Source organism: Pristiophorus japonicus, chromosome 15, assembly GCF_044704955.1.
Source record: "Pristiophorus japonicus isolate sPriJap1 chromosome 15, sPriJap1.hap1, whole genome shotgun sequence".
In the NCBI taxonomy this organism is placed as follows: Eukaryota; Metazoa; Chordata; class Chondrichthyes; family Pristiophoridae; genus Pristiophorus; species Pristiophorus japonicus.
The window spans coordinates 51,168,178-51,312,356 of record NC_091991.1 but is presented as its reverse complement, the minus strand read 5'-3'; the positions used below and the strand labels follow the sequence as shown (position 1 = coordinate 51,312,356).

Genomic DNA, 144,179 nt, shown 5'->3' with positions numbered 1-144,179 from the left:
ATAGCGCTGATAATGTCACCACGGTTTCCCCCCTTTAAGTGAAGGGGAGAGCCTGCGCGATTTTAAAAGTTCGGTCCACTGGGCCACCAGGGAAGGTTTCAGCTGGGCCAACGGCCTGGCACCCAAGAAGGGGTGCCAGACAGCCTGTTGGCAGCCCAGCCAAACCCGGGGGCATAATTGTCGGCCCGACATGGCAGTCGGCCAACAAAAAAAACATGGCGGCAGCAGCAGTGCATTCTCCCCTTTAAATGGGAACCACACCACCATTTCAGGAGGGCACAGCCTCGCTGCACTGTCTCAATAAAGCAGACTTTGGCACCGCCCGGCGGGGGGAAGATTTTCTCGGCAGAATTTCGCCACACAGGGTGGGGGGAGAACATCGGCAGTGCGCACTCTGATGACACACTTAGCACTGATCTGCAGCAGAACAGTAGGAGGGGAGCGGGTCACCGCCGGGATACCGCAGGATGAAAAGTTGGCGGCCATTGCACTCTGCAGCGTGGCCGCCGATTTCCGAGCTCCTCCATAGCTTTCCCACTATTTGTTGATCTACAGAATACACCTAGTAGTGTAATGGCATCTCTATTATTTCTTAACTCTAGCCATATAGATTCTGTCCTTGACCCCTCCAGGACATCCTCCCTCTCTAGCACTGTAACATTTTCCTTAATCAATACCGCCACACCACCTCCTATCTTTCCTTCCCTATCTTTCCTGAACACCTTGTAACCATGAATATTTAATATCCAATCCTGCCCCTTTTTTTGAGCAAGGTCACAATTATTACCACAACATCATATTCCTATGTGGCTATTTGTGCCTGCAGCTCACTTACCTTAGAAATATAGAAACAGAAATTTACAGCACAGAAGGTGACCATTTCGGCCCATCGTGTCCGTGCCAGCCGACAAAGAGCCACACGGCCCTCGGTCAGCAACCTTAAAGGTTACATATAAACCTATGAACAATGACAGAAAGGCAAAGAGTACCCAGCCCAACCAGTCTGCCTCACACAACTGCAACACCCCTTATACTGAAAACATCTACACTCCACCCCAACCAGAGCCATGTGATCTCCTGGGAGAGGCAAAAACCAGATAAAAACCCAAGCCAATTTAGGGAGAAAACATCTGGGAAAATTCCTCTCTGACCCATCCAGGCGATCAACACTAATCCAGGAGATCACCCTGGCCGTATTCTATTCCCTGCAATACTTACCATTATATCTGTGCCGTCCAACAAAACGTCATCCAGTCTAATCCAAATTACCAGCACCAGGTCTGTAACCCTGCAGGTTACTGCACTCTAAGTGCCCATCCAATCATCTCTTAAAAGTGGTGAGGGTTTCTGCATCCACCACTCTTCCAGGCAGTGAGTTTCGGATCCCCACAACACTCTATGTAAAGAAGCCCCCCCCTCAAATCCCCTCTAAACCTTCCACCATCCACCTTAAAACTATGCCCTTCGTAATAGACCTCTCCACCAATGGAAGTAGACCCTTACTATCCACTTTGTCCAGGCCCTTCAATATTTTGTACACCTCAATGAGGTCTCCTCTCAACCTCCTCTGTTCCAATGTGAACAAACCCAGCCTGTCCAATCTGTCCTCATAACTAAGATTCTCCATTCCAGGCAGCATCCTAGTAAATCTCCTCTGCACCCTCTCTAATGCAATCACGTCCTTCCTATAATATGGTGACCAGAACTGCACGCAATACTCCAGCTGTGGCCTAACCAAAGTATTATACAATTTAAGCATAACCTCCCTGCTCTTATATTCTATGCCTTGGTCAATAAAGGCAAGCATTCCAAATGCCTTCTTAACCACCTTATCCACCTGGCCTACATTCAGGGATCTGTTGACAAGCACTCTAAGGTACTTTTGGTCATTTATACTATTAAGTGGCCTACCGCTTAATGTGTATACCCTTTTTTTATTACCCCTCCCAAAGTGCATCACTTCACACTTCTCTGAATTAAATTCCATTTGCCACTGCTCTGCCCACCTGACCAGTAGATGGATATCCTCCTGCAGCCCATGACTTTCCTCTTCATTATTAACCACACAGCAAGTTTTAGTATTGTCTGCAATCTTCTTAATCATACTCCCTATATTCAAATCTAAATTGTTGATATATACCACAAAAAGCAAGGGACCCAGTACTGAGCCCTGCGGAACCTCACTTAAAACCTACTTCCAGTCACAAAAACATCCATCAATCATTACCCTTTGCTTCCTACCTCCAAGCCAATTTTGGATCCAACTTGATATTTTGCCCTGTATTCCATGGACTTTAACCTTCATGACCAGTCTGCCATGTGGGACCTTATCAAAAGCTTTTCTAAAGTCCATATATACTACATTGTACGCACTACCCTCATCGACCCTCTTGGTTACCTCTTCAAAAAATTCAATCAGGTTAGTCGAACACAATCTTCCCTTAACAAATCCATGCTGACTATCCCTAATTAATCCTTGCCTTTCCAAATGTAGATTTATCCTGTCCTTCAGGATTTTTTCCAATAATTTTCCCACCACTGAGGTTAGGCTGACAGGCCTGTAATTATTCGGCCTTTCCCTTTCTCCCTTCTTAAACAAGGGCACTACATTAGCAGTCCTCCAATCCTCCGGCATCATGCCCAGATCCAAAGAGGACTGGAAAATGATGGTCAAGGTCTCTGCTATTTCCTCCTTTACTTCGCTCCACAGCCTGGGATGTATTTCATCCAGGCCTGGGGACTTATCCACTTTCAAAGTTGCTAAACCCCTTAATACTTCCTCTCTCACTATATTTATTTCATCCAGAATATCACACCCCTCCTTGATAACAGTATCTGCATTGCCCCTTCCCTTTGTGAAAACAGATGCAAAGTATTCGTTAAGAACCCTAACAACATCTTCCGTCTCCACACAAAGATTACCCTCTAATAGGCCCTACCCTTTCTTTAGTTATCCTCTTACTCTTACTATATTTATGGAACATCTTAGGGTTTTTCTTAATTTTACTGGCCAAGAATTTCTCATGCTCTCTCTTAGCATTCCTAATAACCTTTTTAATTTTGCCTCTTAACTTTCTATATTCCTCTGAAGATTCTAAAGTATTTAGCCATTGGTATATGACATAAGCATCCCTTTTTCTCTTAATCCTCCCCTGTAAGTCCCTAGACATCTAGGGGGCTCTAGAATTATTTTTCCCAGCCTTTTTTGTTAAGGGCACATGTTTGGCCTGAGCCTTCCAGATCTCCTCCTTGAATGCCTCCCATTGTTCCAACACTGATTTGCCCACAAGTAGCTTTTTCCAGTCCACTATGGCCAAATCACTCCTTAACTTAGCAAAATTAGCTTTTCCCAATTCGGAACTTTTATTTCAGGCCTATTCTTGTCCTTCTCCATAACCAAATTGAATCTGACTGAATTATGGTCACTGGCACCCAAGTGCTCCCCCACTAATACCCCTTCAACCTGCCCAGCTTCAATCCCAAAACTAAATCCAAGACCGCCCCTCTTGTGTTGGGCTTGCTACATACTGACTTAAAAAGTTCTCTTGAATGCATTTCAAGAATTCTGCACCCTCTATACCCTTCGCACTAAATTTGTCCCAATCAATAGTTAAAATTCCCGACTATTACTACCCTATGGTTTTTAGACTTCATAGCAATTTGTCTACATATTTGCTCCTCTACCTCCCACTGTTTGGGGGTCTATAATACATGCCCAGCAGTGTGATCGCCCCTTTTTTATTTTTCAATTCGACCTATATGGCCTCATTTAATGATGCCTCTAACATATCATCCCTCCTCACCATTGTAATAGTTTCTTTAATCAGTAGCGCAACCCGCCCCCCCACCCCCCGTTTTTATCCCCATCTCTATCTTGTCTAAAAATCCTATAGCCAGGAATATTGATCTGCCAAACCTGCCCCTCTTTCAGCTATGTTTCTGTAATGGCTATAATGTCATACACCCAAATGTCTACCTGTGCTCTTAGCTCATCCGCCTTATTCGCTATACTCCTTGCATTCAAGTATATACCATTCAGCACAGGAAGACCTCCTTGCTTACTACATACTAAGCCCCATTTCCTCTATCTTACAGATTCGCTTTCTAGATTCTTGCTATCCAATTTCTGTTTTACTTCCTTCCCTTTTGAATTCGTTCTCAGGTTCCCATCCCCCTGCCAAGCTAGTTTAAACTCTCCCCAACAGCACTAGCAAAACTCCCCACAAGGATATTGGTCCCGGCACTGTTGAGGTGCAACCCGTTCGGTTTGTACAGGTCCCATCTTCCCCAGAAGCGGTCCCAATGCCTCAAGAATTTAAAGCCCTCCCTCCTATACCAACTTTCCAGCCACGTGTACATCCTCTCTATCCTTCTATTCTTATACTCATTAGCACATGGCACCGGTAGTAACCCAGAGATTATTACCTTTGAGGTCCTACCCTTTAATTTTCTTCCTAGCTCCCTGAAATCTTCCTGTAGGACCTCATCCCTTATTTTGCCTATGTCGTTGGTACCGATATGGACCACGATCTCCAGCTGTTTACCCTCCCCCCACCCCCCCGCAGGATGCCCTGCGTATGCTCTGTGACATCCTTGACCCTGGCACCAGGGAGGCACAAAAGCATTTGGCCACACGTCTACGGCCCCAGAAACGCCTGTCTGTTCTTCTAACTATAGAATCCCCTATCATTGGGCTCTTTTGTTCTTTGTCCCTCCCCCCTGTGCAGCTCAGCCACCCGTGGTGCCTTGGAATTGGATCTGGCTGCACTCCCATCGTCCTTACCGATACTCAGAAGTGAATATCAATTTGAAAGCGAGATGGACTCATGGGGGTATTCTTCCGCTACCTGTCTAGGACACTTACTACATCTGGTGATCTCCCACTTCCCCTCTACCTGCATGCCCTTAAGCTGCGGGGTGACCACCTCCTGAAACGTGCTATCCACGTAGCTCTCAGCCTTGCAGATGCATCGTATTGACTCCGTCCGCTGCTCCAGCTCCAAAACGCGGAGTTTGAGCAGTTGAAGCTGCAGACAGCTCCTGCACACATGGTCTAGGTTCCGCGAAGCGTCCAGGACTTCCCACATGTCACAGGATGTGCGCTCCACGGAACTGAGCTGTACTGCCATCCCTCTAGTTAGTCTTACCTAGTTTTAAATCTACTTAAAAAGAAATAGAGAAAAGAGAACTCACCTCACCGACCTCTGTGGCCTCTGAACTCCCGGCCTCCGAACTCCCAACTCGCCAACCTCAGGGCCTACCGATTTACCGACCTCTGCGGCCTCCCGAAGTCACCAACCTCTGCAGCCTACCAAACTCACCGACCTCCTGAACTCAGACTCTCTTGAACTCGGACTCTCCCAAACTCGGACTCTCCCGGAACTCTCAACCTCTTGGAACTCCCGAACTCTTGGAACTCCTCTCACTGCACAAAGCTATCATACACAGTCCCTATGATACACATCTGCCTCCAAAGCAAGTACATCCCCTCGCAAACATGGAAATCTTGTTTACAACACTTCACGTGTTCACATATGTTATGTATGGAGAAAGAGTCAGACTGAACACTGTGAGCTCAAAGAAACATGTGACCTTAGTCTTTTATTGCAGGTCTCCAGAGTGCCACTCCAACCTGTGAGGCCTCCTTAAATACTTGTGCTCTCAAGGGATTATGGGATTCCTTGGGACTCCAGGGAATAATCCCTCTGCTGGCTGTATAGATTAAATACAAGTTTACATATATAACACACTGCTCCCCCCCCAAAGTCAATAGTGTAACTATTTACAATGTGAGTTGATCTGGGGCCCTTCTTGCCCTAGTTGATCATCTCGGTGTGAAAGCTGGTGTTGTTGAATCGTTTGTTGGGCCCTCGCTGGGCTGCTGTGCAGCTGGCCTTGCTAGGCTGCCTGGTGTGTTGGGCCCTACTGGGCTGCTGTGGGTGATGGGTTCTACTTCGTGGTCTACCATAGTGCCGGTTGCCACTGGTGTGTATGTTGGGGGATCAAAAAAGGTAGGATCCAAGGTGGGTTGCTCAGGATACTCCGTGAGTTTGATTTGGTCCAAGTGTTTTCGGTGAATTAGTCCATTTGAAAGTTTGACCCGAAATACCCTGCTCCCCTCTTTGGCCACGACAGTGCCGGGATGCCATTTGGGACCTTGTCCATAATTCAATACAAATACAAGATCATTGATTTCAATCTCGCGTGACACATTTGCGCTATCATGGTATGTACTTTGTTGAAGCCGCCTGCTCGCTACCTGTTCATGTAGATCAGAGTGAACTAACGAGAGCCTTGTCTTAAGTGCTCTTTTCATGAGCAGTTCAGCGGGTGGGATCCCAGTGAGTGAGTGTGGTCTCGTGCGGTAGCTAAGCAGGACTCGGGATAGGCGAGTTTGCAGTGAGCCTTCAGTTACTCTCTTTAAGCCTTGCTTGATGGTTTGCACTGCACTCTCTGCCTGACCATTGGACGCTGGTTTAAACGGGGCAGATGTGACATGTTTGATCCCATTACGGGTAATGAATTCTTTGAACTCAGCACTGGTAAAACATGGCCAGTTGTCGCTCACCAGAACATCGGGTAGGCCGTGTGTGGCAAGCATGACCCGCAGGTTTTCAGTAGTGGCAGCGGACGTGCCAGCCGACATTACCTCACATTCAATCCACTTGGAGTATGCGTCAACAACCATAAGGAACATTTTACCCAAAAGTGGGCCTGCATAGTCGACGTATACCCTGGACCACGGTTTGGAGGGCCAAGACCATAAACTTAGCAGCGCCTCCCTGGGTACATTGCTTAACTGCGAGCATGTATTACATCTGTGAACGCAGGACTCTAAGTCCGCATCGATACCGGGCCACCACACGTGGGATCTGGCTATCGCTTTCATCATTACGATGCCTGGGTGGGTACTGTGGAGGTCATTGATGAAGGTGTCTCTGCCCTTCTTGGGAACCACTACTCGATTGTCCCACAGAAGGCAGTCTGCCTGTATAGACATTTCATCTTTGCACCGCTGGAACGGCTTTATCTCTTCCTGCATCTCCACTGGTCCAGCTCCCGTGAAGCACACAGCTTTTGACTAGGAATATTAAGGGGTCCTGACTCATCCAAGTTTTGATCTGCCGGGCAGTGACGGGTGATTGCTCACTCTCAAATGCTTCCATAACCATGGCTAAATCTGCGGGCTGCGCCATTTCCCACCCCCGTGGTGGGCAATGGCAGCCCATTGAGAGCATCGGCGCAGTTTTCTGTGCCTGGCCTGTAGCGGATGGCGTAGTTGTATGCGGACAACGTGAGCGCCAATCTCTGGATGCGAGCTGATGCGTTGGTATTTATCCCTTTACTCTTGGAAAACAGGGATATTAGTGGCTTAGGGTCAGTTTCCAATTCGAATTTTAGCCCAAACAGGTATTGATGCATTTTCTTTACCCCATAGACACACGCTAACGCTTCTTTTTCAATCATGCTGTAGACTCTCTCAGCCTTAAACAGACTCCTGGATGCATAAGCAACCAGTTGCAGTTTCCCGAAATCATTTGCTTATTGCAATACACACCCGACGCCATATGACGACACATCACATGCTAGTACCAAATGCTTACATGGATCATACAACACAAGCAATTTGTTTGAGCATAACAATTTTCTCGCTTTTACAAAGGCATTTTCTTGGCTTTTGCCCCAAACCCATTCATCCCCTTTTCATAGTAAGACATGCAGTGGTTCTAACAGTGTGCTGAGACCCGGTAAGAAGTTATCAAAGTAGTTCAAAAGTCCCAGAAACGACTGCAGCTCTGTCACGTTCTGTGGCCTTGGTGCATTCTCGATTGCCTCCATCTTCACATTAGGCTAGGCTGGGTTTGTTTTCCTTGGAACAGAGGAGACTGAGGGGAGACCTCATTGAGGTGTATAAAATTATGAGTGGATAGAAAGGGCCTATTTCCCTTAGCAGAGGGATCAACAACCAGGGGGCATAAATTTAAAGTAATTGGTAGAAGGTTTAGAGGGGATTTGAGGGGAAATTTCTTCACGCAGAGGGTTGTGGGGGTCTGGAACTTACTGCCTGAAAGTGTGGTTGAGGCAAAAACCCTCACCACATTTTAAAAGTACTTGGATGTGCATGTGAAGTGCTGTAACCTGCAGGGTTACGGACCTAGAGCTGGAAAGTGGGATTAGACTGGATAGCCTCTTGTTGGCCGGCACGGACACGATTGGCCGAAATGGCCTCCTTCCGTGCTGTAAACTTTTATGATTCTATGATATCAGAAGGTGTTTTTGTCCCCCCAGAGAATAGTGGACCTCTGGAACAGGTTGTCATCTCGTCCGGTGGATGGTAGTTTTCTGAATTCCTCCAAGCGAGAACTGGACCTGCTTCTGGCTGGGGCAGAGATCAGCTCTTACAGAAGGTAGATACTGCAGGGAATTCTGGGCCAGAGTGATCTTCTGGACTAGTTTCGATCGCCTAAATGGGTCAGAGAAGAAGTTCCCATATTTTTATTCCCCAAATTGGCCTGGGTTTTTTAATCTGTTTTTTCGTCTCTCCCAGGAGATCACATGGTTTCGGGTAGGGTGGAGAGTATATGTTGTGATACACAAGGGATCGCAATTGTGTGGGACAGGCTTGATGGACCAGATGGTCTTTACCTGTCCGTCATTGTTCGTATTTGACACTGAAACAAACATTAATACTATATGAAAAATACTCCAATGCAGACATAACTTTATCACAGTAATACTATCCTTAAAATAAACACATAAAATAACATTTCAGACAAACTTTTAAATTTGAACTCCCTTTCTTTTGCTGTCAGTATGTTACCTCTTGCTCATTTTCTCTCCCTCATTTTTAAATAAAATGAGTCAAATCATAGAATCTTACAGCACAGAAGTTGGCCATTCGGCTTGTTGTGCCTGGGCTGCCTTCTTGAAAGAGCTGTTCAATTTAGTCCAACACCCCAACTTTTCCCCATAACCATGCAAATGAATCCTCTTTAAGAACGTGTCCAATTGCCTTTTGAAGGTTCCTATGAAGTCTGATTCCACCACCCTTTCAAGTAGTGTTTTACAGATCTTAACAACACTGAGAAAAAAAATCTCCTCGTTTCCCTTTGCCTTTTGCCAATTATTTTAAATCTATAACCTCTGGTTCCCACCCACTTGTCAGAGGAACCGGTTTCTCACTATTTGCTCGCTCAATTTTTTGAATATGTCTATTAGATCTCCCCTTAACCTTCACTGCTCGAAAGGAGTATAATCCCAGCTTTTCCAATCTTTCCACATAACTGAAGGCCTTCAACCCTGGTATCATCCTCTTAAACCTCCTCTGTACCCTCTCCAAGGCATTGACATTCTTCCTAAAACGTGGTTCCTAAAAATTGAGGCCTAACCAGTGATTTATAAAGGTTTAGCATGACTTCTTTGTTTTTGTATTCAATGGCCCTACAAAGCCAATTATCCCATATACTTTCTTAACCACTTTATCAACGTGCCCTGCCGCCTTCAAAAATTTGTGAATATGCACCCCCAGGTCCTTACAGTAGCTCAACACCATGCACGATAAAGCAGCCCATCCATCACCATAATTATTTACTCCTCCCACCAGGGGGCACCATGGCTGCCATGTATACCATCTACAAGACATACTGCAGCAACACACCAGCATCTCGCAAACCCCCGACCTCTACCACCTAGAAGGACAAGAGCAGCATGGAAATATCACCACCTCCAAGTTCCCCTTCAAGTCACACACCATCCTGACTTGGAAATATATTACCATTCCTTCATTGTTGCTGGGTCAAAAGCCTGGAACTTCCTCCCTAACAGCACTGTGGAGAGTACCTTCACCACACGGAAAGCAATGGTTCAAGAAGGCCACTCACCAACACCTTCTCAAGGGCAATTAGGGATGGGCTGTTGGCTTTGCCAGTGACGTCCACATACGTGAATTAATTTAGAGCTGGAGAAAGTTACTTGAAGATTGTCTGGTAAGTACCTATTTTGCATTCAAGTTAACCCTTGGAATTTCTCTACATTTACTCTACAAAAGGCATGTGGACTAGTAAAGCTTAAAGCGCTACAGAAATATTCTGTAGAAATTGGCACACAGTTTTTAATCACTGGGGAGAAAATCACTGCACTATCAGGAGACATCTTAGCAAGCGGCCTGGTTGAAAATGATCAAAACCCATGAAAACCATGGTTGGTAGATTTGAGTGTCAGCCAATGATGGAACTTGAGAGCACATAACTTATGAATTTAATATCATAATAGCCAGGCAGCCAGCCCACATTTTCACAAATTTTTTAATAAAACTTTTTGTCCTCATCAAAATGAAAGATTTCAGTACTGGGCATATGAAAGACATTTTCTTTCCAGTTTTGATACTCAAGCCTAGATTTTCCAATTGGTTTTGTCTAAAAACGGGTGTAAACTGTGTAAAACTGACTGGAAATCAAAGTGGAGGCCATTTCATACCCCATTAATTTTTCACCGGCATTTTCTTATGGCGCAATGATGCCCACCAATTTGACAGTTATATATAAACATGGCTCCAATAAACTATTAATCCATCACACATGTTCCCACCATTTCTGCAGGGATATTGCGATCATCAACCTGCCCATATGAAATAGCTGTCCAAGGTTGATTGGATCCAAGCTGTTGACAGTAGCCATTTAAAGAGCCCTGCCCAAAGACTGGATGGAGATTTTCCACCCCTTTGGTTAATTTTTTTCTTCTTGGTTTTTGATTTCTTGCTATTCTCACTGAGTTATTCAGGTATCTTTGTGGCAACTGTTGTGCCACTGCCATTTTAGTTCCAACCTCATTAATAGTACCACAGGGGGTTTCCCCATCAGAATCCCCTGTACTTATGTTTTTTGGAAGAAGAAATAGACCAGGTCAAATGTCAGGTCAGAGTGTACCAGAAGCACTCTGTGCCTGCAATTACAGACCATGCACAGATACCTCCATCTGTCAAAAGAGCAGTGCTTGCTCAGGCTGCAATCACAAGGGAGGCTTTAACCACATTGTACTTCATGCTGCAAACCTATCAACAGGCACAGCACTGCCAGTGGCTATGAGGGTTACAATAGCTCTTAACTTTCATCACTTTAGATCATTCCAAAGTGCCATTAGCAGTATCATCCACATTAGTCAATCCAAAGTACAAAGTACATTAGTTAGTCCAAAGTATAAACCGAAAGGTGAATGCCTTGTTTGCTTGAGCAAGTACTTTCACTTCCTCCCCCACAAACAGCAGCATAAAAGTGCTGGGCAATTTTATTGATTGGCAGGATTTTTGAATGTCTAGACGGTTACAAATTTTACCCATGTAGTTCTATATACTCCATTATACAAAAGCACTACTTATATAAATCAAAAATTATTCCAGTCTTTGAATGTGTAGTGCGTTTGCGACCATCAGCAAGTCAATGCTCACTTCAAGATCTTCAATTAAAGGCAATCCATGATCCCAATAATTGATCGACAAAGACAAGTATCAGAGTGGCTCCCGGGAAGTTAAGGCTATCCTGGGCAGCTGTAGCTCATGACACCTTGGAAGTACATACATCCACTTCAGTTATCACTGAGCACAGCTTTGGCACATTGAACCAGCACACCAGATATCCTGTCCCCATGCCCTCTACAAATATATCATCACTTACATTGCTTTAAATTTTTCATGCAACTTACAAGTCTTGCACCTAATGAAACATATTCACAAACATTTACAAGAACCCGTCTGTGCACACAAGATTTGTAATAGCCAAACAGTCATGTGTGAGTGCCTAGTGCTTGCCTTTACAGTGCTGCTCCTTTGTGCCAGTAAGTGATGAACATGCTCTTAAACCAAGTCTTGTGCTTCATTCTGGTACGATCTCAATGCCAGAAATATATGAAGTGGCTGGTTGCTATGTGCATAAATCCTTTTGCGATTGAGGTAGTTGTCTCTCCCGTCGAGATGGACAAACTACAGGCTCTGCCACTTCAGCAGCTGCAGCTTGGCCCCATGTGCTATCCGCCACATGTGCAAGCATCAGATAGGACTGGTGGGAGCATCGATATATATTGTTCTCCTGCAAGATACCTCCATGATCTGTGCCATTTCTAGCCATGTTGCAGCTATTAGGCTACTGACCTACATGACAGCAGAATGAATGGTACCAATCAGATCTCTCTAGTCTTTCCCCAAGCCTGTTGAACCTGGAAGCGGTAGCCCATTCCACTCTGCAATCCAGGTCTCTATGGCAACAGCAGTCTAAGTACTTGTGGGACAGTCACCAGCTGGTCAGGCCCTCTGGCATGGAATCTTCACTGCCTATATCCTTGGAGATCCTTGGAGTTGCCATCAACTCCATGGTGGGATGCAGTGTTACACAACCATCATACAAGGCTGTACACATGTTATTAGTGGACTCCTCTACACAAACTGTCATCCCAGCATGGTGGAATAGTCCTCAATGACTGTATTAATGCATAATGCAAGCATCCTTCTTTTGAAAGTAGATCCTGGTCCCCTGGATCACCAGCCAAGGGATACAAACTGATCTTCTGGACAGCAGTTTCTGCTCCTCCTCTGCCTCTGCTCACTCGCACTCTAGGGTAGATTTTGACTTTATGCGATAGTGTGAAATGGATGATTGTGAATCGACAACCCATGTTACATCTCTCCCGATTTTTATTTCCAGTGAAGTCAACTCTCTCCATTACTTCATCAAAGAACTCAATCAAGTTAGTCAAACATGATTTCCCCCTCTTATTTCCTTTTCAGTTCCCCCCTGTATTTTCTATATTTAACTTGGTTCTTTACTGAATTATGAACCTGACAGTTATAATAAGCCTTCTTTTTCTGTTTCATTTTAACCTCTCCATCTTCAGTCATCCAGAGTGCTCTAGCTTTTGATTCCCCAATGTGGGAATGTATCTCAACTGTACCTGAACCATCTCCTCTTTGCTCATTTACCATTTTACCCATCAATATCTAATTTCAATCCACCAGAGCCAGATCCCTTTTCAAATCACTGAAATTAGTTCAGTATTTTCGGGTTTTATTTTTCCATAACTGTTCTAAACCTAATGATATTGTGATCACTGTTTCCAGAATGTTCCCTCACTAAAACATGCTCCACTTGCCCGACTTCATTCACCAAAACTAGATCCAGCAATGCTTCCTGTCATGTATCTTACATTATTATATATAACTGTATCCTAACATGCTATACATGGCTGTAATAAGATATGACCTGTAACCACCAGCATAACTTACCACCAGGGGTGCACTTGCAAGAGGCAGGTATATAAGGACAGGTCTCAGGCAAGTGCAGCATTTCAGAGCTGTGAAATAAAGATGCAGGTCCAGAGTGACCTTGACTTCACTACATGCCTCGTGTGAATCTGTACTGAGGGGACAGGACTTTACAGTGGCGACGGGTTACGGGATTACAGAATCCACAGAATGGCGAACAACGGATCAAATGAAAGGTCCAATGCGGGAGACAATTGGGAGGACTTTATAGAAAGGCTCCAGCAAAGCTTTGTAACCAAAGACTGGTTAGGTGACGATAAGGCAGACAAGAGAAGAGCCCATCTCTTGACCAGCTGTGGCTCGAAAACATATGCTTCAATGAAGGATCTGTTGGCACCCGAGAAACCAGCAAGCAAGTCTTTTGAAAAATTGAGCACACTGGTAAGAGACTACCTGAAGCCAGCGAGCAGCCTACACATGGCCAGACACAGGTTTGACAACTACAGATGCTGTGTGGGCCAGAGCATACCCGAATTCGTGGCGGAACTTCGGAGGTTAGCTAGTTTATGTGAGTTCTCCGATGAACTGAGGAGAGAAATGCTGAGAGACTTTTTCATTGAAGGAATAGGCCATGCAGGCATATTCCGAAAGCTCATCGAGACCAAGAACCTGACCTTAGAGGCAGCAGCTCTGGTTGCACAGACATTCTTGGTAAGGGAAGAAGAAACGAGGTTGATTTACAATGCAGGCACGACAACTAATGAAATATCGGAAGAAGAAGTTCACAGCACTAAACAAGCTGCTACCCCCACACACAGACAAAACCGGGAGAACAGGCTCTTGAGAGCAGGCAGAAGCCATCAAGGGCCACAGGAATGGCCGTTCACACCTTATCAACCCACAATGCGAGCAATCAACTGAGAGAAGCTCAAGAGAGATCAGCCAGATGCAGCTCATTCTTTGGGAACTCTTTGAACGATGAAACAGGTCTGTGCTGGAGGTGTGGGGGTGGGCACTCGTCAAGGGGATGTCGATTTCAGCAGGCTCTTTGCAGAAATTGTGAATTTACAGGGCATTTGGCCCGCATGTGCAAAAAAATGGCAGCTCGGCTGGTATACGAATCAGATGGGTCGGAACGCGGACCAGAAGATGGTGGGACAGTACCCGGGACACCAGTGTACAGCGGGTCAACACGATCAATGGCCGCTGCTCCTACAACAGGACGCCTCCTATAATGATGAGGGTCCTACTCAACGGGATATCTGTCAACATGGAGCTGGATACGGGAGCAAGTCAATCTCTCATGGGCGCTCAACAATTTGAACAACTTGTGGCCGCGTAAAAGAGACAGACCAAAACTCACAAGGGTCGACACCACACTAAGGACCTCTACCAAAGAAATCATACCAGTCCTCGGCAGCGCCATGCTCTCTGTCACACACAAAGGGACAGTGAACCGACTTCCCCTGTGGATTGTCCCCGGAGACCCCCCAGCACTGCTGGGGAGAAGCTGGCTGGCAAAACTAAACTGGAAATGGGATGATGTCCATGCCATGTCATTAGAGGAACGGATCTCCTGCTCAACAGTTATAAAGCGATTTGAACATCTCTTTCAGCCAGGTGTGGGCACTTTCAAAGGGGCCAAAGTCAAAATCTACATCACACAGGATACTAGACCGGTCCATCACAAGGCCAGAGCTGTACCCTATGTGATGAGGGAAAAGATTGAACACGAACTAGACAGGCTTCTGCGGGAAGGCATTATATCACCTGTGGAATTTAGCGACTGGGAAAGTCCCATCATCCCAGTCATGAAGCCTGATGGATCCGTACGAATTTGTGGGGACTACAAATCTACCATAAACAGAGTCTCCCTACAGGACCAGTACCCGCTGTCCAGAGCAGAGGACTTATTTGCCACATTGGCTGGAGGTAAACTTTTCTCAAAATTAGACCTCACATCTGCGTATAAGACACAAGAATTGACTGAGGAATCCAAGCTACTCACCACCATCAACACACATTGAGGTCTTTTCATGTACAATCGATGCCCATTCGGCATCAGGTCGGCAGCTGCCATATTCCAGCGCAACATGGAGAGTCTGCTCAAGTCCATCCCGGGGACGGTTGTATTTCAAGGCGACAAATTATCACGGGCAGGGACACCGACTCCCATCTCCGTAATTTGGAGGAAGTACTAAAGCGGTTGGATCGGGTAGGCCTACGAGTCAAGAAATCCAAATGCCTGTTTCTCGCACCCGAGGTTGAATTTTTGGGCAGAAGGATTGCCGCTGATGGAATCTGCCCAACAGAGTCCAAAACAGAAGCAATTCGCCTGGCACCCAGGCCCTGGAATGTCTCAGAACTGCGCGTCTTTCTCGGGCTACTCAATTACTTTGGGAACTTTATGCAGAACTTAAGCACGCTGCTGGAGCCTCTCCATGTGCTACTCAGGAAGGGGTGCGATTGGTTTTGGGGGGACGCTCAGGAACGCGCCTGCAATAAGGCACACAACCTTCTGTGTTCCAACAGTGTTTTGACTTTCTTTGACTCAGGTAAAAAGCTAGTTCTCACATGCAATGCGTCAGCGTATGGGGTCGGGTGCGTTTTGCACCATGTCAATAGTGCAGGCAAATTACAACCCATAGCTTATGCCTCCAGGTCACTTTCGCGGGCGGAGCGCTGGTACGGAATGGTAGAGAAGGAGGCGCTCGCGTGCGTGTATGGTGTCAAAAAGATGCACCAATACCTTTTCGGGGCCAAGTTCGCATTAGAAACCGACCATAAGCCCCTCACGTCCCTCCTATCCGAGAGCAAGGCAATAAACGGCAACGCCTTGGCGCGAATTCAACGGTGGGCACTCATGCTGGCGTCCTATGACTATACCATAAGGCACAGACTAGGCACAGACAACTGTGCCGACGCGCTCAACAGGCTACCCCTGGCGACCACGGAAGGGTCTGATGAACAGGACTGTGAGATAGTCATGGCAATCAATGCCTTTGAGTCCACAGGTTCACCCATGACGGCTTGCCAAATCCGAGCCTGGATGGCCAGTGACCCCACGTTATCCTTAGTAAAAAGATGTGTCCTAACCGGTGACTGGGCAGAGGCTCGCGATGCCTGCCCCGAGGAATTAAAACCCTTTCACAGGCGCATGCATGAGCTATCACTACAAGCAGACTGCCTGATGTGAGGCAGCCGTGTAGTCATGCCTCTGTGAGGCAGAGAGGCATTTGTCCGGGAGCTCCACTGCGAGCACCCGGGGATCGTGCTCATGAAGGCCATAGCCAGATCCCACGTCTGGTGGCCTGGTATTGACGCGGACTTGGAGCTCTGCATCCGAAGGTGCACCATTTGTGCCCAACTCAGCAATGCCCCCAGGGAGGCTCCACTGAGCCCCTGGCCCTGGCCTACCAAACCGTGGTCGCGAGTGCACGTAGACGATGCGGGCCCATTCATGGGCAAAATCTTCCTCGTAGTTGTATATGCATTTTCAAAGTGGATCGAATGCACCATTTTAAACTCGAGCACAACCTCCACCATTGTGGAGAGCCTCGCAACCATGTTTGCAACGCACGGAATCCCTGACATATTGGTCAGTGACCATGGCCCGTGCTTCACCAGCACAGAATTCCAAGACTTTATAATTGACCACGGCATGAATCACGTCAAGACGGCACCGTTCAAGCCGGCCTCCAACGGCCAGGTGGAGAGAGCAGTGCAAATCATTAAAAAAGGTATGCTTAAAATCCAAGGTCCCACGCTGTAGGTTCGCCTGTCGCGACTGCTGCTGGCATACAGATCTCATCCGCACTCATTGACTGGGATCCCCCCGCGGAACTGTTGATGAAAAGGACTTTAAAAACAAGGCTCTCATTAATCCACCCAGACATGCACGAAATCGTTGAGGTAAAGCGCCGTAAGCTGACTGAGTACCATGACAGAAATTTGAGGGGGAGATGGAATGAGATAGGGGACAAAGTGTTTGTACTAAACTATGGCAGGGGTCCCAAATGGCTTGCAGGGACAGTAATTGGCAAGGAAGAAAACAGGCTACTGGTAGTACAAATGGACAATGGCAAAACCTGCCGGAGGCATGTAGACCAAGTCAAAAGCAGATTTACCAACAACACTGCGGAACCAGAGGCAGACTACAATGTGGAACTCGCACCACACCTGGTGGACAGACAGAGGGAACAACCTGAGGAAAGGGCAATCCCAACAGACAGCTTAGGCGAGTCAACAATAATCGCACCAATTGAAACAGACAGCCCAGGCAAGATACCAGCAACCACACCCAAAGAAAAACAGACACCAAGGCAAACAACTGAACCACAACTCAGACGCTCCACGTGAGAGCGTAGGCCACCTGAGAGACTGAACCTATAAAGACAATAAGACCTTGGGGGAGGGTGATGTCATGTATCTTACATTATTATATATAACTGTATCCTAACATGCTATACATGGCTGTAATAAGATATGACCTGTAACCACCAGCATACCTTACCACCAGGGGTGCACTTGCAAGAGACAGGTATATAAGGACAGGTCTCAGGCAAGTGTAGCATTCCAGAGCTGTGAAATAAAGGTGCAGGTCCAGAGTGACCTTGACTTCACTACATGCCTCGTGTGAATCTGTACTGAGGGGACAGGACTTTACACATCCTTCCTCATTGGACTGGGAACATACTGATCAAGAAAGTTCTCTTGTACACATTTCAGTAACTGCCCCCCTCTTTGCCCTTTACACTGATATTTTCCCAGAGAATATTAGGATAATTGAAGTCCCACATCATCACAACTCTGAAACATAGAAACATAGAAAATAGGTGCAGGATTAGGCCATTCGGCCCTTCGAGCCTGCACCACCCATCAATATGATCATGGCTGATCATGCAACTTTAGTACCCCATTCCTGCTTTGTCTCCATACCCCTTGATCCCTTTAGCCGTAAGAGCCATCTCTAACTCCGCTTTGAATATATCGAATGAACTGGCCTCAAAACTTTCTGTGGTGGAGAATGCCACAGGTTAACAACTCTCTGAGTGAAGAAGTTTCTCCTCATCTCGGTCCTAAATGGCTTACCCCTTATCCTTAGACTGTGAACACTGGTTCTGGACTTCCCCAACATCGGGAACATTCTTCCTGTATCTAACCTGTCCAATCCTGTCAGAATTTTATATGTTTCTATGAGATCCCCTCTCATTCTTCTAAATTCCAGTGAATATAAGCCTAGTTGATCCAGTCTTGTTGCACCTTTGCGTAATTTGACAGCCTATGGATAGCATCCAGCAGCATAATAGTTCCTCTATTGTTCGTTAATTTTAACCAAATAGCTTTGACTCCTCAAGTACATCATCCCTTTCTAGTGCTGTAACAATATCTTTGATCAATATCGTCATCCCCCTCCTTTTTTCACTTCCCTATCTCTCCTGTATACATTGTCGCCAGGAATTAAAAAAATTATTACAGAATCATTTTTAAAATTAAAGAGTGCTCATTTTTATTGGTAAACCTCATGTTAACCGCCTTAGGATGTTTTGCTACCTTAAATATGCTGTATAAATGCAAGTTGTGGCTGTTGCTATTATTGTGTTCCTAACACAGATGAGATTGCACACAGGGAGGTTAAAGTAACAGTGACCTCAGTCTTTATTAAGACACTCCAGAGTGAGGAACAGGCCTTAGGGGCCGGCTTAGATACAGTGCTCCCAAGGGATGCTGGGATCCCTTGGGACTTCAGGGGATGCACTTCCTGGTGGCGGAACATGGGAGTGCATGCTTTACAGATACACAACCTCACTCCCCCCAAAGTCAAAGTTAAAACTATTTACAAGGTGAGGCGGTCGGGAGCCTTTCTTTCCCTGGTGGACCGCCTTGGTACAAATGTCTGTTCTGGTGTGTTGGCTGTGCCCTTGCTGGGCTGGCGTGTTGTTGGCCCTGCAGGGCTGCTGGGTGAGCCTGGCCTTGCTGGGCTGCTGGGCATGATGGGTTCGATTTCCTGGTCCGGTGTGGTGTCGTTGATCCTTTGGGTGTGTGTTGTGGGCTCGAAAAAGGTGGTGTCTGCTGTGGGTTGTTCAGGGCAGTCTGTGAACCGCTGCCTCGTTTGGTCCAGGTGCTTTCTGCAAATTTGTCCATTGTCTAGTTTGACTACAAACACCCTCCTCCCTTCTTTAGCTATCACCGTGCCCGCGATCCACTTGGGACCATGTCCATAGTTTAGCACATACACAGGGTCATTCAGATCAATTTCCCATGACACAGCGGCGCGACCATTTTGTTGCTGCCATCTGCTCTCTACCTGATCATGCAGGTTGGGGTGAACCAGCGAGAGTCTGGTTTTAAGTGTCATTTTCATGAGTAGCTCAGCCGGGGGTACCCCTGTGACCGAGTGGGGTCTCATGCAGTAGCTGAGCAGTACTCGGGACAGGCGGGTTTGGAGTAAGCCTTCTGTGACTCGTTTAAGGCTCTGTTAGATTGTTTGTACTGCCCGCTCTGCCTGCCCATTGGAGGCTGGTTTAAATGGGGCCGAGGCGACATGTTTGATCCCATTGCGGGTCATGAATTCTTTAAATTCGGCACTGGTGAAACATGGCCCTTTGTCACTGACCAGTATGTCAGACAGGCCGTGGGTGGCAAACATGGCCCTCAGGCTTTCAATGGTGGCGGTGGTGGTGCTTTACGACATTATTTCACGTTCAATCAATTTTGAAAAAGCATCCACCACCACCAGGAACATTTTACCGAGAAACGGGCCCACATAGTCAACATGGATCCTCGACCATGGTCTGGAGGGCCAGGACTACAAACTTAGTGGTGCCTCTCTGGGCGCGTTGCTCTACTGAGCACACACGCTGCATTGCCGTACACAGGACTCTAAGTCAGAGTCGATACCGGGCCACCACACGTGGGATCTGGCTATCGCTTTCACCATTACTATACCCGGGTGTGTGCTGTGGAGATACGAGATGAACGTCTCCCTGCCCTTTGTGGGTAGCACTACATGGTTACCCCACAACAGGCAGTCTGTCTGAATGGACAGCTTGTCCTTTCGCTGCTGGAACGGCTTGATTAGCTCTTGCATTTCAACGGGGATGCTGGCCCAGCTCCCATGCAGGACACAGTTTTTTTACTAAAAACAGCAGAGGATCTTGGCTGGTCCAAGTCCTAATCTGGCGGGCCGTGACAAGTGATTTATCATTTTCAAATGCTTCCCTGACCATCAACAAGTCTGCGGGCTGCGCCACCATCAACAAGTTTGCAGATTGCGCCATTTCCACCCCCATGGTGGGCAATGGTAGCCGACTGAGAGCATCCGCACAGTTCTCGGTGCCTGGCCTGTGGCGGATGGTATAGTTATACGCTGATAGCGCGAGTGCCCACCTTTGTATGCGGGCTGAGGCATCAGCATTATTCCCCTTGTTTTCAGTGAACAGGGATATGAGGGGCTTGTGATCGGTTTCCAGCTCAAATTTGAGGCCAAACAGGTGCTGATGCATTTTCTTTTGCCCGAACACACATGCTAATGCCTCTTTCTCAATCATGCTGTCAGCCATCTCGGCCTTAGACAAGCTCCTGGAGGAAGAGGTGACAGGTTGCAACTTCCCCGCAATGTTAGCTTGTTGTAATACACACCCGACTCCGTACGACGATGCATCACATGCTAGCACAAGTTTTTTACACGGATTATACAATACAAGCAGCTTGTTGGAGCATAAAATTTTTCTGGCTTTCTCAAAAGCAATTACTTGGGTTTTTTCCCCATACCCAGTTCTCACCTTTACGCAATAACACATGTAGGGGCTCTAAGAGGGAGCTTAACCCTGGTAGGAAGTTACCAAAATAGTTGAGGAGTCCCAGGAATGACTGCAGCTCCGTGACATTCTGTGGCCTGGGCGCATTCCTGATAGCCTCTGTCTTGGCGTCTGTGGGCCAAATGTCATCCGTCGCAATCTTTCTCCCCAAAAACTCCACTGCTGTTGCCATGAAGATGCATTTCGACTGCTTCAGCCACAGCCCTACGCGATCCAGTCACTGGAGGACCTCCTCCAGGTTTTTTAGGTGCTCGACGGTGTCCCGACCCATGGCCAATATGTCGTCCTGAAAAACCACCATGCGTGGTACCGACTTGAGTAGGCTCTCCATGTTTCTCTAGAAGATCGCTGCAGCCGACCGAATTCCAAACGGGCATCTGTTGTAGATGAACAGTCCCTTGTGCGTGTTGATGCAGGTGAGGCCCTTCGAAGACTCCTCCAGCTCCTGCGTCATGTAGATCAAAGTCAGGTCGAGCTTGGTGAATATCTTACCTCCTGCCAGCGTCGCAAATAGGTAGCGGGTATTGGTTCTATAGTGAGAAACGATTAATAGTTACTTTATAATCGCCGCAAATCCTGACCGTGCCATCACTTTTGAGTACTAGAATAATCGAGCTGGCCCACTCACTGAATTCCACTGGGGAGATGATGCCCTCGCGTTGCAGCCTGTCCAGCTCGATTTCCACTCTCTCCCTCATCATGTAAGGTACCGCTCACGCCTTGTGGTGAATGGATCGTGCCTCTGGGACCAAGTGGATCCGCACCTTCACTCCGGAGAAGTTTCCAATGCCTGGCTCAAAAAGGGAAGGAAGTTTGTTGAGAACCTGGGTACATGAGGCCTCATCGACATGTGATAGCGCTTGGATGTCATCCCAGTTCCAGCGGATTTTCGCCAGCCAGCTCCTTCCAAGCAGTTTGGGGCCATCGCCCGGGACAATCCAGAGTGGCAGTTCGTGCACCGTGCCCTCGTAGGTGACCTTGACCATGGCGCTGCCCAGGACCATGATAAGCTCTATGGTGTACGTTCTCAATTTCATGTGGATGGGGCTCAAGGCTGGTCTGAGTGCCTTGTTGCACCACAGTCTCTCAAACATCTTTTTACTCATGGTAGATTGGCTAGCGCCAGTGTCCAGTTCCATGGCTACGGGTAAGCGATTCAATTTTACATTTAGCATTATAGGTGGACATTTTGTCAAAAATGTGTGCACCCCTTGTACTTCAGCATCTGCCTCCTCTCTCTGAGGCTCGAAATTGCTTTGGTCCACCATGGACCGATCTTCCTCTGCCATGTGGTGGTTAGCAGGTTTTGCAGAGCTTGCAGCTCGTCTGCAAGCTCGTTGGAGGTGCCCCATTGTTCCACAGCTCTTGCAAGCATACCCTTTGAAGCGGCATGAATAGGCTGAATGGAAGCCTCCACAACGCCAACAAGGTGTGAATTGCCTTGCATTCATCCTTTGTTGTGGACTCAGAGTCATCTGGGTTACCTGAGGCCTGCTGGCAGTTGCAGACTCGTGGTTTCTGCCCTGTACATTTCTGCTCACAAACACAGTTCCAGTTAATTTATGAACATTGCTAACACTTGTGTGCTGAGAGATTTGTTTGGTGTTATCACTGATGGACATAAACGCCTGTGCTATCGCAATGGCCTTACTGAGGGTCGGTGTCTCTACATTCAAAAGTTTTCATAGGATGGTCTCGTGGCCAATGCCCAGTACAAAAAAGTCTGAGCATTTGCTCCAGGTAGCCATCAAACTCACATTGTCCTGCAAGTCGCCTTAGCTCGGCGATATAGCTCGCCACTTCCTGACCTTCAGATCGCTGGCACGTGTAGAACCGATACCTCGCCATCAGTACGCTCTCCCTCGGGTTAAGATGCTCCTGAACCAGCGTACACAGCTCCTCATTTGACTTATCTGTGGGTTTCACCGGAGCCAGAAGATTCTTCATGAGGCTGTAGGTCGGTGCCCCGCAGACCGTGAGGAGGACCGCTCTCCTTTTTGCAGCGTTTACTTCTCCGTCCAGCTCGTTGGCTACAACGTACTGGTCTCGCCGTTTGACATAGGCTTCCCAGTCCTCACCCTCAGAGAACTTCTCCAGGATGCCCACAGTTTGCTGCATCTTTGCGTTGGATTCGTATATTCGTCGCCAGTCATTGTGTTCCTAACACAGATGAGACTGCACACAGGGAGGTTAAAGTAACAGTGACCTCAGTCTTTATTAAGACACTCCAAAGTGAGGAAAAGGCCTCAGGGGCCGGCTTATATGCTTATATACAGTGCTCCCAAGGGATGCTGGGATCCCTTGGGACTTCAGGGGATGCACTCCCTGGTGGCGGAACATGGGAGTGCATTCTTTTCAGATACACAAGTTATGTATTAAGAGGCCATTCTTTGCCTTGCTTGAGTCAGGTCTTCGTTATTGCCACTATTTCATAATCCCATGTGGCTACTTGTGACTGCAGCTCAGCAACTTTAATTACCACGAGCTGTGCAATTACACACATGCACTCCAAAACCACCTTCGTCTGCCTCACATTCCCCCTCCCCCCCCCCCCCCCAAACGAGTCTGATCCCTCCTATTTCTGAAAAGCCTGTCATTCACTGAGATGTAGTAGTGTAGTAGTTATGTTACAGGACTAGTAATAGATGATAAAAAAGCTAGGTGGGAATGTAAGTTGTGAGGAGGATGCAAATAGGCTTCAAGGGCATAAAGACAGGCTAAATGAGTGGGCAAGAACATGGCAAATAGAATATAATGTGGAGAAATATAAAGTTTGGTAGGAAAAATAAAAAAACAGAGTATTTTATAAATGGTGAGAGATTGGGGAATGTTGGTGTTCAGAGGGACCTGGGTGTCCTTGTACACAAATCACTGAAAGTTAACATGCAGGTACAGCAAGCAATTAAGAAAACAAATGGTATGTTGGCCTTTATGAGGCAGTGTGAGCCTGGAGCCTCAACGGACCTCTCAAGGGAACAACATGAGAAATAAAAAGTAATGACATTATGATAGCACAAGGATAGAGGATGGTGATTGGTTCTTCCATATTAATTGAATCAATGGACAGGGAATTAATTTTTTTTTTTAGTTAATTTGCTTCAATTGCTGATTTTCTAATTTTAAACTTAATTCATAATTATTGTACATATTATTTAATTTTGTTTAATTATAATTAATCTTTATTATACTGATTTTACTGTTGTATACTCATTGTATTAGTTACAATGTAGTTTGAATTTCCTTTTTTTAGTTCTTTCGCCTGTGTCGCTTCAGACTCAAGCCTTTTACCACTTTTACACTTCCTTCTCCCGCTTTTTCTGTTTCCCTCCCTTGTCAACATTTAACGTATTGTAAGACTGTTGTATAGCGCCTTGGGACAGTTTACTACGTTAAAGGCGCTATATAAATAAAAGTTATTATTATAACTATCTAACTGTTGGCTGGATATATTTTAGCTGGTGCTTAGTGGAATAGGATGTGTTGGTGTGAGCTGGAGGGTGCGGTCAAGCCCAGTTCTGGCACAACTAGAGAAAGAGAAAGAAGAATAGTCATTATTGAAATTGTCATGATATACAGAGATATCCAATATAAAGCTCATAATAGGTGTGAAGGCATGTTCATGCAGCATGAAGCTGTATTAAATAGGACAATTACCTTGGCTTGAATGCAGGTAAGAATGTAAGCTAAGCAACACTTCCAGAAGAAGGCTGGTGGTTTTCAGTTTACCTTGAACTTGGAGCATTCATGGCAAGCACTGAACTTTCTTTTTGAATCTCTCCAAATCAGGATTCTGCCTGTCACAGCACCAAAATCGCCCTAGAGAAAGTCATGAAGTGCATTCTCTTGGACAGTGCCCATGATACATTGGCCTTCCTTGACCTCTTCAGCCTTTGGTATGGTCAACCACATCATCCTCATACAACGTCTTTCCTCCTTTGTGTAGCTCGGTGGGACTGCCATCTCTTGGCTCCACTGTTGCCTATCTAATCGTAGCTCGAGCATTTCCAGCAATAACTTCCCTTCCCACCCCACACTGCCATCTCCAAGTTCTCCAAGGATCTAGTCTTGGCCCCTCTTCATTCTCATCTACATGCTTCCCCTCGCAACATCATCCGCAGACATGGGGTCAGCTTTCACATGTACGTTGACTATACCCAGATCTATGTCTCCATCACTTTGTCAAATCCTCCACTGCATTGATTTCATTAGCCTGCTTAATGAAGCCTTGGATGAGCCACAATTTCCTCAAGCTAAACATTGAAAAGTGCATTGTCTTGGCCTACACCTCAAATTCACCATCCCTATTCATCAATCAGGCCCAACATGGCCACCTTTTTAAAGAGGTGGTGACTTAAGGTAAATGGGTAGCAAGTCAGGGAGATTTAATGCATGACTAAGCCACACCCTCCCCCAACTTCGGGGCAGGCTTCAGGGTAAATGTACTTTGACACAGCAGCATCTCCAAACTCTAATTCGACCTTGTGGAGCACAAGGGGTTAAGTTGTTAATAAAAAATCTCTTCATTGTATAGACTGTAATGTTACTGATCTATGAAATAGGGCAATAGCAATATGAAAGTTCATCTTCAAATCATTCCACAAGGGTGGTGTTGAGAGGACATCCAATAGCTCTGCGGGGAGACATGCCTAGAGCCAGTGGCAAATTAAAATTTTTATTGCTATCATTAATAATAGGAGTGACAGTTTTGGTGCAAGGAAGGCCTCACATTATTTACTCCTGCACTTTAATTTTTATTTTTCCGCAATCATTCATCTATGCTGGGTCTCAATTCTCACTGTCCATTGCTGTTTACAATGATGCACAAGAGCACAATGGAAAACCATCTTACCGGCAACTAATTCAATTATGTCAAGTGTTCTTGGAGTCATAAATGTGTCTACAGCAGTACGGCTGATGGCATTCACGATTGCAGTTGCTGTGTAAAGGCAGTGTTCCCCCAAAATGACATCTGACTATCTCCAAATCTGATGATCAATTGTCGATGTCATTAATGTCTACCCTGTAAGTCTGCAACAACAACAATTCCCATAGATGAAGCTTAAAATTCAAATTAGTTGGCATTTTGATTGGTTCAGTGAGTTTTGGTGAAGAATCCCATCCAATCTTCAGACGCTGAATGACCTGCTGTGCATTTGCTGTTTTTATTTCGGATTTCCAACATTAGCTGTTTTTCTTTTTATCACCCCTATTACAATGCTTTATCTAAATTGATTTGGTGAGCTGATACTCTACACTCCTGCTACAGTGGCCAAAATAGTCACCATCTGTTGCATGCTGCATAATTATGCTCTACAAAGAGAGCTAAGCATTCAGTGGCAGAATAGGTCAAACAAAGGAGACTTGGAGATCCCTGATGTCCATGCAGGCTGAGTGGCAAGAAACACTGTAATCCACATGAACTCACACATACCATATGATATGCCATTCCCTCCTGCCATACAATGACTGCTCATCAGAAAACATATTCCCTGTCTTCATGGTCACCTGGCAAGTTGTCCATCTTTCTTCCCATTTATAACTTCTCCTGCTTGAAACCCCAAAGGAAGGGAAAGTAAAGTTGAACTGTGCCTACACAAAACCTCCCTTATTTATTTCCTGCAATCATGTTTTCCTTTGGTGACTATATAAGGTATGTTAGATCTAATTTTCTAACATTGTGACAATGGGACGAGCAATCATAATGGCAGGTAGAGGTGGGGTGCTGCTAGCCTCATGGAATGGAGAAACCTCACATGGTCCTGCAACAGCTAGAGGCACATGCGATTGTGCAGAATCTGCCAGCACCTACCGCTCTCAGAAATGTTCACTCCTTGGAGAAACTAGCTGCACTAGCAGGATGGGCAGCCACTTTGAGAAGAAGCAATGTCATCAGATTCTCAGCCATACTACTAATGCTGGGCACTGAGGCTGGGGGACTCTGCATTTCAGCAAATCCCTCCCACAACACTGCAGTAATGGCCAAGGTGTTCTGCTGCTCTGTCTTGAATAAGTGCTGCATGTTCCTCACGGTGGACTCTTTAATGTTGAATCTATTATCTTGTTTTCTTGCATCAATTGATATTTCAAGGCAGGCCCAGTAAGATACCAACCCCCTTGCCCATACTTTGGAGACACAGGGTGACCGGACTGCCTACTTCAATATTTCATCTTCATCTCCTTACTTGTGAATAGTGCTTCGCACTTTTTGTCCACGTGACCCACTTCCTGCACCCTTGACCCCCATTCCTTGACCCCCATTACTAAACTGATGACTGTGCCAACTTTCCCTTCTGGCCACAATGCTAGCTGACATTGGAAATGCTCTCCTCAGATACTGTCCTTCTCCCAAAGTCACAAATAACATCCTCTGTGACAGTGCATTCTCACTCTTCATCTTCCTCAACCTCTTTGCAGTCATTGACACAGTCGACCACATCGTCTTCCTCCAATATCTATCCTCCATTGTCGAACTTGGTGCTTGGTTTCACTCTTACCTACCCAACTGCAACCAGACCAGCAATGGCTTCTCTTCCTGCACCACACTTTTACCTCTGGAGTCCCTGAATGATCTTACCTTGGCACCCTCCTCTTCCTCATTTACATGCTGCCCTTTAGCAAGATGATCTGCACAATTGGGGTCAGTTTCTACATGTACACTGATAACACCCAGCTCAATCTCTCCAACACACGATAACTGTTTGTCAGACTGCTTGACCGACATCCAATCTTGAATGAGGCACAAATTCCTCCAGCTAAACAATGGAAAACCCAAAGTCATAGGGGTCGAAATGCAATACCACCGATTTTGAGGCGGTGTCACCGGCTGAGATGATTTTTTTTAACGCCAGGTGTTAAGACACAGCCCCGAAATGCAAAATTCAGTTTTGCCACCTGGAAAGTGGATTGCAGCATTAAATCAGGGTGTTGAACATTTACCTGGAGGCGGTAAGCGGCGTTGAGTGGGCCATTAAGCGGGGCCTCAACATCCATGCATCAGGCAGCATTTGGAACTGCGCCACAGACATTGAGGCATTGATTGGGCGCCTCAACACCTCGTGGTTATATTTGCTTCCTACGCACTCACTCAGATGGTGAGGATGGCAGACCTAGCAGCAGCAGCTCATCAGCATGCCCACCGGTTCTCGGACTCCACTGTGGATGCATTCCTTGTTGCCCTGGAGAGGCGGCAGGAGTTGTTCATGACAGAGGCTGGGACAAGACCACAACCACCAACTCACAGAGGGAAATCTCAGAACAAGTTTCTGCGAGTGACACGGTGGCCAGGACAGCCACTCAATGCCTACAAAATGGAATGAGATGGTGCGGCTGGTAAGGGTATCTTAAATTTGAACCATCAACATGCTAAGCTCTGAGCTCAATGTGCATTCTCTTCTCAATGTAATGTCTCAGCCATGATCTTGTTGAGTGGCGGAGCAGGCTCGAGGGGCTAGATGGCCTACTCCTGTTCCTAATTCTTATGTTCTTATGTATTGGAATCCATGCTCTACATGGGTGAGGCCAGAAGCAAGGTTCCCATATAAAGCCTCACCCACTGCAAGGGACAGCATATGCTGTTAACCTTGCTACTCAGTTCTGCAGATCCATCCCTGATGTTGTTAACTTCTCAGTCTTCATATGCATCTCGAAGACGGTAGCCTCCTGTTACTGTTAGGTCCTAGTCCCCTAATTCAAGCATTGCCACAGCAAGTCGACACAGCGAATGGAAGTTACATCGAACTATGAAGTCTCTCATACAGTTACATCTACTAAAGTATGTAAGGCACTTGGGACACACTGCTAGAAAGACTCTAACTCAGACATTCTCTTTAATCTCAAAGGACAAGCTCGTCCACAACCGCAGGGAGAAGATGCGGACTGCAGGAGGGGCCTCTGAACTCCAGGACCTGACTCCGTTTGAGGAACACGTCTCGGCCCTGATGGGCGTTCAACTTGGTGCCATGGCGGTGAGGCCGACCCCCCCCTGTGGACAGTGACGGTATGTTGAGTTCCTTTGCAGCATCCGGCAGGACACTTAGATCTGACACCTCAATCCTTCAGCTCTTTCCATGAGACTGCTATTCTCAAATGTGTTTGCCACTCCTGGCCCCCTCCCCTGCAGGTAACCATTCTTCTCTGACTTTGTGCTTTCAGATGATGACTCAGACAGCCATGGGCCTGCATATCAACCTTCCACTGCGGGTGGTGGTGGAGAGGACGAGGAGGCAGAGAACACCTCTCTGGACACGACAGAGGATCCAGCGTCCTCAAAAGGCGTGATCAGGGAGATGGAAGTGGGTGATGCTCCAGGAACCAGTGGCCTGCAGCAATGCCATAGCGGAGGGGAGATCAGGGTGCCAGCTCCCCAGAGGGTGAGTGTGTGCTTGAGTGATACTCAGTAGCACTCTGATGATAAGGCCAACTTAGAGGATTTCGCAAGACAGTCATTGCAGATGCACAGCGATCTGCTGGGTGTTTCGTCAAAGATGCCTGAGATTGTCGATGCACTTGCTTTGAGTGTGGTGGAGGCCGCCTCAATGATTCCATTAAGCCCATCCTTGGTAAATACCAACGAATGCTGGATGCTTCAAGTGACCCTGAAAAGTGTAGAGGAACAAAGGGACCTTGGAGTACAGGTCCACAGATCCCTGAAGATAGCAGGCCAGGTAGATAAGGTGGTTATAAGAAAGCATAAGGAATACTTGCCTTTATTAGTCGAAGCATGGAATACAAGAGCAAGGAGGTTATGCTTGAACTGTATAAAACACTGGTTAGGCCACAGCTGGAGTACTGTGTGCAGTTCTTATCAACACATTACAGGAAATATGTGATTGCACTGGAAAGGGTGCAAAGGAAATTTACAAGAATGGTGCCTGGACTGGATAATTTTGGCTATGAGGAAAGATTGGGAAGCTGGGTCCGTTTTCTTTGGTTCAGAGGAGACTGAGGGGAGACCTGATTGTGGTGTATAAAATTATGAGGGGCCTGGATAGTGTGGATAGGAAGGACCCGTTTCCTTTGGCAGAGGGGTCAAGGACCGGGGGCATAGATTTAAAGTCATTGGGGGAAATGTTTAGAGGAGATATGAGGGGGAATTTCTTCACCCACAGGGTGCTGGGGGTCTGGAAGTCACTGCCTGAAAAGATGGTAGAGGCAGAAACCTTCACCACATTTAAAAAATATTTGGATGTGCTCTTAAAGTGCCGTAACCTACAGGGCTATGAACCAAGAGCAGGAAAGTGGGATTAGGCTGATAGCTCTTGGTCAGCCAGTGCGGGCACGATGGGCCAAAATGGCCTCCTTCCGTGCTGTAAATTTCTATGATTTACCATGGAGTCCCAGACATGGTGGCATGGGCTATGGCTGATGTGGCAGTAGCCATTGAGCACCAGGCAGATGCTCTGGTCGGCCTGCAGACTGTCATGTCGTCATTGCGTAGTGGCGTCAGTCAGCTCTGTGGTATGCTGCAGTTGCAGTCTGCCCTGATACAGAGCCAGCTTGAATCCACACAGGCACTGACCATTGCCACCGTGTCTGGGGCCCCGTCAGTTGCACATGGAACGAACATTGGTGAAGCACGGCAGCAATCTGTGCTCAGCCAAATAGCTCCAGCTGCTGAGGCTCTGTCCCAGGGGAGTAGCAGTGTGTCGAGCCTGTTGGAACATGTCCATTCTCAGGACGACATCATTCTGCCCTTGCCCCTGACGCTCTCTGCAACCCATCCACCACAGAGTGCTTCCACCCATGCTGAGATGAATCAGGTGGTAGCCGGGCCTTCCAGGGCCCGAGCTGGTGTGGAACATCCTGCTAGGCCATCAGCTGTGGCAGTGGGGCCATCACAGCGCCCTTCTACCAGCCTTGCTGCAGGCACTGAGACCCCCATTGAGGAGGAGCAGTGGGTCTGGGGGGGGGGGGGGGGGGAGAAAGGAAGAATGGGAAAGCACTGAGAAAGAGCTGGTAAATATGTGTGTGCTAGTGACCAGAAATGATGACCTTGCTCGAATGTGAACTAATGTAAATAGTTGCAGTTGGATGAGCCAATAAGGAATTGTGTAATGCTGGCCAGAGATGCTGTCCTTGTTCCATGATGAAGTAATGTGAATAGTTGCATGTGGATGTGGGTGATAATGTTTCAAGGAGACTGGTTTCAATTATTGTTTGCTGTGGATGATGGCATCCTTTAGTGCTTCTTTACAGCACTAATTAGCATATGAACATAAGAACATAAGAATTAGGAACAGGAGTAGGCCATCTAGCCCCTCGAGCCTGCTCCGCCACTCAACAAGATCATGGCTGAGACATTACATTGAGAAGAGAATGCACATTGAGCTCAGAGCTTAGCATGTTGATGGTTCAAATTTAAGATACCCTTACCAGCCGCACCATCTCATTCCACTTTTGTAGGCATTGAGTGGCTGTCCTGATCACCGTGTCACTCGCAGAAACTTGTTCTGAGATTTCCCTCCGTAGGCCTCAGTGAGTTGGTGGTTGCGGTCTCGTTTGTCACAATCTTGTGTTGCCATTTGTATGCTTGGAGGGTGGGGCACGATGTCTTCAGCAGATGGCCAGCTGAAAAGGCTGGCTAGGTGAGGCAGGGCCTGCAATGCCTCATGCGCACTATCGATGGCCCCCTGAACCATGGGAAGCCCGCTATCCTGGCGAAGTCACGGGAGCGCTCATGCAGGTCTTCCCTGCACATGTTGAACTTGATGTCATCCATTCATTTGCTATAGAGATCGTCAGTAACCTGGTGAATGCAGCATGGTACTCAAACGGCAAGATGTTGCATATATCGCCTAAAGGAGACTGGAAGGAGCCGATAACATAGAAGTGGAGGGCTGCTGTCACTGACAGCGAGGTCCTGGTGCTGATATCAGCTGCCAGGTATGTCTGCAGCAGGTGGCAGAGCTCTATCACCAGCTCCTTGCAAAACCCCAGACTTTTTAGGCACTGGTCTTCGGACATCTCAAGGTAACAATAACGCGCACGGTAAACCCTGCAATGGTACGGCCTTCTGCCCCTCCAGCTGGGGTCTTTCCTCTGGCAAGCATCCACATTTGCATTAAGCCATCTCTGCAGCCGGCACTTTTGAAGTCATCGCCGCTGGACAATGTGGTGTCTAATCACTGCCCCCATTACTTTGCAGAAGTAAAAGCGATATGCTAGATCCAAGTGTATCCGATGGTGAAGGCAACAATGTCTCCGAGATGCTAGTACTGAAGCTTAGGAGTCAGTAGCCGCAGGGCATCAGCACCTTCGAACTGTGCAAGCAGCCAACGCAGCACCGACCGCGAACTGGCTGCAACTCCCTGGAAGTAAAGCACCGGATTAGTTTCCCCGCCTTGTGCACGACAACTTTTTCAGGCGTCATCGCCACCAGCCGGTAAGTGAGGCGGGAAAAGTGAATTTGGCGATACCGTACTTATATCAAGATTTCCATGCTAGTAGTCAGCGGGGCGGCAAATCTTTACACCCTTGAAAAAGGATAACCGAATTTCCCCATCAGACGGCACTCACGCCTAACACCGCCGGCCAGCCAATCACGCCTCATTGCCGCGTACTCACTCAGGCGGTAGCAACTGAATTTTGACCCCATGTCACATGCACGAAATCCAGAACTTGCAGCATGTCAACATATGTGTTGGCATGCCAACCGTGGCGGCCATGAAAAAGCAATCACTGGCACAGAGTTGGCCTGTTTGCATACCGACTGGCCAGCGATTGCGCACGGAAGTCTTACGGTTGATGCAAGCAGGCGCAGGCCTGCATCAGCATAAGAAAATATCTAAGCTATTAATTAAACATATTCATATCCTAATTATGCAATTAGTTGATGCAAATATTGGCCCGGATGACAGTTTTAATGATGTATAAAATTATTTAAAAATTTAACTTTTGGTGAGGTTCGTGGAATGAAAATAATTATGAATAAAATTCCAATTCTGTAAATTGTATAATTTTTAGATTTGGGGATTCCATTGCATATCAGCGGATTTCTTTCGTAAATAATTGAAATTAAATTTTGCTTATTAATTGGAGGAACAGGCCCATGTGATCCTAGGAGCGCTTCTGCACCGCCTGCGTCCCTGGAATCCGTGGGCCTTTATGCTACCCTTCACCTCAAGGCCTGAGACTACAAGTCTTAGCAGTCTTGCCGCCAGCAGTTACTTTTGTATTTCTTTCACGGGTCGGAAGTGTACACCATCCATGATTCCATCTCACTCCTCGGCCATGGTCTCAGACTGAACCAGACTGTCCGCAACCTCAGCATCCTATTCAATCTCAAGATCAGATTCCTAGCACATATCCTCCTCCATCGCAAAGACCACCTTCTTCCACTTCCGTAACATCACCCACATCCTTCCGTGCCTCAGCCCACCTGCTGCTGAAACCCTCATCCATACCTTTGTCACCTCCAGACGTGACTGTTCCAATGTTTTCCCAACCGGCCTCCCATCCTCCACACTCCACAAAAAAACTCCGCTATCCGTATCCTATCCTATTTAGGGATTCCCTGCCTAAATCGCTCTGCCTCTCCATCTTCCTCTCCTACTTTAAAAACCTGCTTAAATCCTACCACTTTGACCAAGCTTTTTGTTACTCCTCCTAATATCTCCTTCTTTGGCATGGCATCCAATATTTTGCTCACATGTGTATGAGGCAACTTGGGATGTCTTACTATTTTAAAAAGGTGCTATTTAAATGCAAGTATTTGTACATGGTCCATCTCTGACTCTTCCCTTCCTTGATTTCTCTATCTCCATTTCTGGGGATAGGCTGTCAACCAATATCTACCATAATAAGCCCACCGACTCCCATAGCAACCTTGACTATACTTCCTCCCACCCCATATTATCATAAACTCTTTACTCTTGTCAGTTATAGACCTCGCTGTTTGCCACAACCCCTAGTGTCATTGGAAAATGTCAATATTAGAGAGAGATAGAGAGCGATAGAGAGAGGGGGACAGAGATAGTGAGAGAAAGATAGAAGAGAGATAGATGATAGTTAGTGGATAGTGGATAGATAGAGGATGGAGATAAACAGACAGACAGACAGAGAGGTAAAAGAGAACAAAAGCAGAACCAGCAGTGGTCCCTGGGGTGCCATACTTCCAAGCCTTCTCCAATCCAAGCAATACCCTTTGTTTCCTGTTCATGAATAGTAGTATAATGGTTATGTTACTGGTCTAGTAATCCATATGCCTCGACTAATAATTCGGAGACATGAGTTCAAATCCCACCACGGCAGTTCGGGAAGTTGAATTCACTTAATTAAATAAATCTGGAATTAAAAAGGCTAACATCAGCAATGGTGACCATGACACTATTGGATTGTTGTAAAACCAATCAGGTTGATGAATATCCTTTAGAGAAGGAAATCTGCCGTCCTTACCTGGTCAGGCCTATATGTGACTCGAGACCCACAGCAAAGACTTTTAAGTGCCATCTGAAATGGCTGGGCAAGCCACTCAGTTGTAACAAACCGCTACTAAAAACAACCACCCGGCATTGATCTCAGCACCGGACATAGCTGGCAAACTGGGCCTGTGGCAGGTGGAGAGAGAACCACCTACTTGACTTCGTCCTCACCAATCTACCTGTTGCAGATGCATCTGTCCATGACAGTATTGGTAGCAGTAACCAGCACCCAGTCCTTAGAGACAAAGTCTCATCTTCATACTGAGGACATCCTCCATCGTGTTGTGTGGCACTACCACCATGCTAAATGGGATAGATTTCATTTGGATAGATAGATTCAGAACAGATCAGATCTAGCAGCTCAAAACTGGGCATCCATGAAGCACTGTGGGCCATCAGCAGCAGCGGAATTATATTCCACCACAATCTGTAACCTCATGGCGTAGCACATCCCTCACTCTAACATCAAACCAGGCGACCAACCCTGGTTCAATGAGGAGCGTAGAAGGGCATGCCAGGAGCAGCACCAGGCGTACCTAAAAATGAGGTGCCAAACTGGGGAAGCTGCAACACAGGACTATATGCATGCTGAACAACGGAAGCAGCATGCTATGGACAGAGCTAAATGATCCCACAATTAACGGACCAGATCAAAGCTCCAGTCGTGACTGGTGGTGGGCCATTAAACAACTAACAGGGGAAGGAGGCTCCACGAACGTTCCGACCCTCAATGGTGGTGGGGACCCAGCACACGAGTACAAAAGTCAAGGCTGAAGAGTTTGCAACCATCTTCTGCCAGAAGGGCTGTGTGGATGATCCATCTCGACCTCCTCCTGATGGCCCCACCATCACAGAAGCCAGTCTTCAGCGAATTCAATTCACTCCACGTGAAATCAAGAAACGGCTGAGCACTGGATACAGCAAAGGCTATGGACCCTCACAGTATCCCAGATGTCATGCTGAAGACTTGTGTTCCAGAACTAGCCATGCCTCTAGCCAAGCTGTTCCAGTGCAGCTACAACACTGGCATCTACCCAACAATATGGAAAACTGCCCAGGTACGGGCTGTCCACAAAATGCAGGACAAACCCAATCCAGCCAATTATCACCCCATCAGTCTATTCTCAATCAGCAGCAACGTGATGGAAGGTGTTGTTGAAAGCACTTATTCACCAATAACCTGCTCACTGATTCTCAGTTTAGGTTCTGCCAGGACCACTCGGCTCCAGACCTCTATTACAGCCTTGGTCCAAATGGACAAAAGAGCTCAATTCCACAGGTGCGGTGACAGTGACTGCCTTTGACATCATGGCAGCATTTGATACAGTGTGGCATCAAGGAGCCCGAGTAAAACTGAAGTCAATGGGAATCAGGGGGATAAATCTCCACTGGCTGAAGTCATACTTGGCACAAAGGAAGATGGTTGTGGTTGGAGGTCAATCATCTCAGCCCCAGGACTGTAGGCGATCCTCAAGGCAGTGCCCTACCATCTTCAACTGCTTCATCAATGACCTTTCCTCCATCATACAGTCAAAAGAGGTGATGTTCGCTGATGATTGCAGTGTTCAGTTCCATTCGTAACTCCTCAGTTAATGAAGCAGTCTATGCCCGCATGCAACAAGACCTGAATGGTGGCAAGTAACATTCATACCACACAAGTGCCGGACAATGACTATCTCCAAGAGAGTGTCTAACCACCGCTCCTTGACATTCAACGGCATTACCATCAACATCCTGGGGGTCACCATTGACCAGAAACTTAACTGGACCAGCCACATAAATACCGTGGCTATAAGAGCAAGTCAGAGGCTGGGTATTCTGCGGTGAGTGTCTCCCCAAAGCCTTTCCACCATCTCATCATCATCATCATAGGCAGTCCCTCGAAATTGAGAAAGACTTGCTTCCACTCTAAAAGTGAGTTATTGGACTGTTCAGTCACCTAATACAGGAACCGCAGTCTCTGTCACAGGTGGGACAGACAGTCGTTGAAGGAAAGGGTGGGTGGGACTGGTTTGCCGCACGCACCTTCTATTGCCTGCGCCTGTTTTCTGCATGCTCTCGGCGACGAGACTTGAGGTGCTCAGAGGCCTCCCGGATGCACCTCCTCCACCTAGAGCGGTCTTTGGCCAGGAACTCCCAGGTATCGGTGGGGATGCTGCATTTTATCAAGGAGGTTTGGAGGGTGTCCTTGAAATGTTTCCTCTGCCCACCTTGGGCTCGCTTGCCGTGTAGGAGTTCCGAGTAGAGTGCTTGCTTTGTGAGTCTTGCGTCAGGCATGCAAACAATGTGGCCCACCCAACAGAACTGGTCGAGTGTGGTTCAATGCTGGCCTGATCGAGAACGCTAACGCTGGTGCATCTGTCCTCCCAGGGGATCTGCAGGATCTTGCGGAGACAACATTGGTGCTATTTCTTCAGTGATTTGAGGTGTCTACTGTATATGGTCCACATCTCTGAGCTATACAGAAGGGCGGGTATCTCTACAGCCCTGTAGACCATGAGCTTGGTGGCAGATTTGAGGGCCTGATCTTCGAACACTCTTTTCCTCAAGCAGCCGAAGGCTGCGCTGGGGCGCTGGAGGCGGTGTTGAACCTCATCGTCGATGTCTGCCCTTACTGATAATAGGCTCCCAAGGTATGGAAAGTGGTCCACAGTGTCGAGGGCCGCGCAGTGGATCTTGATGACTGGGGGGCAGTAAGGGTGGAAATGGCAGAGGTTCGGGCTACAATCTTCCAATCCACCCTGTATATATTTTTTTATTCGTTCCTGGGATGTGAGCTTCATTGGCAAGACCAGCATTTATGTGTGGCGGGGTCAGGTTGGTGGAGGACCTTTGTCTTACGGATGTTTAGTGTAAGGCCCATGCTTTCGTATGCCTCAGTGAAGATGTTGACTATGACTTGAAGTTCAGTCCACCATCTACAAGACATAAGTCAGGAGTGTGATGGAATGCTCTCCACTTGCCTGGATGAGAGCAGCTCCAACAACACTGAAGCAGCTCGACGCCATCCAGAACAAAGCAGCCCGTTTGATTGGCTCCCCATCCACCACCAGTTAGGGATTGACATAAATGCTGGCCTTGCCAATGAAGCTCACATCCCAGGAACGAATAAAAAAATATATACAAGGTGGATTGGAAGATTGTAGCAAGAGCCTCTGCCATTTCCACCCTTACTTCCCTTAGTAACCTAGAATGCATCACATCCGACGAGGTGATTTTTCTACTTTGAGGTTCTACTTTGAGGACCGCCAACCTGTTAAGTACCTCCTCTTTACCTATGTTTATCCTATTCAATATCACTGCTACATTAGCAGCATCATCATCTCTAGTGGAAAGTACTAATTTAGAACCTCAGCCATGCCCTCAGTCTGCATGAGATGATCTCCTTTTTGGTCCCTAATCAGCTCCACTCTTCCTTTGACTATTTATATGTTTAAAAAAGAATTTTGGGCTCCCTTTTATATTACCAGCTAAACTATTCTCATACTCTCCCTTTGCCCCTCTTATTCCCTATTTAGATCTCCTCTGTACTTTCTATGTTCAGCTTGGCTCTTTACTGTATTAAAGAATCTTGCATTTGTCATAGGCCTACTTCTTTTGTTTCATTTTAATCCTTATACTTTTTTCATCCCGGGAGTTCTAGCTTTGAATGCCCTTCCTCTCCCACCCACTGTGTCTTTTCTGTCTCCTCTCTGAAGGACTCCCATCAGAGGAATTTCTTCACTCACAGGTTTATGAATCTTTAGAATTCTGTACCCCAAAGGGTTGTGGATGCTAAATCATTGAGTATATTCAAGTCTGAGATAGATAGATTTTTGGATTCTAGGAGAATCAAGGGATTATGGGGATCGGGCAGGAAAGTGGAGTTGATGTCGAAGATCACCTGTGATCTTATTGAATGGCAAAGCAGGCTCGAAGGGCCATATAGCCTACTCTTGCTCCTAACTGTTCTTATTGTTCAATTAGTGTTTTGCCTAATTGAACAATGGGAAGCCTTCAAAGAGGATTCCAATTCACCTGTGCCAGATCCCTTTTCAACTCACTAAAGTTAGCCCTCCTCAAGTTAAGTATTTTTATGCTTGATTGTTCCTTGTCCTTTTCCATAACTATTCTAAATCTTTATAGCGCCTTTAGTAAAACATCCCAAGACACTTCACAGCTGCGATTATCAAACAAAGTTTGACACCGAGCCAGCGGTCGAGGGGGGCCGTTCAGCCCGACTGCCTGCCTCTCTTCCGTGGTTACATCCGAGCCAGGGTGTCCCTGGAGATAGAGCACGCGGCGTCCACCAGTACGCTCGTGGCCTTCCACGAGAGGTGGGCGCCAGAGGGACTGGAGTGCATCATCACCCCCGGCAACCAAATTTTAATTTGATCATTTAAGTTTAAAGTTTAATTTGTTTAAGTTGCTGGTTTTAGTGCCCCGTCCCTTTTGGCCAGGGGGCACTTGTATAATTTGTGTGTTGGTGCCCTCAAAAAAAAACAAAAAAAAAAGTCACTGGGAAAAAAATTATTTTTGTGTGTGACCCCCCCTGTAGGGGGCATTTGTTTAAAGTACACAACTAAAATAGTTGACACCGAGCCACACAAAATTAGGACAGGTGAGAATCATTGAGGTAGGTTTTAAGGAGCGTCTTAAAGGAGGAGAGGCAGAGAGACAGAGTGGTTCAAGCAGGAAATTCCAGAGTTTAGGGCCTTGGCAGCGGAAAGCATGGCCTGCAGTGGAGGAGCAAAGAAAATTGGGCAAGAGGCCAGAATTGGTGGAGCACAGTGATCTCGGAGGGCTGTGGGGGGATCGATAGGTTGATGAGGTAGAGCTAAGTGTCGTCAGTGTACATGTGGAAACTGACATTAGGTTCAGCATGGATAATATGGGGGTAGAAGAAAACAAAGGCCATCTACAGGACTGTGCCACAAAGCTATTACAGAAAACATAAGAAAATATGGAATGAGAAAAAGGCCATTCAGCCCATGAAGGCCTCTCCCTCCAATAGACTTGACCGATATCCTCATGGAGGGGAGTAGCTTCAGGTAAAACTTCTCCAAAAGCTTTGTAGCATTTCTGCCCAACTGCCAGAGGTAATCAAGGGAAAACAAAATTTCAGTTTTTAAAGTAATTAGCCACATTATTCAGACCCGCCCAGCTTTCTTTCACAGATAATATTTCCATTGTCCCAACAGTACAGGAATCATCATGTTCCATGAATCTTTTATCATCTCTGACTATACTACTCGTATAAACTTCAACGGATATCCTTGAAATTTCCACTCTCACAGGAGATGGTGCACCAATAGTGACACATAAATGTATGGGGTATCCCCGACTCTCACGGGTTTGAGAGGTACACTCCTACTCAGAAATTTTGGAGGGGGGGGAAACACTGCCTTTTCTTCATTAGTTTAAGTAGTACACTTCCACTTTCTTCCCCCACTTCAGAACGCAGTAGAATAAATCTTCATTAGACTATCACTTAGGTTTTCATAAAATAATAAATGAATAAGTGAAAAGAAGCAATACACTATTTACAGGTTTAACGTTCCTTCCACAGATGATAGAAAAATAACAGCCTTCTCTGCTGCACTAAATTGCAATTTAAACTGGTCCGTGAATATTTACCTTTTCATAGCACAGTTGCTGATCAGGGTGAGAATCTCTCTGACCTATCTATATCGCTCTGATGGCTTCAGACAGACTACCTAATTTAAACACTGTAGGCTTACTTTTCAAATAATAAACAGAATAGAATTGGAAGAACTTCTTTCCCACAGGATAGTGGATGTAGGGGAAAGACTGAGAAAATGTATTAATTCTGGGCTGGTTTATATCTTTAAAAAGACACTGGATCAATACCTGTCAAGAAAAGGGCTTGTTAGAGAATCTTGGATGGAGGAGTGTTGGCGGGAGTCCATGGTTAAGGAGGTAATTTAATGGACTTTGGAAACAGTCAGCATTTTGTATAAAAATTGTCTTTTCTTGGTCCAAGCTTTCTTACGTCTTCTGTTCAAAACGGCACACATATCCAGTGCTACTACAGCGCCATTAGCAGAGACACAGCAACACCTGTATCTCTGCAAGTTAGTTACTTGCTGTCACTTAAGCACTCAATGAGTGTGGAAGATGTAACATTTTCATTGATTGAGGGAGTATTGGAGAGGCAAGTGACACATAAAGACATGTTAAAGAGGAAGGTGTACTTACTATATTCACATTGGGCCAAAAATTGCAGTCGGCAGCGGCAGTGGACCTCCAGAGTACGCCGCCGAGCTGCGATAAGAATACGCACTGACCTGATGGCGGCCCTCTGCGAAAACTTGCGGCCTGCGCTGCGGAATGGAAGGCCCATAGGTCTTAGAGACGCAGCTTGTGCGGAAGCATACCTGGAATCACGTGGGCCTGGTCCTCCAATCAGAAAATAGAATTAGATTTGACATCACTTCAGAAGGGAATCAGATTTAATGGAATCCCATAATCAGATTTAATTACAGTTTACAGGATTGGAATTTAATTTCTAATTACCTTGATTCCACCTATTTCATTTTGGAAATTTAATTTTGCTGATAATTTTATACATCATTAAAACTCTAATATTTGCAGAAACAAGAAAAATGCATTGGATATTGTATGATTTCTGAGATTAAAAAGTTTAAAACATGGCTGCGGTATCCGTTTATGCTGATGCAAACTGGCCCTGTGCCTATTTGCATTAATAGTAATATTTCCATACGCAATTGGTGGGCAAATAACGCAGAAATTGCTTTTTCAGGGACATGCGGATGACCTGCCAACGCATACATTGACAGACCACAAGTTCGGAACCTGCTGTGGATTTCAAAGGAAGTATGATGACGTACTCAGAGAATGCCACCCTACCCACCACAAAATCCGGGTCATTGATTTTTATTCATTCACAAGATGTGGGAGTCGCTGGTGAGGCCAGCATTTATTGTATAGTTGCCTGTGAGAAGGTGGTGGCGAGCTGCCTTCTGGACCCGTTGCAGTCTGTGTGGTGTTAGGTCGGGAAATCCAGGATTTTGACCCGGCAGCGATGAAGGAACGGCAATATATTTCCAAGTTAGGATGGTGTGTGACTTGGAGGTGCTGGTGTTCCCCTGTGCCTGCTGCTCTTGTCCTAGGTGGTACAGGTTACGGGTTTGGGAGGTGCTGCCAAAGAAGCTTTGGCAAGTTGCTGCAGTGCATCTTGTAGATGGTACACGCTGCAGACACAATGCACCAGCGGTGGAGGGAGTGAATGTTTAAAGTGGTGGATGGCATGCCAATCATGCAGGCTACTTTGTCCTGGATGGTGTGGAAGTTCAATCGTTGTTAGAACTGTGCTTATCGAGACAAGTGGAGAATATTCCATCACACACCTGACGTGCCTTGCAGATGGTGGAAAGGCTTTGGGGAGTCAGGAGGTGAATACCCAGCCTCTGACCTCCACTCGGCTCTTCAGTCAGAAGATAGTTGCAAACGCGTCAGCCTTGTCTTTTGGACTCACATGCTGAGCTTTGCCATCATTGAGGATAGGGATGTTCATGGAGCCTCCTCCTCTTGTTAGCTGTTTAACTGTCCACCACCATTGACGACTGGATGTGGCAGGCCGGTGGCGTTTTGATATGATCCTTAGCTCTGTCTACAACATGCTGCTGCCACTGCTTAGCATGCATGTAGTCCTGTGTTGTAGCTTCACCAGGTTGGCACCTCATTTTTAGGTAGGCCTGATGCTGTAAACCTGCCTTGATGATAATGGTACAATGTGGAATATGCCAGGCCAGGAGGTTACAGATTGTGAAATACAATTCTGCTGCTGCTGATGGCCCACAGCACCTCATGAATGGCCAGAGCTGCTAGATCTGTTCTGAATCTATCCCATTTAGTATGGTGGTAGTGGAGGGTGGAGGTTGTCCTCAGTAAAGACAAGACTTCGTCACAACAAGAATTCTGCGGTGGTCACTCCTCCCAATACGATCATAGGCAGATTGGTGAGGACGAGGTCAGGTCGGTTTTTTCCCTTGTGTTGCTTCTCTCACCACCTGCAGCAGGCGATATCCTTCAGGACTCAGCCAGCTCGGGCAGTATTGGTGCTACTGAGCCACTCTTGATGAAGACACCCACCCAGAGTACATCGCCCTTGCTACCTTCAGTGCTTCTTCCAAGTGGTGTTCAACATGAACTGATTTATAAGCTGAGGGTCGGTGGTAATCAGTCCATGTTTGACCTGATGCCATGAGTCTCCCAGGGCCACTCCTGACTGTTTACCACTCTGCCTGTCAATGGTGATGGAGGAGTCTGACTGGTAAGGACAGCAGATTTCCTTCCCTAAAGAACATTAGTGAACAATGCAGTAGTTTTACAGTATTACTGATACTAGCTTTTTAATTCCAGATTTATTTAATTAACCAAATTTAAATTCTGCAGCTGCCATGGTGGGATTTGAACTCCTGTCTCCGGATCATTAGCCTAGGCCTCTGGCTTACTAGTCGTACCCTGTTGTGACAATCACGCACACAATGATGGATGAGAGTGGTGCTTTCTGGCACACGCAATGTGCTCGTAAAATGAATGTCTGCACTGCTGTTCATCATGGACAAAATGTCAACCTGTAATGGAAACCTCAATGGCTCAAGGGACCAATACATTTTGATCCACATCTGAATGTAATATTCAATGAGTCTTGTGGTAAGGTATTGGGTAATATTGTAAAAAGGGTGCAGTTAACCAAGGAAGAAGGTTTCTCTGACCTTAAATCTTTCCTTTCTTTGCACCTACAACTCAAAAATTGTAAAAGATTCCTAACTTGCAGTTCACCTCTGCTACACTGTCACTACAATCATATGGGATAACTTTACGAGTGTGCATTCCCAGCGGGAATCTTTCCAAACATATATCGGAAGTGTAGGCACACACTACCTATGATTTTCCAACTTGAAAAATGACCACCCCCCCAAGAGACAAATCTCACAGATGCGTCTGATATGATATATATATTCATATAAAATCAAAACTTCATTTTTGTCAGACAGAACATTGTTTCAAAATACAGGAGCAGGGGACCTTTTTGTTAGATAGGAAGTTCAGATCTAAAGTCATTTCATAACATTTCAAAGCTATTACTTGAATTAATTAAAAATTAACAACTTTTTCCTTTGATGGGTCCTGAAGATCTCTGTAATTTCATTCACACCTACCACTCAAAGACCTCAATATGAAATTCACTCTCATGTTCAGTCTTTTCTGGATTTTTTGAAGAATAAAAGACAGAGCACAATGATATTCCAATTTGCAACTAAATTAGCAACTGTAATGGGAAGCTAGATTTTAATCTGCATTTCTTTGATATTGCTAATTATTTTTCAACAAGGGTAGAGACTATCTGGAGTCTTGCTGCAAGTGATCTATCCATCTTCAGCATGCTGCTTGGAAACTGCTCTCTATACAAGAATTGAATAACACTACGGGAATTTCTGATTTTGCTATTTAAGCTGCCTTTTAAATCAATATGTCCTACCATTAGCAGTACTCACAGGAATAGGATACTGAAGACTCCTTAGTGCTTCCTCCATTGTTCAATCCAACAGTGAGATTCTTCAAAGTTTTAACAAACAGGAAATTAAGCCGGGATGTTCAGCATGGTTGTAATGCCAAACGAAGCAGAGCAGGAGGGAATTCCAGCCCTTGTGTTTGCTGTTGATCTGAGCAGATTTTCAGGGGTCAGCAGATTTAAATAATTCTCAGCTGGCTACTAAATAGAGGTCCTTCCAGGGATTCAGTGTTAGCAGCGGTGATTGAGGGGTGTATTAAAACTGGTGATGCTGAAGTATTTAAAGTCCTACAGCAGCTTAATGGGTCAAGCAATTCCCAGAAGACTTTGCAGCAGCAACAAAGGGTTCTTGAATGCATTTTGACAGAAAAGCCACCTCGTGATGTCATGGTCAATTTCTTGGATCAGATTCTGGAGATCCTGTAGGAGATGAGGCAGAAGAGATGCATCATGTTTGGGGTGAGAAGAGGAAAAGTCTAAAAATGACTCATGCCAAATGGAGGGAGATGGCATTGGCTGTAAAATGCCACCAGAAGTTTAGAGACCCAGCGAGAGTAGGCAAGGCAAGAGGAGCTACCCACAGCTTTAATAGATGCTCTGTACACAAGTTTAGGATGTTGACGCCATGATACAATCACTCCAAGAGGCTCATATAGATAGTAATTAACCAGCCGCCTCATGCACTCCTGGTTCTCAAATAGCACTTAGAAGGAGCACAAGAACATCATACACGGTCATTAAAAGGAAATAATGGGGAGAGCTAATTATTTGCAATCATCGTCAGGCTTGTAAATAAATCTCGGTGAAGTTCATGTTTCTGTTAAGGTTCTGAAGTGGCTGTGATGAAGTGCCATGAGGCAGAAGATTCTGGCCATGATGGAATCTTTGGGATGGGCAGGTGGACAATGCTTACAGGATTGTTTATACAGTGAGTATATGTGGTTCTCAAGGGAAGTGAATCAGCTGGTTTCGAATATCTGTGGCCACTGCCATGGTTTTCTCCTCGGCTGCCTTTTCTTAATGCTGCTGTTACTGGTCGCCTTCAACCCGATACCTTTGAGTGCCGCCCTCCTCTGTGCCTTCCATGAGTTGACCTCTTTGCAAAGCAAAGTTGTGTAGCATGCAGCACATCACCATTGCAGAGCACCCTCCCTCCCCGTCTCACTTGCATCCAGATAAATCCACGTTCCAGAAGTGTGCTTTCAGCATACTGGTTGTTTGATTGATGATAATACTGATGGAAGAATGGACTTCAATATAGCAGTGCTCTATCTCTGTCCTCTGAAAGTAAATAAATGTCAACAGTCACGGTCATAGAAGAAGTCATAGTCTCTCAGGAATCAGCCAATCATTTGTCATTTGCTTGAAAGAGTAGTGACACCATGGTCTTAATATCAAAGCATTGTGGCAGCCTCCAGGAAAACAAGGATTAACATGCATGATGTGGTGTTTGTTAAGTATCGAATAACTCTATGAGGCTCAGTATGGTGAGCTAGTTCAGGCATGACCTTACTTTAGTTTATTTATTCTCAAAGTGAGGATTCAACATGACTGCCAACATTAAATACACAGCTTGCAAATGTCTGCCAGTGACCATTAGGACTCCGACAGTCGCGCCCTCCGGTGGCAGGTAAAACCCAGTTAATATACATAACATCATTCCCCCCCAAAGTCCTTGGTGCAGGTTGTATTTACAAGTTGAGACTGTCGGGGCCTTCCTCTCCCTGGTTGATCTTCTCAGTTTGAATCCAAGCTTGGGTGAGTTGGTAAGACCATTGATGCATTGCAGAGCAGTCGGTCTGACAAGACTGTCGGGGATGGTAGGTTCATCTTCGTGAATAACACAAGGGTCAACTGATGGTTGGATGTGTGTTGGTTGGTCGATGATGATGTCATCTTCAATTTGTTCTGGGTTGTCTGTGAATCGCAGTTTGGTTTGGTCGATGTGCCTCTTGCACGTTTGGCCATTTAACAGTTTGACTACAAACACCCTGTTCCCCTCCTTGGCTAAAACCGTGCCAGCAACCCACTTTGGACCATGATCATAATCCAGGACAAACACAGGGTCATGAACAGCAATGTCACGTGATACGGCCGTACGATCGTGGTACCATCGCTGCCGTTGCCTTCTGGTTTCAACATGATCATTGAGATCCGGGTGTACAAGAGAGCGCTTGGCTTTGAGGCCTCTCTTCATGAACAGCTCGGCAGGAGGGATCCCGGTAAGCGAGTGGGGTCTCGTCCGGTAACTGAGCAGAATGCGGGACAAGCGAGTCTGTAGGGAGCCGTGAGTCACACGTTTTAGGCTCTGCTTAATGGTTTGGACAGCTTGCTCCGCTTGACTGTTAGACGCGGGTTTGAAAAGGGCAGACCCGATATGCTTGATGCCATTACGGGTCATAAACTCATGGAACTCCGAACTGGTGAAACACGGTCCGTTGTCGCTGACAAGGACGTCAGGCAAGCCATGTGTGCTGAACATGGCCTAGAGGCTTTCAATAGTGGCTGTGGACATGCTGGATGACATGATTATGCATTCAATCCATTTGTAGTAAGCGTCCACTACCACTAAAAACATTTTGCCGAGAAAGGGGCTGGCAAAGTCTATGTGGCTCCTTGACCACGGTTTGGATGGCCATGACCACAGACTCAGCGGAGCCTCCACAGGTGCATTACTCAGTTGCATGCAAGTATTGCACTGATGCACGCATGACTCCAAGTCAGAGTCAATGCCGGACTATCAAACGTGAGACCTGGCAATGGCCTTCATCATGACAACGCCTGGGTGGGTACTGTGTAAATCTCGCACAAAAGTTTCACTGCCTTTTTTTGGCATAATAGCACGATTACCCCATAACAGACACAGACTGAATAGACAATTCATCTTTGTGGCGGCTATAAGGCTTAATTTCATCCTGCTTTTCCCTGGGAATGGCAGACTAATTTCCGTTTAGGACACACCTTTTTACACTTGACAGTACAGGATCCTGGCTGGTCCAGGTCCTAATTTGGCAAGCCATGACGGGTGACCCCTCGCTCTCGAAGGCTTCCATGACCAGCAGCAAGTCTGTGGGCTGCGGCATTTCTACCCGGTTGTGGGCAATGGTAGCCGGCTAAGCGCATCAGCACAGTTTACAGTGCCTGGTCTGTGGCGGATGACAATCATAAGCAGATAATGTCAGTGCCCATCTTTGGATGTGGGACAAGGCATGGTGTTTATCCCTTTGCTCTCAGAAAACAATGAAATGAGCAGCTTGTGGTCTGTTTCAAGCTCGAACTGAAGCCCAAACAGGTATTGATGCATTTTTCTAACCCCATATATGCATGCTAATGCCTCTTTCTCTACCTTACTACAGGCTCTTTCAGCCTTAGACAGACTTCTGGACGCGTATGCAACTGGTTGGAGTTTGCCTGATACATTGGCTTGCTGGAGCACACAACCGACCCCTTAATGATGAGGCGCTGCAGACCAGCACTAACCACTTACATGGGTCATAGTGTACCAGTAATTTATTGGAACATAGTTCTGGCCTTCTCAAAGGCTCTGTCTTGAGATTTGCCCCAAACCCAGTTGTTACCCTTTCTCAGCAACATGTGCAAGGGCTCTAGCAATGTGCTCAAACTAGGTAGAAAGTTACTGAAATAGTTGAGAAGGCCCAGGAACGATCGCAGCTCCGTCACACTCTGGGGACTGGGTACATTCTTGATGGCCTCTGTCTTTCAGTCCGTAGGCTTGATGCCGTCGGCTGCAATCTTTCTCCCCAGGAATTCGACTTCTGGTGCCATGAAAATGCACTTGGAGCGTTTTAACCTTAGTTCCACCCTATTCAGACGACGTAGAACCTCTTCCAGGTGTTCGGTGGCGTCACGGCCAGTGATCAGGATGTCATCTTGGAAGACAACGGTTTTCGGGACGGACTTCAGCAAACTTTCCATTTTTCTCTGAAATATGGCTGCCGCTGAGCGAATTCCGAAAGGGCATCTGTGGTATATAAACAGCCCTTTGTGTGTGTTGATGCACGTCGGTTTTTTCGAAGATTCAACCAGCTTCTGTGTCATGTAAGCGGAGGTCAGGTCCAATTTGGTGAACGACTTCCCCCCCCCCCCCGCGAGTGTTGCAAACAGGTCGTCAGCCTTGGGCAACGGGTACTGATCCTGTATCGAGACTCGGTTGATCGCCGCAGATCCTGACCATCACTTTTCAACACTGGGACAATTGGACTGGCCCATTCACTGAACTCGACTGGTGATATGATTCCTTCCCATTGAAGTCTGTCCAGTTCGATCTCGACCTTCTCCCTCATCATGTACAGAACCGCCTGAGCCTTGTGATGGACGGGTCTTGCATCCTGGTCTAGGTGGATCTGCACCTTAGCTCCCGTGAAGTTGCCGATGCCTGGTTCGAACAACGAGGGAAACTTACTCAGCACTTGAGCACACAAAGCATCATCCACTGATACGGCTTTAATATTGTTCCTGTTCCATTTAATTTTCTCAAGCCAACTCCTACCGAACAGCGTTAGGCCATTGCCTGGAACGATTCACAACGATAAATCATGCACAGCCCCATCGTACGATACCTTTACTGCCACGCCGCCAATGAGCTCTTTGGTATAGGTACGCAGCTTCGCATTGATTGGGCTCAGTTTGGGTCTTTTTGCCTTAGTGTCCCACAGCTTTTCGAAAGCCCTCTGGCTCCGTATTTACTGACTTGCACACGTGTCCAATTGCATGGATACTGGAGCCCCATTTAATTTAACTTCCAGCATTATCGGAGGACTTTTGGTAAAAGAATGTACCCCATACATATCTTGTACCTCGGGTTGAGTTGCCTGTGCTGCTTGATCCACGCTGGATCGATCATCCTCAGCCACATGGTGTGTCGCAGCATGCTTGCGGACAAATTTGCTGAAGGTGCCCCATTGTTGCACAGCCTTTGCACACGCATTGATGGGCCCGATGATAGCCCCCGCAACACCAACAAGGCGAGATTTGATTCAGTCCTGAAGGCAGACTTTGAGCAGTTACAGGTCGTACGAGCGTGGACGAGTAGGCCCTGCCATGTGCAGCTCTGCCTGCTGACGATATTATTTTATGCAAGTACTTGCCGGTAAGTTTCGATGCTGGGAAAATATTCGTTTTGAGTTGTTGTCCATGGACATGCATGCCTGGGCGATCGTGATAGCCCTGCTCAGGTCTAGAGATTCAGCAGCCAGCAGCTTTTGAAGGATGACCTCGTGGCCAATGCCAAGCATGAAAAAGTGCCACAGCATTTCCTCCAACGCAGCTCCGAAGTTGCACGGCCCAGTGAGACGTCTCAGGTCGGCGACAAATTCCGCCAAGTCCTGGCCCTCGGAGCGATTGTACGTATAGAAGCGATATCTCGCCATGATGATGCTTTCCTTCGGTTTAAAGTGGTTCGAAACCAGCGTACGCAATTTATCGTAAGTCTTATCCATTGGTTGAGTCGGTGAGAGTAGATTCTTGATAAGGCCATAAATCTTTGACCCACAAATCTGCACTTAATTGCGTTATCGGTTCCTTCCAATCTGCTGGCTACGAAGTACTGATCGAGGCGATCAGTGAAATCCTCCCAGTCTTCCCCTTCCACGAATCTCTCCAAAATACCAACAGACATGGTTGTGTGCAAGTTCATATTTTTAAACTCGTCGCCAATTGTTAAGTATTGAATAACTCCATGAGGCTAAGTATGGTGAGCTAGTTCAGGCATGACCTTATTCCAGTTTATTTATTCTCAAAGGTGAGGATTCAACATGGCTGCTAACATTATATACACGGCTTGCATGTGTCTGCCATTGACCATTAGGACTTCGACAGTCGCGCCCTCCGGTGGCAGGTAAAACCCAGTTAACATACATAACAGATGAGCTGGACACTGTGGCAGCGTTTCCTGTTGAGGTAAGTGGTGAGGAGTGATGAAGGGGTATTGGTCCCATCTATGGCTCCTTGGGCCTTCCACTGAAATCCTTCCACTGGATACAATTGCATGGTCACATTACACTGATATCAAGCATCCGATGGGACACTAATGGGCTGGTTTACTTGAGCAAACAAAGTATCAGTGATCAATGACATGCATGTGTCATGCTGACTAATATTACCAAAGCAGCCTTTAATAATCCCATACATAAAAGTTTAGCACAATGGTTACCTTAACAGCAACTGGCAATGCACTAAATGTGTTAAAGGAGTCTACAAGTCAGGGTACAACATCTGATTCAATTGCCTGATTACTTCCCTTGTGAAGTGAAGCCTTTTCATGCACTGCACCAGGCTAGGGTACAAGTTAAAAGCAGCAGGATCTGTATTTTCTGTTGGCTGGGTGCTGGTGGGTAATTGCAACATACCTCTTGTGTAGCATGACTAGCCTGCATTCCTTCTCTTCCTTTCCAGGTATATTCCCAAAGGGCCATAGTGCCCTGTATGGAATAAACAAGGGTCGCAAAGGTTGGCAGCCATGCAGTTGAATACCATAAGTTACATGGTGAAGAGGCAGAAAATAGCAATAACAAAAATTGAAAACTAAGTGAAATGGTTTAAAGGTAAGAATTTGCCAGGACTTCAATACCTACTACTGTGACACTTTTGAAATCACTTCCAACTTTACCATTGTGTCTTAACAATGGGGGATGGTTGTTTTACAAAATGTCAACTACAGCAGGTTGGAATGAAGGCGGAATGACGGGTAATGTGAAGGATAACATCACAACGGCATTATGTCTTCATTAAAATACAACCGCTGAAAAGTGGGCAGCTCCTTTTGGTGCCAAACATCATTACCAACAAATGGCCACAAAAATGGATGGGAACCTGGCAAATTGGTCTCTGACCCATTTCCATTCCTCGCCCATACTGGCCACAATAACACTGTTAAAGCAGCATTATGAAAGAAGAAAATCGCAGCCAAAGCTTTGTTTTCTCTGACACACATTAAGTTGCAATGTGGCCTTGTTACATGATACTCCAATTTCCACTCAATATATGTGTCTGATAGATAATAGTGGCCTATATTTTCCTCCTTTAGAAATAATTACTAAAGTACACACGTTTTTGTTCATATCACTATGTCAGTCAAACTAACTAGTGTATTTGTGTTTACTCTATTTGGATTCATGTCTCACAAATGTAATATTCTTACTTAGCAGAAATGGCCAATTAGCAAGTACCTGCACTGTTGCTCGTTTTCATCCTTCTCAAGCAGTTAATGAGCTGCTGTACCAGGCCATAAATACAGCTGTGCACTGAGGAAATCAGAATGTGCAGGTAATGGCTGCTCACCATATTTGCAAACACCTGCTTTCTGACTGTGATCTCACTATCTTTCTTGATGAGGTAAAGTGCAAGCTGCCTTGGTGTGGATTAGTAAGTGTATCAATTGAACCAGGGGTCTAATGAGAGTGAGGAACTTAAAGTAATTAATATTAGTAAGGGCGTAGCCATGTGTTGTTATGGATGCAAAAGGCAGCAGTCTTTGTGATAGAAAGGACATGGGGTTAAATTAGAGTAGGGGCAAGAGACCAAGGTGTGACTCAGTAATACGCCACCAACACCATGGTGGTTTGGGCGGGTCAGGTAGTGGAAAGTATAGCAAGGTGGTGAAGCTTCAGTAAAGGACAAGTGGCAAGTTGTCGCCACTGAAAATGTAAAGATGTCAAAATGATGTAGCGCTTTTTAAAAAATGCACCTCATCAAATTTGCATTCTGTACACCATGACGCGCAAAAATAGAATTTTTGTCTTGTTAAACATATCACCTGGCTACGTCCCTCCCTCAGCTCGTAAGAATAAGTAGCAAGAGTAGACCATATGGCCTCTCGAGCCTTTACCGCCATTCAATGAGCTCATGGCTGATCTTTTACACTTTCCACCCCTATCCTCATATCCCTCGATTCCCTTAGTGGCCAAAAGTCTATCGATCTCAGTCTTGAATATCTCCTTCATAGACAATCCCCCGGAGTCGAGGATGACTTGCTTCCACACTAATATGAGTTCTAAGGTGACTGATGAGTCCGATGCGGGATCTACAGACTGTGTCACAGGTGGAGCAGGGGGTGGTTGAAGGAACGGATGGGTGGGGTGCTTGGTTTGGCGTATGCTCCTTCCGCTATTTGTACTTGGCTTCCATGTGCTCCTGATGAAGAAGACTCGAAGTGTTTGGCATCTTCTCGAATGCTTCTCCTCCACTTTGAGCGGTCTTCGGCCAAGGATTCCCAAGAGTCGGTGGGGATGTTACATTTTTTCAAGGATGCTTTGAGGGTGTCTTTGAAGCGTTTTCTCTGCCCTCCTGGGGCTCGCTTGCCGTGGCGGATCTGAGATTAGAGTGCTGACTTCAGGAGTCTTACATCAGGCATCCGGACAATGTGGCCCATCCATTGGAGCTGGTTGAGCATGATCAATGCCACGATGCTGGGCATGTTGGCCTGAGAGAGAACACAGACGTTGGTATACCTATCCTGCCAATGGATTTGCAGGATTTTGCAGAGGCAGCATTGGTGGTACTTCTCCAGTGCTTTGAAGTGCCTACTGTACATGGTCCATGCCTCTGAAGCATATAGGAGGGCAGGTATCACTACTGTTCTGTAGACCATGAGCTTGGTGCCTGGTTTGAGACCTTGGTCTTCAAATATTCTTTTCCTCAGGCAACCGAAGGCTTCACTGGCACACTAAAGGTGGTGTTGGATTTCATCATCGATGTCTGTCCTCGCTGATAGAAGGCACCCAAGGTATGGAAAGTAGTCCACGTTGTCCAAGGCCTCTTCATGGATCTTGATAAATCAGGAGCAGTATTGTGTGGTGGGGGTAGGTTGGTAGGGAAACTTTGTCTTACGGATGTTTAATGAAAGGCGCAGTCTCTTGTACGCTTCACTGAAGGCGTCGACGATGATTTGGAGTTCGGCCTCCAAGTGCGCACAAACGCAAGCGAAGTCTGCATACTATAATTCAATGACAGAGGTTGGAACAATCTTGGTTCTGGATTGAAGGCGACAGGGGTTGAACAATTTCCCATTCATCCTGTAGATTAGCTCCACTCCAGCGGGAAGCTTGTTAAAGGTGAGATGAAGCACTGCAGCAAGAAAGATTGAGAAGAGCTTTGGTGCATTGACACAGCCTTGTTTGACCCCGGTCTGCATTTGCATTGGGTCTGTGGTGGATCCGTTGGTAAGGATCACGGCTTGCATGTCATCATGAAGCAGGCGGAGGATGGTGACATATTTTTAAGGACAGCCGAATTTGACAAGAACACTCCATAATCCCTCTCAGTTGAGTTGAAGGCCTTTGTGATGCCAAAGAAGGCCATGTACAGAGGTTGATGCTGCTCCCTACATTTTTCTTGGATTTGTCGTGCAGTGAAAATCATGCCGTTGTGCCTCTTCGTGGGAGAAATCTGCATTTTGACTCTGGGAGGAGCTCTTCAGCCACTGGGAGGAGACAATTGAAGAGGATTCTTGTGATAATTTTCCCTGTGGCAGACAGCAGAGAAGCTCTTCTGTAATTATCCCAATCGGACTTGTCACCTTTCTTGAAGATGGTCATGATTACGGGGTCTCTGAAATCCCCTAGCATGCTCTCCTCCTTCCAGATAAGAGAGATGAGGTAATGGAGTTGGGCCAAGAGTAGATGATGACGATGATGATGACTTCTCCACCATGCTTTAGTATTTCGCCGGGGATTCCATCTGCTCCTGAGGCCTTGTTCTTTTTCAGCTGTCGGATGGCCTTTTCAACCTTGTGCCGGGCTGGGATTGTGCCAGGATGGTGGCAGGTATTATGCTGTGGGATGGAGTCAAGGACACTCACATTAAAGTCAGAGTCTTGGTTAAGGAGATTTTTGAAGTGCTCCTTCCAGCGGCACTGACTGCCTCTCTGTCCTTGATGAGCACCTCTCCATTCTTAACTCTCAGTGGGATAGGGCCTTGTGTGCTTGGGCCGTAGGTGATTTTGACTGCACTAAAGTATCCATGCACGTCATGATAGTTGCTGGATCTCCTGTGTTCTTTCCACCCATCATCTGTTCTTTAGGTCACGAGTTTTTTGTTGGACCTCAGCCTTCAGTTGTCTGTAGGTCTGTTTTCTTTCTCTCATGTGATGATGTTTCCAATTCAAGAATGCCTTGCGTTTACGGTTTATTAGCTCCTGGATCTCCTGGTCATTCTCATCGAACCAGTCTTGATGTTTTCTGGTAGAGTAACCAAGAATCTCATCACAGGTGGTAATTAATGTCTTAAATATGCTCAACTTAAATTAAGTCTTGAATATGCTCAACAACTGGGCGTTTACAGCCCTCTGGGATAGAGCATTTCAAAGATTCACAACCCTCTGAGTGAAGAAATTTCTCATCAGTCCTAAATGACCAACCCCTTATCCTGAGACGATGACTCCTATTTCTCGAATTTTCAACTTAACAACAGGTGCACTATGTGAAGTCCAGTTTTCTGACATGTTGTTATCTTTTGAGGCAGTTTGGTTGCTCTGCATATGTACAAAATTGCTAAAATCACTGGGATACAAACAAATGAACAGGAAAAGACCATCTAGTCCATCGAGTCTGTTCCATATTTCCTGATGGGATGATATGGTCGACCATATCAAATGCCATGGAGAGGGCCAGGACCACGAGGAGGGATATGCACATCATGGCCCTGTCGTTCCTTCCCCAACCAGCCACACAATCTCCTAGCGATGTAAAAGAGAAAAAAACCTTAGGCCAATTTAGGAAAAACCTCATACCTGAAGGCGATCAAACAAATTCTAGACCAAAGCAATGGGTAGACCCATTCCCCAATACGCACCTAACTTCTATAGGCAATTGTTGGCCACAGTCAGGAACTCATCCAGCTCCCATGTGGATGCTAATAGAGAATTTTGCATTCACTACACAAGCCGGCAACTAGCTCCATAGGTCAACAACTCTCTGAATAGTAGTTGCCCGGTTTACCGTTCTCCCCTTTGTGTGAACGGGGAGAGGGATAAACATTATTCCTTTCTTATGTTAGATCAATACTGCCACTCCTCTCCTTTATTTTTCTTCCCTATCTTTTCAGAATACTTTGTAGCCAGGAATATTTAGTGCCCATTCCTCCCTTTGTTTGAGCCAGGTTTCTGCTTTTGCTATTAATCATAATCATAACCATGTGGCTACTTGTGCCTGTAGCTCACCAACCCTCCGTGCATTTACACACATACACTCCAAATCCATCTTTGCCTGCCTCACATTCTCCAGCCTCCTCCCCCCCCCAAGAAAAATCCCTTTTACTTCTGAACTAATCTTTATTTTAAAGCGGTTTCTCTCCCACTGTCCTCTGTGCACCTTGTATTTCCTCGCTCATGCTTCATCCTGGTGCCCCTCCCCCCACAGCACTAGCTAACCTTCCTGCAAGGACTATTGGTCACACCCCTGTTGAGGTGCAACCCATTCATTTTGTACAGGGCCCTCTCTCCTACAACATTTCTCCAGCCACACGTTAACCTGTCTTATCTTACTGTCTATATGTATTACATAACTTTCAATCCCAATCAGATATTTATCCAGTTCCTTTTTTTGACATTAATGCATCATCTGTTTTTGCTGAGGGATTCTTCTACTTTTGCTCTTGAGGTTTCCTATAAGCCTTTGCCCAGCAACTCTGCGCCCACAATCTGCATTGCATTATTGATGTCAGAACTGTAGTAATGACATTCTAAGCAAATCACCTCTGCAACAACTGTAGCCATAGCAACAGAATGTTCTACAACCGTATGCACTGTTCGCCAGTCTTCGGCTGTAGCAATATTCCTTATAATTTTCATTGTTCACCTGAGGAAGAGACCAGGCTGCTGCTGAAAATTCATGTCTATGGATTGTGACCTTGCTAAAAAATATTAATGCATTATTGCACCGTTCTAATACTACAATAGTATGTCTTGAAACTGCGCGCTCAAATTATGAAAGTGAACCACATGAAAGAAAAATGCCGAAAGCTGAGTAGTGACATCTTTATGAGCCAGTCACAAGAGGAGGGAACTCTTCATGACGATCACGAGCGTGACTTTATGAAGACGAGCGTGACTTTATGAAGACGAGCCTGGGTTGGCAAACGCGTTACTCTCTGCAACAAGCAAAGTGTCCTCCAAATACCACTAAGAGTTGTAGGAACTTCAGCACTGCACACCACCATGGAGGAGTCAGAAACATTCCCCGCCAAAGAAAAAACCATTCCTCCAAAATGTCAATTGAAAACAGCAGACAGCCGCTCCCGTGAACGCGCCCAAGGCTGGCTCGAGTGGTTCTGGGATTACCTCCAAAGCGGCTACAGCCACATCTGGCGCCTGAGCAGGGAGCCCCTCGCGTGGGCCTATAGCTCCGTCACACGTGCCTGGCACATCCTCGCACTGAGCAGCGACTTGGCAGCTGACACGGAATGCGCCCCGAGTGATCGCGATTCCCTCCAGAGTGACGGCAGCAACCAGGAGTCCCCCCGCGGACACACTGGCGGCGGGTTCAGTCGCTGCTGGGACTCGTTCCTCAGCGAATCCAGCGACCGCAATCCTCTGGTCAGCGCCGGCCAATGGCTCGGCCGCTGCTGCAGCTCGCTATGGCGCGTCTGGGTCGACCTGACGTGGAGTTGGCCGAACCCAGTCGCCGACTGCTGGAGGTCGACGGCGGCCTGTCGTAAGTCCAGCCGCCCGACCTGGAACCTGGTCACCCTGTGCCTGGAGCCGCTGGCGCGTTGCTGGGGCTCAGTCCGGCGTGGCTGTCGGTCGTGCGGGCGCGGCTACAACTTGCTGGCGCTGGGCTGGAACCTGTGCTCCCGTGTCCGGGATGCCCTGGCTAGGGGCCTGGCCTCACTGGGCAGCTGCTGGGGCTCGCTATCCCGGGGCTGGGGCTCGCTATCCCGGGGCTGGGGCTCGCTCGCCCGCTGCTGTCACCGCCTCGACCGCTGCCCCAACCCCCTCAATCGGACTTCATACCGCAAGATTCCGCGTTAGGGTGTTTCTTCCATTCGTCGCCTCTTTACCGTGTCCAATCTTCTCCAGTCCTACATTTAAAAAAACATTTTCAAATCATCTTGACCACCCCTTTAGACTAGGGCTGACATATTGATCTATGAAATAATTTAATGTTTCTGACTGAACTTTGAATTATAACACTCCGACGATATTAAATCCTTGGAAACAGCAGCGGATTGAAATATTCATATTCTCTCCTGAAATGTGAATCAAATAATGTGTAATGTCACTCGTTACAATTCAGAAGAGACAGGAGTGAAAACTATCAGATTTTTCACAACAGCTCTTGCCTTTTAATGGCACTATATGGCCATTCTTCAATTTATTATTTTCTGAACTCTGATGGAACTCCATATTTCTGTAGCTATAGCTGCTTCTTTATAAATCTTGGCTTCCTCTTTAAGCAATTCCTCTTCAAGCAATTCCTCTTCCTCAACATTTCTGTCTTTTTAACTGCCTTACACACCCTTACTGTATATGCGCAGTGTTGAAATCTACTTTTACACTTTGCACCCAGTTCATTCTTTCCCAAGGCATCAACAACTGATGAACACCTTGGTATTCCTTTTCTCCTGTGAGCTATATGTTTTAATATCCAACTTTAGCATCAACTTGCCATGATATCTTTCCAACCTTGGCGGTATCCTACAATAAGGTAATGGTCTTTATTTTTTTTAATTTTTCGTAGCCAATCTTTCCAATTCTTTGTCAGATCACAAATGCCAGAGGTCACCTTGCACACATCAAGGATCACTCTGCGCCAATGCTCTTAGCCAAAAGGCCGAGAGCCACTGCACCGTTCCTGGAAGTACTGCAATACCAGGTTCGTGCCATGGAGGTGGTCTTTAACTTTGGTTTCTAAAAAGCATCTGAACTCCTTAATTAGATCCTAGACTATATTTCACACTGGGCTAACTGTTTGTACTTTATTTAGGAAAACATTCAAACTCCTTGATTAGGTACCAGCCTATAACTCACTCCGAGTGATTCTATACATAAATCTGAACCCTTTAATGAGATTATTGCTTGTTACCGTACTGGCCCCAAATAGACCTACAATGGGACAAAAGAAAACAATCGGGGCCACTCGCTATTGAGCAGACCTGCTATTGGGCTCACAATTGTAGCAGAGCAACCACAGTCACTTTGCCTATCTGGATTACAGAGCAGCCAGTTTCCAGATGGAACTCAGCATCAAGGAAGCCAGTCCCACTTATTCAGTCCAATGGTCTGATGAAGCACCAGCACAGCAGGAAAGGCAACAGCCTCTCCATAATGGACGACATAGCAGATTGGAGTCATGGTAAGAGTCATGATAAGATTAGTTGTTTTCTTGGTGCCTCCTTCATGGTCAGTTATACAGATAGGAGTTAGATGTGTGGGAGAAATCCACCAGTCAAGCCTGTAGTGGAATAGTCAAGTCACAGCACAGGGTGTGTTTCTGCAGTTGCAAACTTATACTTTGTGTTAAACCTACCCAATAAAGAGTCCAAGTGTTCCCATTACGACTTCTGCTCTTCCTAGCCTTAGTACTAATTTGAGCCAGATGAGCAATCATTAGCTTACAAAGCTCATTCCTGGGTATCCATTATTTTACATTTTGGTCATCTGAACTGCATTTGAAATTCCAGCCTGTGAACTAGTAGCTGTTGTATGTATAAAGCATGCAAACTCTTAAAACAGATTTCAGTCTAACTCACTCTGGAATTCTTTGTACCACACAAACAAGTCACTGAAGCAAGCTGCAACTCCATGGTGTGTGGCGTCTTGTTGCACATTTCTACGGTGCAGTTATAAGGACTCTGGAAAAGGACACCAAGAATCTTGAAACTGTCTCAGAAAACTGTTTGAAATGCCAAATAGAGAGCATTAAGTATTCTAATTTAACTTGTTTCTGTGCGCCTTCCTTATAATAAACAATTCGTAGTTAAGCCTGAAAAACATAGTCTGCTAGTGTGGCATTTCTGACTGTTGGAGAGATCAGAAGTAGATGGCATAACCTAGCTAGATATGCCAACCTTCCAAGACTGTCCTGGAGTCTCCAGCAATTAAAGATTAATCTCCTGGACACTGCTGCAAACAGACAGGGAGAAAAATCATAGGGACATTAAAAATATTTTTTTTTTCAAATTTCTTTGAACACTTTCACTTATCAGTTATAAAAATATTGGGGATGGGGGAAAGGGCTCATTTACTGTCGATCAAGAATCATCCAGTCGGGTAATGAAAAGTCTATTTCCCTTCCAATAGGCGAGGGAAGGCAGTCTGCCACGAGGCTGGACTTATCGAGCAACCAATGGCAGGAGCGTGAAGGTGGGAAGGAGGCGGGACATCATGTGATGAAACCTTCAGGAATACTAATGGTGAGCAGTTGTTTTTCGGCCTGGAGGAAGATATACAATGGTGTTCCCCAGGGGTTGGTTCTAGGACCACTGCTTTTCTTGATATATATTAATGACATGGGTGTACAGGGCACAATTTTCAGATGAGACAAAACTCTGAAGTATAGTGAACAGTCAGGAGGAGAGGGATAGACTTCAGGAAGACACAGACAGGTTGGTGAAATGGGCGGACACGTGGCAGATGAAATTTAATGCAGAAAAGTGTGAAGTGATCCATTTTGGTAGAAAGGATGAGGAGAGGACATATATAAAGTAAATCATACAATCCTGAAGGAAGTGCATGAACAGAGAGACCTGGGGGTATGTGCACAAATCATTGAAGTTGAGAAAGCAGGGGACGTAGCTAGACCCTCGCTTGTTAGAGATGGTCATTGCCTGGCACTTGTGTGGCGCATAGGTTACTTGCCACTTATCAGTCCAAGCCTGAATGTGGTCCAGGTCTTGCTGCATGAAGGCATGGACTGCTTCATCTTTTTAGGAGTTGTGAATGGAACTGAACACTGTGCAATCATCAGCGAACATCCCCATTTCTGACCTTATGATGAAGGGAAGGTCATTGATGAAGCAGCTGAAGAAGGTTGGGCCTAGGACACTGCCTTAAGGAAGTCCTGCAGCGATGTCGTGGGGCTGGGTGAATGATCTCCAACAACCACGACCATCTTACTTTGTGCTAGGTTTGACTCCGGCCAATGGAGAGTTTGTCCTCTGATGCCCATTGACTTCAATTTTACTAGGGCTGCTTTTTGTGGACAGGACATACCTGGGCAGTTTTCCACATTGTCGGGTAGATGCCAGTGTTGCAGCTGTACTTAGTACAGCTTGGCTAAAGGCACGGCATGTCATCAGCACGACAATCAGGATGTTGTCAGGGCCCTTAGCCTTTGCTGTATCCAGTCAGTGTGCTCAGCCATTTCTTGATATCACGTGGAGTGAATCGAATTGGCTGAAGACTGGCTTCTGTGATGGTGGGGACCTCAGGAGGAGGCCGATATGGATCATCTACTCAGCATATCTGGCTGAAGTTGGTTGCAATGTTTCAGCCTTGTCTTTTGTACTTGGGTGCTAGGCTCCGCCATCATTGAGAATGGGGATATTAATGGAGCCTCCTCCTCCCGTTAGTTGTTTAATTGTCCACCACCATTCACGACTGGATGTGATCGGACTGCAGAGCTTTGATCTGATCCGTTGATTAAGAACATAAGAAATAGGAGCAGGAGTAGGTCATTTGGCCCCTCGAGCCTGCTCCGCCATTTAATAAGATCCTTGCTGATCTGATCATGGGCTCAGCTCCACTTCCCTGCCTGCTCCCCATAACCCTTCACTCCCTTATTCAAAAAATCTGTCTATCTACACCTTAAATATATTTAATGACTCCGCCTCCATAGCTCTCTGTGACAGAGAATTCCACAGATTTATGACCTTCAGAGAAGAAATTCCTCATCTCAGTTACAAATGGGCGACCCCTGATTAAATTATGCCCCCTAGTTCTAGATTCCCCCACGAGTGGAAACATCCTCTCTGCATCTACCTTATTGAGCCCCCTCAGTATCTTGTATGTTTCAATAAGATCACCTCTCATTCTTTTAAACGCCAATGAATATAGGCCCAACCTGCTCAACCTATCTTCATAAGTCAACTCCTTCATCTCAGGAATCAACCTAGTTAACCTTCTCTGAACAGCCTCCAATGCAACTATAGCCCTCCTTAAATAAGGAGACCAAAACTTTTTCGCAGTATTCTAGCTGTGGTCTCACCAATACCCTGTACAGTTGTAGCAGGACTTCCCTGCATTTATACTCCATCCCCCTTGCAATAAAGGCCTTCCTGATTATTTGCTGTACCTGCATACTAACTTATGGTGTTTCATGCACAAGGACCCCCAGGTCCCTCTGTACTGCAGCATTTTGTAATCTCTCTCCATTTAAAAAATAATTAGCTTTTTTATTTTTCGTGCCAACGCGGATAAACTCTCACTTTCCCACATTATACTCCATCTGCCAAATGTTTGTCCATTCACTTACGTGTCTATATCCCTTTGCAGATTCGTTGTGTCCTTCTCACAACTTGCTTTCCCACCCATCTTTGTATCATCAGCAAGCTTGGCTACATTACACTCGGTCCTTCGAGTCATTTAATATAGATTGTAAATAGTTGACGCCCCAGCACCGAGTCCACTAGTTACTGTTTGCCAACTGGAAAATGACCCATTTATCCCGACTCTGTTTTCTGTTAGTTAGCCAATCCTCTATCCATGCTAATATATTACCCCCAACCCCGTGAGCTTTTATCTTGTGCAGTAACCTTTTATGTGGCACCTTGTCAAATGCCTTCTGGAAATCCAAATACACTACATCCATTGGTTCCCCCTTATCTACCCTGCTCGTTACAACCTCAAAAACTCCAGTAAATTTGTCAAAATGATTTCCCTTTCATAAAACCATGCTGGCTCTGCTTGATTGTATTATGCTTTTCCAAATGTCCTGTTACTGCTTCCTTAATACTGAACTCCAGCATTTTCCCAACGGCAGATGTTGGGCTAACTGGTCTATAGCTTCCAGTTTTCTGTCTCCCTCCATTTGCTGTTTTCCAATCCACTGGGACCTCTCCAGAATCCAGGGAATTTTGGTAGATTACAACCAATGCATCCACTATCTCTGCAGCCACCTCTTTTAAGAAGTTTACTCTAGCTACTCTCTTCCTCTTTATATACAGTAGAAGCTCTTTCTGTCTGTTTTTATATTACTCTCGTAATCCATCTTTTTTTTTGGTCGTCGCTTGCTGGTTTAAAAAAAATCCCAATCCTCTCTTGGATCGCTTAGCTCTGTCTGTAGCATGCAGCTTCTGTTGTTTAGCATGCATGTAGTCCTGTGTTGCAGCTTCCCCAGGTTATTAATTTTTGAGGTACGCCTGGTGCTGCTCCTGGAATACTCTTCTGCACTCCTCATTGAACCAGGGTTGGCCTCCTGGCTTGATGGTAATGGTAGAGTGAGGGATATGCCGGGCCATAAGGTTACAGATTGTGATGGAATATAATTTTGCTGCTGCTGATGGCCCACAGCACCTCATGGATGCCCAGTTTTGAGCTGCTGGATTTGTTCTGAATCTATCCCGTTAAGCATGATGGTAGTGCCACACAACACAATGGATAGTGTCTTCAGTGTGAAGATGATGACTGTGCGGTGAACACTGCTACCAATGCTGTCATGGACTAATGCATCTGCAACAGGTAGATTAGTGAGGACGAGGTCAAGTAGGTTTTTCCCTCCTGTTGGTTCTCTCACCACCTGCTGCAGCTATGTCCTTCAGAACTCAGCCTGTTTGGTCACTAGTAGTACTACCAAGCCACTCTTTGTGATGGACAGTGAAGTCCCGTACCCAGAGTTTGTTCTGTGCCTTTGCTACCCTCAGTGCTTCTTGCAGATGGTGTTCAACATGGAGGAGAAGTGATTCATCAGCTGACAGAGGGTGGTAGGTGGTAAACAGCAGGAGGTTTCCTTGCCCCATGCTGGTCCTGAAGCCATGAGACTTCATGGGGTCCGGGGTCAATGTTGAGGACTCCCAGAGCCACTCCCTCCCAACTGTATACCACTGTGCCACCACCTCTGGTGGGTCTGTCCTGCCAGTAGGACAGGACATACCCAGGGATAGTGGAGGAGGTGTCTGGGACATTGGCTGAAAGGTATGATTCTGTGAGCATGACTATGTCAGGCTGTTGCTTGACTAGTCTGTGACAGCTCTCCCAATTTTTGACAGGTTCCCAGCTGTTAGTGTGGAGGACTTTGCAGAGTCGACTGGGCTGAGTGTGCTGTTGTCGTGTCTGAAGTCGGTGCCGAGTGGTCCCTCCGGTTTTATTGTCAATATTATTTCTTGTAGCAGTTTGCTACAACCGAGTGGCTTGTTAGGCCATTTCAAGGGCAGTTAAAAGTCAACCACATTGCTGTGGGTCTGGAGTCACATATAGGCCAGACCAAGTAAGGACATTAGTGAACCAGATGGGTTTTTGCAACAATCCGGTAGTTTCATGTCACCATTACTGACACGCTTTTTATTCTCGATTTATTTAATTAACTGAATTTAAATTCCACAGCTACTGTGGTGAGATTTGAACTTGCATCTCTGGATTATTAGTCCAGGCCTCTGGATTACTAGTCCCATTATTTAACCACTATGCTACCATTCCCGTACGCTTATGGGAGCCTGGGCTTCATATATAGAGGTATAGAGTACAAAAGTGTGGAAATTATGATGAACCTGTATAAAACACTGGTTCAGCCCCAACTGGAGTACTGTGTCCAATTCTCGGCACCACACTTTCGGAAGGATGTGAAAGCCTTAGAGAAGGTGCAGAAAAGATTTATGAGAATGATTCCAGGAATGAGGGATTTCAGTTACGTTGAATGACTGGAGAAGCTTGGGTTGTTCTCCTTGGAGTAGAGAATATTGAGAGGAGATTTGATAGTTGTTCAAAATCATGAGGGGTCTGGACAGAATTGATAGAGAGAAACTGTTTCCATAGGCAGAAGGGTCGAGAACCAGAGGACACAGATTTATGGTGATTGTCAAAAGAACCAAAGGCGACGTAAGGAAAAACCTTTTTACGCAGTGAGTGGTTAAGATCTGGAATGCACTGCCTGAAAGTGTGGTGGAGGCAGACTCAATCTTATCTTTCAAAAGGGAATTGGATAAGTATCTCGAGGAAAATAATTTGCAGAGCTATGGGGAAAGGGTGGGGCTCACTAAGAGCTGGCACGGGCTCGAAGGGCCGAATGCCCTGTGCTGTAACCATTCTATGATTCTACGTCCAACGTGTGGGCAACCTTAAATATAGCAGGGTAGATTTTTATCCCTGAGGATGCTTCATCACATTCACCATATGCATAAAGTGGCTTTTACTGTGAAGTACAAGTGGTTGGAGATGGCCTGAATTGTAATAGGAGCCACGTAACTTTTCAACCATTTGAAATGATGTCACTAACCAATAGTGATCGAGTGTGTGATATATTCTTTGTGACCTCACAAAATCACAGACATCAAGATGGCTGTTAACTCAAGAACTTGTCAGGTGACCTGTCACCTGATGCTTTATTGTGAAAACAGCTATGGCTGCATTATCACAGTAGTCCACTAGCTGGAGCAGCAGTCCATTAGGTGGAACTATATTAACCTTCTCCCTCCTTAATGAAGAAGTAATTATAACAACATAATCATCATACATAACTTGCATGATTATACATAACAAAAGATATAGACTTATTTTGCCATATTTACAAATCAAATTTAACCACTTGTGTTCTGTTTCAAAAAGGCTACCTTTGCTCTCGAACAGAACTTTCCAAACATGGTGTCGAACTTAGACTCAGTCTAGACTGATCCTGAGGAGAGTTTTCCTCTAAGGGAATTGATCTACATTTGAACTCTCTACAACTCCAGACTGTTTGTCTACCAGACTCAGACTCGGACTTAAATTCTGACTTTCTCTTGGACTTGTTTCTAGTACATTTGATGTAGGATTTGCTACTGGTACTGTACTTGTAACAAAACTATCTGATTAGTCAGAAATAATTACATCATTCCAACTTTCAACACATTCCACATTTGTAGGTAAAATATGATCAGTGTGACCAAACCTAACCTGTCCTTGATCAAACATCTTGACCAAATATCGGCGCGGACCACATATTTTAACTACTCTTCCTGGTAACCACTTTAACCATTTATGGTGATGATTCTTCACTCTCACCTTATGATTTAATTTCACACTTCTCTCTCTTACTCTACTTCTATCATGATTCTCTTTAGATACATCATAGTGAACTAACATAGTGCTCTCTACCAATTGGCTTTTACGTTCCTTGAATGCTTTGTCGCATTCTTCTGACCACTTCCACAGGACCTGTTTTTTCAACAGCTTATTCAGTGGATGTAACATTGTAGCCAAATTTGGTAGGAACTTCCCATAATAATTCAAAAGACCCTAAAATGATCGAAGTTCAGTGACATTCTTGGGAGTGAGTGCATTTCTAATTGCATCCAGCTTTTCCCTGGTTGGATGAAGCCATTTTTATTGACGCTGTGCCCTAAGTACTCCACTGAGTTCTGAAATAACTCACACTTGCAAGCAGTCACTCGTACTCTGCTTCTTTAGCCATTTGAGCATTTCATTCAACATGTTATTGTGGATTTGCCTGTTTGGTGCTGAAATTAGTATGTTAACATACTACCCCTTCAATGCCTTGCAAAATCTGGTTCTTCACCTCTTGGAATATGGCTGAGTTGGAAGACACTCCAAATGGTAGCCTATTAAATTGATATAGGCCTAGATGAGTAATTATAGTCAAGCATGACTTGGACTCCTCATCCAGTTCAAGTTGTAAGTAGGCATTTGTAAGATCCAACTTTGAGAAGATCTGACCATCTGTCAGCGTTGTGAACAAATTTTCTACATTTGGCAATGTATTGGGGAGATTACCCTCTAAAACTTGGTTTACGATTACTTTATAATCACCACACAACATTACCTTACCATCTGACTTAGGTACAACAACAATGGGTGTAGCCCAATTACATAGATCTATCTTAGAGATAATGTTCTCAGTCTCTAGTCTTTTGAGTTCCTGCTCAACTCTCTCCTATGGTACGGGACGTGGCTTGCAGTAAACTGGTCCTTCTGTACCCTTACACTTGCCTTGAAGCCTTGGATCGGACTGCCTGTTTCACACAACACCTTCGGATACTCTTGATGACATCATTCTTCGATACAAATCTTGTTTCAACATAAAAAAATCTCACTCCAATCCAGCTTCAGTGATCCCAACCAATTTCTTCCGAGTAAGGCAGGCTTGTCTCCTGCCACTACTAAGAGAGGCAAGCTCTGAAATTGATCCTTGTATTTCACTGGTACGGTGATATGATCTACCACAGGAATATTCTCTCCCGAGTAGCCTCACAGCTCTATCTTGGATTTCTCCAATGGGAAATCTCTCAATTTGTCGATTATAGCGATTCTGGTATTACGCTCACGGATGCACCAGTGTCAATTTCCATGGGTATCTTGGTTCCTGCAACATCTACTTGGATGATACTTTTTGAATCACTATTAGATACCTTCGTACATACCTTCGTACTCCAGATGATGTGTATCTCTTCATCCTGTTGTTTCTCTTCCATGCTATGTAGTCTCCGGGCATTTCTACTTATATTCTTGAAAGTTGGTTTATTCTTCAGTCGGCATGTCTTCGCAAGATGCCCAGTTTTCATGCAGAGGAAACGCTCTGCCTTCATGTATGAACAACTTTGAGAAATGTGTTGTCCCAGACATCAATAGCACAACTTCAATGCTCTGTTACCATTGCCAGTTGCTGAGACCTTGGGGTCCAACTGCCTTTTACTTTTAACCTGCAGGCGATTCACCTCAGTTGCCTGATGACTGGAAATGGTACAAAATTCTCGGGAATATTGGTCGGCCATATCCATTGACATAGCTGTCTGACAAGCTAAATCAAAAGTCAAGTTAGGAGTTGTCAACAACATTCTTCTGATTGCTTCATTTTTCATCCCATAAACAAAGCGTCACGCAATGATCAGTCCTGAAAGTTTCCAAAATGACAGTGAATAGATAGCTTCTATTTACAATGCTAATATTTAATGCTACAATGCACTCAGTGATACTTGCGTCAATTAATTGATCTCAGGTTCCAAAATGATAACTTTCAGCAGTTTCCAGGGGCTCAGGACTGTAGTGTTGAACTTAGTTAGAATCTCCGTAAGTGATGTATCTTTAGGGTGGACGGGAACAAGCAAATCTTTCAGGATTTCATACACCTTGGGGCCTGCTTCAGTCAGGAAAATAGCCCGTTTTCTTTCCAACACCACCTGGTTACGGTTTTCATCATCAGGGACTCCGATTATACTATTCGCGGTGAAAAACATTTCTAGCCATTCCACATATGCTCCAAAAATTTCACAGTCGCGATGGGATTTACCCAAGCGTTCGATTGTTCCCATAAGCACAGCCATCTGGACTCTGGCAGTTCAGCCAAGTGTGCTTGTAATCTACCTTGGATTTTTAGCTGTTCTGCAAACAAAGGACCTTTGTTGTTTGTTGTAAGCATCCACCAACAAAAATTTCAGTTAGGGAATCCGATTATCCTATCCTTCGGCAATGTAGTATATTCTTTACGACCTCACAAACACAGACTTCAAGATGGTTGTTAACTCAGGAAAGTATCAGGTGACTGGTCACCCTGATACTTTGTGAAAACAGCAATGGCTGCATTACCACAGTAGTCTACTAGGTGGAACTATATTAAAGAGTGAATATTCTATTCATTTTGCTTTCTAGCAATCTCATTGGCTGCAGCTAATCATATGAGCAACTTGATTGGTTCCTGTTTAATTAGCTGGGTTCTGGACCAATGTTGGTGAACACAGCAGGTGAGAGTAGAGAGTTGTCAGCTTTCTGTGTGGTCCCTAGTAACCCTGCCAACTATTTCTGTGCTTAAAAAAAAACATCAGGAAAAGGGAATTCTCATTTAACATGTAATTAACGCGCTAAAAGCAAATTAATTAAAGCAGACAGTGAGAGCGTGTTAATTATAATTTGGCATTGTCTCAAGAATTTTACCTATTTCATAGCCCAGAATAGACATAGTCCCCAAAATTCCCTGTTTTAGGATATGTGTCTGAAGCTGAGGCACCAGCATGTACTCACAGGATGATTCTATCCTGCCTGTTTGTGGTGAAGAGGGAGACTGCTTATAATGGCATGGAGGGGAAACTGAAGTTACCTGATCATGAGTCTAGAAAACTGTGACTCGTGTACAGCTCAACAGTTAATTCAAATGGGGAAAAGGGAATCTTGTGAATGGCTTTGAACAGCTCTTGTCAGAGCTTCGCAATACCCAACATTTTTTTTCAATTTATTGTTTTTAATCTTTTTTTCTTGGGACCTGTTGGAAAAGACTTGGTAGTTACTGAACATTTAACCAATGCTGTACAATTCCTGAGCTAAGAGTGCTTGATGGATGGATGCCAAGGAAGCTTTATTCAGCATTGAACCCATGCTGTTGAGACAGTGTAGATAAAATTCTCAACATTAAATTGTCTCTCCAGAATTCCCAGGTCAAGTACAGCATAGGCCCAATGCTAAATAAAGTTTCCTTGACATAGTTCCAGCAACCAGTCTCAACTCATGAAAAAGACTTATTTCGCATCTAACCCAGGATGTTCATGTCCTGTGTGCACTTCATGGAGCAGTGTAGAGAAAGTTTTATCTTGCATCTAAACCAGATTGAAACTGATGTGGGAGAGCTCAGTGCTGGCACTCGATTTCAAAGTGGAAATACTTCATTTCCCAGCGCTGACATTCTTTGCATTAATGAACATGACTGTTCACCAAAGCATGCTTTTAATAGAAACATATTGGTGGCTATTTCTTTGGCTATCTGAATATTTTTGATACATCAATAAAGCTTTGAAAAGATGTAGAGGGTGAACTTAGCCTTTGGCAGTAGTGCAAAATGGTTAATAATGAATTGGCAGCCCAATCCAGCACCTTGTTGTTATTACCCATTTTGAGCTACTTCTGAAGATCAACTTCACACCGTAAAGTCAGTGTAATAATGTAGATTAATCTTGTCCCAGATATTTCCACTCCTGCCCTTCTGTTACTTAATGTGCAGCATTAGAAGATATTAAACTGCAATATATTAATAACAATTTTCTCAAGTAAATTTCTTACCTGCTCATCTGCTCTCAGTATATTTATTACTGTTTTTTTTTCTATTTTTCTTCCCTCAGGTACTAGAATTTAATTTTTAAAGGAATGTTCTTAGGCCCTTGTGCTACTTGTGGGTTTTATTGTTTTAGTTATCTCTGAGATCCCAAAATATTGGTCTGTATTTTCCTGATCCATCCCCAGTCTCATTAAATGTTGAATTCTTTAACTGAAATAAATTCTTTAATAATAGTGAATAGTCATTGCTTTCTATTCTTACCTTGTGTTATGCCAATTACTTTTCTTTATCTCTCTTGGTTTCCTTTGTCGCTAATATAATCCCCAATTTATGATGATTTGAAATGTACATTCACAATGCACCATGTGATGCATTCTACATTCTGAATAATGCAAGTGATGGAATTGTCATACAGGGTAATAATGTTTAATGAGATTGTGTTGGAGGAGCTTTAGCCAACATTTAACCCATGCTATTCCTGAGCTAGGTGTGCCAGGTGGAACTGTATAGACAAAAGATGAGCACATCAGAGCAGAGGAAAATGTATATTAACAAGTGTATATAAAGTGATGCATGAAAACTGAGAGAGGTAGAGAACAAAGAGGAGCAACATACAGAGACAAAGAGAACTGACCAGAAAGACAAATGTAGAGAGAAATACTGTAGTAAGAAGGAAAAACAAAGGCAAATAATAGAAAGAGACAATGAAAAGAGAGAACGAGAGAACTAAGTGAATCACAGAAAGGTAGATAAAAAGACAGACATAGTAACGGTAAAGAGACAGACAGCAATAGAGAAAGAAAAATGGAGGCAGAATACAAAACAAACAGAAACAAACAAAATTAGATATCGAAAGGTGCATGAAGACGCAGAGACAGAAAGACAAACATGGATGGAAAGAATAGGTGTGGTAGAGAGAGAACATTAAGAATGCAAGAAAGCATGGAATGAGAAAAGACTAATCAGCCGTTCAATTCTGCTCCTTCCACAGACCGTGCCAGACCACCTCTATCATGGACTCTACCCTACAACCCTGAAGGGTATAAATATTCCCGGATCCACAAAGGTAAACTGGCAAACATCCAGAATTTGCATCAATCTTCAAACTTCCACATTCGGCCGTTGTTGGTTGTCATTTCCACTTCATTGGCTGAGGAACTATTGTTTCCATGGAATATTTAATCATCTCAGTTTATGTGCATCCTTACAGCCACCATTATCATTCCTAAACTGTATCCTCTGCTATGATTTTCATGTCATTGGGTTCTTCCTCTTGTTACATTGACCCCAAGTTTCCACATGATTTGCTCCTGATTTTTAGGAGCAACTGGTGTAGAACGGAGTATCTTAGAAATCGGAATTCTCGTCATTTAGTTTGCTCCAGTTCTAGTCAGTTAGAACAGTTTCACTTTGGAACAGAATTTTTTTTTCAAAAGGGGGCATGTCCGGCCACTTACACCTGATTTCAAAGTTTCGTGAGTGAAAGCTTACTCCAAACTAACTTAGAATGGAGTAAGTGAAGATTTTTGTATGCTCGAAAAAAACCTTGTCTACACTTTAGAAAATCAGGCGTAGGTTACAAATCAGGCGTAGGTTACAAATCAGGCGTAGGGAATGGGGGGGTGGGGGTTTAAAGGGAAATTAAACACTTCAGTTTTACAAATAAAGAGCCATCATCAATAATAAATGATAAATACATCAATAAATCAACCAATAAATCAATCAAAAAAAATTAATAAGAAATAAAAAAATTTTAAATCAATAAATAAAACATTTTCTACTTACTGACTGCAGCACCAGGAGCCCTCAAAGTGCTGGGATGCCCCCCCCCTCCCCCCCTCCCCCCCCCAGTGTGTCTCTGTCAGTGTCTCTATCTCTGTCTGTCTGTGTGTGTCTCTCATTCTCTGTCTGTCAGTGTCTGTGTTTCTGACAGCGAGAGGCGGGGGGTAGAGGGGGGAGCAGAGGGGGAGAAAGGAGATGGGGGGGGTGGAAGCAGATTGGGTTGGGGGGGAAGGAGATTGTGGGGGTGGAGGGGGAAGGAGATTGTGGGGGTGGGGGGGGAAGGAGATTGTGGGGGGGGGGGGAAGGAGAAGGGGGAGGGAGGCTGAACAGGCCGGGCCCGAGACTTTGGGCAGGGCCCGTCCCCAGCACCAGATTTACAGTTGGGTCGGGTCGGGGGGAGCGCGGGTCGGGGGGGGTGGTGGGAGGGAGGTCGGTTCGATTCGGGTCGGGGGGAGGGAGGTCAGGTCGGGAGGAGGGAGGTCAGATCGGATCCAGTCCGGGGGCGGCGGGGGGGGAGCGGGAGTCGGGTCGGGGTCCGGTCCGGAGGCGGGGGCGGGGGGGGGGAAGCGGGAGTTGGGTCGGTGTCGGGTCCGGTCCGGAGGGGGCGGGAGTCGGGTCGGGTCCGGGGGCGGGGGGGGGAGCGGGAGTCAGGTCGGTGTCGGGTCCGGTCCGGGGGGGGGGGGGAGCGGGAGTCAGGTCGGGTCCGGGGGGGGGCGGGAGTCAGGTCGGGGTCCGGGGTGGGGGGGGGGGGGGAGCGGGAGTCGGGGGCGGGGGGGGTAGCGGGAGTCAGGTCGGTGTCGGGTCCGGGGGGGGGAGCGGGAGTCGAGTCGGGTCGGGAGGAAGCAGGAGCTGGGCGTGGGAGGAGCCTTATGCACACAGCCCCAGTGAGGCCATTGGGCCAGGGCTAGGGGCTGCGTGCTTCGACCCCTCCCACACAGTTTTGGGTGCCTGGAGCTACTGTAGCGCGCCCACTGTAGCGGCATGTGCCGAGGTCCCGGCACTGTTTTCAGCGCAGGGACCTGGCTCCGCCCCCTACAGCTCCTGCTGCGCTGCGCCGAGGGCCATAGGACCTGCAGGGAGGTGGAGAATCTGGAGGTTTTTTTGTGGTGCGAAAAACGGGCGTCCAGGTCGGGACTGCGCCGTTCTAGGCGCGGCTCGAAACTTGGGCCCATAGATGTTAACATTGAATTTGTCTCAAAGAAAATGGCCCACCTTGTTTTGATGTGCAATAGCATGTTTTGATGCACAAAAGGATGTTTGTATTTGAATTGAATGACTTAAAAACATAGAAAATAGGAGCAGTAGCAGGCCATTCGGCCCTTCGAGTCTGCACCGCCATTCAATATGATCGTGGCTAATCCTCTATCTCAACACCATATTCCCGCTTTTTCCCCGTACCCCTTGATGCCTTTTGTTTCTAGAAATCTATCTACCTCCCTCTTAAATATATTCAGTGACTCGGCCTCCACAGCCTTCTGTGGTAGAGAATTCCACAGGTTCACCACCCTCTGAGTGAAAAAATTTCTCCTCATCTCGGTCCTAAATTTCCTGCCCCGTATCCTGAGACTGTGACCCCTTGTTCTAGACTTCCCTGCCCGGGGAACCATCCTCCCCGCATCCAGTCTACTCCACTCCCTCAAATATCTATCACAAATATAACATCTGTTTTGGGCAATCGGGTAAAAAAAAATAAGCCCCACCATTTTCTGTCAGTGAACCTGGTTTTTAACCACATATGCACTATGACAGGATGAAAGACGCTAATAACAAAATGCGTAATTTTTATCACACTGGTTTACAACAACAAGACTCAACAAAGCCAGTAATTAGCATTTTGGATTTGTGAATCAAGCTTCAAGGTACAATGATTTACTTCTATTGTTTGAATATATTTTTGATTGGCAGTTCTACCTGATTTTAAGGGATCATAATTACATTTCTTATGTCCAGGCAAATTTTGAAAGTATACCTTAGCCTGCCTTGTTTGAATTGAGTCGTCGTCATCATAGGCAGTTGAGTAGTCCACCTGAAGCAATTGGAGATAAAGAGATAGGCCAGAGATACTCTACAAATGGTGAATCGCGACATCAGGTTAATTTCTGCCAGGTTAGCACAGCAGATGCAATTGTTGTTTCTTTTCTAACTTACAAGGAGAAAAACTATTGTGTGTTATTGCTATTGTTCATTTATCTATTTACTGTTTAATAAATCTGTTTGGCAATGTATAGCCCTGGTCAGGGGTGTACAGCCATTTGGAGCAGTGAACCAGATCCTATGTTACAACTCATCAGTGGGCCACGGCTGATTTAGAGGACACTTGCAAAATCATTGTCCAAATGTTAATGCTGTACTGGAAATGCCCCCTAAATTGCTCTCTTTTCTTCTTTACATCAGTACCTCACTAATCTGTCACTTTAGTCCTTCTCTCCACCTTCACTTCTGTTTCTCTCCCTCCGCTTCACTGCAATCTGTGTGTTTCTTTGGGCCCAAGTTTCGGATGTTGATTAGAATGGCACACCTCACTCCGTTTAGTCTGCTGTTTACGAGAAAAAGCGCGCTGAAATCCTACCTTGGAATTCTCGGCTCCTCCAAGACCATAGCGTGGCGCATCGGAGGCTGAGGGGGGCGGAGCAAGTTGTATCGCAGCCAGCAGGGGGGGGGGGGGGCGGAGCTAGGGCCCAGCGTCGTTTTCACTGTCGCCAGCCTTGCTGTGCGCACATGCGCAATGGGTCTTCGACCTTGGCAATCGGCCATTTAAAGGGAGAACGTGGCACTCTGTTAAAGCGAGTTGGGACTTTTGGGTGCATGTAAGGAAGGAGTAAAAGTATTTAACTGATTCTTGGAGTGCAAAGGAGTGCTGCATACGTGCATTGCAAGGAAAGGACTGTTTTTAAAAATCACTGAATGTAAATCCAGTACAACAATGCAAGAACGTGCAGCGAGAACGGAGAACTTCTTGCATGAAGAAGTGGAGACATTAGTTAATGTCATTGAGGGGAGATGGCAGGAGCTGGACACCAACAACGGAGGCCGCACAAGGGTGGCACCCAAAGAAATCAAAAAACGCTGGGACCTAGTTGCAGCCGAATACTGTGGAGTGGTGAATACCAGGAGATCTGGAAGCCAGTGTAAAAAGAAATGGCAGGCCCTTGGTCAAGTCGTTAGTGTAAGTAATATCTTCCTTTTCTCAATGGCATTGCAATTGTAAATGTGACCAGCTGTCTATGTCCCACCCAGCAGAAAGTCACCCTCTCTAAAAAGTTATATTTTCATCTTTGCAGAAGAAATTGGCTCATAACAAAAGGGAAAGAACACGAACAGGCGGAGGTCCGCCAAATCTGCAGCGTGGATCACCCAGGGCCCCACCATTCCATCCTGCGCCTCGCACTGGAGGGGTGCCGCGAGGCAGAGCCGGGGCGAGAGGAAGGAGAATCCGAATAGACTCTCCTGAGATGCAGCATTCAACAGATGCGCTTGAGGTTATTGCATTGGGTGTGGAGTGCAATGACCTTACCCGTTCATTCGAAGGCACTGTCAGAGGGGTTGGTGATGAGTTAACAGCACTGTCTGGACAAATAGCAGTTATGCCACATGAAATGAGTGCGGGAATCTCAGGAGCAGCGCAAACACTGGCAGAGACCATCAGGCAGTTAGCTGCTGCAATAAGCGCAAATCCCGGCCAATCAAATGCCACTCCCATTGCAGTCCCAGTATCAGCCTCTGTAGAGATCCAAGCTGGGACCCCCTCTTTCCTCCCCCCCCCCCCCCACCCCCCCCCACCTCCTCTCTCCCCGCGCCCCCCCCCCCACCCCCATGAGGCAGTGCACATTCACCGAGATGTAATGTGGATGAGAGCTGGGTGCAGCCTTTCTTTGCTGCTGATGTTGATGTAACTGTTTTCAAATTGAAATTGTTTACTAAGGTTTGTAACTTTACAAGTATATAAGTGATCTGAGAGTTTTAAAGTGTAAATGTTCTCACATTTAATAAGTTGTTTAAACTTACTGCGTTAAAAGTTATCTTAAGGTTTTTCAGTGATCTTGTTCACAAATTGAAATTCTTTACTAAGTTTTGTAACTTTAAAACTTTGTAAGTATTTGGAGATTTTAAGTGATCGGAAAGAGTCCTATCAAATTAAATTTTGATACAAGAATGATTTTATTGCACTAAAGTAAAATACATTGTAAAGATTTCAATGAAATATATTATACATTGAAACTGAATCATGGCAAGAGTGCTTTTATTGCAGTAAAGTAAAGTACATTGCAAACGTTTCAATAAAGTTTATTACTTAACATTAAAACTGAATCATGGTCCATTATCATATCACCACACAACATTTAGGAACACCTGCAAAAGATAGACATCCCTCACCCCTTCTGTCATGCCTGCCTCCCGCACCTAGCCATGACCGAGGGGCGTGCCGGTGTGGCGTGTCGTGGCTCGGGGATCTCTCCTGCTGCAGTGGGATAGGTGTCCGTGGGCCGAGGAAGCCAGCGACTGATTGCAGTACAGTATCTGAGGCGCACAAATCGGTCCTGCTGCTGGTTGTGAGGAGTTAGGTTGGGGGCCAGGAGGGGGGAAAAGAGTGGTGTTGGGGGTGTAAGATTGAGGAGGGATACACAGAGCGAAGGGTTGGGGTGGGGGGGTGGGGGGGGGGTGGGAGAAAGAGTGCTGTTGGGGGTGTGAGAGACAGTGGTGGGTTACACCATGTTACTCTAACAGTCAGTCCCTGACACAGGCACGTTGATGTCAAACAGTTAGTTTTTACAAATGAGAGATAATCTAGTCCGAGGTGAGTTATTCAAATAATAGGTTGGACTAATGGGGTATGATGATTTCCAAAGGATCAACTTAGCTACAATTAGGTGTTGATGTGTCTGCCTCAGCCGGGAGCCTACACTTGTTTATTTATAAAGAGAAACAACTGTCCTCATTCAGCAGATAGAAGGCAAGAGGTTTTAGGCCATTTTAAGTGATGTGTTTAATGCCTTAGTCCTTTGTGTTTAATGCTTCCCACCTCCCGTCTCTGGCTGTGCCTGCACTGAACTAAACTCTAGGTAAGGTTTTTCAGAAATTACAAAAGTGGACACTTACTCCGTTCTAAGTTAATTTGGAGTAACTTTAAGCAGTGCAAACTTGCAAAACAGGCCTAAGTGGCTGGACACACCCCATTTTTGAAAAAAAACTGAACTAAAACAAAACTAAACTAACTCACTAGAACTGGAGCAAACTAAATGCCGAGAATTGCGATTTCTAAGATACTCCAGACGAAACTACTTGCTCCAAAATCCACCCGAAACTTGGGCCCAAAATCTCTCTCTACTCCTGTCTGTCCTCATTCATGCCTGTTTTTACCTTTCTCTCTTTATCTCTGCAACAATGGGCACTAAGAAGTAGCAGCATTAGAACAGGGGGGCTGGTAGGAAACAGTTGCATTAGTACTCGGGAGCAGCAGATTAGAATCATAGCAATTTACAGCACGGAAGGAGGCCATTTCGGCCCATCGTGTCAAAGGTTAGAGGTGCTTACCTCATCTAAGGCATCAAAAAGAAATTCCAGTGATGCTGTTGTATGCTGAGGATGGGCAACTGAGAGTCTCCTGGTTATTGATTGTAGGTAAGAGCTCAGCTTTTATGAGCTTGAGTCAGTTATTTGCTCCAATGTGGGCTATCCTATTTAATTCCCCCACACAATATACAGCCACAGATAAGTGAGTTGAAGTGAGCACAATTACTGAGAAGTACTCGCCTCTAAAATCCTGCTGATCTGTTGCGTTCGTGAACGTTTAAAAATAAATCACACACAGTTCTCCCTGCTTTGTCAGCAGGAGTGTACTAAATTGACAGGCAGCTCTTGCTCCCAGCAGTCGGGGCTTGCAGTCTATTTGGACTTCCAGAAGGCATTTGATAAGGTGCCACATAAAAGGTTACTGCACAAGATAAAAGTTCATGGGGTTGGGGGTAATATATTAGCATGGATAGAGGATTGGCTAACTAACAGAGAACAGAGAGTCGGGATAAATGGTTCATTCTCTGGTTGGTAACTAGTGGAGTGCCGCAGGGATCAGTGCTGGGACCCCAACTATTTACAATCTATATTAACGACTTGGAAGAAGGGACTGAGTGTAACGTAGCCAAGTTTGCTGACGATACAAAGATGGGGAGGAAAAGCAATATGTGAGGAGGACACACGAAATCTGCAAAAGGACATAGGCTAAGTGAGTGGGCAAAAATTTGACAGGTGGAGTATAATGTTGGAAAGTGTGAGGTCATGCACTTTGGCAGAAAAAAAATCAAAGAGCAAGTGAGTATTTAAATGGAGAAAGATTGCAAAGTGCCGCCGTACAGCGGGACCTGGGGGTACTTGTGCATGAAGTAAAAAAGTTAGTATGCAGGTACAGCAAGTGATCAGGAAGGCCAATGGTATCTTGGTCTTTATTGCAAAAGGGATGGAGTATAAAAGCAGAGAAGTCTTACTACAGCTATATAAGGTATTAGTGAGGCCACACTTGGAATACTGCGTGCAGTTTTGGTTTCCATATTTACGAAAGGATATTCTTGCTTTGGAGGCAAATCAGAGAAGGTTCACTAGGTTGATTCTGGGGATGAGGGGGTTGACTTATGAGAAAAGGTTGAGTAGGTTGGGCCTCTACTCATTGGAATTCAGAAGAATGAGAGGTGATCTTATCGAGACATATAAGTTTATGAGGGGGCTTGACAAGGTGGATGCAGAGAGGATGTTTCCACTGATGGGGGAGACTAGAACTAGAAGGCACGATCTTAGAATAAGGGGCCGCCCATTTAAAATAAAGATGAGGAGAAATTTTCTCCCTGAGGATTGTAAATCTGTGGAATTTGCTGCCTCAGAGAGCTGTGGAAGCTGGGACATTGAATAAATTTAAGACAGAAATAGACAGTTTCTTACATGATAAGGGGTTATGGGGGAAGTGGAGCTAAGTCCATGATCAGATCAGCCATGATCTTATTGAATGGCGGAGCAGGCTCGAGGGGCCGTATAGTCTACTCCTGTTCCTATTTCTTATGTTCTCATGCTGTGGATTAAAAGCAGAAAATACTGGAATTACACAGCAGGTCAGACAGCATCTCTGGAGAAAGAAACAGAGTTAACGTTTCTGGTAGACGACCTTTCGTCAGAACTGGAAAAAGTTAGAGCTGTAACAGGTTTTAAGCAAGTGCAGGGGCAGGGGATGAGGAAGGAAAGAACAAAGGGGAAGGTCTGTGATAGGGTGGAGGGCAGGAATGATTAAATGACAAAAGGTAGGATAATACAAAGTAAAAGAAGATAGTAATGGGACAAGTAAAGAAACAAAAGATGAGTCTAGAAAAGGTGTAAATGAGAATGGCAGACCGAATCATCAACAGCTGCCATGTGAAAAATAGGGGCAGAGGTTATGATCTGAAATTGGTGAACTCGCTGTTGAGTCCAGAAGGCTGGACAGTGTTGTGGATTCTTGTGGAAAGTTCTGGTAGGTCAGTTGCTAGTATGTGGTTGCAAGCAGCTAACAGCTTTCCATTCCAGACCTTTACGCAGACAGCTCTACAGTGGTGTGAAGTGATGATGATGTTATTCTTCTGCCTGATGTTCCGCCTGGGAGATGGCCGGCTGCATTTTTATGCAGACCGAAGGGGCATATCCCTCTGCGAAAAGTCTGTCTTTCAATGAGACCTATAGCAAACCCTGAGCTTGATATCCTCCAGCACGTTATCTTCTCCAACCAAAGAGCATTGATGTTCAATGAGCTGTTTCATTATCATCTCCACCTACATGTGTAACTAACACATGCTGGTAGGATTCTCCTCCTGCAATCCCACCCAACCAAAATCAAGTTGGATCACAGCAGAGAATGAGGGAAAACTCGGTAATGAGACCTGCTTCCGCATCCTCACCCTGGCTAGGATTTTTCCTCCCCTTGCCCCTTCCCTCCAGGACCAACTTTGGCCACTCTTCCCTACCAACCTCATGACGACAGCAGTGCAGCATGGGGTTTGGATCCTCAGACAATCTCCCCTCTTCCAGTCACTCCCTAGGGCCGCCATGTGAAAGATAGTGGTAGGCCTCGGGAAGTGGCAGTGAAGGCTCCTGCAATTTCTTCCAGTCTGTGAGGTCATGCACCTTGGCAGAAAAAAAATCAAAGAGCAAGTTATTATTTAAATGGAGAAAGATTGCAAAGTGCTGCACTACAGCGGGACCTGGGGGTACTTGTGCATGAAACGCAAAAGGATAGTATGCAGGTACAGCAAGTGATCAGGAAGGCCAATGGAATCTTGGCCTTTATTGCAAAGGGGATGGAGTATAAAAGCAGGGAAGTCTTGCTACAGCTATATAGGGTATTGGTGAGGCCACATCTGGAATACTGCGTGCAGTTTTGGTTTCCATATTTACGAAAGGATATACTTGCTTTGGAAGCAGTTCAGGGAAGGTTCTCTAGGTTGATTCTGGAGATGAGGGGGTTGACTTATGAGGAAAGGTTGAGTAGGTTGGGCCTCTACTCATTGGAATTCAGAAGAATGCGAGGTGATCTTATCGAAACGTATAAGATTATGAGGGGGCTTGACAAGGTGGATGCAGAGAGGATGTTTCCACTGATGGGGGAGACTAGAACTAGAGGACACGATCTTAGAATAAGGGGCCGCCCATTTAAAACTGTGATGAGAATTTTCTTCTCTCAGAGAATTGTAAATCTGTGGAATTTGCTGCCTCAGAGAGCTGTGGAAGCTGGGACATTGAATAAATTAGACATAAATAGACAGTTTCTTAAACAATAAGGGGTTATGGGGAGCGTTTTAAGGAGCATCTTACAGGAGGAAAGCATGGTAGAGAGGCGGAGAGGTTTAGGGAGGGAATTTCGGATTTTATTGCCTAGCCAGCTGAAAGCACAGTTGCCAATGGTGAAGCAATTCAAATAGGGGATGCACAAGAGCCCAGAATTGGAGGAGTGCAGAGATCTCGGAGGGTTGTAGGACTGGTGGAGGTTATGGAGATAGGAAGGGCCAAGGCCATAGAGGGATTTGGCAAGAAGGATGAAAATTATAACATTGAGGTGTTGCTATACCGGCAGCCAATGTAGGTCAGAGTGCACAGGGGTGATGGATGAATGGGACTTGGTGCGAGTTAGGATACGGGCAGCAGAATCTTGGCTGAGCTCAAGTTTATGGAGGGTGGAAGATGGAAGGCCGGCCAGGAGAGCGTTGGAACAGTCAATTTTAGAGGCAACAGAGGCATGGATGAGGGTTTCAGCAGCAGATGAGCTGAGGCAGGGGTAAGGTTACGGAAGTGTAATTAGACTGTTTCCCACCCCCTCACCCCCCCAAACCTAGGAACATGTTTCAGGGTTAAGTTGAATTTAGGGGGACGAGCAGAAGTTCCATTCTGCCGTAACACTGCCCTGAAGAGGAGAAACCCAGCAGATGTGTGAGAGAGAGAGAGAGACATGTCTTGCCTGCCAGTGTCACTGAGCCAGGGAAGTGTTTTTTGCCAGTAAGTTGGATTGTAATATGCCAGAGACATTACCCACCAAGTTGACTGTAATTCAATCCCGGCAAAGGCCCAGACTCTGTGAGGTACATAGTGAGGGATTTGAAGACCAGGTTGCTTCCATCTAATTCCATTCCCAAATGACCAATCCTGCTTATTTACATGAGGCTTGACATACTTCTCAAGAACCTCTGTCAAACCATTGAGTGGCATCTCCAAAATGCCTTCTGTCATTCCATGGTGACATTTCCTATACTTTGCTGCACATTCTCCACTTCCTTGCCTTCATCTCCTGTGATGATATTCCTGAAGGAAGGTGCTGCAAACCTCTGAAAGTGAGCATCTCTGGTGGAAAGTGGTATATTTGGACTTTCTTTCCAGAACCAGGCATGATCTTTCCAGAACCAGGCATGATCTTTCCAGGGCCCGGTTGCCTGTCGAAAGTTCCTGAGCTATTTCATGAAGTTCTTTCCTGATTTCCCATTTTGCAGCAGAGATATTTTGTATCAACATGCAATATCAAATGATTGCAAGGCTGCTTTTAAAGTTTGGTTTGTACTGTTCCCTAACTTTATTTTCAATCACAGGGTGAACACCTTGAGGGATTCCTGGTGGAGCTGCTGCTGGTTCTGGCTAAACCCACGGGTGTAGAATGCACAAGATCAGCGGGCAGGATTTCTCTACATGCTTGCCACGTCTTGAACACTCATCATTATTATCATCATCATCATAGGAGTCCGTCGAAATCAAGGAAGACTTGCTTCCACTCTAAAAGTGAGTTCCCAGGTACAGAGGAGTGGGAAGGTCGGGGCGGATGAGCGGTGAGTGTTTGTGGCGAGATGCGGTGAATATTTATGCGGTGGAGCGGTGAGAGATCATGGCGGAGGTGCGACAGATGAGGGTACGGGCTCAGAAGAGCCGAGGGCCCAGGAGCAGCACAGGCCAGTCCACACTGCGATATGTGTGCGCGCTAGGTGCGTGCAGTAGAACAGGTCTCCAGTCGTCCTGGTTAACTTTTGCCACTGGATAAAGGCCTAGCTCTGTCAAGCCCGTGTGGTGGCTGGTGTGCAACGGTCACCACATGTTAAAAAAATTCACGCACAGGCATCTTCCACCCCCTCAATTGGAGTTCAGGATTGGAACATCCTTCATCGAAACACCTATGAATGCATGGAAGCAAGTCATCCTCGTTCGAGGGACCACCTATGATGATGACAGTCCAATGCAGGAATTACAGTCTCTGACACAGGTGGGACAGACAGTCGAAGGAAAGGGTAGGTGCGAAGTCTGGTTTGCCGCACGCTCCTTCCGCTGTCTGCGCTTGATTTCTGCATGCTCTCGGCAACAAGACTCGAGGTACTCAGCGCCCTCCCGGATGCTCTTCCTCCACTTTGGGCAGTCTTGGGCCAGGGATTCCCAGGTGTCGGTGGGGATGTTGCACTTTATCAAGGAAGCTTTGAGGGTGTCCTTGAAACGTTTCCTCTGCCCACCTGGGGCTCACTTGCCGTGTAGGAGTTCCAAGTAGAGTGCTCGTGTCGGGCATGCAGACGATATGGAGCTGGTCGAGTGTGGTCAATGCTGCAATGCTGGGGATGTTGGCCTGAGCGAGAACAATGACATTGGTGCATCTATCATCCCAGGGGATTTGCAGGATCTTGCAGAGGCAGCGCTGGTGGTACTTCTCCAGCATTTTGAGGTGTCTACTGTATATGGTCCATGCCTCTGAGCCAAAAAGGAGGGCGGGTATCACTACTGCCCTGTGGACCATAAGCTTTGTGCCAGATTTGAGCTCCTGGTCTTCAAACACACTCTTCCTCAGGCGACTGAAGGCTGTGCTGGCACATTAGAGGTGGTGTTGGACCTCGTCGTTGATGTCTGCCCTTGCTGATAGTAGGCTGCTGAGGTATGGAAAATGGCCAACATTGTCCAAGGCCACACCATGGATTTTGATGACCGGGGGACAGTGCTGTGTGGCAGGGTCAGGTTGGCGGAAGACCTGTGTCTTACGGATGTTTAGTGTAAGGCCCATGCAGGCACTGCTTATGGTGGCCTGGAGGGCAGACCAGACGCTGTGGGCACTCTGTGTCTCAGGGTCATCGAGGGTCGCCAGGTTGGCAGTGAGGCGCTGGGTATATAAGGGCTTTCTTAACTGGGTGTAAGAGTGCCCCGGCGTTGATTTTTCTGCGAAATTGTTTCTGTTGCTGTTGCTGTTGCTGCTTTGGGGCTATATTGATAAGAATATAAGAATTAGGAACAGGAGTAGGCCATACGGCCCCTCGAGCCTGCTTCGCCATTCAATACGATCATGGCTGATCTGATCATGGACTCGGTTCCACTTCCCTGCCCGCTCTCCGCAACCCCTTATCGCTCAAGAAACTGTCTATTTTTGTCTTAAATTTATTTAATGTCCCAGCTTCCACAGCTCTCTGAGGCAGCAAATTCCACAGATTTACAACCCTCTGAGAGAAGAAATTCCTCCTCATGTCTGTTTTAAATGGGCGGCCCCTTATTCTAAGATCATGCCCTCTAGTTCTAGTCTCCCCCATCAGTGGAAACATGCTCTCTGCATCCACCTTGTCAAGCCCCCTCATAATCTTACACGTTTCGATAAGATCTCCTCTCATTCTTCTGAATTCCAATGAACTCTAATGATGGAGCGGATTAGGTGGTAGTCCATCTAGCAGTCGTCTGCTCCTGTCATGGCGCGAATGATGCACACGTCCTTGCGGTCCCTCGCTCGGACAATAACATAGTCGAGCAAGCGCCAATGCTTGGAGCGAGGGTGTTGCCACGATGCCTTGAGGGCTCATTCATGTGCAGGTAACCTATGAATGTCAGTTCATGGTGTCATTGGACGGCTTTGATGACTGATGGGCACTAAGTGATACATTCTAGTATTATTCATCCTGAGGATTATAATTTAATTGGTAATTTTTTTGTTAAAAATACAAGTTTGAATGGGCCAACTTTTTTGGATTGTTGGTGGTGTCTGCCATTTTAAGGGGGAAATACTTGAGTAGGAAAAATATTAATGGTGTCTTCCCTGTAAGCGGTTGATCTATCCCATAATTCACTTTCATCATTTAAATATAAGAACATAAGAATTAGGAGCAAGAGTAGCCCTTTGTGCCTGCTCCGCCATTCAAAAAGATCACGGCTGATCTTTGACCTCAACTCCACTTACCCGTCCAATCCCCATATCCCTTGATTTCCCCTAGAGTCCAAAACTCTATCTATCTCAGCCTTAAATATACTCAAAGAATTTGCTGTGCATTACTTTATACTTTTGCATTAAAGGCCATCTACCATTGTTGAATCCATCCTCTTTCATCGGTTCAGATCTCTTTAATGCTATTAATCTCCCGTACTCTCTTGTATGTCTTTTATGAACTATGTAAATAATAAGGGTTTCAGAACTGTTCCCTGCAGCTCTGTTAATCACTTAAGACTTTATGATTTCATTCAGTGGATTACTTTAAATCAGTGAAAGTTTAGAGTTCCCTTTTGTAATAAAGACATTCCCCCATCCCCCCGCCCCCCAGAAGATTGTGAAATAGATTAAACGATTAATCCATTGTATAAAGACAAACGAGAAAAAGTTTGCAGTAGGAGAGAAGGGGTGAGAGAGAAAAGTCATTTGGAACTATGAGTACTTGTGTGTTTAAAGAGTCAGTGGGCTCTGTTACTCTTGACATCCCCTCTATACACCATTGCTATACTGATGGGCTTTTCAAAAGCAAGTATGAACGAGTAGTCAGTTGCCGTAATGAATTGAAACAGAAAATGCTGGAAATACTCAGCGGGTCAGATACATCTGTGGAGAGAGAAAGAGAATTAACGTTGTAGGCCGATGACCCTTTGTCCTAATGAATTTGATTGACAGGCTTTAGAGCAGCATTCTCTGAAAAGAAAAGCTCAATATAATTGCAAATAAAAGAAAATACTTAAAATTTGAAAATCTGAAATAAAGCAGAATATGATAGAAATGCACAGTAGGTCCATCAACATTTGCATTAACATAGAAATATAGAAAATAGGTGCAGGAGTAGGCCATTTGGCCCTTCGAGCCTGCACCGCCATTCAATATCATGGCTGATCATTCACCTCAGTACTCCTTTCCTGCTTTCTCTCCATACCCTTTGATCCCTTTAGCCGTTAGGGCCTTATCTAACTCCCTCTTGAACATATCCAACGAACTGACATCAACAATTCTCTGCGGTAGAGAATTCCACATTGATACAAAAAAAGCCAGGTAAATGTTCCTGATGTAGACACTTAGGGCCCAAGTTTCGAGCCGCGCCTAGAACGGTGCAGTCCCGACCTGGACGCCCATTTTTCGCTCCACAAAGTGCGCCTAAAAAAAACCTCCAGATTCTCCACCTCTCTGCAGGTCGTCTGGCCCTCGGCGCAGCGCAGCAGGAGCTGTAGGGGGCGGGGCCAGGTCCCTGCGCTGAAAACAGTGCCGGGACCTCTGCACATGCGCGCTACAGTGGGCGCGCATGTGCAGTAGCTCCAGGCACCCAAAACCGTGTGGGAGGGGCCGAAGCACGCAGCCCCTAGCCCTGGCCGAATGGCCTCACTGGGGCTGCATGAATAAGGCTCCTCCCACGGCCAGCTCCTGCTTCCTCCTGACCCGACTCGACTCCCACTTCCCACCTCCCGACTCCCACTCCCCCACCCCCCCACCCCCGGACCGGACCCGACACCTGCTCCCCCCCCCCGGCCCCCGGACTGGATCCGACCTGACCTCCCTCTCCCTCCCTCCCTCCCCCCCCCCGACCTGACCTCCCTCTCCCTCCCTCCCTCCCTCCCCCCGACCTGACCTCCCTCTCCCTCCCTCCCTCCCCCGACCCGAACCGAACCGACCTCCCTCCCACCACCCCGCCCCCCCCCCCCCGACCCGACCCAACGCCACCTACCTGTAAATCTGGTGCTGGGGACGGGCCCTGCCCGAAGTCTCGGGCCCGGCCCGTTCAGCTTCCCTTTCCCCCCCACCCCCCCCCCAATCTCCATCCCCCCCCCCCCAATCTCCATCCCCCCCCCCAATCTCCATCCCCCCCCCAATCTCCTTTCCCCCCCCCAATCTCCTTCCCCCCCTCCAATCTCCTTCCCCCCCCAATCTCCTTCCCCCCCCCATCTCCTTCCCCCCCCCAATCTCCTTCCCCCCCCCAATCTCCTTCCCCCCCCCAATCTCCTTCCCCCCCCCAATCTCCTTCCCCCCCCCAATCTCCTTCCCCCCCCCCAATCTCCTTCCCCCCCCCCCAATCTCCTTCCCCCCCCCAATCTCCTTCCCCCCCCAATCTCCTTCCCCCCCCAATCTCCTTCCCCCCCCAATCTCCTTCCCCCCCCAATCTCCTTCCCCCCCCAATCTCCTTCCCCCCCAATCTCCTTCCCCCCCCAATCTCCTTCCCCCCCCAATCTCCTTCCCCCCCCAATCTCCTTCCCCCCCCCAATCTCCTTCCCCCCCCCCAATCTCCTTCCCCCCCCCCAATCTCCTTCCCCCCCCCAATCTCCTTCCCCCCCCCAATCTCCTCCCCCCCCCCCAATCTCCTTCCCCCCCCCAATCTCCTTCCCCCCCCATTCTCCTTCCCCCCCCAATCTCCTTCCCCCCCCAATCTCCTTCCCCCCCCAATCTCCTTCCCCCCCCAATCTCTTCCCCCCCCCCAATCTCCTTCCCCCCCTCCCCAATCTCCTTCCCCCCCAAATCTCCTCCCCCCATCTCCTTTCTCCCCCATCCCTCCCCCTTCTCCCCCCCCTTCTCCCCCCCCCCTCCCCCTTCTCCCCCATTCCCCACTCTCTCCGTCAGAAACACAGACACTGACAGACAGAGAATGAGAGACACAGACAGACAGAGAGATAGAGACACTGACAGAGACACACTGGGGGGGGGGGGGCATCCCAGCACGCTGTTGGAGGGCTCCCGGTGCTGCAGTCGGTAAGTAGAAAATGTTTTATTTATTGATTTAAAAAAATATATTTCTTATTAATTTTTTTGATTGATTTATTGGTTGATTTATTGATGTATTTATCATTTATTATTGATGATGGCTCTTTATTTGTAAAACTGAAATGTTTAATGTTTGTAAACTTCCCTTTAAACACCCCCCCCCCCCACACCATTCCCAACGCCTAATTTGTAACCTACACCTGATTTTCTAAAGTGTAGACAAGGTTTTTTCGAGCGTACAAAAATCTTCACTTACTCCATTCTAAATTAGTTTGGAGTAAGTTTTCACTGACGAAACTTTGAAAACAGGCATAAGTGGCCGGACATGCCCCCTTTTGAAAAAAAAATTCTGTTCCAAAGTGAAACTGTTCTAACTGACTAGAACTGGAGCAAACTAAATGACGAGAATTCCGATTTCTAAGATACTCCGTTCTACACCAGTTGCTCCTAAAAATCAGGAGCAAATCATGTGGAAACTTGGGGCCTTAGTCAGAACTGGAAACTAGAAAGATAAGTGAGTTCTTAAATGGGCTGAACAAAACAAAAAGGGAATGGGAAGCAAGAGAGAAAATGGGGTTGAAAACCCAAATAGGTTTTTGAAATGCTGCAAAGGTGAAAACTGGTGGACAATTTTGAAGGGATAAATGCAAGGTGTGGTGGATAACATATAAATTGCAGCACAATACAAATCAATTAATCTGTCCTTTTCCTTTGCCAAAATCATCATCATCCACTCCTTGATTCATCATTCACTGCTGCTTAGAACTCCTTTCTGCCACTGCTGTTTTGCTCAGGGATCGTGTGCTGTGGGGACAAACTTCTGATCTTGCAATAGTTTGGCAAGATTAGGAATTTGCACACACAGTATCCAGCATCCCCAAGAAATGTGGCAGGAAGGAGATAGTTGCAACACTGAGTGGGGGAGAAGAAAACCTCCCTGAACTAGGGGGAGAGCAGGAGAGTGCTTTAATGAACTAGGAGAGGGGGACGAAAGGTATCTCTGTGAACTAGAAGATGATGAGATTACAAATTCAGGTCTGCTGTAGATGCCTTCTCGGGTTCAGTGGTGGTCGTTCCTACCGTAAGTGGATCCCACACCCCTTGCGTGTCGGAGTGGACTCGCACTGCCCAATATTTACTTGTACAGTAGTATAAACAAGGAATTAAATAACAGTACCATCTTGTCATCTGAACAAGTGATTTATCTTTCACACATGCCTCTCCAATCTTTTTGAGGGTGGACTGAGAAACTACCTGGTGAGATTAGACCAGATATAAATCGTTAACTTCTTCAGTTCACAGCAAGTGAACATAGAGAGCAACAGTACTTCATTCAAACCGTACTTTGCGTATTACTGCAGAAATGATGAACACGCTACACTTCCCCTGATCAGTGAATCATCTTGCTTTATTTTAAACAAAATGGTGACCCAGAATTTGCGGTCAGCAGCAAAGCGAAGGAGTTTGCTGCTGGCCACGTAGTACACTTCGTACAAAGATCTCATGATCACTGTGTCGAGAACTTCGGGTTTTCTGACCTTCAATTCAAATCAACGGAAGTTAATGGGGATTCCCTTGTGCGAAATGCTGTGACGTCAACAGGGTGTCTAAGCAGCCCATCAAAATGCAGAATTCTCATAGACAACAAACAAGGAAGTGAGTAAGCTCTTAAAATTCTAACTTTTAAAAAATGTTAGAGAGAGCAAAACAAGGATTGGGGCTCTCACATGGGGAAAACGTAAATCGGAAAGACATTTTTTTTGAAAGGTTCTTTTAAAAATTTAAAGTTTTATTAAAATGGACAAATTTCACACTGCACAAAATTAAAATTAGTTTTCCAGGCCCCTAACATTTATTTAGCAGTAAAAACATTGTCAAAAGCCCAGTTTCACCTAATCCCTTGAGATTAACTTTTAGCGCACTTGCTGCAGAAGAGCCAATGTTTTCGTCCGTAACAATTATTTGGGTGATTACACAGATGGTGAACACTGCCAGTTCACTGTCATCCTGAAAGTAAATTCCAGGCTGATGCTTTACTAGTTCCTGTCTTCTTATTCTGAGCCTGGTAAAAGCTTTCGCCCACAGCTTTATGCTTAAAAATCGGACTGATTGTCAGTGCCTCTTTTTTTTAATCTCCCAAGAGGAGGAGTTATGCTAGATAATCCGAACCAAGGACCAGGAACATCCCAACCAAATTGTGAAACATCAAAACCTAATTCTTCAGTATTTTAACCACATAATCTTAGTGCTTTTTTAAACTTGTGTGAATACGCTTTACTTTAAAACATGAGCCTCCAATGTAACTCTTTTTTTCCAAATCTGTGGGAAAATGGTTAAAAGACAAGTGTAATAGAGGCGGAGAAAGACGAGTGCCTCTGAACAAAGGAGATGAAGGGGATGAAGAGTGTCTCTGTAAACAAGGGTGCTGAGGGGAAAGTAGAGTGAGGAATGTGGAAATGCAATGTGGGGCCAGGAAACAGCCAAGAACAGGTGGGAAATAGCATCCTTTCCATTGTGAAGAACACTTGCCTTTCATGTGAGTTGCAGTTCTAAATGCATTAGTAATTAATTAGTATAAAACAGCATTATTCTACTTTATTTATTACTTTCTGTGTGCTGATTATTGTAAAACATTAGTGTTGTTGGGCTCTAATACTTGAAACTGAATGGTATAATGTTAGTAACAAACCGTTCCATGCATTCTTGCTCATAATGTAACAGCACAATTTCAACTGATTTGCATTTATTTGGAACTCCAGGCGGTAATACCACTGAGGTGTAATGGGCAGGTGTTTGCCTTGCTGCTTTGGCATTAAGTATTGCTTGGATGGAGTGCAGAGAGAAAAATCTGGCAGGGAGCATTGCAAGCCCATAATAGAGCCCCCAATTTTCTTTCCAATTACATTATGGGCTTGCAATCCATCCTGCTTGATTTCTACTCTGCACTCCAGATGCAGGCCTAACAGATGAAAATCTACTTTGATGTGTCTGATAAATTCTAAATGTTCAGAGAATAAGAAATGCAAAATTTCCAATGACCAGCTGTTAAGAATTAAGGCTTTGATAAAAACAGTTTTAAGAGAAGGAGGTGTTAAACTGAACAATTTATGTAACAGGCTAAATGTGTCTAATGTTATAATTGCTGTTTGGTCTATAAAGGCAAAGTAAAGGAAATTTGCAGTTAGCAGTGGATGGTGGAAAGTTAAGTGGCTTTTAAGTGTGTGATATCCATGCTGGGAAATGGATTTTCAGCAATGAGTACTTCTGGGCCAAGTGTAATATGGGTTATTTTCAGATCCAGGTGTCTATTTTCTGATTTGTGTTATTTTTATATCACGGTTGACGTATTTATTTTAAATGGGTTAAAACTGGCAATAAAATGCCTTTTGAAAAGTCTAGACCAATGTCGCTACTCCAATAATGTGTCTTAATCTTAATCTCAAAGGACTAGCCGCTACTGCATCAAAGTGATATTTTCTGTTTTCTGTATGATGTACTCTTTTTGAGCGAGAGTGCCATTTAGGCATAATTTTGTGCTGTAGGTGTAAGTCCATTAGCCGCTTAATTCATATAGAACATTTAAATCCAGCAGATAGAGGATATATAATCATTCTTTCTCCTCTAATCTTTTGGTTTCTATGGTCTTCAAAAATGTTCCCTCTCAACTCTTTAACCATATCTCCTAAAAGTTCACTGATCACATCCCTGCAGCTCAGCTGCTGCCCTCCATACAGCGCCAAGACTGTCCCAATCAAAGTCATAAATGACATCCTCTGTCCTCCTCAAACCTCTATCATTCAGTATGGTTATTCAGACCATTCTCTGCCATCATCTCTGCTCCATGGGTCTGCCGTTGTGTGTTTCCACTCCTGGCTCCCTGAATGCAACCAGCACATCTCTTGCAATGGCTTCTTTCTTGCCCCACACCGTCACCTCTAACTTTGTGCCCTCCTCTTCTTCAACATGATGCCCCCCTCTGACACCATCCACAGACACACAGTCACCTTCCATATGTGTGCTGTTGACGCTCGGGTCTACCTCTCAACCACGTTCCTTGACCCTCACAACTTCTGTGCAGTTTGGCTATCTGTCTGATATCATTTTGTGCATGGATCAAATTTTCTTCCAACTGAACATTGGGAAGATCAGAGCCGTCATGTTTGGTCCTGGCTTCCTCCTCGTCATAGACTTTGATCCATTGACTTCATCCATCTTACTGGCCATCTGCTTAGATTGATCCAGACAGTGAAAATCCTTAGCATATTGCTTGACCCAAAGTCCTATATATCATCAAGACTGTTTACTTCCACCTACACTGTATCATCTGCCTCTGCCCCTACCTCACTCCCAAAGGTGCTGAAATCCTTATCCACATCTTTGTTATCTCTACACATGACTCTCCAATATCCTCCATTCCAGCTTACCATCCCCCTACATAAACTCCAACTTCTTCAAAACTCAGTTGCCCATATTCTATTCCGCACTGGTTATATGTTTATTGGAGCACTGTGTAGGGAATAATCCGTATATTCACTTAATTTACCAGGAATATACTGAATACAAACTGTATATGTAAGCTTGCTGAGCTAACTTAGTTATGCTCTAATCAAGAAAATTCATCTCCAGCTGAGATACTGCAATATACTTAAATTACAAGTGTGCCTGTACCTAATTGCCTATTGTAATTCTCAATGCTTAACCCTTGAATGGTATTAGTTATAATAACTTTGATGTTGTGAATAAATTATTATTAATTGATGCATCTCTGTCTCACGTCATCATTGTTGACTCTGACAGGTGCAAGATGATTCATTGCATTCAGTTATACTGTCATTCTGTGGTGATTGACTTAACATGCAACTATTAAGGTGCTTAGCAACGGGTATGTAAGATGGTTCAGAAGCAAGTTAAATTGGGCATCTAATAAACCTTTAAATGAGTATTTGAGAAACCAAGTTCAGTTCCTATGTATACCTTTTAGGAAAAAGGACAAAGGCTGGTTGGATATTCTTTAATGTATGTAGACTGAATATTAGAAATTCAGATAATATGTTCCTTCTGTAATGGACAGGAGTTACCATCTACCGTAATCCTATGCCTCCATATCCTTGCTCCAACCTCCTCCAGCTTTATTTGCCCTCCCATACCAACTCGGGCCTTTTGTGCATTCCCCTCCACTTCATCCCACCATGGGTGGCAGAGCTTTCAACTTCCTCGGCCCTATTCTCTGGAACTCCCTAACTGAATCTTTCTGCTTCTCTCTCCAATGTTGAAAACCTTCTCAAAACCTATCTTTTCAACCAAGTTTTTGGTCAAATCTCCTTGTGCTCACACTGCGGCTTAGCATCCAGTCCGTTATTTCTTTTACCTATATTTTACTTCTCTCCCTGCCTAAAGTCTCTTGGGACATTTTCTACATTAAAGGCACTATATCAATGCAAGTTGTTCCTTTGCACAAGCAAAATGCTCCCACTTTGGAGTAGAGAAGAGCCATGGAGGGATTTAAACACTAGGACAAGGATTTTAAATTAGAGGCACTGGGTACAGAGTGAGGCCAGATGTGATGAGCAAGCATATCAGTGCAGAACAGAATAGGTGCAGCAGAGGTTTAGACAAGTTGAAGTTTATGGAACATGGGAGGCCAGAAAGGAGAATGTTGAAATAGTCAACTCTGGAGGTGATAAAGGCATGGATAAGAGTTGCAGCAACCGAGAGGCTGGGGTAGAGATAAGGCTGAGGTAGAGAATGACAATGTTGTTGACGTAGAAGAAATCGATGTAGAAGTCATTTTATGATGAAGTTATGGGATCTAAAGCTTACCTCAGAGGTGAACAGGATATTGATTGTGAAAACAGTTTGGTTCAGACTGAGACAGAGGTCAAGAGGTAAATGGAATTAAGGGTAATAAAAAGAGAATTTATGATAAAGAAGCAATTCAAGAGCATTTAACAAAAATAAAGTCAATAATTCCAAACCAATGGAGGTTTATGAAGGTAGATGATGCCTAACAAACCAATTGAAATTTCTGGAGGATTGAACAGAATTGCTGAATTGTGCAAATACTTTGCATGTTCTATATCATGACTTTCAGAAGACGTCTGATAACCTGTTTATTTCTGACTAAAGTTGATGGGAAATACCAAATTGGTTGGATAAATTCGATAAATAATAGGAAACAAAACTGTTGTCAGTTCTAATTATCCAGCTGTCACCAGCATCGGTTCAATGGTTGATTTCCCCACCTCCCAACCCCCAAGTTTTTTATATTAAGTAATGTTCTTCTTAAATGTATTAAAAATATAAAGTCTGATTTTGCAGATGATACAAAATTGTGTGGGAAAGCAGGATAATGGGCCCAAGTTTCGGGCCGCACCTAGAACGGCGCAGCCCCGACCTGGACGTCCGTTTTTCGTGCCACAAAGTGCGCCTAAAAAAAACTTCCAGATTCTCCTGCTCCCGGCAGGTCCTCTGGCCCTCGGCGCGGCGCGGTACGAGCTATAGGGGGCGGAGCTAGGTCCCTGCGCTGAAAACAGTGCCGGGACCTCTGCACATGCGCGCTACAGTGGACGCGCATGTGCAGTAGCTCCAGGCGCCCAAAACTGTGTGGGAGGGGCCCGAAGCACGCAGCCCCTAGCCCTGGCCGAATGGCCTCACTGGGGCTGCGTGAATAAGGCTCCTCCCACGGCCAGCTCCTGCTTCCTCAGGACCGGACCCAACCCGACTTGACTCCCGCTCCCACTCCCCCCCCCCCACCGGACCGCCCTCCGCTTCCCCCGCTCCTGACCTTCCCCCCACAACCGACCTCCGCCTCTCCCCCCGACCAATCTCCGACCCCCCCCCCCCCCCGACCGACCGACCTCCGCTCCCAACCGATCTCCCCCCGACCGACCGACCCCTCCCTCCCCTCCGCCCCGATCCGCGCTCCCGGACCCGAAGCCACCTACCTGTCAATCCGGTAAGTCTAAGCTCGAAGTCTTGGGCCTGGCTGGGCCCGGCCCGTTCAGCCTCCCTCTCCTTTCTTTCTCTCTCTCTCTCCTTCTCTCCCCCCTTCCCCTCCCTCTCTTCTCTTCCCCCCTCCCCTCTCTTCCCCCCTCCCCTCCCTCCCTCCCCTCCCTCCCTCCCTTCTCTCAACCCCCTCCTCCCTCCCTTCTCTCACCCCCCCTCCTCCCTCCCTTCTCTCACCCCCCCCTCCTCCCTCCCTTCTCTCACCCCCCCTCCTCCCTCCCCTCCTTCCTCCTACCTCTCCACCACCCCTCCCCTTCCTCCTCACCCCCCCTCCCTTCTCTCACCCCCCTCCTCCCTCCCCTCCCTCCTCCTACCTCTCCACCACCCCTCCCCTCCCTCCTCACCCCCCCTCCCTTCTCACCCCCCCCTTCTCACCCCCCTCCCCTCTCACCCCCCCTTCTCACCCCCCCCTCCCTTCTCACCCCCCCTTCCCTTCTCACCCCCCCTTCACTTCTCACCCCCCCCACCCTTCTCAACCCCCCTCCCTTCTCAACCCCCCCCTCCCTTCTCAACCCTCCCCCCCCTTCTCACCCCCCCTTCTCACCCCCCCCCCTTCTCACCCCCCCCTCCCTTCTCACACCCCCCTCCCTTCTCACCCCCCCCTCCCTTCTCACCCCCCCCTCCCTTCTCACCCCCCTCCCTTCTCACCCCCCCTCCCTTCTTACCCCCCCTCCCTTCTTACCCCCCTCCCTTCTCACCCCCCCTCCCTTCTCACCCCCCCTCCCTTCTCACCCCCCCTCCCTTCTCACGCCCCCCTCCCTTCTCACGCCCCCCTCCCTTCTCACGCCCCCCTCCCTTCTCACGCCCCCTCCCTTCTCACGCCCCCCTCCCTTCTCACGCCCCCCTCCCTTCTCACCCCCCCCTCCCTTCTCACCCCCCCTCCCTTCTCACCCCCCCTCCCTTCTCACCCCTCCCTCCCTTCTCACCCCCCCCTCCCTTCTCACCCCCCCCTCCCTTCTCACCCCCCCCTCCCTTCTCACCCCCCCCTCCCTTCTCACCACCCCCTCCCTTCTCACCCCCCCCCTCCCTTCTCACCCCCCTCCCTTCTCACCCCCCTCCCTTCTCACCCCCCTCCCTTCTCACCCCCCCTCCCTTCTCACCCCCCCCTCCCTTCTCACCCCCCCTCCCTTCTCACCCCCCCCTCCCTTCTCACCCCCCCCTCCCTTCTCACCCCCCCCTCCCTTCTCACCCCCCCTCCCTTCTCACCCCCCCTCCCTTCTCACCCCCCCCTCCCTTCTCACCCCCCCCTCCCTTCTCACCCCCCCCTCCCTTCTCACCCCCCCTCCCTTCTCACCCCCCCCTCCCTTCTCACCCCCCCTCCCTTCTCACCCCCCCCTCCCTTCTCACCCCCCCCTCCCTTCTCACCCCCCCTCCCTTCTCACCCCCCCCTCCCTTCTCACCCCCCCCTCCCTTCTCACCCCCCCCTCCCTTCTCACCCCCCCCTCCCTTCTCACCCCCCCCTCCCTTCTCACCCCCCCCTCCCTTCTCACCCCCCCCTCCCTTCTCACCCCCCCCTCCCTTCTCACCCCCCCCTCCCTTCTCACCCCCCTCCCTTCTCACCCCCCCCTCCCTTCTCACCCCCCCTCCCTTCTCACCCCCCCCTCCCTTCTCACCCCCCCCTCCCTTCTCACCCCCCCCTCCCTTCTCACCCCCCCCCTCCCTTCTCACCCCCCCCCTCCCTTCTCACCCCCCCCCTCCCTTCTCACCCCCCCCTCCCTTCTCACCCCCCCCTCCCTTCTCACCCCCCCCCCTTCCTCCCTTCCTCCCTTCCTCCCTTGTCACCCCTCTCCCCTCCCTCCCTTGTCACCTTTAAACACCCCCCCCCCCCACCATTCCCAACGCCTGATTTGTAACCTACGCCTGATTTTCTAAAGTGTAGACAAGGTTTTTTCGAGCGTACAAAAATCTTCACTTACTCCATTCTAAGTTAGTTTGGAGTAAGTTTTCACTGCCGAAACTTTGAAAACAGGCGTAAGTGGCCGGACACGCCCCCTTTTGAAAAAAAAAATTCTGTTCCAAAGTGAAACTGTTCTAACTGACTAGAACTGGAGCAAACTAAATGCCGAGAATTTGAATTTCTAAGGTACTCCGTTCTACACCAGTTGCTCCAAAAAATCAGGAGCAACTGAGGCCGAAACTTGGGCCCATTGAGAGGAAAGAAATCAAATTCAAGGATATATACCAAGACTTAGTACTGGGCATAAGAATCACAAATGGAACCTAACATTGAGAAATGTAAACTGATCCATACTGACCTAAAATAAATAGGATTAAAAAATGAAACCCATTTTTTTGCATTAAGTGAGTCAAGAAAAATATTGAGGTGTGTTAATTGGCCAAAGGTGGAAAGTTTCGCCACACATATACATAGGATTACGTAGCATATACAGCACAGAAACAGGCCATTTTGCTCAACCAGTCCATGCCAGTGTTTATGCTCCACTCAAGCCTCCTCCTGTCTTTCCTCACCTAACCCTATCAACATAATTCTCTCATCCCTTCTCCCTCATATGATTATCTAACTGCCCCTTAAATGCATCTATATTTGCTTCAACCACTTTCTGTGGTAGCGAGTTCCATATTTTCATCACTCCCTGGATAAAGAAGTTTCGACTGAATTCCCTATTTGCTTTCTTGGTGACTATCTTATATTATTGACCTCTAGTTATGTTCTTCCCCACAAGTGGAAATACTCTCTCTATATCTACTCTATCAAAATCTTCCATGATTTTAAAGACCTCTATTAGGTCACCCCTCAGCCGCCTTTTTTCAAAGAGACCCAGCCTGTTCATCCTTTCCTGATATGTATACCCTCTCATTTCTGATATCATCCTTGTAAATCTTCCCTACACCTTCTCCAGTGCCTCTATATCCTTTTTCTAAATGGTATTTCAAATGTTAGAATATATCAGTGCATCCAAAAAAAATTATACTGTTGCTCTAAAAATACTAATGAGACTATGGTGAGTATTGTGTACATTATCTTTATAATATTTCTTGTGTTTGTTATGTATGTCATGTGAATCAAGTCCATCATCTATGTCCAGCCATCAAGCCATCAGTCAATTCTGATCTTCCTAACTGGTTAAGTGTGTAAATGTCTGTGTGTCTCCTTTTATAAACGAATGCTGTTTTTTGTTGTTCTATCATATTATCCCAGTAAAGGATCTCCTTGGAATGAGTGATCATAGCATGATTGAATTTCAAATTCAGATGGAGGGTGAGAAAGTTGGATCCCTAACCAGTGTACTAAGCTTAAGTAAAGGAGACTATGAAGGTATGAGGGCAGAGTTGGGTAAAGTGGACTGGGAAAATAAATGTAGGACGGTTGATGAACAGTGGTGTACATTTAAGGAGATATTTCACAACTCTCAAGAAAAATATATTCCAGTGAGAAGGAAAAGGCGTAAGAGAAAAGATAGCCATCCATGGCTAACTAAAGAAATAAAGGACGGTATCCAATTAAAAACAAGGGCATACAAAGTGGCCAAAACTAGTGGGAGGACAGAAGACTGGGAAGCTTTTAAAAGCCAGCAAAGAACAACTAAAAAAATGATTAAGAAAGGGAAGATAGACTATGAAAGTAAACCAGCACAACATATACCTATAGCAAGAGTTTGTATAGGTATATAAAAAGGAAAAGAGTGGCTAAAGTAAATGTTGGTCCTTAGAGGATGAGACCGGGGAACTAGTAATGGGGAACATGGAGATGGCAGAAACTCTGAACAAATATTTTGTATCAGTCTTTACGGTAGAGGACACTAACAATATTCCAACAGTGGATAGTCAAGGGCCTATTATAGGGGGGGAGGAACTTAACACAATCACAATCACGAAGGAGGTGGTACTCAGTAAGATAATAGGACTAAAGGCAGATAAATCCCCTGGATCTGATGGCTTGCATCCTAGGGTCTTAAGAGAAGTAACGGCAGGGATTGTGGCTGCATTGGTTGTAATTTACCAAAATTCCCTGGATTCTGGGGAGGTCCCAGCAGATTGGAAAACTGCAAATGTAACGCCCCTATTTAAAAAAGGAGGCAGACAAAAAGCAGGAAACTATAGACCAGTTAGCTTAACATCTGTGGTTGGGAAAATATTGGAGTCCATTATTAAAGGAGCAGTAGCAGGACATTTGGATAAACAAAATTCGGTCAAGCAGAGTCAGCATGGAGTTATGAAGGGGAAGTCATGTTTGACAAATTTGCTGGAGTTTTTTGAGGATGTAACGAACAGGGTAGATAAAGGGGAACCTGTGGCTGTGGTGTATTTGGACTTCCAGAATGCATTTGACAAGGTGCCACATAAAAGTTCATGGGGTTGGGAGTAATATATTATCATGGATAGAGGATTGGCTAACTAACAGAGAACAGAGAGTCGGGATAAATGGTTCATTCTCTGGTTGGCGCCGCAGGGATCAGTGCTGGTACTCCAACTATTTACAATCTACATTAATGACTTGGAAGAAGGGACTGAGTGTAACGTAGCCAAGTTTGCTGATGATACAAAGATGGGAGGAAAAGCAATGTGTGAGGAGGACACAAAACATCTGCAAAATGACATAGACAGGCTAAGTGAGTGGGCAAAAATTTGGCAGATGGAGTATAATGTTGGAAAGTGTGAGGTCATGCACTTTGGCAGAAAAAAAAATCAAAAGAGCAAGTTATTATTTCAATGGAGAAAGATTGCAAAGTGCCGCAGTACAGCGGGACCTGGCGGTACTTGTGCATGAAACACAAAAGGATAGTATGCAGGTACAGCAAGTGATCAGGAAGGCCAATGGTATCTTGCCTTTATTGCAAAGGGGATGGAGTATAAAAACAGGGAAGTCTTGCTACAGCTATACAAGGTATTGGTGAGGCCACACCTGGAATACTGCATGCAGTTTTGGTTTTCATATTTATGAAAGGATATACTTGCTCTGGAGGCAGAGAAGGTTCATTAGGTTGATTCCAGGGATGAGGGGGTTGACCTATGAGGAAAGGTTGAGTAGGTTGGGCCTCTACTCATTGGAATTGAGAAGAATGAGAGGTGATCTTATTGAAACGTATAAGATTATGAGGGAGCTTGACAAGATGGATGCAGAGAGGATGTTTCCACTGATCGGGGAGACTAGAACTAGAGGGCGTGATGTTAGAATAAATGACCGCCTATTTAAAACAGAGATGAGGAGTAACTACTTCTCTCAGAGGGTTGTAAATCTGTGGAATTTGCTGTCTCAGAGAGCTGTGGAAGCTGGGACATTGAATAATTTGAAGACTGAAGTAGACAGTTTCTTAAACGATAAGGGGATAAGGGGTTATGGGGAGCGGGCAGGGAAGTGGAGCTGAGTCCATGATCAGATCAGCCATGATCTTATTGAATGGCGGAGCAGGCTCGAGGGGCCAAATGGCCTACTCCTGCTCCTATTTATGTTCTTATGCAAAACATTCCAACCACCTTGACAGTTCACCACCTACTTATACACCCTTAAAAAATATATAATATAATAAACACACAAATCAGCAATTCAAAATAAAATTACAAACTGATCCATAAACTTCCATCTTTCAAACATTCATACAGCTCTCCACCCCTTATCAGCACAAAGGCTGAAGCATCCCATCAGGCCTCATGAACGTCCCTGACCTCCAACGCATCTTCCCTGATATTTTATGACCCAGTCCACCAGCTGAGGCCCTCAAAATCTGATCCAAACAACCTCACAAAAAACTCCCACAAGCCACTGAATCATTGATAAAATGATGATCGGGTCACCTACACGATGCCCCATCCACATATGGCACTGCATGCTTTGACTCAATGCTGACTCAAGCTAATGACCATCCTTGACAATAAATTTGAACAAAACAATGTGATTCAGTAGTTCTCAAATTTTTGGGGCTGTGTCCCACCAAAATGCTCCCAACTTCTTGTACTCTTCTAGCTCCGGATGCAAGTAGGGGTAACTCTGTAAAACAAGTCTTTCTCTCCCCTTTCAGTTCTATTTCTCTCTGCTGTCTTACCTCTGTACCTCTCATTAACAGCTTTCCTTTTGTCCTTCTTCCGTACTGTTTCTCTGTCTCCTCCTTCAGCATCTCTGTCTCCCCTCCACTTCCATTTCCTGCAATTTAGCTACTTCTCTTTATTCCTCTTACTTTTCATTTTCCCTTTTCTCCTCTTTCTTAACCTTTTCTCTTTTTAACAGGTTTATTTTCAGTCTACTTCCTACAGCATTGCAGCTTCCAATGAGAAGCAGCATGGGGAAGATGTGAGAGCCAGAGGTGTCTTAACCATCCAGAGAATGGGATTTCAAAAACAACATGAGACAGCAAGACATTAAAGCAAATGGGAGACTGACTCGAATTAAAGTGATTTTAAACAGAGCATGAGGGAGGGAGTCTTTGTAAAGGGATTTTTTTAAATAGTTTGAGAAGGAGATTCTTTTTAAATGCTCAGGAAAATGATAAGCTGGCTCTTCCCTTTTGATCCAATTGTGATGATGTGAAAGGTGGAATTATGGACTTTTGAGCATCTTCATTGGTAATTGTCATTCATAGAGTTCATTATAATACCAGGCATTAAATGACTTATTGCAGTAATAATTGCTATCGGACATAACTAGAGATAAAAATGTACTTAAAATGCAGGTGATTGGAGACATTAATCTGTGTGTGTGTGTGTCACTTTCCAGTTTTTTTGTAGTTAATAGCCTGACTTTCTGTCAGAAAAGTAAATTTACGTAGTTTTTTAATAAAAATGGAAATGCTGTTTTTGATCTCGAGAGCCCCTCAATGCCCGATTGCCCGCCCAGAAAAACCAGAAAAATATTTGGTAAGTAACGCTGGCGAATATTTCCACTTTTAAGTTAAAATTAATTAAAACTAATCGCCCGGCGAGAAAATGGATCTTGCACCATCATTCTCGGCGGTTAAGGGGAAACTAAGTAAAACCGGCGTTTTTTAAAAATTTAGTCCAAGGCTACGGTTGAGCCTAGGGAGGAGGGAAAACTTTTTTTTTAAATTTCACTCAAAAAAAAAAAGTTAAAAAAACATTCCCAAGACATTTTTACAGCTAATTGCCATTTTAAAATTAAAAAAAATATAAAGAACCTTTAACTTAGCTTTCTTTGCAGAGTACCCACCTACCGCACTGTTTAAGCAGCTTTTTCAGGGCAATCCCTCGGCGATCTGGATGGGCTTCTGTTGAGACAGACTTACGCCCTGGCGATTTTCTCAGTGGTGCACGTCGGCGGTTTGGGCCCGGCGGGCGTTTTCAGATTTGGGCGATACCATTGAAAAACAAAAGAGGAAACTTTCGCCGGGCGGAAAAACAACTGTACCACCGAGAAAATCGCCGAAAACCCACCAAAAATGAAAGGAAAGTTTAGCCCTATATTAATGACCTGGACTTGGGTATAGGGTGTTTTATTTCAAAGTTTGCAGATAACACAAAACTTGAAAATGCAGTAAACAGTGAGGAGGTTAGTAACAGACATCGGGAGCGCATAGGCAGACAGGATGGGCAGATGCATGACAGCATGATACATTAATTTAATGCAGAGAAGTGTGAAGTGATGCATTTTTGAAGGTAAAATGAAGAGAGGCAATATAAACTAAATAGTACAATTTTGAATGGGGCGTAGGAATAGAGAGACTTAGGGGTTCATAAACAAATCTTTGGAAGGTCGCAGGACAAATTGATCATGCTGTTTAAAAAAAAAAGCATGTGGGATCTTTGGCTTTATAAATAGAGGCATAGAGTACAAAAGCCAGAAAGTTGCGCAAATCCCTTTATAAATCACTGCTTAGGCCTCAGTATAATGTCCAATTCTGGGTACACCACTTTAGGAAGGATGTCAAGGCTTTGGAGAGGATGCAGAGAAGATTTATTCAGATCATACCAGGCATGAGGTACTTCAGTTAAGTGGAGACACTAGAGAAGCTTGGATTGTTCTCCTGAGAGCAGAGAAGGTTAAGCAGGTATCTAATAGAGATGTTCAAAATTATAAAGGGTTTTGATAGAGTAAATACTTTCAAGAAGGTTAGTAACCAAAGGACACAGATTTAAGGTAATTGGGAAAAGAACCAGAGAGGAGATAAAGATAAATATTTTTGATGCAAATGGTTATGTTGTTATGATCTGGAATGTACTGTCTGAAAGAGTGGTGGAAGCAGATTCAATAGTAACTTTAAAAAAGGGAGTTGGATATATACTTAAAAAGGAAACATTTTCAGGGCTGTTTGGAAAGAGCAGAGGAGTGGGATTAATTGGATAACTGTTTCAAAGAGCTGGTACAGGCATGATGTGCTGTTTGATTCTATGATTCTAAATACCTTTTACAATATGAAAATGCATTCACCAATAAATATATTCATCAGATACTGCAGTGTCGTCACCTTGCAACATGTACTATTTCATGTGTCCATTTTAAATCTTTCACCCATGCTTGGTTTTGGAAGTTGTGCCAGAGGATTTTATCATTACCAATATAATGCCTCCATTCAAAAAGGGAGAAAAGGAGCTGTTGCACTGTTTGGAGTTTTTTTTATCGAGCTGAGGGATGGGAGGTGGGGGGGGGGGGGATGGGACAGAGAGATACGAGAATAGGCCAAAGTTCTGAACCACAGCGAATGTAGCTAAAACATTTATTACCAGGTATGACTTACCTAACTGAGTGCATTGACCCAAATGGTGACTTCCCTCCATGCATCGTGCACCTATCACTGGAGGATGGCCTTCAGCCCCAAGTACAGGACGAGTACTTCTTGGCTGATTATATTTATAATTTGTGGCTCAATATCGGTATAGAATTTATTTTATTAGCTCTTGAGTTTTGACATGCAAAAGGTATTGATGCACCCAATGGGCAATCCTGTCCGAATCCAGTTTCACGGTTGTGCATAGAAGCATAGCAGTTTTTGAGCTCTAAGCATGCTAATGCATAATCTATTTACAGTGGGTTAATTGTAATATGCCAGGTTTTCTTGTAGATAATTAATCTGGAAAATTTCCATTATGTACTATTTTGCTTCATCTAATTTCAGGTAATGTATTGCAATATTTCTCATGAATTTTCATCAACTTTTTTATTTTCAGAAGTATCATTGATTTTTAAAGATTACAAAAGTGTTACTTCTCCGTTTGATTTTTGACTACAGAGATGAGAGCCATTAGTTTGGTGATCTGCACTATACTCCGAGATTAACCAGGGACTTTAAGGACTATACAAACTCATTCAGCAAAGCAACAGCTTTCACCTCTCTCCACCTGCTGTTGGTTGCAGAAGACAGACCTAGATAGAGGGCTCTGGTTATAAGCTGACAGTAAAGGAACATTATATTATGAGAAGTGCTATGCTGTCAGTCCATTGAATGGATTTGCTATAGTTTGGTACTGATGCTTTTTTTTTACTTAAGTTCCAAATATTTAATACCAAATTAATGGGGAAGATTTTGACTTTGCGCAATAGTGCAAAACAGGTTGTACCTCTCCAGTCTGGGACTCTAGTCCGGAAACATCCCTGGACCGGCATCATTCCCGGCAGGGGTGGAATCCTGCGCTGTTCATGGAGGTGAAGCTGATCCTCTTATCCCTGCTGCCTCCGGTGTTCCCTCCTAGGCCAGGTCGGTGTGGCGAGTTAGCGAGGCCCGAATTTTGCAGCTGGAGTGTGGCGGAGGCGTTCAGGAGCCCGGGCGGTGTCATCAGGTAAGCGTTCAGCTGTCATGCCATTGTTCTGCTCGGTCGCGTAGATGACCCACAGCCCATTCTCGTTCACGGACAGGTCGATGTCCGACTTGCCCCTCCACCTGTAGGGGGAGGTGTTGTAGTAGCTGGCATTGGTGATGCTGGCCTCGCCGCTTTTGATGCGAGTCCTCAGGTCATATTTGATGTTCCTCGTGCGCTCCTTGTTGAAGAAGACTGCTCTGTCGTACATCATGAAGCCGATGCCGTCAATGCGGTGGGGCAGCTTGTAGGTGGTGGTGTGACGGCCGGAGGTGAAGTCGTCCAGCGATGCATACTCCATCAAGGTGTCGATGCGGTACGGTGTCCACGGCATGTAATCGATCTTATCCCTGATCTGGAGCGGGTCTTTACACCAGGCCTTGGACTGTTGTTTAGCTTCAGTTACATAGACCGACTCCACAACCCCTTTCAGAGTCCCGGAGCAAACAAAAACTGAGAAATTAGCGACGAGGAAGAGAACAAAAGGAAAAAAAATCAATTGCCATTTTAAACACCTATAGCACGATCTGCCATGGTTCGAAAGATTCTCTCTTTCGGCACCAGTCAGGTCCCGGACCAGAGGTGTCCAACCTATAATAGCGAATTGGCAGCCTGTTTTACATCATTAGCGGGGACGGTAGTGGTTAACATAGTGGCTATGTTACTGGGCTAGTAATCCAGAGGCCTGGATTGATGATCTGGAGATGCGAGTTCCAATCTCACCACTGCTTCAAATCCCACCACAACAGCTGGGGAATTTAAATTCAGTTAATTAAATAAATATTGAATAAAAAGCTAGTATTAGTAATGGGAACCATGACACTCTCAGATTGTCATAACAACCCATCTGATTCACTAATTTCCTTTTGGGGAGGAAATCTGCTGTCTTTACCTGGTCTGGCCTATATGTTACTCCTGACCCACAGCAATGTGATGGACTCTTATCTGCCCTCTGAAATAGCCTCGCAAGACACTCATTTCTATCAAACAACTATGAAAAACAACAATATGAATAACAGCAGATGGACCACCTGGCATCGGCCTGGGAACCACCTACAAACATGACAACAGCACACCCAGCCCAGTCGACCCTGCAAAGTCCTCCTCACTAACATTTGGGGATATGCTAAAATTGGGAGAGCTGTCCCATGGACTAGTCAAGCAACAGCCTGACCTAGCCATACTCATGGAATCATACCTTTCAGCCAATGTCCAAGATTCCTCCACCACCATCCTTGGGTATGCCCTATCCCATCGGCAGGACAGGCCCACCAGAGGTGGCGGCACAGTGGTATACAATCAGGAGGGAGTGGCCCTGAGAGTCCTCAACATTGACTTCAGACCCCAAGAGGTCTCATGAAATCAGGTCAAATATGAAAACCTCCTGCTGATTACCACCTACCGCCCTCCCTCAGCTGATGAATCAGTAATCCCCCCTGTCGAACTCCACTTGGAAGAAGCACTGAGGGTAGAATGTACTCTGGGTGGGCGACCTCAATGTCCATCACCAAGAGTGGGTCGGTAGCACCACAACTGACCAAGTTGGCCAAGTCCTGAAGGACATAGTTGCCAGACGGGGCCTGCAACAGGTGGTGAGAGAACCAACACGAGGGAAAAGCCTACTTGACCTCATCCTCACCAAGCTAATTGTCGCAGATGCATCTCTCCATGACCGTATTGGTAGAAGTGACCACCTCACTGTCCTTGTGGAGACAAAGTCCCATCTTCACATGAAGGACGCCCTTCATCATGTTGTGTGGCACTACCACTGTGCTAAATAGGATAGGTTCAGAACAGATATAGCATCTCAAAACTGGGCATCCTTGAGGCACTGTGGGCCATCAGCAGCAGCAGAATTGTATTTCACCACAATCTGTAACCTCATGGCCCGGCATGTTCCTCACTCTACAATTACCATCAAGCCAGGGGACCAATCCTGGTTCAGTGATGAGTGTAGAAGAGCACGCCAGGAGAAGCACCAGGCATACCTAAAAATAAGGTACCAACTTATGGAAGCTACAACATGCATGCAAAACAGCAAAAGCAGCATGCTATAGACCGAGCTAAGCGATTCCACAACCAGCGGATCAAATCAAGAACTGCAGTCCTGCCATGTCCAGTCGTGAATGGTGGTGGGAAATTAAACAACGAATTGGGGAGGAGGCACCATGAACATTCTCCTCCTCAATGTCCAGCACGTCAGTGCAAAAGACAAGGCTGAAGCACTTGCAACCATCTTCAGCCAAAAGTGCCAAGTGATTGATCCATCTTGGCCATAATATGGTAGAATTCTTTATTAAGATGGAGAGTGACACCGTTAATTCAGAGACTTGGTCCTGAACTTAAGGAAAGCTAACTTCGATGGTATGAAATATGAATTGGCTAGAATAGACTAGCGAATTATACTTAAAGGGGGATAGGCAATGGCAGACATTTAAATATCACATGGATGAACTTCAACAATTGTACATCCCTGTCTGGAATAAAAATAAAATGGAGAAGGTGGCTCAACTGTGGCTAGCAAGGGAAATTAGGGATAATGTTAAATCCAAGGAAGAGGCATATAAATTGGCCAGAAAAAGCAGCAAACCTGAGGACTGGGAGAAATTTAGAATCCAGCAGAGGAGGACAAAGTGTTTAATTAACAGGGGGGAAATAGAGTATGAGAGGAAGCTTGCTGGGAACATAAAAACTGACTGCAAAAGCTTCTATAGATATGTGAAGAGAAAGAGATTAGTGAAGACAAAAGTAGGTCCCTTGCAGTCAGAATCAGGTAAATTTATAATGGAGAACAGGGAAATGACAGACCAATTGAACAAATACTTTGGTTCTGTCTTCACAAAGGAAGACACGAATAACCTTCCGGAAATACTAGGGGACAGAGGATCTAGTGAGAAGGAAGAACTGAAGGAAATCCTTATTAGTCAGGAAATTGTGTTAGGGAAATTGATAAATTGATAACTCCCCAGGGCCTGACAGTCTGCATCCCAGAGTACTTAAGGAAGTGGCCCTAGAAATAGTGGATGCATTGATCATTTTAAAGTGTCTTATCAACTGTCAGGATCAGTTCCTATGGACTGGGGGGTAGCTAATGTAACGCCACTTTTTTAAAAAGAAGGAAGAGAGAAAACGGGTAATTATAGACCGGTTAGCCTGACATTGGCAGTGGGGAAAATGTTGGAATCAATTATTAAAGATGAAATAGCAGCACATTTGGAAAGCAGTGACAGGATCGGTCCAAGTCAGCATGGATTTATGAAAGGGAAATCATGCTTGACAAATCTTCTAGAATTTTTTGAGGCTGTAACTAGTAGAGTGGACAAGGGAGAACCAATGGATGTGGTGTATTTGGACTTTCAAAAATCTTTTGAGAAGTTCCCACATAAGAGATTGTTGTTCAAAATTAAAGCACATGGTATTGGGGGTAATGTACTAATGTGGATAGAGAACTGGTTGGCAGACAGGAAGCAGAGAGTCGGGATAAACAGGTCCTTTTCACAATGGCAGGCAGTGACTAGTGGGGTGCCGCTGGGCTCAGTGTTGGGACCCCAGCTATTTACAATATGCATCAATGATTTGGATGAAGGAATCGAGCGAAATATCTCCAAGTTGCAGATGACACTAAGCTGGATGGCGGTGTGCGCTGTGAGGAGGATGGTAAGAGGCTGCAGGGTGACTTAGACAGGTTAGGTGAGTGGGCAAATGCATGGCAGATGCAGTATAATGTGGATAAATGTGAGGTTATCCACTTTAGTGGCAAAAACATGAAGGCAGAATATTATCTGAATGGCAGCAGATTAGGAAAAGGGGAGGTGCAACAAGACCTGGGTGTCATGGTACATCAGTCATTGAAATTTGGCATGCAGGTACAGCAAGCGGTGAAGAAGGCACACGGCATGTTGGCCTTCAGAGCGAGAGGATTTGAGTATAGGAGCAGGGAGGTCTTACTGCAGTTGTACAGGGCCTTGGTCTCACCTGGAATATTGTGTTCAGTTTTGGTCTCCTAATCTGAGGAAGGACGTTCTTGCTATTGAGAGAGTGCAGCAAAGGTTCACCAGATTGATTCCTGGGATGGCAGGACTGACATATGAGGAGAGACTAGATCTGATATATATGTGAACTTGTATTTACCCTGTACAGCCACCAGAGGGCTCATCCCCTGCATTCCTAAGAGATCCAATAATCCCTTGGGGACACAGGTATTTAAGGAGGCCTCACAAATTGAAGAGCCACTCTGGAGACTTGCAATAAAAGACTGTCACAGTATACTTTGAGCTCACAGTGTTCAGTCTGACTCTTTCTCCATACATAACAACTGGCGATGAGATACAGATAGCGAACCCAAAGATGCAGAGAAAGTGGGCATCCTGGAGAAATTCTCGGAGGGAGATGATTCGGAAACTTTTGTGGAGCGATTTGACCAATACTTCGTAGCCAACGAGCTAGATGGGGAAGAGAACACTGCCAAACGAAGGGCGATCCTCCTCACCGTCTGTGGGGCACCAACGTATGGCCTCATGAAGAATCTGCACACTGCACCGAAACCCACGGAGAAATTGTACGACAATTTGTGCACACTGGTCCGATATCATTTGAACCTGAAGGAAAGCGTTCTGATGGCGAGGTACTGGTTCTACATCTACAAAAGGTCTGAAGGCCAGGAAGTGGCGGGTTATGTCGCCGAGCTAAGATGCCTTGCAGGACATTGCGAATTTGAAGGACAGTTGGAGCACATGTTCAGACTTTTTCATATTTGGCATTGGCCACGAAACCATACTTCGCAAACTTTTGACTGTAGAGACCATAACCTTGACTAAGGCCATAGCGATAGCCCAGGCGTTCATTGCCACCAGTGACAATACAAAGCAAATCTCTCAGCACACAAGTGCTGTTACAAGTACGGTGAACAAAGTGATGTTTTCGAATCTTAACGTACAGGGCAGGTCACAAATACCTGCAGCTACACGTCCACAGATGTCTCGGAGTCCACCATCAGGAGTGGTGAATGCAAGGCCATTAACACCTTGTTAGTACTAGTACTGCAGGGTTGATCATCGTTTACATTCATGCCGATTCAAAGGGTACGTTTGTAAGGGCTGTGGAACAATGGGACACCTCCAACGAGCAGCAAATCCTGTTAAACCTGCAAACCACCATGTGCGGAGGAGGACAGATCCATGGAGGATCACGACGAACCAGAGCCTCAGATTGAGGAAGCAGAGGTACATGGGGTGCACGCACTCACCATGAATTGTCCCCTGATAATGTTGAATGTTGAACTAAATGGATTCCCGGTGTCAATGGAGCTGGACATGGGCGCGAGCCAGTCCATCATGGGCAAAAAGACTCGAAAGATTGTGGTGCAACAAGGCCTCAAGGCCAGTCTTAACTCCCATTTGCACAAAACTAAGAACTTACACTAAAGAACTGATTCCTGTATTCGGCAGTGCTACCGTAAAGGTCTCCTACGATGGAGCCGTGCACATCTGTGCTACCACTCTGTGTGGTACCGGGCGATGGTCCCAAGCTGCTCGGCAACAACTGGCTGGGAAAGATACGCTGGAACTGGGACGACGTCTGAGCGCTATCGCCCGCTGACGACCCTTCGTCTGCCCAGGTCTTAAGTAAATTTCCTTCGCTGTTCGAACCAGGCATCGGGAAATTCCAAGGAGCAAAAGTGCAGATCAACATAATTCCGGGGGCGCGACCCATCCATCACAAGGCAAGAGCAGTACCGTACATGATGAGAGAAAGGGTAGAGATCGAGCTAGTCCGGCTACAAATAAAGGGCATCATTTCACCGATCGAGTTCAGCGAGGAGGCCAGTCCTATCGTCGCAGTCCTCAAGGGAGACGGCACCGTCAGAATCTGTGGCGATTACAAAGTAACTATCAATCGTTTCTCCCTGCAGGACCAATACCCACTACCAAAGGCCGACGACTCTTTGCAACGCTGGCGGGAGGAAAGATGTTCACGAAGCTGGATCTGACTTCAGCCTATATGATGCAGGAACTGGAGGAATTATCGAAGGCCTTCACCTGCATCAACACGCACAAAGGTCTTTTTGTTTATAATAGATGCCCGTTTGGAATCCGATCAGCAGCGGCGATATTCCAGAGAAACATGGAAAGCTTACTGAAGTCAGTCCCGCACACCATGGTCTTGCAGGACAACATCTGGGTCACAGGTTGGAACACAGTCGAGCATCTGCAGCACCTGGAGGAGGTTCTTAGTCGACTCAACCGTGTGGGGCTCAGGTTAAAATGCTCAAAGTGCCTTTTCCTGGTGCCTGAAGTGGAGTTCCTGGGAAGGAGGATTGCAGTGGACTGCATCAGGCCCAGCAATGCGAAGACGGAGGCAATCGCGAACGCACCGAGGCCACAGAACGTGACGGAGCTGCGGTCGTTTCTAGGACTCCTGAACTACTTTGGTAACTTCTTACCGGGTCATAGTACACTGCTAGAACCACTGCATGTTTTACTACAAAAAGGGGACGAATGGGTTTGGGGCAAAAGCCAAGAAAATGCCTTTGTAAAAGCAAGAAAATTGTTATGCTCAAACAAATTACTTGTGTTGTATGATCCATGTAAGCGTTTGGTACTAGCATGTGATGTGTCGTCATATGGCGTCGGGTGTGTATTGCAACAAGCAAATGATTTCGGGAAACTGCAACTGGTTGCTTATGCATCCAGGAGTCTGTCTAAGGCTGAGAGAGGCTACAGCATTATTGAGAAAGAAGCGTTAGCGTGTGTTTATGGGGTAAAGAAAATGCATCAATACTTGTCTGGGCTAAAATTTGAATTGAAAACTGACCATAAGCGGGGAGTCAGGAGGCAGAGTGGGACGTTGCTGAGGCCTACAACAGGCCCAACAGGAGCGTCGGCAGTTCGAGAGGCCAGCCGATGCAGCTGCAGCAGGGAGGCAAAAAAGAAGTAGAAAGAAATCGAAAGGTGACATCACAGCCAAGGGGGTAAGTGATTGGCTGGTGATTGGTAAGTAGTTTTTTTTCTTTTCTATATCAGTAAGCAACCTTTAGCATTATTGTTGTTGCTAATTTAAGTTTATCTAAGGGTTAAGTCATGGCAGGACAGCTCAGACATGTGTTATGCTCCTCCTGTACTCTGTGGGAAGTCCGGGACGCTTCCGGTGTCCCTGACGACTACAAGTGCGGGAAGTGCATCCGCCTGCAACTCCTGATGGACCGCATTGCGGCACTAGAGCTGCAGGTGGATGAACTCTGGAGCATCCATGATGCTGAGATTGACGTGAATAGCACATTTAGTGTGTTGGTCTTACCGCAGGTAAAGGGTACACAGCTAGATAGGGAATGGATGACCAACAGGAAGCGCAGTGCAAGGAAGGTAGTGCAAGGGTCCCCTGCAGTCATCCCCCTGCAAAACAAATACACGCTTTGGGTACTGTTGAGGGGGATGACTCATCAGGGGAGGGCAGCAGCAGCCAAGTTCATGGCACCATGCGTGGCTCTGCTGCACAGGAGGGCAGGAAAAAGATTGGGAGAGCTATAGTGATAGGAGATTCAATTGTAAGGGGAATAGATGGACGTTTCTGCGTCTGCAACCGAGACTCCAGGATGGTATGTTGCCTCCCTGGTGCAAGGGTCAAGGATGTCCCGGAGTGGGTGCAGGGCATTCTGAAAAGGGAGGGTGAACAGCCAGTTGTCGTGGTGCATATAGGTACCAATGATATAGGTAAAAAACGGGATGAGGACGAATTTACAGAGCTAGGAGCTAACTTAAAAAGTAGGACCTCAAAATTAGTAATCTCACGATTGCTACCCAGTGCCACATCCTAGTCAGAGTAGGAATCGCAGGATAGCTCAGATAATACGTGGCTTGAGGAGTGGTGCACAAGGGAGGGATTCAAATTCCTGGGACATTGGAACTGGTTCTGGGGGAGCTGGGACCAGTACAAACTGGACAGTCTGCACCTGGGCAGGACCGGAACCAATGTCCTCGGGGGGGGGCGTTTGCTAGTGCTGTTGGGGAGGAGTTAAATATGGCAGGAGGATGGGAACCTATGCAGGGAGACAGAGGGAAGTAGAATGGGAGCAGAAGCAAAAGATAGAAAGAAGAAAAATAAAAGTGGAGGGCCGAGAAACCCAAGGCAAAAAGTAAAAAGGGCCACATTACACCAAAATTCTAAAGGGGCAAAGTGTGTTAGAAGGACAAGCCTGAAGGCTCTGTGCCTCAATGTGAGGAGTATTCAGAATAAGGTGGACGAATTAACTGCGCAGATAGCAGTTAACGGGTATGATGTAATTGGCATCACGGAGACATGGCTCCAGGGTGACCAAGACTGGGAACTCAACATCCAGGGGTATTCAACATTTAGGAACGATAAACAGAAAGGAAAAGGAGGTGGGGTGGCATTGCTGGTTAAAGAGGAAATTAATGCAATAGTAAGAAAGGACATTAGCTTGGATGATGTGGAATCGGTATGGGTAGAGCTACGGAATACCAAGGGGCAGAAAACGCTAGTGAGAGTTGTGTACAGACCACCAAACAGTAGTAGTAAGGTTGGGACAGCATCAAACAAGACATTAGGGATGCATGCAATAAAGGTACAGCAGTTATCATCGGTGACTTTAATCTACATACTGATTGGGCTAACCAAACTGGTAGCAATGCGGTGGAGGAGGATTTCCTGGAGTGTATTAGGGATGGTTTTCCAGACCAATATGTCGAGGAACCATCTAGGAAGCTGCCCATCCTAGACTGGGTGTTGTGTAATGAAAAAGGACTAATTAGCAATCTTGTTGTGCGAGGCCCCTTGGGGAAGAGTGACCATAACATGGTAGAATTCTTTATTAAGATGGAGAGTGACACAGTTAATTCAGAAACTAGGGTCCTGAACATAAGGAAAGGTAACTTCGATGACTTGAGTTGTGAATTGGCTAGAATAAACTGGCAAATGATACTTCAAGGGTTGACGGTGGATAGGCAATGGCAAACATTTAAAGATCACATGGATGAATGTCAGCAATTGTACATCCCTGTCAGGAGTAAAAATAAAAAGGGGAAGGTGGCTCAACCGTGGCTAACAAGCGAAATTAAGGATAGTGTTAAATCCAAGAAAGAGGCATATAAATTGGCCAGAAAAAGCAACAAACCTGAGGACTGGGAGAAATTTAGAATTCAGCAGAGGAGGACTAAGGGTTTAATTAAGAGGGGGAAAATAGAGTATGAGAAGAAGCTTGCCGGGCACGTAAAAACTGACTGCAAAAGCTTCTATAGATATGTGAAGAGAAAAAGATTAGTGAAGACAAACGTAGGTCCCTTGCAGTTGGATTCAGGTGAATTTATAATTGGGAACAAAGAAATCGCAGACTAATTGAACAAATACTTTGGTTCTGTCTTCACGAAGGAAGACACACATAACCTTCCGGAAGTACTAGGGGACCAAGGGTCTAGTGAGAAGGAGGAACTGAAGGATATCCTTATTAGTCAGGAAATTGTGTTAGGGAAATTGATGGGATTGAAGGCCGATAAATCCCTTGGGCCTGATAGCCTGCATCACAGAGTACTTAAGGAAGTGGCCCAAGAAATAGTGGATGCATTGGTGATCATTTTCCAACAGTCTTTCGACTCTGGATCAGTTCCTATGGACTGGAGGGTAGCTAATGTAACAAGACTTTTTAAAAAGGGAGGGAGAGAGAAAGCGGGTAATTATAGACCGGTTATCAGTAGTGGGGAAAATGTTGGAATCAATTATTAAGGATGAATTAGCAGCGCATTTGGAAAGCAGTGACAGGATCGGTCCAAGTCAGCATGGATTTCTGAAGGGAAAATCATGCTTGACAAATCTTCTGCATTTTTTGTGGATGTAACTAGTCGAGTGGACAAGGGAGAACCAGTGGATGTGGTGTATTTGGACTTTCAAAAGGCTTTTGACAAGGTCCCACACAAGAGATTGTTGTGCAAAATCAAAGCACATGATATTGGGGGTAATATACTGACGTGAAAAGAGAACTGGTTGTTAGACAGGAAGCAGAGAGTTGGGATAAACGGGTCCTTTTCAGAATGGCAGGCAGTGACTAGTGGAGTGCCGCAGGGCTCAGTGCTGGGAACCCAGCTCTTTACAATACACATCAATGATTTGGATGAAGTAATTGAGTGTAATATCTCCAAGTTTATAGATGACACTAAACTGGGTGGCGGTGTGAGCTGTGAGGAGGACGCTAGGAGGCTGCAGGGTGAGTGGGCAAATGCATGGCAGATGCAGTATAATGTGGATAAATGTGAGGTTATCCACTTTGGGAGTAAAAACGCTAAGATAGAATATTATCTGAATGGCGGCAGATTAGGCAAAGGGGAGGTACAACGAGACCTGGGTGTCGTGGTTCATCAGTCATTGAAAGTTGGCATACAGGTACAGCAGGCAATGAAGGCGGCAAATGGTATGTTGGCCTTCATAGCTAGGGAATTTGAGTATAGGAGCAGGGAGGTCTTACTGCAGTTGTACAGGGTCTTGGTGAGGCCTCACCTGGAATATTGTGTTCAGTTTTGGTTTCCTAATCTGAGGAAGGACGTTCTTGCTATTGAGGGAGTGCAGCGAAGGTTCACCAGACTGATTCCTGGGATGGCAGGACTGACATATGAGGAGAGACTGGATCAACTGGACCTTTATACATTGAAGTTTAGAAGGATGAGAGGGGATCTCATAGAAACATATAAGATACTGACGGGACGGGACAGGTTAGATGCGGGTAGAATGTTCCCGATGTTGGGGAAGTCCAGAACCAGGGGACACAGTCTTAGGATAAGGGGTAGGCCATTTAGGACTGAGATGAGGAGAAACTTCACTAAGAGTTGTTAACCTGTGGAATTTCCTGTCGCAGAGAGTTGTTGATGCCAGTTCATGGATATATTCAAGGGGGAGTTAGATATGGCCCTTATGGCAAGGGGAATCAAGGAGTATGGAGAGAAAGCAGGAAAGGGGTACTGAGGGAATGATCAGCCATGATATTGAATGATGGTGCAGGCTCGAAGTTCAGAATGGCCTACTCCACCTATTTTCTATGTTTCTATATCCCTGTTTTCCAACAGTAAAGGGATAAATACCAACTAATTGGCCCGCATCCTGAGATGGGCACTCACGTTGTCCGCATACAACTACGCCATCCACCACAGGCCAGGCACAGAAAACTGCGCTGATGCTCTCAGTAGGCTGCCATTGCCCACCACGGGTGTGGAAATGACGCAGCCCGCAGATCTAGTCATGGTTATGGAAGGATTTGAGAGTGAGCAATCACCCGTCACTGCCCGGCAGATCAAAACCTGGACAAGTCAGGACCCATTATTATCTCTAGTCAAAAGCTGTGTGCTTCACCGGGGCTGGTCCAGTGTCCCAGTGGAAATACAGGAAGAGATTAAGCTGTTCCAGCAGCGCAAAGTTGAAATGTCTATAAAAGCACACTGCCTTCTGTGGGGCAATCGAGTAGTGGTCCCCAAGAAGGGCAGAGACACCTTCATCAATGACCTCCACAGTACCCACCCAAGCATCGTAATGATGAAAGCGATAGCCAGATCCCACGTGTGGTGGCCCGATATCGATGCATTCACAGATGTAATACATGCTCACAGTTAAGCAATATACCCAGGGAGGCGCCGCTAAGTTTATGGTCTTGGCACTCCAAACTGTGGTCTAGGGTACACGTCGACTATGCAGGCCCGTTCTTGGGTAAAATGTTCCTTGTGGTTGTAGACGCGTATTCCAAGTGGATTGAATGTGAGATAATGTCGGTTAGCACGTCCGTTGCCACTACTGAAAGCCTGCGGGCCATGTTTGCCACTCACGGCTTACCCGATGTCCTGGTGAGCGACAAAGAGCCATGTTTTACCAGTGCTGAGTTCAAAGAATTCATGACCCATAACGGGATCAAACATGTCACAAGTGCCCCGTTTAAAGCAGCATCCAGTGGTCAGGCAGAGAGAGCAGTGCAAACCATCAAGCAAGGCTTGAAGAAGGTAACTGAAGGCTCACTGCAGACACGCCTATCCCGAGTCCTGCTTAGCTATCGCACGAGACCCCACTTGCTCACTGGGATCCCACCTGCTGAACTGCTCATGAAAAGAGCACTCAAGACAAGGTTTTCGTTAGTCCACCCTGATCTAAATGAACAGGTAGAGAGCAGGCGGCTTCAACAAAGTGCATACCATGATAGTGCAAATGTGTCACGCGAGATTGAAATCAATGATCCTGTATTTGTACTGAATTATAGACAAGGTCCCAAGTGGCTTCCCGGCACTCTCATGGCCAAAGGGGTGCAGGGTGTTTCGGGCCAAACTTTCAAAGGGACTCATTCACCGGAAACACTTGGACCAAATCAAACTCAGATTTACGGACTATCCTGAGCAACCCACTTTGGACCCTACCTTTTTTGATCTCCCAACATACACACCAGTGGCAACCGGCACCACGGTTGACCACGAAGCAGAACCTATCATCCACAGCAGCCCAGCAGGACCCAACACACCAGGCAGCCCAGCTAGGCCAGCTGCGTAGCAGCCCAGCGAGGGTACAACAATACCAGCTTTCACACCGAGACGATCAACTAGGACAAGAAGGGCCTCAGATTGACTCACATTGTAAATAATTACACTATTGACTTTGCAGGGGGAATGTTGTTATCTGTGTGAACTTGTATTTACCCTGTTCAGCCACCAGAGGGCTCATCCCCTGGAGTCACAAGGGATCCCATAATTCCTTGGGAGCACAGGTATTTAAGGAGGCCACACAGGTTGGAGAGGCACTCTGGAGACCTGTAATAAAAGACTACGGTCACAATATACTTTGAGCTCAGTGTTCAGTCTGACTCTTTCTCCATACATAACAGGATCGACTGGGCCTGTATTCACTGGAGTTTAGAAGAATGAGAGGGGATTTCATAGAACCATATAAAATTCTGACCTGATGGGACTGGACAGGTTAGATGCAGGAAGAATGTTCCCGATGTTGGGGAAGTCCAGAACCAGGGGTCGGTCACCGTCTAAGGATAAGGGGTAAACCATTTAGGACCGAGATGAGGAGAAACTTCTTCACTCAAAGTTGTGAACCTGTGGAATTCTCTACCGCAGAGAGTTGTTGATGCCAGTTCATTAGATATATTCAAGGGGGAGTTAGATATGGCCCTTATGGCTAAAGGGATCAAGGGATATGGAGAAAAAGCAGGAAAGGGGTACTTAGGTGAATGATCAGCCATGATCTTATTGAATGGTGGTGCAGGCTTGAAGGGCTGAATGGCCTACTCCTGCATCTATTTTCTATGTTTCTATCTCCTGAGGTGCCCACCATCATTGAAGCCAGTTTTAAACCAATTTATTAATTCCATGTAAAATCAAGAAATGGCTGAGCACAGTGGGTGCAGCAAAAGCTCTGGGCCCTGACAACATCCTGGCTGAAGTGCTGACTTGTGCTCCAGAACTAGTCGCTCCTCCAGCCAAGCTTTTGCAGCTACAGCACTGGCATCTACCCGACAATGTGGAAAATTGCCCAGATATATCCTGTCTACAAAAAGCAGGACAAATCCAATTACCGCCACCTCAGTCTATTCTCAATCATCAGCAAAGTAATAGAAGGTTTCGTCGACAGTGTTATCAAGCGGCATTTACTCATCAATAATCTGCTCAACAATGCTCAGTTTGGCTTCCACCGGTCCCACTCGGCTCCAGACCTCAGTCTTGGTCCAAGCATGGACAAAAGAGTTAAATTCCAGAGGTGAAGTGAGAGTGATTGCCCTTGATATCAAGTCCACATTTGATCGCGTGCAGCATCAAGGAGCCCTAGCAAAATTGAAGTCAATGGGAATCGTGGAAACATTTCCACTGGCTGGAGTCATACCTAGTACAAAGGAAGGTGGTTGTTGGAGGCCAATCATGTTAACCCCAGGGCATCGCTGCAGGAGTTCCTCAGGGCAGTGTCCTAGGTCCAACCATCTTCAGCTGCTTCATCAATAATCTTCTCTCCATCATAAGGTCAGAAATATGGATGTTTGCTGATGATTGCACAGTGTTCAGTGTCATTTGCGACTCCTCAGATAATGAAGCAGTCCATGCCCGCATGCAGCAAGACCTGGACAACATTCAGGCTTGGGCTGATAAGTGGCAAATAATATTAGTGACACTCAATCTAACCATCTCTCCTTGACATTCAATGGCATTACCATCGTCAAATCCCCCACCATCAGAATCCTGGGTTTGAGCAGAAACTCAACTGGACCAGCCACATAAATACCGTGGCTCCAAGAGCAGGTCAGAGGCATGGTATTCTTGCAGTGAGTGACTCATTTATTGAGTGACTCCCTAAAGCCTTTCCATCATCTATAAGGCACAAGTCAGGAGAGTGTGATGGAATACTCTCCACTTGCCCGGGTGAGTGCAGCACCACAACAATCCAGGACCGAGCAGTCCGCTTGATTAGCACACCATCCACCACCTTAAACATTCACTCCCTCCACCACAGGCATACTGTCTGCAGCATGTACCATCTACAAGATGGAGTGCAGCAACTCACCAAGGCATTTACCACCTAGAAGGATAAGGGCAGCAGGCACATGGGAACACCAACAGCTCCAAGTTCCCCTCCCAAGTTACACATCATCCTGACTTTAAAATATATTGCCATTCCTTTATCATCACTGCATCAAAATCCTGGAACTCCCTCCCTAACAGCACTTTGGGAGTACCTTCACCACACAACCTGCAGCAGTTCAAGAAGGCAGCTCTCTACCACCTTCTGGAGGGCAATAAATGCTGGTCTTGCCAGTAACGCCCAGACTGCATGAGTAAATTTTTTTTAAACTGTCACGATTTTTATTTCTATTAAAGTCAATGCAAATAAAAATCGAATGAGATGTAAAACGGGCTGCTAAGTTAAAATCTATCCCAATGGCTTTTATTTTGAATTCAGCTGCAAAAATCCAAACAAGACATGAACTTGCAAGAGAAAGTTGTACATGTGGTAGCCAGTGTGTGAAACTGACAAAAAGGTGTACTCTGCCTGCCTCTTTTTTTTTAAATTGAGCCCTTTATGCTGAATTATTTTATATGTTGGTAATATTAGAAAGGAGTGAGAATCAAAGAACCATATAATTGGCAGGATACAACAAAAAAAATCACACATGACATAAGTAATTCTTGCATATTTATAAATATCTACTGCTGGGATTATTAAAAAGATTACTGGATATTATTCTCGTGCACATTAAAGACGACTTTATATATGATATACTGACAATTGCCATTGATATCACTATGCTCAAGAGCAGACTTCGATGTTTGGGTACTGTTATCCTTGCCCTTAACTAAAACAGTTGAGTTATCAGCTTCTGAGATTCAATAAGATATGTCCTTGGTGTTCTAATGGGCAGTTGATTTGTGTTTCCAATTATAATGTAGTTTAGTTCTTGCACTCCTTTTCAGATTAATTATTTACTTGCTAGTCTTCTGCAGTTCGTAACACTTTTAAATATTAACTTTTTGCACGTCATGCTATTTGATGGCCCTTAGAAGTTATAGGGGACAATTGTCGCTAGATATTTCAGGCACTAAAGAGCCTCCAAAATGGGGATTTAAGCTGCAACGCCAATTTAGCCCGTGTTTAGCGCAACATGCCATCTTGGTAAAGGAGTTGAAGCCAGCGCTAGAAATGGCCACCCAGAGGCTTGTTAAACAGCTGATTGCCACTTAAAATTCCTGCTAGCGCTCATTAAAGAAGTTGCACGGCATTTTGCTGTCCAGTGCTTCAACTAACGACCTTTCCTAACAGCGACCAGCTGCTTGGGAGCAAACAAGGCGTTGATACCGATTTCAAATGCTCCTTAAAGGGATACTCATCATTTCATCTTCATTGCTGCTGGAGCTGTGAAGAGGACCTTGGAAACACATCAGGAGACTTTCTGGGACACTTTGTCGAGACTTCACTATCACTCAAGCAACATTTATTCCAGAAATTCTGTCACGCACCCATTTAGCGCCTGTTTTCACCCTTTGGCAAAATAACACCCATAATGTTGTTGCCACGTCAAAGAATTCACGGTCTAGAAATTGGTCACAAACTGGGCAGAGGGAACAATTCCCTACACCAGAATGGATAAGCCAGAGGCACACCCAATATTGGGCCTTGGGGCTCATTTGCATGGGGCAGGTGACCTGCAGAAGCCTGTTGGGCATTCTCAGACAACTCACTGGCAAAAAGGATTTCAATCTTGGGCCGCTGTGTTTCCACCAGTGACCCTCCGGTAGGTCCCGGGAGAGGGCGGAATCGGGAGAGGGGAGCAAGCGATCAAAAGGGAGGGGGCGACTGGGAGGGAGGAGACTGCAGAGCGGACGACTGCAATACTCTTCGGCACTGCAGTGGATCTGGGAGCGACAATCCTGCACCTCCTGGCTCCACATTCAGGGAAGTCGTATTTTTTTAAACTTCCCTTTTTAGCGGTGATCTGCAGGGTTCCTTTTTGAAGAGCACTGGTTAGGCAGCATATTAACCACATTTTCCTGAACACAGCAGGCCTGTCACCGTCCATGTTCAGGGCTGCCAATTTTGCATAGGGAATCTCAGACATGCATTAGGCCCCCTATTTACATATGCAAAGGTATTAAGAACATAAGGAATAGGAATAGGAACAGGAACAGGAGCAGGAGTAGGCCCTACGGCCCCTCGAGCCTGCCCCGCCATTCAATAGATCATGGCTGATCATCGACCTCAGCTCCGCTTTCCCGCCCGGTCTCCATATCCCTTGATTCCCCTAGACCCCAAAAATCTGTCTTTCTCAGCCTTGAATACATTCTAAGACTCAGCATCCACAGCCCTCTGGGACAGAGAATTCCAAACATTCACAACCCTCTGAGTGAAGAAATTCCTCCTCATCTCTGTCTTAAATGGCCATCCCCTTATCCTGAGACTATGGCCCCTAGATTCTAGACCCTCCAGCTGGGGGAAACAACCTCTCAGCATCTACCCTGTCAATCCCCTTCAGAATCTTGTATATTTCAATGAGATTACCTCTCATTCTTCTAAACTCCAGAGAGTATAGGCCATAGGCCCTGAAATAGGCTTAACTCCTATTTCAGGCACGGGCCCGGGACACCAATATGTCAGTGCATTTCCGGCTTGTAATGAGCACACCATATTGGATGCTCAGGCATCCGTCTTACCACAGAATTTCTAGGCCAATGTTTTTTTCTCTTGTTCTGTGTAACCAGTATCTAAAAATTCCATCTCACTGAAGTATATAATCTGCTATGTCTGCCTTAATTTTCTTTCCTTTACATCTTCAAGTTATATTATTTGTGGCTCATTTCCACTTCTTAAGGTGGTACATTGAATAACTTTAGCATACTTCCATGTGATGCCTTAAGTTAGGACAAATAGTAATTTCAAATTTGGTGGAATGAACTCAGTTACCACCAGAAACCTATTTAAAAATACCTTTACACTTAACAGTCTGAAAATAAGGCTCAGGATTCTGAAGCATTCAATAAACAAGACTGCAGTTTTCAATCAATGTGGTAGATGTTGACTTTTTTAAATGCTGAAATTGACCATGGTGACGACTAGTTTGAAACCTTAAGGATTTTCATTATGCTATTTGTTTGTTTGTCTCAAGTTGAGAAGCCTGTGACTGAAGAGAGTTCAATGCTCAGCAGATAGCACATTATTTATTTACTCACTATACAGTCCTGTCAGTATCTGCTTGTAATGATTTGGTCCACTTTCAGATGGGGAGACAACCAATCCATAGAAGATGGTATAATTAGGAACGAGAATAATATTGCCTTTGATGACATCCAACAGCTCATTGAAGATGAGGAACAAGACCTACACTAACCACATTTCCCTGAGTGATTACTGTATTGTTGCAATAAAATGTATATCCATTTATAATCTGATGTTTGTGTCCTCTATATAAATTACATATACGGTTGAACAGCTCACCAGCTCCAGTACAATAATCTAGCTTTGCAATAACCCTTCATATCATTAATTCACATTGAGGTTTTTTTTAGATCTGGCAAAGGCTCTCCTCATTAAAGGATGATTGTTATACACTGAGTTGTTGTTCTTGTTATATTCCTTGGACAGTCAAAGCAGCTGTCATAGATCAGGTGCCTTTTTCAGTGGAATTTGCCTTGATCTTTCTGCCAGGCTGCTATGGGCTATTGTTTTATTTATTGTTACTTGTTACTGTGAGATTCAGCCCACGTGACAGCTCAGCTTCTTGTCATTTATCTAAGAAGCATTTAAATGTTGTAAATGTGATAGACTATCCCCCAGAATAGAATTCTTCAACTGGGATTCATTTGATCTTCACCTATAGATATAAGCTGTGTTACTCACTTTAGAATGTTTGTTTTGGTTATACTGTCTCTACTGAGTCACATTATAATTGTTTTTAAACCACTAGGGCAACAATGTTTCTACTTTTCATAAATCATTTATTCTCAATGTTTTGATTATGTCTCTGAAGCACCTTGGGATACATTTCGATGTGAATAGTAACATTGTGGGCTCGATTTTCGTCTTTTTGCATTTTCGCCCATTTCCGGGCGTAATTCACGGTGGAGCAAAAAATATAGCGCTGGGTTAACGTTAGCGCCAGAGCGAGGAACTTTCACCGAATGAAAGTTCACGAGGCGCATTAGCGTTAACTCCGGCGTTACACCACAGACTTTGTGCGCGGAGCCAAATGTTCCAGTGTTGAAAAAATCTGCCATTCTGCGCATGCGCAAATTTTTTTTCTTCCCCACTTCTGGTCTGGTCTCCTGTCGCAAACGCTAATGCTGGGCGCGGTCACTCACATTCGCAGTACAACCAGGGCTGAATCAACCATTTCACACTTGGGTTTTGATCATGAAGGACAACGATTCCAGACCGCGTGCCAGGTGATTCAGCCACAACACTAATGAAGCTCTAGTGGGAGCTGTGGAAAGACGATGGCAGGAGTTGCATCATCGGGATGGCTCTAGACCACTTCCATCGACATTTAAAAGGATTTCGAGGCAGATAGCAGAGGAAGTCTCTGCCTCAGTCAATGTGGTCAGGACTGGCACACAGTACCGAAAAAAGTTTAATGATCTGACAAGGGCCGTCAGAGTGAGTAGTATTTTAATTCATGCACTCCTTCATTACTTCAAGGATAAATCTGATACAGTATTTGTTCTCATGCTGTTGCTGTCTCTCAGCACTCTGTGGGTTGCCTCCTAAAATGCATGATGCATAGGTAGGCTTAGTTCGGCACTCTATTTGCCATGATTGATCTTTACACATTATTAAGATTGCTTTGTGAGATCTCATAAGATGGCTCCCCACTTCAATGTCCTCTTGATGAACCACGTGCAACTTTCAAGGCCATAAAACAGAGGACTCTATTACAGTCAGACAGTATGGTATAAATGCTTTTGTGGTTATCTGTGTGCGCCACAAGAGCAGATGGACCCTCTTGTAACCATTACCATTTTCACCTTTGCCGGCAAAAAAGTCTCATAATCGCTGTGAGCAGGTGTGGGCAGGCAGCAGTCCGCCTCAGACCCTGCCACTCACGGACATCGAGGACAGAGTGGCAGGCCTCATCAGCATCACCGGTCGGGCAACTGCCACTGGGGGGCGCTGACCCCCCACTCTGATACTGAGGGTAAGTCTTGCACACTCTCTGGGCTGAGTTGCGGCAGTGCCCTGGGGCTAGGTTGGGCAATGTCCTGCACGCTCCCTGGGATAGGTTGGGGCAATGTCCTGTAGTGTCTCTGGACTAGGGTTGGGGCAATGTCCTGCACACTCCCTGGGCTGGGTTCGGTCAATGTCCTGCAGTGACTCTGGACTAGGTTGGGGCAATGTCCTGCAGTGTCTTTGAACTAGATATAATGGAGTAGCAGCGGTCCTTCAAATGAGCTTTTGCTATGCGACCTTCCTCATGTCACCCTGCCCCCTCCCCTGCTGCTAACCACTCATCTGTTGCTTTCTAAAAGATGACCAGTCACAGGCGCCACATCTCTCAAGGGACCACTCCTCATCAGGCCATCATCTGGAGGAAGAGGAGGATACCAATGAGCCGACTCCAGCGCAGCTTCATTCGACCCTTGCTTCACCACTGGCACTCAGTTCTTCTAAGGCCGACATGACGTTCTCGGGTTAGAGGAATCCGAGACTCCTGTGACTAGTGACGTGCAGTAATGCAGTGCTGGGCTTGAATCCCGCAGACCATCTCTTGGAGAGTGAGTCGGCAAACAGACAGGCAGACGTGGAACTGGACATGGTGGGTATGTCCAGGGAAAGCATCCAAATCAGCCGTCAGCTTCTTGATGTCTTGGGAAAGATTCCCACAAGTATTGACAGTCTGAAAGCGACCATTACGGAGGTAGGGTTACAGATCACCAGTGCGAGCTGTGATACAGCGAGACATCAATGCCCACATGAGGCTGGTGGCCTCCAGCAGTGACACTGGAGTCCCGGAGAGTGTGGCGTGAGCCCTTGCAGAATATGGCGCATCAGAGGCACAAGCTCTGCTTCAGCTTGGGCAGGTGATACAATCCATGCTTGCCTCCATATTCTCTGCATTCCCCACTATCACACGGGGAAGTGACGGTTCCGAAGCAGGCCCACAAGGTGCTCCAGTTGCTAGAGACCAGCCCCGTCGGCGACAGAGTGGCTCCAGGAATATGGGACGTGGTGTCATTCCTCCGGATGACAGCATTCCGTCTCCCCCCACTCCGTCGCTAACCAAGCATCAGTGACAGTTGTCACCCAAACCACATGTGACTGGCGACGCCGCTGAAGAGGCTAGCCAGTCAGAAGTCGGGTCTTTCACGCCACGAGCTGGTCCACTGCATCCCCAGACGCAGTCTCTTCCCCCCCCCCAACACAGCAGTGCTCTGGCAGCCTTACTGCATGCCATCTTGGTGCCACTTTGATTAGGAGCATCAGGCAAGGGAGGGTGTTGAAGGGAAGGGGGACAAAAAACGGTGGTAAAAAATAGTGGGCCAGGAATTGACGTTGCTGGATTATGTTGTTAATGCTGGATGTATCGTATGTTTTATGTTATGCTATCATTATGTTACAGTATCACACTGGATTATGTTGTTGATGCTTGATGCTGCATTATCTTCCGATAATGTTGTTGACTTATCGTACTGCTGGATGCAGCTCATTTTATTTCAGTCTCACAATGAAGGCTACAAAGTTTACAATGTTCAATAAATTTTTTCTTTACCTTAACCATTTCTGTGCAGTGTCTCATTTGCAGAATAAAAGGGGGAATAGTCAACAGGGTGGGATAGAGTGGCCAGGCAATGCTCAAACGTGTGCCATTCACTCTTCAAGCAAAGTGTCAATTATGAGCTGCCGACGTAAGACTTTTGCAGTGGCAAAATTGCCTCGCTGCCTCCCCTGTGGTTGTGGTTGTGGTGGTGGTGGTGGCATAGGTTCCTCAACAGGCTCCCCTTCCTCATCTTCCTCTTCCGCCTCCTCCTCCCCCTCCCCTTCAGAGGTGCTCCTGCAATCCCTCTTGGCAGTTCCTGTCCCCTCATGATGGCTAAGTTGTGTATCACGCAGCACACCACAATGAACTCAGAAACCTGCTGAGGGGAGTATTGCAGGCAGCCTCCAGAGTGGTCCAGGCCTCGGAAGCGCTGCTTGAGCACTCCAATTATCTGTTCAACGATGTTGCATGTAGCTGCATGGCTCTCATTATAGCGATGTTCGACTTCTGTCTGAGGGTTCCGGAGGGGGGTCATGAGCCATGTGGTGAGGCCGTAACCTTTGCCCCGAGCATCCAGCTCTGATCTTGAGGTTGACGTTGGGACATGCGTGAGGCACTGCTCTCACGCAAAATGAAAGCATCATGGATGCACCCTGGATATTGGGCATTGACTGCCATGATGCACTGAGTATGGTTACAGACGATCTGTATGTTCATGGAGTGGAATCCCTTTCGGTTTCGGTAAACTTCTGTATTCTGTAAAGGTGTTCGCAGGGCGATGTGCGTACAGTCAAAGGCACCCTGATCCTTGGGGAAGCCAGAAAATCATCCAAAACCTATAGCCCCCTCATTTTGGGTCTCCCTGGTCATTGGGAAGTTTATGAAGTCCACCCTGCATGCGTACAGTGCATTAGTAACCTGGCGAATGCAGCAATGTGTAGCATGCGGCAAGATGGAGTATATGTCCCCCGCTGATGCCTGAAAGGAGCCGGAGGCATAGAAGGCAAGTGCCGCAGTCACCTTCACCCCGACAAGCAGTGCAGTCCTGTTGCTGTTGGTAGGCTGTTGGTCTGCCTGTATGAGCTGGCATATCTCTGTCAGCACTTCTTTTCAGAAGCACAGAATGCTCGAAAGTTCCGCCCGGGGTGCTAGCGCAGTGATACACGACGAATTACGCCATCCCAACAGTCAAAACAGCGGTGGGGCGGTAAGTTTTAGTGCCACCGCAAAACCATTGGTGAAAGTTCCGCCCGCGCACAAAATCTTGTGTGCCTCATTTTTCACCCCCAAAAAATCATTTTTGCGCCCCACCAAGGCGCTAAATGGGGCGCAAATCAGCCGAAAATCCAGCCCAATGGCCTAGAAATCCCAGTCGGCTGGCTCTTGCGGGCGCTCAACAGAAAAAGGTAAAAAAAGATGCACACCTACCTTATCCTGCTGCGCCCACCAGCGATCCCGGTCCTGAGGCCTCCTCTTCCTGCGCATCGGAGCGCGTGCATGTCGGGACGTCCGTGAGCTGGAGTCATATGGCACTGGGCAGCCAATCCACGTGCAGTATTTTCTCATTCATAATAATGGGAACTCCGTAAGTAGGAGTTCCCATTATTATGATTGAGAAACACCCCACCAAAACGCAAATAAAAAAATAAAAAAAACACACCACATATTTAAGATCAATTTAAATTAAAGTTAATAAAGGTCTTATGAAAAAAAAATATATATTTTTCTGATTTTTTAAAACGTTTTTTAATTATGGTTTAAAATAAACTTAGTGGGTTTTTAATGTTAAAATGTGTTTTTTAAATTTTATTTTACTATGTTTCTATATGTTTTAAAACTCTAATGCCTGTAAAAGTAGGCTATGCGCCTGCTTTTATCAGGTGCAAGAGTTTTCAGGACATTCCACTGGGCAAGATATGGGTGAACCTTCCTCATGCGAATGTCCTGGCTGTGGAGATACACGAGCCAGAGCTTGACAGATCAGAAAAAAAGGTTTTCAGTGCATGCGCATTGTGTGCTAAAAAACGGCATTTGCGATGCCTTCCCGGGTCTGTACACATTCAGTATGGACTCAGGGAGGCCGGGATTTCTAGGCCAATATGTTTTTGTTTATTTTTGCATCTTTATGCTACAATTTTTTATTAAGTTTAAATTTTTAATCCTCTTTGTGCCTGATTTCATACATGTTAAGGTTGCCATGGTTCATTCACAGCGCCACAGATTTACTGTGACTATTCAATAAAATTCTATTATTCTTGCATGATTTTAATCAGTATTTTGAGGATTGTATTCTGCAGCACTGCCAAACCTGCAAAATGAGTAGCCATGCACATTCATGCCTTTGGCAATTGCAAGTTACTGCTGTTCAGAGCTTTACTTTGCATAAGCAACTCACCCTTGGCGTATGCTTATTATCTGTAATCAAACAGATGTACAGAAGTTGCCATGGTAACTAGTCTTAGTTGAATTAAAATCCACAATGTTTTCTCAGATAACTTGATGGAGTCTAATAGCCCCAAATCTCTCAGACGCTGAAGCTGCCTTCAGAGTGTGCTGAACACTTCTGAATGCCCACATACAACCTCACATAATACTGTTCCTATGTTAAAACTCAGCAATCAGGCAACAGTACTGTCGCTCTAATGCTGTCACTCTTGCTGACATCAGCCAACTATACCCCAATAATCAATGTGTTAACTATTAATGTTATAAGCAAATAACTCATTTCAAATTTTAGCTTGATTCTGTGCTTAAAACAGTGAAGAGCTGATGCTAGCTGTTGCAAGTGAGATGCATTAATTGAAGCAATCGATCTCTCTCACTGGGCCAAATTGGTCTGCCCACTGTTCTCCAGTTTTACCCGAAATGCAGAACCCATGATGCATATGCAAGTTAATTCCTTTCAGAGTTTTACTTTTAAGCAAATCACCATATCATGACTATATTATGTATATTATGTGTACCTATGACTGCACGATGGTGCACTGATATCAAGATTACTTGACAAGGGTATCGTGGACATCCGTGTAGCATAACCAGTGTGCAGGCTGTGCCATTGGATGCATCGAATTCCTCCTCAGAAGGAATTCTTCAAACTCATGTCTCCATGAGGAAAATACTTGTTAGAAATGTATACTTGTATTTACTCTGTATAGCCACCAGAGGACTCATCCTCCGCAGACCCAAAGGATCCCATAATCCCTTGGGAGCACAGGTATTTATGGAGGCTTCACAGGTTGGAGAGGCACTCTGGAGACCTGCAATAAAAGACTAAGGTCACACTTTACTTTGAGCTCACAGTGTTCAGTCTGACTCTTTCTCCAGACACAACAACTGGCGACGAGATACAGATAGCGAACCCAAAGATGCAGAGAACAGTGGGCATCCTGGAGAAATTCTGGGAAACTTTTGTGGAGCGACTCGATCAATACTTCGTGGCCAACGAGCTAGATGGGGAAGAGAGCACTGCCAAATGAAGGGCGATCCTCCTCACCGTCTGTGGGGCACCAACATATGGCCTCATGAAGAATCTGCTCACTCCAGCGAAACCCACGGAGAAATCATACAATGATTTGTGCACACTTGTCCGAATGCATTTGAATCAGAAGGAAAGCGTTCTGATGACGAGGTACCGGTTCTACATCTACAAAAGGTCTGAAGGCCAGGAAGTGGTGAGTTATGTCGCCGAGCTAAGACGCCTTGCAGGACATTGCGAATTTGAAGGACATTTGGAGCACATGCTCAGAGACTTTTTCGGACTTGGCATTGGCCACGAAACCATACTTCGCAAACTTTTGACTGTAGAGACCACAACCTTGATTAAGGCCATAGTGATAGCCCAGGCGTTCATTGCCACCAGTGACAATACGAAACAAATCTCTCAGCACACAAGTGCTGCTACAAGTACTGTGAACAAAGTGATGTTGTTTTCGAATCGTAACATACAGGGCAGGTCAGACATACCTGCAGCTACACGTCCACAGATGTCTCAGAGTCCACCATCAGGTGTGATGAATGCAAGGCCATTAACACCTTGTTGGTGCTGCGGGGTGATTATCGTTTCCATTCATGCCGATTCAAAGAGTACATTTGCCAAGGTTGTGGAACAATGGGACACCTCCAACGAGTGTGCAGGTGAGCTGCAAAGCCTGTTAAACCTGAAAACCACCATGTTGCAGAGGAGGACAGATCCATGGAGGATCACAATGAACCAAAGCCTCAGATCGAGGAGGCAGAGGTACATGGGGTGCACACATTCACCATGAATTGTCCCCCGATAATGCTGAACATTGAACTAAATGGACTCCCGGTGTCAATGGAGCTGGACACAGACGCGAGCCAGTCTAGTACGGGCAAAAAGACTTTCGAAAGGTTGTGGTGCAACAAGTCCTCAAGGCCAGTCTGAACTCCAGTTCGCACGAAACTAAGAACTTACACGAAATAACTGATTCCTGTAATCGGTAGTGTTACCGTAAAGGTCTCCTACGATGGAGCAGTGCACAAGCTTACCATTCTGGGTGGTACCGGGCGATGGTCCCACACTGCTCGGCAGGAGCTGGCTGGGAAAGATACGCTGGAACTGGGACGACATCCGAGCGCTATCGCCCGCTGACGACACTTCGTGTGCCCAGGTCTTAAACAAATTTCCTTCGCTGTTCGAACCAGGCATCGGGAAATTCCAAGGAGCAAAAGTGCAGATCCACATAATTCCGGGTGCGCGATCCATCCATCACAAAGTGAGAGCAGTACCATACATGATGAGAGAAAGGGTAGAGATCGAGCTAGACCGGCTGCAAAGAGAGGGTATCATTTCCCCGATCGAGTTCAACGAGTGGGTCGGTCCTATCGTCCCAGTCCTCAAGGGAGACGGCACCGTCAGAATCTGTGGCGATTACAAAGTAACTATCAATCGTTTCACCCTGCAGGACCAATACCCACTACCAAAGGCCAAGGACCTCTTTGCAACGCTGGCAGGAGGAAAGACGTTCACGAAGCTGGATCTGACTTCAACCTATATGACACAGGAACTGGAGGAATCATCGAAGGCCCACACCTGCATCAACACACACAAAGGTCTTTTTGTTTCTAACAGATGCCCGTTTGGAATCTGATTGGAGATGGCGATATTCCAGAGAAACATGGAAAGCTTACTGAAGTCAGTCCGGCACACCGTGGTCTTCCAGGACGACATCTTGGTCACAGGTCGGAACACAGTCGAGCATCGGCGCAGTTTTCTGTGCCTGGCCTGTGGCGGATGGCGTAGTTGTATGCGAACAACGTGAGCGTCCATCTCTGGATGCGGGCCGATGCATTGGTATTGATCCCTTTACTCTCGGAGAACAGGGATATAAAGTGGCTTATGGTCAGTTTCCAATTTGAATTTTAGCCCAAACAGGTATTGATGCATTTTCTTTCCCCATAAACACACGCTAACGCTTCTTTCTCAATCATGCTGGAGGCTCTCTCAGCCTTAGACAGACTCCTGGATGCATAAGCAACCAGTTGCAGTTTCCCGAAATCATTACCTTGTTGCAATACACACCCGACGCCATATGACGACGCATCACATGCTAGTACCAAACGCTTACATGGATTATACAACACAAGCAATATGTTTGAGCATAACAATTTTCTCGCTTTTGCAAAGGCATTTTCTTGGCTTTTGCCCCAAATCAATTTGTCCCCTTTTCGTAGTAAGACATGCAGTGGTTCTAACAGTGTGCTGAGACCCGGTAAGAAGTTACCAAAGTAGTTCAGGAGTCCCAGAAACAACCGCAGCTCCATCACTTTCTGTGGCCTCTGTGCGTCCTCGATTGGCTCCATCTTCGTGTTGGTGGGCCTGATACCGTCCGCCACAATCCTCCTTCCCAGGAACTCCACTTCAGGTACCAGGAAAACGCACTTCGAGCGTTTTAAACTGAGCCTCACACGGTTGAGTCGACTAAGAACCTCCTCCAGGAAGTGGCAGCCCACAGATCTAGCCATGGTTATGGAAGCATTCGAGAGTGAGCAATCACCCGTCACTGCCCAGCAGATCAAAACCCGGACAAGCCAGGACCCCTTATTATCTCTAGTCAAAAGCTTCACAGGAGCTGGTCCAGTGTCCTAGTCGAAATGCAGGAAGAGATTAAGCTGTTCCAGCAGCGCAAAGATGAAATGTCTACACAGGCAGACTGCCTTCTGTGGGGCAATCAAGTAGTGGTCCCCAAGAAGGGCAGAGACACTTTCATCAATGAACTCCATAGTACCCACCCAGGCATTGTAATGATGAAAGCAATAGCCAGATCCCACGTGTGGTGGCCCGGTATTGATGCGGACTTAGAGTCCTGCGTTCACAGATGTAATACATGCTCGCAGTTAAGCAATGTACCCAGGGAGGCGCCGCTAAGTTTATGGTCTTGGCCCTCCAAACCGTGGTCTAAGGTACATGTCGACTATGCAGGCCCGTTCTTGGGTAAAATGTTACTTGTGGTTGTAGATGCATACTCCAAGTGGATTGAATGTGAGATCATTTCGGCTAGCACATCCGCTGCCACTACTGAAAGCCTGCGGGCCATGTTTGCCACACACGGCCTACCCGATGTCCTGGTGAGCTACAATGGGCCATGTTTTACCAGTGCTGAATTCAAAGAATTCATGACCTGTAACGGGATCAAACATGTCACATCCGCCCCGTTTAAACCAGCGTCAGGCAGAGAGAGCAGTGCAAATCATCAAGCAAGGCTTGAAGAGGGTAACTGAAGACTCACTGCCAACTCGCCTATCCCGAGTCCTGCTTAACTACCGCACGAAACCCCAGTCACTCACTGGGATCCCATCTGCTGAACTGCACATGGAAAGAGCACTTAAGACAAGGCTCTCGTTAGTTCACCCTGATCTACACGAATAGGTAGAGAGCAGGCGGCTTCAACAAAGTGCATACCATGATAGCGCAAATGTGTCACGCAACATTGAAATCAATGATCCTGTATTTGTGTTAAATTATGGACAAGATCCCAAGTGGCTTCCTGGCAGTATCATGGCCAGAGAGGGGAGCAGTGTGTTTCGGGTCAAACTTTCAAATGGACTCATTCACTGGAAACACTTGGACCAAATCAAATTCAGATTCACGAACGATCCTGAGCAACCCACCTTGGACCCTACCTTTTTTGATCCCCCAACATACACACCAGTGGCAACCGGCACCACGGTTGACCATGAAGCAGAACCCAACACACCAGGAAGCCCAGCAAGGCCAGCTGCACAGCAGCCCAGTGAGGGCCCAACAAATGATTCAACAACACCAGCTTTCACACCGAGACGATCGACCAGGGCAAGATGGACCCCAGATCGACTCACGTTGTAAATAGTTACACTATTGACTTTGGGGGGGTGGGGGAGTGTTGTTATATATGTATACTTGTATTTACTCTGTATAGCCACCAGAGGGCTCATTCCCTGGAGTCCCAAGGGATCCCATAATCCCTTGGGAGCAAAAATATTTAAGGAGGCTTCACAGGTTGGAGAGGCACTCTGGAGACCTGCAATAAAAGACTAAGGTCACACTTTACTTTGAGCTCAGTGTTCAGTCTGACTCTTTCTCCAGGTCCAGCTAAGGTAAACTTCTGCTGCAGCAGCAGCAGCTTACTATTTTTACAGATTCCAATCTAGAAAACTAGCAAAAGCTGACCAACAGCTTCAAAAAATCTGACAGTTCAAAAACAGCTCTGAATATAGACCTATAATACATGAAAATAAGGAATTAAACTGATTGTTCTGTGGGACACACGCCTGGCATTACCTCCCCTGCAGAAATACCCAACATTCCATCACTTTTATTGTAATACACAAATGTGCAGTGAGTAGTAATGGTGATTTAGAAATTACTGAAGGGGATGTGCGTGATGATGGCATGAGAATTTTTTTTATGGCAGCATGTCCATGCATAGAGCTTTTTGACTTTTGACACATTTATTTACATTGTGGAGTCTACTATTATTTTTGATTGTGAATCTGAGTACATATTTTTTTTAATTTGGAATGTGGGCTGTAAATTTCAGGTAGAATTAAAGCTCCTTAACATTATCCTGCACACCTCTTCCTTATATCCTGTGTCAATTTCAAAACACATTGCACAAACTCCTATGGGGTCTTATTCTTTCCTTGCACTTTAACACTGTGCTCTCCTTACCTGTGATAGCCTTTCCTTAAGTTTTCAGGCCTTTAAGGCCCAAGATTCATGTCATCTAGTCACTACTTTCTGATTTACCTGCCTTCTCTTTTAGTGCTGATAACGTGATCCTGGTGCCATAGCGTTGGGAAGCTGCACCTCAGGCACTGTGTATGCCAGCAGTGCACATATCTGAACTCATCAGCTAATGCAAGGTTAGCTAATTTAAATAAACATGTCAGTCCTGACGCACAGCACAAACAGTAGCTGCAACAGCTGGAATGAAATAAGGAGGTAGAACAGCTCCATTTAATTAAGCTGCTTTAGAGATGATGCTTCAGGAAGTCCTGCTAAGAGTGGTTCTTTTCAGAGAAGAAGGCTACTTTTGGATTGAAGTAGCAGAGAGGGTCATATTGTGTCAGCTGCCCACGGGACCTAGGAGCAGATCAGATTTTTTTTTACTGGTCTTGGACTACATTTTACCAGCACTTCACTGAAAGCATCTTGAAGTATCACAGGAAATGACAGGAGCTGGAATGGAAGATGAAGATGTCTCTCTGGGCAACTCTACACCCATGATACACACCACCTTGCTCAAAAGATTACATGTGTATCAGATAGCATACTGGCCTAGATGGCCATCATAACAATTTTCTATGGCACTTGTGGCTGAAGGTCCATGTACTGCCTCTGTACAAGCGGGTACTGGGTCATCTTCATCCCTACATGCAGACAGTGACACCCAGCAGCCACTCATCTCACTTCTTCCCACCGCTGAGGAATCACTTAGAAGGAGCGTACATTTAGGAAGTACAAGTCGTCCATTTTCACCCTGGTTTCTCTGCCTGATAAAAAAGTATTTCATGGCACTAATCTGTTAACTAGTCTGGGTTTCTGGCCCAATGCATGTGGAGGTGCAGGCTCCTGCTGCCAAGTGGAAAGGATGGCTTTAATACATACCATTGGGTCACAATCTCAAGCAGCCACTGGTCTCAGCAGAAGCAGCCAACTCAGCTGCTCTGCAGCAGGATTTTAATGCAAAATATATGCTGTTTTGTATAAACAGAAAAATCTTTGCAGAACAAAGTATTCAAACATTTCTGGGACTTATTCTGGATTGTTGATATCAGCTGTGATAGGTATAGACTATCTCTGTGTTTACAAAATATGTGTAATTCCCCTGCAAGGGCAGCAGATAGATCTTATTCCTTTAATAAAATACAAAAGCCAGTACACTCTATAAAATCAAAACATCAAACAGATGGAAACTTATAGGAGTACTTTCAGAATGAAATCTAATTTCTAAAATGTACATATTAATCATTTTCACCCCTATGGAGATTTGTCATTTTGGGTCTGCTTTTGCAGTACAGCAACAACACTACTAAATTCTCCTGGCCTGGACAGCTCTGGATCAGCATTCAGCTAGTGTGTGAAGTACTGACTTCCAAATAAAATCACTGGAGCTGCTCTACTCATAACAATCACCATCAACAAAGCAATCTAGCTGTGAGAGGAAATATAGAACAGCACGTCTCAAGAAGGGGAAAATGACAGATTAAAGAGAAACTTGGGAAACTTGCTTCTGAAAAACTTGTCTTTTTTAAATTGGACAGATGGAATAGTTGATACTGAAAGTACTCTCCTAGGCTTGTCTTCTCCTTTAACATAAATCAGTGGTATCAGTTGTTGTTCAAATTCATTCTGATTGAACATTTGCTCACTCAGACAGTGTCTACACGCACAAGCTACTCTATATCCACACTCTTGATTTCAACCCCAGGAAGCAAAGTATTGAATTATTGAACTGAATCTTAACTTATCCATTCTACTGCTCACAGGCTCATTGCTCAACAGCCACATGGCAGTGTGTGAAAGTTATACTGTGTATAAATACATGCTTGGGTGTACAGGGCACAATTTCAAAATTTGCAGATGACACAAAACTTGGAAGTATAGTGAACAGTGAGGAAGATTGTAGTGTGTGAATAAAGAGTCTGACCCGATATTGTGAGCTCAAAGTAAAGTATGACCGTAGTCCTTTATTGCAGGTCTCCAGAGTACCTCTTCAGCTTGTGAGGCCTCCTTAAGTACAGGTGCTCCCAAGGGATTGTGGGATCCCTTGGGACTCCAGGGGATGAGCCCTCTGGTGGTTAAACAAGGTATTTACAACAACACTCCCCCCCGCCCCCCCCCCCCCCAGCCCACTAAAGTCAATAGTGTAACAATTTACAAGGTGAGTCGCTCTGGGGCCTTTCTTTCCCTGGTTGATCGTCTCGGTGCAAATGCTGGTTTTGGTGAGTCATTTGTTGGGCCCTCGCTGGGCTGCTGTGCAGCTGGCCTTACTGGGCTGCCTGGTGTGGTGAGTCCTGCTGGGCTGCTGCAGGTGATGGGTTCTGCTTCGTGGTCAACCGCTGTGTCGGTTGCCACTGGTGTGTGTGTTGGGGGGTCAAAAAAGATAGAGTGTTGTGGTACAGATAATACATAAGTTTACTCCTGATAATCAATTCCATTATTTTATATAAGGTTGGAGAAAGATTCTTAAGGCATTGAGATGAGTTTTGCGATCAGTAAAAATTATATAGACAAGATAGGCTTCAACCAAATTAGATGGACACAAATGTGCTGGAAAAGGAGTCAATGGGGAAGTGGGGAAGAATTTAACTGAGTAAAGTAAAGGTAAGGGAAAAGCATTTCAGAATATTATGCTATGGAGAGATGTACCTCAGGTTAACTAGGTGAAGGATAGTGAAGGGAAGAAAAAGAAAAATGGAAGGGTAAATTTCCATTTAGAAATAAAGCTAAATGTGAAAGACATAAGAAATAAAGTCAGGGGACCAGATACACTGATTCAAATGATAGCATGTTACAGCTTTGATGGAAATTTGGCTTCATTAGACTAAATATTTCTGCTCTAAATGTTTAGGAGAGATGGACAAGGAAAAAGGGAGCAGGGGTGGACTTGTTAATTAAGGAGATGATAGCAGCCATAGAAAGGAAGTTTTTATTAATGGTGGTGCTCAGATAGAGTCTATCTGAGTTGAGCTAAGAAATAATAAGGGACCTGTTACCATATTGGGACTACATCATCAAATAATGGGAAAGACATTTAGAATTAAATTTGTAAGCAATTTAATAACGTTCACAGCAGTAACAGAGTTCCATTAATGAAGGATTTTAACTATGTTAAAGTTGACAAGGCTAAGACAAAGGATTGTAGTCAAAAGAGTGAGTCATCTTAAAAAACATCCTGGAGTCTTTCCTTAATCAGCGTGTTTCCAATGAAGAAAAATGCAGTGTTAGATTAAAGCAGAATAAGTAAGTGAAGGAAGGAGAAGAGAATACTTGTTATAGTGACCATAAACTAATTAGGTTCACATTTAAAATAGGTAAAGGAAAGGATGAGTCAAATATAAAGATGTTGGATCAGAAATTAACTAATATACAGGGGATTAAAAGAGATATAACATATATTAATTAGTTGGAACAAATGGCAGATCAAAAAGTGGGCCAGCAGTAGGTGATATTTAAGTATGAGTATGGTTCAGGTTAAATACATTCAAACAGCTGGGTTTCCATGGATAAACAGAGAGATTAAATAAAGCAAAAGTAAGTTGCTTCAGTTTTTAAGAAGTATAAAAGTGGGATTGTAGGAGTACTTGAGAATATGTATCAATTGGTCTCTGCTAAGGAGTGTTTGTATGTAAATCTCAGATGAAAACAGAATCAGTCTTATACATGAAGAATTAGCACTGGCTCATGTCAAACTACCACGAACATTGAGAAGACAGAATTGGAAGAAAACCCAGATAATTAGATTGGCTGGAATTTTCATGCTGCCGTGAGTGCAGGATTGGAGGCAGGTCAGAAGTAAAATACACAATAAATGGGAGCGAGTTGGGAACGTGCCGTCAGCCCGCCTCCTCGCACCTTTAACTCCGGCACGATGCCAGCGCGACACGGACCCGAATGGGCGGGCAACCTAATTTACCTCATTAATATCATGTTGTCAGACCCCTAACAATGTTTTTACCAGACCTTTCGAATTTCACTGTATGACCGTAGGAATCACGCAGCTCGGGAACCACGTCTATCAAGCTGGGGCGGAGGTTCAAAGGCCATTGATTGAGGTCATTACTGCAGAGCATGGAAAACACAATAAACACTGCCACGTGACACCTGCTTACTTGCCTAAGGGAAAGGCTCTTGCTGAGTGCAATTTGAGCACAGATTTAGGTGTCTACAGTTTGCAAGTCTTTTCTGCAAATTCGGGAACCACTCTCACCTCATTGCTACTACCTACCACCATTGGTCCTCTGATCGCTACTTGACCTGCCATCTATTACATCAGCATGGATGCCGTTTATACTGTCAGACTCTGGTCCTCTGACTCAGACCGGCATGAGCCCAAACACCAGCTGCACCAGCCAGGAATGGCCTCCTCATGGCCAGATTTACTTAACTTCCTGCATTACACCCATATGGCTGCCACATGCTGTGCCAGGCTTCCCCCTCCCCCAACAACACCATAAACCATCCCTACAATGATCACACCATTTCTATCACACTGACCACCATTGCTGGTCTGATCATTCACTCCAACTCACTAAGCCACTTCCAAAGCAGCAGACAAAAATGGGCATGAACAGAAAGTGGTGAAAATAAATTGTTTTATATGTGACATAAGAGTAATGGAACCTTAACAGAAACAGTTCTTCAAAGACATGCTTACCTTTGTGCATCTACTTCTGTGTCAATTTTTGTTTATGCGTGCTTCTACAAGGTGTTACCCCTGTAGCTTCAGTAGAGGACAAGGCAGCCTGTTCCGTTCCCTGCTGCGACTATGTAGTCACTTTTGGCAGATGCCCTCTGGATTTAGGAGCCTTTGATGGCCCCGCCAAAGTCTGCTCTCCCTGTGTGCAGGAGCAGACTTGACCATCGCGATCCAAGGAGGCATTTGGGGCTCTGACTGAGGAGAAAGCAATGGGGAAGAAGTGTTGACTCTCACCATCATCCCTTGCATGGGTCGCCCACACTTCCCTGCTAGCAAGGAGCTGGAGAGCACTTTGCTGCACATCAGGGGGGCCATGAGGACCCACATCTACATTGACATCCCTCCCGGAGAGGAGACCTATGAGCCTCTACCATCCATTCTCCATAGACAGCATGTGCTCCTGTGAGTGGCGCATTAGCTGCTCCATGCAGGTGGCCATTTATTCATGGAGGAGCCTATAGTCGCCATCACCTGCGACACGGTGGTGCCCATGTTGGAGATGAATTCCTCTGTCAGAGCCTCCTGCACTTCTTTCTGCACCTCCAGGATCGTCCTCTTTCTGGATGGCCCCCAAGGTTGAGCATCTACATGCTGCTGAGCAGAGCTAGGATCTCCAGCTAGGACTCTCCACTGCTGTCTCTGTCTCTACCATTTCGCCTTGCTCACTTGTGACTTGTGAGACACCAGATAATAACACTACTCTCGCGTAGGACCCACTGAGGTGTGCGTATCTGCATTGGTGCTGGGTGCGCAAATAGGTCTGATGATGGTACACCCAACAATACCACTATGCACATGATGTACATTCACTGGCTGCTGACATCGGTCCCCATATGAGTGATTGCTGTATGCCATGTGGCTGCATGAGATGTAATTGTATCACCAGGTTCTGAGATGCCCCCCTCACTCCGTCTCCCATCTCCAGCTGCTCGGCGACTCTTGACACCTCCAGGGCCATCTCTTCTGCTGCTGTCAAAGCGATGAATGATGGATGCCACCTCCGGTTCTCTCCCTCTCCCTTTTAAGGAGGGAACGAAGAGAAGGCTGAGTGAGAGTGATGAAATGAGTGTAAGAAATGGATGGGCTACATTTGTAAAGGGGGACTATGAGGGAGAGTGGTGCCAATGCCAAAGTGCCAATGCAAAGTGGCCTCCTTGTGTGATGTTAGTTGGTATGATTGCATTAGGATGAGGGTAAGTGTAAGGGATGGTTAGTCAGTTGTGGATGTGAGTGTGTAGATAGAGAGAGAGCGATGGATGGACATGCAAGGTATGGTTGGTGTGAGTAATGATGTGCAGGAGTAGGCTTGGGAAGGCAGAGTGATGGGATGTGATGACAGGCACAGCAGGATGAAGTTGAGCCTGGCTTTGCACTCACCTTTCCTGATCTCATGAGATCATTGAAGCATTTCCAGCACTGCATCCAGATCCTCCTCAACATCCCTGTTGTCGTCCTCCTGTGCAATTTGCAGCCAGGGTCTTTTAGTCTCCTGGGGAGGTCTCTTGCGCCCATCAGCAGGGAAGAGGACCTCCCTGTGTCCACTGATCTTCTTCACAAGAATATGTAGGGAGTCATTTGAGAACCTGAGTGTAACCCTCTGTCTCTGTGAAGCCATCTTTGCAAGGCTCAGCAATAACTAGATGGTGATATGTATTGCCTGCACACACCTAACTGAACCTTCAAATGAAATAAAAACAGAAAATGCTGGAAATCTCAGCGGGTCAGGCAGCATCTGTGGAGGGGAAGCAGAGTTAACATTTCGGGCCAATGACCCTTCGTCAGAACCCTTCAAATGCAATGTTGCCAGGGCTGTTTTAAATATCTTAGCTGGAAATGAGTCATCGATTATGTCATCAGACCCGCACCATTTAATAGGGCCGCGTAACGCGCAGGGTGGGCTTAATAGGCGCCATTAAGAGAAAGTTGCTTGAGGAACAGGATGAAAAGAAGTACTGAGTTCTGAGCTGCCATACTGACTGCCCGCACCCGACCCTCCCTGATAATGAAAATTCCGGCCATTGTAACAGCGCAGTGACATGACTGAATGTGTCGAACAGACTAAATTGAGAGATAGTACCGTATGGCGTAAAGCAAGATGAAAGATTTCTAATGATACAATGTTCCCTGTCACACGTTCACAGCTGAGTTGAAAAATCCTCACTTAATTATCAGGTGGATAGAACTTAAAATAACTCTGAAGGAAAGAATCTGCCCAGGTGAAGGAAAAGTAAATCAATAAAACAATTATGCAGTGAGAAAAGGTACATTAATCGGCAGTAGATATAAGGAACGTTTTCTCAAATACCGAGTGAGCTTCAAGTGACATTACACATCCTGTAAAGGGCTTTGCTAATGTAATGAAAATGACAGCGACAGAATCTTTATGATGGCGAATGGTACATTACACATAATCACTGAGCAAATGGTTTGAAGAGAATCAAATTCCACAGGGCTTTCTCAGATTCAGCCTCGTGATGCCAAGAGCACAACTTAACCAGTATCCCCCTAGACAGAAGATTAATGTTGCAATTAATTTAACACTGGATTGTATACTGTTTAATTATTTTTTAAACAATTCTGTTAAAAGCGAGGATGTGCATTCGTAAAAACTTTATTGTGTGCCCTATGAATAGTATCTGTGGAACCATATCCAGAGTTACGCCTCTCTAAATGTAATATTCTCCTTTCTTTCTCCATATTAAAATAATAGAGAGGGAATATAGATTATGAAAGTAAATTAGCAAGAAATATAAAAACAGATAGTAAGAGTTTCTACAGGTATATAAAACGGAAGAGAAAGTAAATGTTGGTCCCTTAGAGGATGAGACTGGGGAAGTAATGGGAAACAGGGAAATGGCAGAGACTTTCAACAAATACTTTGTATCGGTCTTCACGGTAGAAGACACTAAAAACATCCCAATAATAGATAATCAAGAGGCTATATGGAGGGAGGAACTTAAAACAATTACTATCACTAAAGAAGAAGTGTTCAGTAAAATAATAGGATTAAAGGTGGACAAGTCCCCTAGACCTGATGGCTTGCATTCTAGGGTCTTAAAAGAAGTGGCTGCAGAGATAGTGGATGCATTGGTTGTAATCCATCAAAATGTCCTGGAATCTGGGGAGGTCCCAGCGGATTGAAAAATCGCAAATGTAACACCCCTATTTAAAAAAGGAGGGAGACAGAAAGCAGGAAACCATAAGCCAGTTAGCCTAACATCTGTCATTGAGAAAATACTGGAGTCCATTATTAAGGAAGCAGTAGCAGGACAGTTGGAAAAGCATAATTTAGTCAAGCAGGATCAGCATGGTTTTATGAAAGGGAAATCATGTTTGACAAATTTGCTGGAGTTCTTTGAGGATGTAACGAGTAGGGTGGATAAGGGGGAACTAATGGATGTGGTGTATTTGGATTTCCAGCAGGCATTCGATAAGGTGCCATATAAAAGGTTACTGCACATGATAAAAGCTCATTGGGTTGGGGTAATATATTAGTATGGATAGAGGATTGGCTAATTAACAGAGAACAGAGAGTTGGGATAAATGGGTCATTTTCCAGTTGGCAAACAGTAACTGGTGGGGTGCCACAGGGATCGTTGCTGGTGTCTCAACTATTTAAAATCTATATTAATGATTTCAATGAAGGGATCGCGTGTAATGTAGCCAAGTTTGCTGATGATACAAAGTTGGGTGGGAAAGCAAGTTGTGAGGAGAACACAAAAAATCTGCAAAGGGATCATGGGCTAGAACCTCCACTTTTGTGCTTATCGCCCAAAAATGAGTGATATTTCCGGCATGGCCGTTAAAAAAAGAGTTTTTAGATCGACGGCTTCTCGCCCATTCTCAAACCATCTAGTCTCCACTTTTGAAAATGGGCATTACCGCGAGCAACATAAAATGGGCGGTAGCTTTAAATTTTTTTGACCTTCTGCCGTAAAGTGTGGCCGTCCTTAGCAATGGCATGGCAACGCTCGATTCACGCGATTCTGGAGGTCAGGAGTCACCATGACATGCGCAGAAGAGGAGACAGAGAAAGAGGAAGCTCAGAGGGACATCATCATCATAAGCAGCCTTTCAAAATCGAGGAAGACTTGCTTTAAAAGTGAGTTCTCAGGTGGCTGTACAGTCCAATGTGGGAATTACAGGTGGAAGAGACAGTGGTTGAGGGAAAGAGTGGGTTGGGAGCCTGGTTTACCGCACACTCCTTCCGCTGTCTGTACTTGGTCTCTGCATGCTCTCGGCGACGAGACTCGAGGTGCTCAGCAACCTCCCGGATGCTCTTCCTCCACTTTGGGCGGTCTAGGGCCAGGGATTCCCAGGTGCTGGTGGAGATGTTACACTTTATCAAGGAGGCTTTGAGGGTGAAGCATTTCCTCTGGTCACCTGGGGCTCACTTGCCGTGTAAGAGTTCTTAGAGCACTTGCTTAGGGAGTTTCGTGTTGGGCATGTGGATGATGTGGCCCTCCCAACGAAACTGGTCGAGTGTGGTTGGTGCTTCGATGCTGGGGATGTTGGCCTGATTGAGAACACTGACGTTGGTGCATCTATCTCCCCAGTGGATTTGCAGGATCTTGGAGGCAGCGCTGATGGTACCTCTCCAACGCTTTGAGGTGTCTACTCTGTATAGTCCATGTCTCTGAGCCATATAGGAGGGCAGATATCACTACTGCCCTGTAGACCATAAGCTTGGTGCCAGATTTGAGGTCCCGTTCTTCAAACATTCTCTTCCTCAGGCATTTCAAAAGCACCTCATTGTTACTCATGGTTCAGCAATGTCTCAACAGGGAAGAGAAAGGGCAAGGTGCTCATCTGTTGCAGCACCGGAGGCCTTGGTTCTGATGGTACACAGAAGAAGACAGGTCCTCTACCCACAGGGGGGGGCCGGAGGCCTTCCAGCCAGAATGCCAGAAGTTAGTGGGAGGAGATAGCACAAGCCGTCAGATGCCCCCAGGACCTGTATCCAGTGCCGCAAGAAGTTTAATGACCTCACACAAGTGGGCAAGGTGAGTGAATGCATCTTCCAATGCCATATCCCACCAACTGCACCACTAGTCTCACACACTGCTCAATGCACCACACCCCCATCACTCAGCTACCAACCATCTCTAACAATCACGATGCATATCACACAATCATAGCTTCACCCTCACACACTTTTTGCTTTCCCCCTCTCCCCTCACCACAACCAGACCTTTGTGCCTTTCTCGTTTCAGATACCCGAGAACTGCCACAGCCCAGCATGTCCTCATCCAAGTAGAGGCGGAAATTGATGGAGAAGAAGCCTTGTCACTCGATCTGACACTCCCAGGCACCAGCTCAGAAAATGGTACTGCGCAAACCTTAAAGGGTAGTATGGAAGTGAACTCTGCCGTGGTGAGTCATTGGGCACGAGTGGGCTGCATCCAGGCCAGGGGGAAAAGGTAGCTCAGCTGCTAGCTCTCCAAAGGGTGAGTTCTCACAGGAATTCCACTGCACAGGACTCAGATAATGTCTTCGATGGGGCGGCCTTCAGAAGAAGGGTGATGGGCGTGCACACAGAAATGCTTGGTGCAATGACAGGCCTGCTAGAGAGCCTCTTGTCAGTGTCAAGGAGTGTGGAGGAGTCTGGCTCCAACAGTGCAGACGGCTTTGTGCGGAGCTTGGAGCCCATGATTTCCAGGAAGGAAATGAAGGCCAACTCCATTCGAACACTTGTGGACCCAATTATGATGCTGGGTGTAATAAAAACAGACCATGCTGCAAATACTCAGCTGCCTTATCTGCTGAGTATTTCCAGCATTTTCTGTTTTTATTTCAGATTTCCAGCAACCGCAGTATTTTGCCTTTGTGTGATGCTGAGTGTGATGGGCGATGTTACAGCTTCCATTGTAGCACAAGTGGAACAGACCCAACATCTGGGTGCTGCACTGGAAGTTCAGACTGCTCTCATGCAAGCTCAGTTTCCTGCCATGCAAGCTCAGAGTGCTGCCATCGTGGCTGGGTTTACGAGTATGGAAAGCGGCTTGTAGGATCTCACAGCAGTCCAGACATCTGTCCTCCAACAGATGGCTAGGAATGCTGAGGCACTGCCCCGGGGGTGTGGCAGTGGCTCCATGGAGCAAGAACCTGCTGTCCTTTCTCAAGATGACAGCATTTGTACTCCTACTGCTGCCACTCTGCCAGTGCCCTTGCTGCTACCTGTCAGCCAGCCAGGCCAGACAGCTGCTGCCCATGCCGAGGTGGTGCAGTCTACAGCCTGGCCTTCTAGCCCCAGATCTGCTCGAGGTCGTCCTGCAAGGCCATCTGCAGAGTCTCCCAGTGAAAGTCAGCAGCCTTCCACCAGCCATGCTGCAGCCACTGGGGTAGCCCTGTGTAGGAGCACTCGAATAGACAAAGGAACACAAAAGACAGACACCAAGGGAATGCACAAGGGTGCTTAGTTGACTTTGTTATATAATATTGCATTGATTTATTTATAAATTATACTTGGAATGTTTGTTTTGTGATGGCCCTCATTTCAGCTTTGTGCCCAATAGGACACTAATATTCAGTGACAGAGGGATGGTAAGGTGGAGAAGTGGTGAGCAATGGGGATCTGGGGTTTCATTCAGAGGAACTGGATTCTGATGAGGCGCTCACGGTCAACCTGTCCAGAACTGTGATCTGCTGTCTGCCTCCACCCTTCCACCTACTCCTGCTCCTCCTCCTCCATCTTCTCCCCTCCTCTTCCTCCTCCTCCTGAGGTTGTCGCGGAACCTGTGATGGCAAGGGCTACGCCTTCATGATGGCCGGGTTGTGGAGGATACAACAGACCACCACGAAATGGGACACCCGCTCCGGCGTGTACTGGAGGGCTCCTCTCGAGTGGTCAAGGCAGAGGAAACGTTGCTTTAGCACCCCGATGGTCCACTCGATGAGGTTCCTTGTGCCAGCATGGCTGTCATTATGAGTGCTGACCATGG

General features: G+C 46.0%; 1 protein-coding gene across 6 annotated transcripts; it reads left to right on the top strand.

The window, feature by feature from the left end:
- Nucleotides 1–55,813: 55,813 nt before the first annotated feature.
- On the top strand, nucleotides 55,814–121,573 carry LOC139280753 (uncharacterized). Of its 6 annotated transcripts, XR_011596757.1 has the most exons (6): nucleotides 55,814–58,337; nucleotides 59,285–59,397; nucleotides 70,162–70,236; nucleotides 72,903–73,058; nucleotides 81,038–81,224; nucleotides 120,843–121,573. XR_011596757.1 is itself a non-coding variant. In XM_070900425.1 (5 exons), the coding sequence occupies exons 1-5, from the start codon at nucleotides 58,268–58,270 to the stop codon at nucleotides 99,628–99,630; spliced, it is 489 nt and encodes a 162-aa protein (XP_070756526.1). In that variant the 5' UTR covers nucleotides 55,820–58,267; the 3' UTR covers nucleotides 99,631–99,655. The 6 variants fall into 6 exon arrangements, 2 of the variants coding, with proteins under 2 accessions (XP_070756526.1, XP_070756527.1); XR_011596759.1 differs by lacking the exon at nucleotides 72,903–73,058; XR_011596758.1 differs by lacking the exon at nucleotides 81,038–81,224.
- The last annotated feature ends 22,606 nt before the right edge of the window (nucleotides 121,574–144,179 follow it).

What these genes read in the sequence shown, in the direction of transcription:
- LOC139280753 (XM_070900425.1), top strand. Translation starts at nt 58,268, where the DNA reads ATGAAGCACCAGCACAGCAGGAAAGGCAACAGCCTCTCCATAATGGAC. An exon ending in CATAGCAGATTGGAGTCATG is followed by an intron (nt 58,338 to 59,284) that starts GTAAGAGTCATG and finishes CCCTTCCAATAG; the next exon opens with GCGAGGGAAGGCAGTCTGCC. An exon ending in ATATTCCCGGATCCACAAAG is followed by an intron (nt 70,237 to 81,037) that starts GTAAACTGGCAA and finishes TTTCAATCACAG; the next exon opens with GGTGAACACCTTGAGGGATT.